Source organism: Puma concolor, chromosome C1 (genome assembly GCF_028749965.1).
Source record: "Puma concolor isolate L17-30 chromosome C1, mPumCon1.1.hap2, whole genome shotgun sequence".
Taxonomy (NCBI): Eukaryota; Metazoa; Chordata; class Mammalia; order Carnivora; family Felidae; genus Puma; species Puma concolor.
Window position 1 is genome coordinate 49,062,344 of NC_141674.1, and position 144,179 is coordinate 49,206,522.

At 40.1% G+C, this 144,179-nt stretch overlaps 1 protein-coding gene across 1 annotated transcript; it reads right to left on the reverse strand.

The window, feature by feature from the left end:
* Positions 1 to 12,636: 12,636 nt before the first annotated feature.
* On the reverse strand, positions 12,637 to 98,314 carry CC1H1orf87 (chromosome C1 C1orf87 homolog). The gene is given in 13 exon segments (XM_025912684.2): positions 12,637 to 13,078; positions 20,900 to 21,107; positions 24,882 to 24,961; positions 39,909 to 39,973; positions 52,422 to 52,519; positions 59,160 to 59,322; positions 63,060 to 63,181; positions 64,944 to 65,207; positions 65,769 to 65,817; positions 65,819 to 65,907; positions 78,858 to 79,092; positions 97,006 to 97,125; positions 98,193 to 98,314. Coding segments are annotated over 12 exon segments (1,641 nt in total). The 5' UTR covers positions 97,113 to 97,125; positions 98,193 to 98,314; the 3' UTR covers positions 12,637 to 12,917.
* Positions 98,315 to 144,179: the final 45,865 nt, after the last annotated feature.

Consider the following 144,179-nt stretch of genomic DNA (forward strand, 5'->3'; position numbering starts at 1 on the left):
ATACACTTTCTCCATTCTGGGCCTGAGCTTCCCATCTGGAGAACACAAAGGTTGGACTCCATCATTTCCTGTGTCCACTCAGGTGATCATATGGTTTTTCTTCATTCATCCGTTGATATGGTTTTTGATTGTTGAACCAGCCTTTCCTTCCCAGGATAAACCTCATTTGGCATTATACATTTCATGTATTACTGGACTTGATTTGCTAGTATTTTGTTAAGGATTTTTGAGCCTATGTTCATGAAGGATATTGGTTTGTAGATTTCTTTGCTTATAATGTCTTTGGCTTAGGTATCTGGGTAATCTAAGAAATGAATTGGGCAGTGTTCCCTCCTCTTCCATATTCTGGGAGAGTTTATATAGAACTGGTATTATTTGTTCCTTAAATGTTTGGTAGAATATTTCAGTAGGCTCCATCCCTTTGAAGGTTTTTCATATTCTAGTCAGTTGCAGGATGATTGAAGGTACTTCCTGGAGTAGCCCACCTCAGGCCCTTTGAAGCTCCCTGTGAATGGAGGAACAGTGGAACCACTTTTCTGCAGACCGTGTCCAGAGGGGTCCCCTTCTCTAGTCACTTCTGGTGCTGTCTCACCAACTTGTCAGTCACAATCTTCCCATAATGATTTTGCGTCTTTTGAAAGACAGCATGGCATGGTGGAAAAAGCTCAAATCCTTGGCTCTAGCGTGTGACCTCAGGCCCACATCCCTGAACCTCAGAGAGTCTTGGTTTCTGCGTCTATAACTGGGCACAGTAAATTTTAGTTGACAAGGCTGTTGTAAGGATTGAAGGAGATAATACTTAAAAATGTTTGGCGTAGTAGACTCTCAACGCGTATTAGCCTCCTTCCCGAGGAAATAGGAACACCCTGTCCCATTTTACTCAGGCCATGGGATCCATCTGGATCAAAAGCCTGTTTACTCACCTCTGAATCTGGGATAGAGTTTTTCTGAGGGGAGTCAGAAATGCAAAGACAGAGTTGTTGTTGTTTGTGTGTGTGTGTGTGTGTGTGTGTGTGTGTGTGTGTGTGTTTTGCCATCTGTTCAACAAGACAAATGAGTTTACCTTGAAAATAGTCACATTACAAAGTGATTGCTGGATGGGAACAATTTGTTATAATGCTCCAATTCCACTGCTTCTTTCCCAGTGGAGAGAATGCCCTCTTCAGTTACTGAGGCTCCATCCAGAGCGTTGCTTCCTAATGGGAACTGGAGAACAGGCAGCCATTCAAATTCTAACTGGAGCCTAGAAGGATGGTTCCTTTTGATTGGAAAAAAAAAAAAAAAGTCATGAGTCAGCCGCTTAGGAAAATGCCTCACTGATGATATTAGTACATAGAAGCAATTTCATCTGTCTGGGAAGCGCATTTTCAAGAGGCAAGATTGACAGGGCAGAAAGGACAGAATGTTAATGAAGCTGTCAGAGGGGATGATAGTGTTGTTTCAGTTCTTGGCAGCAGAGGGAGCTGTTGTTTCCTAATCCCGAAATAGCTACTTGGCAGGAAGGTGACGTCATGGAGTCTGAGGGAATCTTGGCTTCTTGTTGGCTGTCATAGAGTTCCACGATTTACTTAGGAAAATTGCATTTCGGTAGCTCTTCGCCCTCACTAGGAAGAACCAGTGGGCAAAGGATGGTTAGTCACAGTATTAGCTAGCGCTCTGCCTAAAATTTGCTACGAGTCAGTCAGTGTTCTCAGTACTTCATGTATATTAACTCATTAAATTCTCACAATAGCAATATGAGGTAAGTCATAATATTTCTAAGCCCATTTGGGGATGAGGAAACTGAGGCAGTCAGGTTTTGTGATTTCTCCAAGGTTACACGGCCGGTAATTGTCTGTACTCTTAGCTATTAATAACAAGTTGCATTTGTGCTTTTGATTTTATTTGATCTTACCAACAACCTCTATGAGGTAGGTACATTTTATTACCATTATTTTATTAGTGGAGAATCTGAAGCCAAGGGGGAGAGAGACAGAGACAGAGAATAAGGGAGAATGATCTTTGCAGACTTTGGACTTGAAGTGTTCAAGACAGTTTCAGTGCTAATATTCTAGGCTTCCTATCATTGGCCAATAACACAGAAAAAGAGTTGTAAATCAGGACTCAGTTCCAAGCCTGACTTATTCTTATTGCTGCATTGATTTCCACACACCTCCCTCCTCTGTGCAGTGCTATGTGGGAGTGAGGTATCACAAGATGGAGAAGCCTAATCTCTGAGCTGTAGATGCCCTGGACTACATTGATGTCTCCCATATTTGAGTTTCTCAGCCCCTGGATCTAGAAATATAGGATGTGATGTTATCTCTCTCATTTGGTAGCCTGGTGACTTTGACCTTTGGTTTCTCTAATCCATCTGGGGAAGTGTGTTTTCAAGAGGCAAGGTAGAAAGACAGAAGAAACAAAAATATCATTTTCACCACTCACTACATGAGACAGGGAGAAGGCAAGTCCTTGGCCCCTCTGAGGTTTACTTTCAGTAAGATGGGTATTTGGACCACACAATAGTGACTCTTAGGGTCAAAGGTCTCTCTTAGGGTTGACATTCATTCTATGAAACCACAAGTTTATGTAAAGCCTCAAGTCTATTATTAAATCTTCATATGACGGCAGGAGACCTCAACCCAAAGGAACAACTCTAATGCAAGATTCTTCACCTTGGCACTATTGACGTTTTGGGTTGGATAATACCTTGTTGTCTGTGTGTGGGGGAGGTGTCCTGTGTATTGTAGGAGCAGCATCTCTGGCCTCTGCTCATGGGATGCCAGTAGTACCATCACCTCCTTGAGTTGAGTTGGTAGTACCACAACCAAGATACAACCCCTAATAGTGGAAATGTACATACTGCGGTATGAGGAGGACAGATACTTTAGGTTGATGATGATGATGATGATGATAGGTAGATAGATAGATAACGTTTTTATCACTGGCTACTATGTCCCACGCCCTGTCTTACACAGTCACACGTGTAAGTCACATCCTCTTTTCATCTTCACAGCCGCCCTATGAGTTCGGTAGTGTCAAACCTGTTTTATTGAAGAGGAAACTGAGGCACAGAGAAATTAAATAACTTGATCAAGGTCACATAAAGCTCATAAATAGTGAGCTGAGACTGTATACTTCAGTGATAACACCATCTGATCTCCTCACGGTAGTCCTGATGGCAAGGCTTAATGTGTGGGCCACAGACTGGTGTTGGCCCATGGACTGTTTGCTTAATCTGTGTTGGAGTAAATCAACTGCATCACTAAGCACACCATTTAGTTCGGCTAATATTCTTTTGTAGCCAGACTTTCTCAATGAAAGAAGCATTGCATAGATGCATAGATTTGTACAATGACACAGGCTCCTTATCTTGTTACAGGCAAACATTTTGTTAGCAAGCAGGCACAGAAATGAAAATGTTATCTAATATTTGCACAGAACTTTACCACTGACACACTGTGCTCCCTTCTATAATCATACATACTCCTGATAGATGTGCCTTTCCAGACCCTATGAGGTTCACTGAAGAGGCAACATAGGGTAGACTCGCTTTCTAGTTGAGGAGACTGAGGGTCATAAAATTAAGTGATTTGTTCTTGCTATTAAGATAAGTTGGGGGTCCAAAATATAAGTCCAAGTTTCCTAATTCATAGTTCACTGTTGTAAGTTCTCAGATAGGACTATATTCTGATCATATCAGTAAGTGGCTCTCTTCCTCCTTCCAGCTCCATTGTCATTGTAAGGACATAAAAATAGATTACCTTTCTTTCACAGGATGCTCTTCTATTATAAGATGACAGGGTTATCAAAAGAAACAAAATCATAATTCTTTGGTCAGTGTACTTCCCATTCAAAAAGTCGGAATCTCTGGTGTCATAGAGAGAGCCTGGGTTTTGGACTCCGTCCTAGCTGCCTTATTTACAAATGTGACTTTAGGCAAGATTTTAAGCCTCTCTGACCCTCAGTTCCCTCATGTGTCATATGGGCAAAATCACATTTGCTTGTTGGATTGTTGCAATGGTCAAATTACGTGTATGCAGTGTGTATAGTGCCTACAAGGTCAAGTGCATGGTGGGAGCTAAGTCAATGTGACTTTTCTCTCCTTCCTTTTATCTAGCATTTACTTTTTGATCCACTTCCAGATCTCTAAAACTGTCTACTACGATAGTAACTAATAACAGTGGAAACTAATCTTTATCACTAATGCACAACCCATCTGGGAGAAAACCATTCCTTCTTAAATCAGGACTAATCAATGGGGCCTCAAGACCCAGCTCCGTCCTACCACGAGCTTGTAGGAACAGATGGAAAATGGGCTGGGCAGATGGAAAAACTCCATTTTCCAACAGGAATTATTTATTTGTGAAGTTGGAACCCCTTGGAATGAATATTTTGAATTAGGAGGATGAAATATTGTAAGATTCACAACAGGGCCATGAAATTAACTAATGCACTGTGACTACCAGCCTCACTGTGAGGCAGGGAGTAGGAATAATAATGGGGCCTTCAAAAAATGGTTCAAACACATAAATTATTTACTTGTGTGTGCGTCAGTGTCAATGACTCCCTTGAAGCTGTTCTGCCGATGGCGTTATCCTTCACGTCCTTCCTAAGAAAGGCTGTTCTTATGGCAAGGTCCTTTGCCTTGTGATCAGATTATTATAGAACATGAATATTATAAAATACATGGCTATCATTTTATGAGGACTGTGTAGTGTTAGACACTGTATGTGGGGTTTTCCATACCTTATATAGCCTTGATAATGATCCTGAGAAGTAGGTACCTTAAAGCCTGCTATTTTACAGATGAAGAACCGTAAATTCCGTGAGGTTTGAGGTTTCCTGCCTCTGTTCTTGTGTCTCAGAGCTTTCCCCCCATAGCTGCTGAACAATTGAGACGTTCATCCAACCACACCACACCCCTTTGTGCTTCGTGTGGAATCTTGGCCGGGCATCAAGAGCCTTGAAGACCTGATTTTATCTTCTCCAGCTTTGCCTCCTCTGCTTTCACCTGGAGCATCGTGCTTCACGTATATGTAACCACAGCTCCCAGAACGGAGGGTGGGGTCGTGTCTCAGGGGTTTTGCTCATCTTGCTGGGCCTACCTGGCAGACTCAGCCCTGCCACCCAGGTACCCCACTCCCATCCCTGTTTTAGACGGTTGCTTCTCCTTTGCCAGGACTTGGCTCAGTCCTGAAGGTTCTAGGAAGCCTTCCCTGACCACAGCTGTGTCCCATCACTGGGCTGAGCTGTGTGTGCCGCTGGGTATGCTGTGGCCGAGTACTCCTGGCTTTTCTCTCGCACAGCACTTGCACTCTGTTGTGCTCAGCTGCTTTAGTGTCTGCCTTTGCTTAGCAGACGATCAGTCCTGCCTCCCTCATCTCTGCATGCCCGGTACCCTGCACGGCTGTAAGCACAGTGGGGTGTTTGTTTTTGTTGAACTGATGAATGAATAAATGAACGGATGGATGGATAAGAATGACAAATGATTCCTGCCAAAGCGTCCATGTGGTATGTCTGTGGTTTTCGTGATGGCCTCAGACCGACAAATCGCTACGTTATCCATGTAGGAATAAGTCACTAATGCCTCACCAGGATCCCAGAGAGGGGTGAGGGAGACCATAGCATTGGCTGAGTGGTGTTCTCAGAGTGAGAAGGATTGAGTGGGGAGAGAGGTAAATGGGAGTGGACTTTCATTTTTTGATCCACTAAGTACCAGGATGAGAAGCTACTGACAGGGCAATTCCAGACAGCGATCAGTATTAGAAGGAAGGAAGGAAGGAAGGAAGGAAGGAAGGAAGGAAGGAAGGAAGGAAGTCCAAGTTAGTGGTATTTGGGCAAGGGCATTTCCTAGGAAGTCTAGGAATTTGGGAAATTCACTCAAACTGTTTACTGAGGCCTGCCCATTGTACTTGCTCAGCAAATACTTGTTAAATAAAAAAGAGAGAACTATACAGGTCTGAGTTCCTCTTTTCCCTCCTTAGACACAAGAGACCCAGGGGAATTAGAAGCCCAGAAGGAAGCCCTCCTCCAGGGTGGAGGTCTTCGCAGGCCTTGGAGCTGGGAAGGTCTGTGTTAAAGTTTGACTCTACCATTCTTTTGCTGAGCCTCTGAGTATCAGCTCTTCACTCCTAAGTGGAAGTAACCCCCACCTCCTAAGGCTGTCGTGAGTATTGGGTGAGATTATAGTACCTGGCTCATAGGGTGTATCAGTACTGATAGTTTCCTTCCCCTTCCTCTGGGTTCACTGAACCTTGGCAGGACACAAATCCCAAGCCCTCCCAGTGTGTGGGAACACAGTTTCTTGCACCCTGCCAATCTTGCTCTTGGGATGGGGGCACACTTACTGCTGGCAAGTGGATAATAAGCCAGGATAATGGCAGGTCTGGCAAGGAGTGGCCACTAAGAGCTGTGTAAGGGAAGGCAAGTTCTTATCTCTGTCTCCAACTCCTCTTCCACATTTAGCAAAACTACAGAATTTCTCTGAATCTCAGCATCTTCATCTGCAAAATGCTCACCATTCTTCTTGAATTTCCCTCCATCCCTGGCTGATTCTTATATTTTTTCTCCTCAGGATAGAGGGTTTATCTGGAAACATGCCTTAGACGCTGCACAGGACATCACAGTTGACCTGGTCAGAAATCATTTGCTCCAGGAGGTGGGGGAATAATGAACCCCAAATATGTCTTCCAAAGGCAGGGTGCGGACTGGATCTCAGGCTCTGGAAGCTCCCACTGTGTGTAGGACTTTGTTTTAGGTCCGCTTGAGAAATAACGGGCATCTGATTAGACCAGGCCTTCTGGACCACAGGTCAACTAAGGAAACTAAGGGAAATGTTGATGTAATTACAAGTGTGATGATGGTTACAAAAGAGCAGAGGAGAGTAATTCAGTTTAGGGATAGGGATGCCTTCTCTCACCTTTTCTGCCATTGGGATAAGGTGGTCAAGACCTGGCAAACCTTGACATGTTTCATGACCCAGATATTCTGTCATTCATGTTGTTCTATACTGGAAAGGAGCTACTCACCTTTACCATCACAGACACATTTTCATCCATCTCTAGTGATTCTGAGGACAGAAAGCTACTGAATTAGAAAGAAGCCTACTTTACAGGGTGCCTGGGTGGCTCAGTTGGCTAAGCGTCCGACTTCAGCTCAGGTCATGATCTCGCAGTTCCTGAGTTCAAGCCCCGCGTCGGGCTCTGTGCTGACAGCTCAGAGCCTGGAGCCTGCTCGGATTCTGTGTCTCCCTCTCTCTCTGCCCTTCCCCTGCTCACACTCTGCCTGTCTCTCTCTCTCTCTCTCAAGAATAAGTAAACGTTAAAAAAAATAAAAAGTAGAAGAAAGCAGCCTACTTTATTGTTTATCAGTTCTGATTGTTAGCATGTCTTTTCCCGGGTTGAGTCAAATCCGTCTATCTATAACTTGCCCAATTCCTCACTCTACTTCTGGACCCAAAGGGGAACAGAACATCTCTCTTACCTGCCTTTCTGTTTCTTTGCTCTCTCTGTCACATGCTGAATATGAGGGCAGGTGGTTCCATGGTTGAGTAAGGAATAAGAAATGTTGCTAACCGAGGGCAGCTGGTGGGGATATTCCTAGATTGAGATGGCTTATGTGGGATGGGCTGTTTATTCAGAGGTACACACATTGGAAAGTAAAAATGGAGAGTGTAAGTCAGCGTATGATTATGGAAAGTTTTCAAAAATTATTTTAATGTTTATTTATTTTTTGAGAGAGAGAGAGAGAAACAGAGCACTAATGGGGGAGGGGCAGAGAGAGAAGGACGCACAGAATCTGAAGCAGGATCCAGGTTCCAAGCTGTCAGCACAGAGTCTGACGTGGGGCTCAAACTCATGGACTGCAAGATCATGACCTGAGCTGAAGTCAGATCGTTAACCGACTGAGCCACCCAGGCACCCCTGGGAAGTTTTGTAAGTAAGGGCACCTTCCTGAGCTCTCTCCCCAACTCGAATCAGGTCTGGAAGAGAGATTCTTTCTTTCTATCTTTCCCTTTTTTGTTTGTTTTTCGGTTTGTTTTTAAATCCCTGATGCCTAGAAGAGCCAGGCACAGGGTTAGTGCAGGTGTTGTTGCATTGACTGATCAAACTTTACATCCTCTTTGGCCACAAGGGAGGGTAGAAAGGAGCCTAAAGTGGAGACCAATTTTAGATGAACAAATTGGAGCTTTTTGGAGCAGGAATTGTCTTAGAGATGAAAAGTAGTGAGGTCCACATCCCTGGAGGTGTTCAAACGTAAGGAGTCTGAAAGAAACTCTGCTCAGAGACAACATGAGAATGTTGAGAAATAGTTTTGCTGGTTGGAATCTTCCAGGGATTGGCCTATTGATCAGTACTTTGGAATTCCAGTGAGACAGGACCTGGGTAGGGGTTCCCTCATGGAACTGTTCAAGATTGTATGGGAGAGCAGGATGTGTGTTTTGAGCAAGGGCTTGGTACAAGGCACCAACTGTTCTCCAACGGCTAAGTCTTCGTCAGAGCTCAATCTGCTTGTGAATTTGTCTGGAGTGCATTCCTAGCGGCACCATCTGTTTCGAATTGTCCTACCATCTGACCATTTATCCTCCATCAACTCCCCTCCTCTGGGCACTCTCACTGCCAGTTAAGAGTCTACCCATTGCCCAACCTGGATAAACTGAGTCCGAGGAGAGACTGGACAGCAGACAGGGGAGGAGGAGGGAGACCTTCCAATGTATTGGCATTCAGGGCCATGCTGTGTCTAGGAAGTCCCCACCAAGCCTTCGCACAGAACCTGGAGAGAAAGCATGTGGCTGAGCCAGAGCCATATTGTGCTCCAGGCAGTCTGATGGCTCCACAAATAATATTGATGCCTTTTGTTTGGAAACTCTTTGTGGAGGTTTCCCATTTCCCAACAAGCCACGCTAAATGCTGGGCCTCCCCCAAGCCACTGCCTTTTGCATGGTCCCACAGCTAACTGTGCAGGCAGATGAGGGGCCCTGAATGCTAATGAGAGGAGTGGCTGGCATTCCTGAGGCCCCCCAGCTCTGGGAACCCCGGCCTTTGTTGCTAAGGAGCGTTGGAACTGTAGCTGAGAGGCTCTAATGAAGGGGGAGACAAGGAGAGAGAGAGAAGAAAGGCCAGCATTTGTTTGCAGAGCTTCACAGTTCTCTGGCCAGCTCCAAAGCCGTCCAGTTGCTGATCCCAATTAGAATATCAAACCCCGTATTGTTTCTCTTAATGATCTTGGGAAATTCCTCTGAAGAGTCAGCTAGCACTTAGCAAACTCTTTGGATTGCGTGATCTATACAGTTGTGTTTCTGCTTGTGTGAACACAGGATGCCAAGAGTCCTGAAAACACCCTTCATTTCAGTCCCCAAAAGGTAGTGATGAAGCTGGCAGAGCTGGAAGAGGGCAGAAAGCCCCAGGGCTTCAAACGTTTCATGCGGGGGCTCCATTCTACAAATGTTTTCCAGGTGCCCACCTGGGGGTGAATCTGGGTTCTGTGCTGGAGATGAAGGTGAGGAAGACCTTAGCCCTTTCTGGAAGTGACCTCCAGACTTGCTGGGGAGACAGACCACACATACTAGAGAAAATTCGCTCTAATGGTGACCTGCAAGGCACTGTTGGGCTTGAAGTTGTGCACTGGATTCTAATCCTGACTCAGTCACTCACTAGCTGTTGGTCCTTAGGAAAGCACCTTTTACCACCATGAGTCTCAGTTTCTTATCTGCACAATGGGCATAGTAGTAATGCCAGCATAGTTAGGTTACTATGAGGAGTCAGGGCAGGTGGAAGAATCAAGAATAAGAATGTGTAGGGCACGGTTTCTGCCTTCCAGGACCACACAATCAGGGAGCCACCTGTTGGCTTGGAAGTGGTCTGTACTTGGAAAAGGAATTTAATGGTTTGGTCCATTGAATGGGGTAAATGGAAATACTGTATAAGAATAAGATAGGAAGCCAGTTTTCCCTTACGGAGCATGTCTACGTGACAGATACAGAGCTGGGCAATTTGTACCATTATCTCCTTTAACATGAATGACTCTGTGAGGGAGATAGTGAATTGCTCAGGGTCACACATCTGTGAAGGAATCTGTCCAACTGGTGAGATTCAGCTTCTATCGTGTCTTCAGTGACCCATTTTAGAAGCTAAGGCTTTCAGACAGTTGTGGCAGATACAGTTGACCTAGAGTCTCTCCAGGGCATACTGGAGTTTAACCAGGCCACTGCACACAGACACCCATGTAAAAAGGTTCTGCTAGAGAAAGCTGGTCAAGACCACAGACAGCAGAGTTTCTCTACTCAGGGTTAGAAGTTCACAGTCACAGGGAATATACAAAACATCACTGACCTTAAGGGGGAAAAAAGAGAGAAAGGTAACAGATTTTCCATAAGTAAACCATGGGGAAGTCCTAGCACAGAGGTCAAACCAATATTCTAACACATAATGACCTCATAGCATTTTCCTGTTTGTGTTCAATGGTTTGCCTCATGGCAAGGCCTCATTTGACATCTGCTGTCACACTGTCACCTTGATATCTTAGCTTTTCTCTATGAATTGAGTTGAATTTTGCTTCTTTTAATGTTTACTCCGAGAAAACCTAGTGAGTATTTGCTTTTGCAAAGTGGAAGTCTTGCAAATTCGCGCACGTGCGCGCACACACACACACACACACACACACACACACACCTTGGGGTAAAGTAGTGGACAATTCCAGACAGGAGATGATCCAGAAACAATTGTCCCCTGGTTCTAGAAGGCAGATCTATCTCAAAATTTGTTTTTGCTATAGGGGTAACGTTATGTCCCTGTGTCATGTCACACAGTCGGTTGTTCAAGCATCCTGATGCTCAGCAGCTAAGGGAAGGGACGTAAGAAAGGTCCATCTCTACCACGTGCAAGGAACTGTCCAAATGACATGACTCTCAGCGTTTATAACACTTCTGTGAAACACTCAGTGTTTTTATTATTCCTGTTTTACAGTTGAAGGAACTGAAGCTCAGGGAGATTAAAAACTTTCTAAAGCTACCACCTACTAAGTGACGGAGATGGATTTTGGCTGATTTAAAGCCTATTCTTTTTCTGCTCTCTATCGAAGGGTGGGTAGTGGTGGTGGGGTGATTGTGGATCCAGATCTGGCCATTGCTACCCACGTATAGAAGCATTCCGTCAGTGAGCTCTTCAGGAGTACAAGGTATGCACATAGCCCTGGGGCACCTTTCTGCTGCATTCCAGGTCCACGGAGTCCCCTCCAGCTGTGTGAGTTGCTGGGTGCTGAGGCTATTCCTGAGGAGCTAGTCTAGATGTCACACACAAAGAATTGGGTAGGGCAGGATCACTGCTCTTCAGGACCCCACGACTGAGTCTAATAATCCTGCCCTCATGTTTAGGGCCTCCCTTCATCCAGCCCTCTCTCCAGTTCATTTCCCCACAGAGATGTAGAGTGGAAAGGGCATTCTTAGTGTTCTCCAGAAGGCTCTATCCCTCTGGCCAGTTATCAACAGGCAAGCAGTCTCAACAACTCTTCTACCCTTTACTTCTTTGAGCCTCTCTCTCTTCATCTGTGAAATGGAGTTGTAAAACCTGCCATATTGAGTTGTCAGCGATGGTTGAAACAAAATATTTCCAGGTCCCAGCACACATTAGCTGCCCAACGTAGACTGAATTGTCTGATCTAATATTCTAACTTTCCTCATTTGGCATTTTGGTAGTCTGAGAAAGCCATGTTTGTTTGCTTACTTCTCTGACCTAAAAGGCTAGTGGGTCCAAGGGTTCTAGAATGTTAGTTAGAGAGGTGGTCCAGTCTGCTTTAAGAGGCATTTTTGGAGGTTACTCAAGGATTATAAAAACTAAAGCAGGCTCACACGTGAAGCCCTTAGAGATCATTTATGTTAGTGAATCAAAACTATTTTATTCTTAAGACCTTGTTTGTAAGATTTTATGAAATATTCCCCCCCCCACCCTGTATAAAACGGATAAAAAGGGATACTCAGGGATCTTTTTTACTTTTCCCCTTGACCTAACTCCTGCATCCTGTCTCCTGCACAGTTTTGAAAACCAGAATCCAGGTCACGCAACGCTAATGATGGTTCTGGGAACACATTTGTCTCTGAAGTCCTAGGCTAGCATTCCTTCGGTGAGCTCATGCTACCTGTGTGGTGTGATGTGTGTGTGTGTGTGTGTGTGTGTGTGTGTGTGTGTGTGTGTGTGTGTTCTGGGGGAGGTGCAAAGTTAGACAGAAGAACTATGGGGACTGGTGGAAACTTTTGCTTGATTTTCCTGCCAGAGGGAGCAAAGAAGATGTTACTTAGTTCAGAACCCTTTGTCACTCATTGAAACTTCTGTCCTATACTCTGGGAAAAGGACAGTGTAACAGCATCTACTTTTGTACTAGAGAAAATATCTCACTTGTTCAGAAAACCTTGCTTGGAATTCTGCTCCTACCCTTAGTATTAACATATTGTTAATAATTTTATTTTTCTTATAATGTGGAAATCCTTCCTAGAACAGTGACTAGAGGCGGATCACACATCCAAAAATGATATAGTTAGGTCTCTTATGTGACAGGCATTTGAGGGAGTTGACAACAATATCTAGCATATTTTTTACTCTATGGAATTGCAGGGTTTGCAAAAGCAAAGTTTCCTCAGCAAGGTAGAAAAAAATAATCGTGTAATGTTCATAAGGAGCTTTACTGGAATAAAAGGGGGTTTTAAGAAATTGGGTTCTTGCCACCTCAGGAGAGGAGACCTGGTTTTCTCGGGTCACTCTGAGCTGCCTATCAGGGAGTATCATAGCTAGAAATGAAGCCCAAGTCCAAAGCATCTTCAGTTGCTGCATCAGCCTTGACTCTGTGACAGTGTCTCCACCACTATGCATGGGCTGGGGAGAAACACGTGTCTGGGTAGAAAGGAAGAAAAAGGAAACATCTGTTCTCACAATATGGGTTTGTTATCATAGCTCCTTTAAGTACTGGAGTGCTGGCTCCAAGAGCATATTTTCTCCCGCACGGAATCTCCTCAAGGCTTGGTCGATTTTCCGAGGGCTCAGGGACAGGTTGTAAATGAGATTGTAGTTGTGAATGAGGCGTCTGGCCCGTTCCTTTTCCAGGACTCCTGCGATTGGGTTGGGTGCGTGGTAGGTTTTGAAAAGAAGAAAGAAAAAACAAAAAAGAGAAAACAAATCTATTAGCTCAAATGACTTCCGTGTAAAAACAAAATGCTAATATTTTGACACTTTAGGCTTCCTAAAGCAATTTAAGCTTGTTCTTTGGGGCCATAACACTTTAAAAGCCAATTTTTAAAACAGGTGGAGTGCCTGCGAAAATCGATTTCTAATTTTTCTGGTTTATTTTTATCTTATGGAAGTAGCCAAACACGTTCCTAAACAGGCAGGTTTCAAACAGCCCATTTTGATGCTTTTCTGGAAATGTATTTGCTGTGACTCCCTCCAGCTTGCTGTGTGATTACAGGTAAAGCATCACGTTTCTCAAGGCTCAGAGTCTAAATCTGTATAGTTGAGATGGGAGTGCTTATCATCACAGGATGTGCTCTGGTACTTACGTGTTATATGTATCAATGCCAAGGTGCTTTCCATGTTAAGGGTAGGTGGACGTTGGTGGTTGCAGAGAGGAGTTTTAAAGGTAGAACAGAGCATCAGCAAAGATCAAGAACTCACTTATGAGCTCCTAATTGTGAGCTCATATATGTCAGATACAGATATGCGCTTGGGAATATAGAAGATTTAGAGAAGTGACCTTTTAACCTCAGGGAGATCCTGTTGAGACAGTCAGATATGCAAAAAATTAACTAGAATGCAACAATAACAATAATCACACACACGCATGCGCGCGTGCACACACACACACACACACACACATCATTTATCATGTTTCAGGCACGCCTCCAAACATTTTACCAGTAGCAATTCATTTAATGCTCACAACAGCCCATTTTACAGAAGAAGAAACTGAGGCATAGAGATGGTGAGTCACTTGCCCAGGGTTGCTTGAAACCATGCATTTAACCACTACACTACATTATAGAGTAAGGAAGAAGAGATTATTTTAAGTGAGGCTCAGATTGTTTCCTAAATATGTTCCTTGAATTTGGGGGATCTACACCACTGGTGTCAAGAAAAGCTTTTAAGTATCTTTTATAGGTATTAAAGGTCATCTCATGCATGTTGTCCTTCTACTCTTCTCTACTGGTGTGGGCTGTGGTAGCGATTGTGGATTCTTTCTCAAAGAGGCCAGAGATGGTCCCCGGGTCATGTTGTAAACATCACTACCAGCCCATTAGAATTTGTGTCTGCTGGATACCTGTTATCTCTGTTGAAGCTGCCAAGTAGTATTCATATATATTTTTTTAATGTTTATTATTTTTAAGAGAGAAAGAGAGCATGAGCAGGGGAGGGACAGAGATGGGTGGGGGGGACACAAAATCCAAAGCAGGCTTCAGGCTCTGAGCTGTCAGCACAGAGCCCGACATGGGGCTCGAACTCATGGATCGTGAGATCATGACCTGAGCCGAAGTCTGACTCTCAACCCACTGAGCCACCCAGGCGCCCCAAGTATTATTTATATTTAAATGAGCAAAGACCACTGAGCATGATGCTTTCCTCTGAACTGCTCCCTGATGGCTCTTCTTAGCAGTGGACTATAGACAGGTCCTAATGTGATTTATTCTATTCGTTCTGTTTGGTTCTGTCCTGTCCTGTCCCATCCTCTCTCTGTTTGTTTATTGTCTATCTCTTCTATTAGAATGTTGATCTTGGCAGAAATAATTTTCTTTGAGTTGGCCAATTGCATCTTTGCTGTTCTCTGGATTGGGCGGCTGTTCTTGGTCTGGTCTAGGTTGGATCCCTCAAGACATTTCCTCATATTCTGCCTCTGGAATTATTAGTCATGGACTTTGGAATAAGTGTCTGGCCGGGGAAGGTATTTTAACTTTTTGAGCCTCAGTTTCCTCAACTTTAAAATAGGGATAATTAAATTGTATAAAAACCAGTAAAATAATGAAAGCTTAGAATGGTGCCCAGAACTATTAATCACTCATTAATGCAAGAATTATAAGATGATTATAATAGTTATATCGTCAACATTATTTAAAATATATAAGAATGTATCTTAATAAAAAATTTTTAAAAATACACAATTTAGTTTATATTTTAATCACAAATTAAAAGTAATGTTAAGGGGTGCCTGGGTGGCTCAGTCGGTTAAGCGTCTGACTTCAGCTCAGGTCATGATCTCACAGTTCGTGAGTTTAGGCCCTGCGTTGGGCCCTGTGCTGACAGCTCGGAGCCTGGAGCCTACTTTGGATTCTGAGTCTCCCTCTCTCTCTGCCCCTCCCCTGTTCATGCTCTGTCTCTCTAACTCTCAAAAATGAGTAAATGTTAAAAAAATTTTTTTTTTAAGTAATGTTAAAAAATACATCTAGAAATCACCACTGGTGTGCATGGGGACATTTTCTGCTATCTTCTGAGCTTGATCATTGGTAGAAGATTCCTAGTGTCAAACAAGAGTCCATTGACTGAAATTTGTATCTGTCTAATTTACTGTCATTAGGGGATGCCTAGGACAGCTGCATAAAATAACCCTTACAATCTATCTTAGGGTTGAAAACCTGTTCTTGTCCCACCAGAACCAAAATAAAAGAAATAATAAGACTTCCTTTAACATCTACTTTATTCTACAGTTTACAAAGAACTCTCAAATGTAATTTGATCCTTTCTCAAATCTGGGGAGGTATGTTTTATTATTTTATTTTATTTTTAAAAATTTTTAAAAATCATTATTTATTTCTGAGAGAGAAATAGAGTGTGAGCAGGGGAGGAGAAGAGAGAGAGGGAGACACAGAATCCGAAGCAGGCTCCAGATCCCGAGCTGTCAGCACAGAGCCCGACGCAGGGCTCAAACTCACGAACTGTGAGATTATGACCTGAGGTGAAGTCGGACGGTCAACCGACTGAGCCACCCAGGAGCCCCGAGGTATGTTTTATTATTAACAGTCTTAGTTTATAGATAAAGAAACAGGCTCAGAGGATATATATATACATCCTGGCTTTCAGGGCGCAGCAATTAGTAAAATCTGGAGTTGAATCTAAGTCTTCTGGTAAAAACAAACAAAGAAACAACCAACAAAGCAACAAGCAAAACCTCATGTTCTTTCTGGTGTGTCATGGGAGTTTAGTGTAGTGGGAAGTCCAATAGAACTGGGTTTGAATTATGGCTGAACTCCCCACTGGCTATTCTTTTACCACTTTGAGGTTGGCTTTTTCCTCCGCAAATAAGGACATTAATGCCTTCAGCATGTGGTTGATGTGAGGAGTTAGTGATTCAGTGCGTGCAAAGTCCAGACTCATGCAAAGAATGTCCTTGAGGTCTCTCATTGCATTCTGCCTCCTTGAACGTGAAAACGTTTTCTATCTAGCCTTCAGTTCATTGGGAAAATTCCAAATCTACCATTCACTCAAACATTTATCCCAACCACCCTTTTTTCTTTAGAAAACACGACCAGTTATTCACAGTCATTTCTTATTCTTCCTCTTCAAGGATATTTTCTTGACAACCCCTGTTAGAAAATAAGCACAAAGTAGGTTCCCAGAAACACTAATTTGATGATGGATGGTCTGTCTTCACCCTGAATGAAGAACACCCTGGCCTACATATTTCCTTGCACATAATAAAGAACACTGATTCATCAATAGGCAAAGTAGGTATCATCTGCTCAGTGTCTAGATTGAGGCTGTGGTGGTCAGCTAAATACTGTGGTTAATAAACCAATGAAATGACCTCAGTTAATCCTCTTTCCTCATTAAAGATAGTTTTAGATGTTCCCAGATCAGGCTGACACATTCCCTGGCTGACAAGGAACTAATGAATTTCATAGAAACAGAGAAAACAGGCATAAATAGTGAAGAGGCCATGAGAGAGGCATTTCAAATCTGCTGGAGTCTGCCTCCAAAGTCAACAAAACTCTGTTTTTCCTCAGAAGAGTTCAGAAGTATGAGAAAGGTCCCAGCCATTGGGGAGTCTTTTAGCAACCGAGTTTATGATCCATCATCCATCACTGCAACTTAGCATTTGTTTCTTTAGAAAGGTCCTCTCTCTCCACCTGATGTTTTTTTGTTTGTTTATTTTTGTTTGTAACCCCATCACCACTCTAGTTATGAATACCTAGGCTCATGATTATTTCAGTAATGGCTTTTTTAAAAAAATGTATTTTTATTTATTTTGAGAGAGAGATAGAGAGCAAGCAGGGGAGGGGCAGAGAGAGAGGGAGACAGAATCCCAAGCAGGCTCCACACTGTCAGCACAGAGCCCAATGCGGGACTTGAACTCACCGACCATGAGATCATGACCTGAGCTGAAGTCAAGAGCTTAACTAGCTGAGCCACCCAGGCACCCTTTCAGTAGCCTTTTAATCTCCTTTTCTCCAGTATCATCTGTAAATTATCCATCTTAGCTTTTCTTGTGCTCTGCTCTGGTTGAACATTTGGTGGACACTGGGTAGAGGATTATCCTAGGACTTGGGATTCACAGTAGGGTTTCAACTTCACTATCCAATCCAATAGAAATCTTCTAAGCTTTGTGGAAGATGGTTTCAACTCAGAGCATCCTCTCCAGTTATCTAAAGCTTCTCTCTCTGGGAGGCTCACTCAAGCTCTCTCTTCCATGGAACCCTCTCTGAATACTCAGCTCACATTAGATGATGAGCTTCTTTTCATCTCTTCTCTCTTTTCCTTGGACTCTAACTCTTGTGTCTTCAATTATGATGCTTTACTATATGTTGTCCTTGAAAATGTTTGTTTTTCAGCATTTAACTACTCTTAGTCTTGGTGTCAGACCTAAAAGCTCCTTGAGGCCAGAGACCATGTCTTTTTTTTTTTTTTTTAATGTTTATTTATTTTTGAGAGAGAGAGAGAGAGAGAGAGAGAGAGAGAGAGAGAGAGAGAGACAGGCTGGAGGAAGAGCAGAGAAAGACAAAGACACAGAATCAGAAGCAGGCTCCAGGTTCTGAGCTGTCAGCACAGAGCCTGATGCAGGGCTAGAACTCAAAAACTGTGAGATCGTAACCTAAACTGAAGTTGGCCACTTAACCTACTGAGCCACTGAGGTGCCCCCAGATACCATGTCTTATCCTTTCTGGTTTTCCTTCTGGTCCAGCCTCTAACAAAGTGCTGGGCTGATAACACATGTTTAATAAATGATTTTCTAATTCAGCTAGATTAGTTTTTCATTAATTTTTTTTTTCTCCCCCTCTCTTTGGTAGAATTCTTTGAAGTCCTTGGGTATTATATGGTAATTACATTTTATGTGGTCTAGAGTTAAGTGATTTGGAAATTCAAAACAAAATGAAACAAGAACACACAGTGAATGAAAATACACGCATTGCTACTGTTACACGATTACTTCTAGAGAGTACTAATGCATCTGCTATTTCTTTTGTTGAGATATAATTGACATATACCATTGTATAAGTTTAATTTTTTTAACGTTTGTTTATTTTTGAGACAGAGAGAGACAGAGCATGAACGGGGGAGGAGCAGAGAGAGAGGGAGGCACAGAATCTGAGCTCCAGGCTCTGAGGTGTTAGCACAGAGCCTGACATGGGGCTCGAACTCACGGACTGCGAGATCATGACCTGAGCTGAAGTCGGACGTTTAACTGATAGAGCCACCCAGGCACCCCTACCATTGTATAAGTTTAAAGTGTACAATATGATGATGTGATACATGTATCTATTGGGAAATATTTACCACCTTAAGGTCAGTTAACGTTTCCTTTATCACACACAATTACCATTTTATTGTGGTTGTTACTGTGGTGGTGAGCATATTAAAGCTCTACTCTCACAGCAACTCTCAAGTATACAATACAGCATTGTTAGCTAGAGTCCTCATGCAGAACATCAAATCCTTGGAACTCATTCATCTTATAACTCAAAGTGTGTACCCTTGGATCAACATCTCCCATTTTGCCTGGCAACCGCCGTTCTGCTCTCTACTTCTCTGAGCTCCATATCTTTTTTTTTTTTTTTAATTTTTTTAACGTTTGTTCATTTTTGAGAGACAGAGAGAGACAGAGTATGAGCAGGGAAGGGGCAGAGAGAGAGGGAGACACAGGATCTGAAGCAGGCTCCAGGCTCCGAGGTGTCAGCACAGAGCCCGATGCAGGGCTCAAACTCACAAACTGTGAGATCATGACCTGAGCTGATGTCAGATGCTCAACCGACTGAGCCACCCAGGCGCCCCTGAGCTCCATATCTTTAGGCTCCACATATAATATACTAATTCATCATGAACACAGAATGTAATTAAGTACAATGATTTCAGTCCAGGTGCTTGTCTATCTGCTCCCTCTTTTCCATTCTGCAGGCTTCTGACCTTGACCTGGCCTTCATTTTCACTAGGACATTGCAGTAGCCTCCTTTCTCCTTTCCCTGCTTTCAGTTTCTCCTCAAATCTGCACGTAGCCATTGAGGGTCTTTCTGAGATACGACTTCATCATACCAGTTCTCTGCTTAGAAACTCTCAGTGCTATTCATTCCCTTTGATCTAAATCCAAATTCCTTGGTCTGGCGTCTAAGATCTTCTTGGAGCTAGAATCTTATATTTTCTACCTTTATCATGTAACATTCTTCTTAATAGCCCTTGTCTTTTTTCCAAACCAAACTTCTGACACTGAGCTTTACACATAACGCTTTGCTTGGGTAACTCGCACTTTTGCCAGAAAAGTCTATTTCATTCCTTTGTACGTAAACTGTGCTTTATCCTTAACGGTTAATTTCACACTAGCGTAACCTTCCCGGATCACCTCACTAGGAAGGAATTCGCCTTTCTCTGAATGCTGACATAGCACACTGTAATGGTATTTATCACCTTCCATCTTGGATTTATTTATGTATTTATATTCATTTATTTGTTCCCTCAAAAAAAAAAAAAAGTTGAATAAGGGTGCCTGGGTGGCTCAGTTGGTTCAGTGTCCGGCTTCAGCTCATGTCATGATCTTGCATTTTGCGGGGTTTGAGCCCTTCGTCGGGCTCTGTGCTGACAGCTCAAAACCTGGACCCGGCTTCAGATTCTGTGTCTCCCTCTCTCTGCCCCTCCCCCACTTGTGCTCTGTCTCTCAAAAATAAATAAACATTAAAAAAAATTAAAAAGTTGAATAGAATTATGCAAGGTACTAGAGCTAAAAAAGGAATATAGTCTACTGGTGATATTGTAGTAAGTCTCCAGATAAAAAAAAATACAATATATCAAACAGGATAATGGTTGTTAAAGAAGTCTAGGAGGCCAGATAAAGGTTGGCCTAGATCTTTCTTGGGGAAATCCCGGGAGTCTCAGAGGAGTAAAGCCTGAGTTCTAACATAAAATATGTTTAGGTTAGGCATGAGCTAGCCAGGCGGACAAGATGAGGAGTTGGCAGTGGGTAAGGTAGGAAGAAGAGAGGTGGACAGCTCAGACTGGGCATAGGGTTAGACAAAGAGCAGCCACAGGGGAAAGCATAGCGTGTTTGAGGAAGACAAGTTCTTCATTATGACAGGGTAGGATATGCTGAGAGAATAATGAGTTGAAGGAGAAGAGACTGGTCAGGTGGACAGAACCAGCTTTTGCCTTGCTAAGGAGTTTGGAGTTCAGCCTGCCAGTGGGCACACTGAAGGTTTCAGTCAGGAGTTTACAAGATTGGATTATGGGTTGGACTCCAGGGGTTGATGGAGGAGGATCAAAGACATAAGAAACTGTAAGCAAACTGGTGGGTGATTCACGTCTGATTCTGATTCATCTTTGTATTTCCTGCTTGTGATCCCAGTGCCAGTGCACGTGGTTTCTATACAAACTGTACTTGGTAAGAAGTGAGAGAGAAGGAGGTGTCCACTTCCAGACTAGAACACAAATAGAAAGGTGTATCCACTGTAAGCGTCCCACTTCACCTGTATTAGTCAGGTCACACAGGTAGAGGGCATTTTCCAGCTTCCTGAACCTGTCAATCCATGTCTCATATTCTTCAGGCTCGTTCTTCATCATTGGAGTCACGAAAGGCTGTGAGATTGGCCTGACCTTCAAAGCTTTCAGGGGATCTTTGGGGGCTGAAATCTCAGCAGGAGGGTTTTCTGGTTGCAGCTCCTCTTCTGGAATTTTCTACCAAAACAACACAGGCATCTCACTGGCAATACATTCACCACAAAGAGCTCCTCCAGTCTCTTGGCCAAAGATGAGGCCACACAGCTAGCAAGATTTATTGCAAGGTCTGGCTTTGTAAAGCTAGAGGATGTGTTTCAAATCCTCAGTGCCATAGGACCATATCTGCCAATTCTTGCTGGATATAAACTACTATGTTGAGTGCGCGTGTGTGTGTATGTTTTAAGAGAAGAGTGAAGTCATGACTTCCATTCAGTTTACATTTCTGATTTACACAAAACAAAGGTTTTTGTAACTGAGACATTTCATGACATCCTACTCTATTTTATACTAGTGGGGTTACACGAGGGGATGGGCTTCAGGCAATGCTTATAATTTCTTGGTGGGAAAACTTCTGCATCATGAGTGTGAGATTCTTGATGAAAAGTGATTGAAACCACACTGATATGATCTTAGGCTCCTGGGCTCATTTTAACAAAGCATAAATCACCTCTGCGATCTGTCTGTCCTATTCATTTAAGAAAGGAGGCAGCAGCCCAGGGAATAGAAGTGACTTACTAAGATCAGACAGTCAATGGTAGACACAAAACTAGGAGGAGGGTGCAGAGGTCATGTCCAGCTCATTGTGGTGTTCTAACCCCGCGCCCTGCACAAAATAGAGATGCCTTTAGAACAGGTAGACAAATGAGTCCCCGCCATGCCATGTAAGACATTCTGTCACTTATCGTGAAGACAGAGAGTGGGCATCTATTGTTTCATCTGATCAACCCCACTTTTCCAGGAATTGCCCATCTTGTCTATCTACATGGTTGTGGAGAGAATTACCATGTATCTACATGCATGGTGCAGGACGAGGCATCTAATAATGCAAAATGGGCCAATAAACACACTTTCCAGTGACTGGGGAACTATTTGTGAGAGCTAAAGACAGAGAGATAGAAAAACAGAGTCATTCTGTGTGGGAGGTAGGAACTGCAGCAGATTTTCCACTCAGTGTATTGGAAATGCAAAAAAGATGGTCTGTTGAGAAAGACAGATAAATGGATAGTTAGACAGAAGGATAGATAGACAGAGGGTAGGAAGTTGATGGCAGAGAGAAGAGAAAAAAATATAGGAAGACATGATGTCTAAGTCCCTGAATTGGGCACACTGTTACAGTTCTATCCTTAGGCAGCATAATATGCTTGTTTACCCTTCCAGTATATTTCGTTGTTAGAGTTGGTTCTATTAATTGCAATCCAAATAATCTTAACTAATTTGCCATAGAATCATACCTCTACCTTTGGTATAATATCTGTGCTTCCCCCAATTTTCAAGTATCTGAATTTCTCCAGTTTTGTACCTTTGTCTCAAACTTCTCATATACAAGTTGTGAAAATCCCAAAGCTCTAAAAAATAAAAATTGCAGTAAGGAACCAAGGTTTGAGTTTGTTAACAAACACGGATTAAGCTGCTGCTGGGGAATATGAAGAATTGGTTTGTTTGCAATAATAGAATGCTATATGAAATTGAACCCATATGGATGACCAGCAACCAGCAAATTTTAAGAGATTAATATAAATTTTTTTTCAATGTTTATTTATTTTTGGGACAGAGAGAGAGACAGAGCATGAACAGGGGAGGGGCAGAGAGAGAGGGAGACACAGAATCGGAAACAGGCTCCAGGCTCCGAGCCATCAGCCCAGAGCCTGACGCGGGGCTCGAACTCCCGGACCGCGAGATCGTGACCTGGCTGAAGTCGGATGCTTAACCTACTGCGCCACCCAGGCGCCCCAAGAGATTAATATAAAGGAATTCCTCTTTGAGATATATATATATATATATATATATATATATATATATATATATATATATATATATATGTATGTATTTTTCTGACCGGTGCTCATTTCTCTTCAGAAAGCTCTGAGTGCCTGGTGGAGCCAGGGAGAGGAAGGGGGTGAGGGATGAAAGGGGAGAGGGGACCGCAGGAATCCAGGCTGGCGCCTCGCAGGAGGAAGATGGCAGAGGGCTAAGCGGTAGCCACTGCCCGATAAAATCAGTGTTAAGAAACAGCTGAAAGTTTTCATGAAGTAAATAAACAGGACTCTACTTTTTAGAGCCTTGGACCACTTTAGAAATCTGATGAACACTTTAGATAATCTACCCAGCTAAAGGCACACATGCATAGGGTTTGGTGGATGATTGTAGAGAATTCAAAGAGGTCATTGGATCTGAGAAACTGGTTTAAAATAACTTTGTATTTCTTCAGATAGTTCAACCGTCTCTTTGACCACTAAAGGCAGGGAAAGGGGGGATTTGTATGGACCCGAATTAGGCTCAACCCAACAAGTAAGTAACACATCCTATACTGTTTTAGTCCCACGTTATCAGGATCAATTCCAAATTCCTTACTTGGCACATAAGGCCATCCAAGTTCTTGTCCTTGTTTATTTTCTTTCGGCCCTATGTATGCATCTTTTTCTCTCATCTTTTTCCAGCCACATAAATCCAGAAAAAAAATAATGCCTTTATGTTTTATACATACTATTCTCTCTGTTGTAAAAGCCCTTCTTACCACTCATGCCTTGATTGGTTGGACTTCTACACATCCTTCAAGACCCAACACATATTTCACTTCTTGTGGGAAGCCATCCCCAAAGCTCCAGGTGGATTGAGGGGTGATTCTTTGTAGCCCCTTTATCCATCCCAGCACTTATTCCAGGATATTGTGATTGTTACAGTGTCTCTCTCTTCTACCAGAGTTCTAGAGACCAGGTCTGTGAGGTAGTCATTTGTGGATCGTCAAGGTCTTGTTAGTGGCTTGGCACATACTTGGTTCTAAAGACATGTTTACTGAATGAGTAAGGGGATGAAGAAACGATTTTCTCTGGGAAAATAGGAAATTTGCTTTACCAAACTTCTGCTTCAATTTCACTCCCTAAAAATGGGGGCAGTGAATGCTGCTTATACAGGAATGTGAGAAGAATCAGTTATTGCAGAAATGCAGCAAAATCCTCAAACAAGAGGCAAAATAAAAGAGCAAAGTGTATTTTTTATAATCTTATTCACAACAGACTTAACACTCAAGGAGAAAAGCATTTGCTGTTGTTTCTTGCGTGGCAAGAGGCTTGCCAAAATGGATACTATTTTCTAAAATATTTCAAAGTGTGAAGTGCATGAAGAGGCCTCCCGTCATTTTAAGATGAATTATGTTCTAATCCGGGCATTTAAAAAACAACAACAACAGAAAAACTCAGGCTGTTTTTCAATTCTGTCTGCATCTTCTTTTGGCTAAGTGCTGGGAATATTAAAGCGGATTTTAACTGCTTGCCAGATTTTTTTTTTTTTTCAAATCAAAGAGCCCATTACATTTTAAAATGTGATGTCTGGGGAAAAGGTCACCCTTAGTTTCTGGAAGCTGGACTTAAGATGTTAAAATAGGTCTCATAACCATCTTTTATTTTGATGGCAGTTGGTGGATTGGTCACAGGCTTTGGAAGGACACCTGTATCCATGCTACAAGTCCAGTTTCTTGGGGGCAGATGGCAGGCCCTTCACCTCGTGTTGAGAGAGATCTGTGTGCGTACCAGCTGGGACAGGAACCAACCCACGCTCTCAGAGGTCTTCCTCCCTCCTCTGTTGGAAGAGAGTCTCAAAGTCAAAGATAGCCTGACATCAAGGTGTTGGGTGGAAATCAAAAACCCAGAAGGGAGGGCCCCACCCAGCATCAGAGAATAGAGGGCCAAGGATCGTTGAAGCCCTTCCCCAAGCTCTGGGTAGCCAGGTGCATACCATATGTTCTGTTCTGCCTTGAGATATCTTTGCAGCTTCAGCCTGCATGGTAGTGGCAGAGGTTTCTTTTGCTTTCTTTCCTGGACAAGAAAGAAAAAACCAAAGGGTTTAGTTTGGCCTCTTCATTTTAGTACATACACATTCCTACAGAGGCAAAGAGAATGTTGAAGCTCTGTTATGGGGTTGGCACTGTGTTGGGTGCTAGGGATCTACTGGTAGATAAAAGAGATCCAGGGGCGCCTGGGTGGCTCAGTCTGTTAAGCCACCGACTTCGGCTCAGGTCATGATCTCGCGGTCCGTGAGTTCAAGCCCCGCGTTGGGCTCTGTGCTGACAGCTCAGAGCCTGGAGCCTGTTTCAGATTCTGTGTCTCCCTCTCTCTGACCCTCCCCCATTCATGCTCTGTCTCTCTCTGTCTCGAAAATAAATAAACGTTAAAAAAAAAAAAAAAAAGAGATCCGGTAGCTGCCTTGATGGAGCTCACAAAAGGGAAGCAGACGCTCCAAGTTATTATTCGGTTACAAACTACCAGAAACACAACAAAGGAAAATGTGAAAATATTTGAACATATATTGAGGTAGTGGTGAGAGCGGTGGAGGATATGAGAAGGCTCTTTGGAGGAAAGTACACGTAAACTGGGGACCTGAGGGGTGAATAGGAGTTTCCAGGTAAAAGTGATGCTGGTGGTGATGCTGGGCAGATTCCTTCAGATAAGCAGAGACAACAGCCCATAGCGCCGCCTTGAATCAGGAGGGCTTTTGCAGCTTGGAGAGTGGCAAGGCCCCTCCTTCCATGGTTCTGCCTCTTTACAGAGAAGCAGGAACTTCTGCCCCTCTCTCCACGCAGGTGTGTGCCTCAAGGCTCCGGTAAAAACTTTGCCTTCCTTGCTCCTTTCAGTGTTCAGAAGTGCTGTACAGGAAGAGGTTTGGACATCATTCCTAACCCAGGGGGTTCCACTGCCCAGATACTACTTGCTCAGGCTGCTGCCTTCACGAATAGAAGAAATTTCCTTAGGATGCAGGAAAAAGACATGGGGCTCTTCTGCTGAAATCCTCTTAGGCTTATTGTTGTGTATCATCCATTCATCACTAGCCGCTTCCATCACACTGGGTGACTCACTCATTTGTTTCACAAATCCATGCGATGACCACACAGTACAGATTTCTGGGGACTTCAGCTTAGATGTTTAGTGCGTTGTTCAAATATGCCATTAACAAATACCTGTTGTTCCTGAGTGGGGTCTCACTACTTTCAACAAAAATGGTTCAATCAATACATTGCGCAGAAAGGTGGAGAGTGGAGGCTCTGGCCTTGGGTTGGAGTCCCGGCTCCTGTCTCTATCAGCTGCGTGGCCCTGGGCAGGTTCCTTGTCACCACTGTGTCTCAGTCCCCACTTCTGTAAAAGCTGGATAGTGCTGCCCAGAGTTTAGTGTGAAGATTAAACGGACTAGAAACTGTAAAGTCTCTTAAAAACTGAGAACAAACTGAGGGTTGATGGGGGGTGGGAGGGAGGGAGGGTGGGCGATGGGCATCGAGGAGGGCACCTGTTGGGATGAGCACTGGCTGTTGTATGGAAACCAATTTGACAATAAGTTTCATATTTAAAAATAAAAGGAAAAGAAAAGAAACTGTAAAGCAAACTCCTGGCACACAGCTAGTGCTCAATAAATGTTAACTAATAATAGCAGCACCTACATAGGGATGCTCATGTAAATTAACTTACATTTCAGATGAAAAAGCCTTTTGTTACACCTTTAATATTGTACCTGTGAGCCATGACGCATCTTCTCCCTCAGTCTCTTGATGAAAGTAAGGTGACTTCATGATATCTGAAGCTTCATTACCCAGCATTAGAATAAGTACTCAGTTAGACTAAATGAAGGACCAGGTGCCCTGATTTGGAGCCTAGGAAATAAAGCCACTGAATATATAGTTCTATTCCTCTAATTCCTTTTCAGGTCCTACGGGAGGAGGAATTTCTTCTCTTCATTTCTTTATTCCCCTGTACCTAACCCAGATGCTAGAGTAAGACTTAATAGATGCTTAATGAGAATCATGATAGCCAGTTCAAGCAGCCCCTTTGAGGCAGATCCGATTTAATCAGCTGAAAATTTGCCATGGGAACCCATCATCACCTAGCCCCTGCTTATTTCACCCAGTATGTGGAAGAAAAGCTTTCTGCCGGTGAGAAAAGGTTCCAATTACTCTGAATGATCAAGTTTGAGAGTTAAAAGGATTCTGGAAGCAGTGTGTAGCATAAGGGCGGCAAGATAAACTTTGGTGTCAGACCTGAGTGCTAAACCTGGTCCTTCCCTTAACCAACCGCAAGCTTTCAGATCCTGACGTTGTCAGTTGTGGAAAGGACATGACACCAAGCGGTCTGCATTAATATTGTGGCGATTCAAAAGAAAAAAGTTACTGAGAGAAAATACTTAACACGGGGAAGATGCTCCATGCAAGGTATTATTATTTGTTATTGTGTTATCATTATTATATGATCTTAAATCTCATTTCCCTAGAAAATGAGATTTAGCATTAATTAGGATGTGGGCACTGTTTATTTTCTGGGCACTGTTCATGTACATTATCCCTTTTAGTATAAGAGCTAGAACCTAGTCTTTGTTCCAGGCCAGTTTCTCTTTGGTGTCTGCACTTCTCAGTTACATTAGAAGAAAATACAGGCTAGTCTCCCTGGTCTCTCTCAAGTTTCCCTTTCTCCCTTCTAATACCTATGAGCATATAAAGAGGTAATGGTTTGCACATGTAAAAATGGTTTGAGAAACCCGAGGCAGAACTAATTTTTTTTTTTTAACACAGCAGGAAGGATAAATAATAACCATCTGTCTAGTCTGCCAGTTGATGATTTGTACTGGAGGAAATAAGCCAAGCTGGCTTCTAGAGATTTCCAGGTGTTGGAAGGGCCAGGTTTTACAGGGCTTCCAGTGGATTCTGATAGTCACACAGCCAGCCCTCCCTGCCCCCACCCCCCTCCACTAATGACTTGAAATCGTGGTCTTCAGTGTTGGCTGCTAATATGCTACCACCTGGGGAGCTTTAAAAATTACCAGTGTCTGGACGGCACACCAGACCAATTAAATCAGAATCTCAAGGGGTGAGAACCCAGCTCAGAACTTCTAAAGAATTCTCTAGGTAATTCTAAAGTGAAGCCACAGGAGAAAACAACTGATGTAAATAAAGACTTCTGGCCTCATTGGACCTAGTGAATGAACTTTTGTGAGAAGGAAACTAATATATGTCAGATATCTCAATATATGCCAGACATTTCTCACGTGTTTTCTTAATCTCAAGAATAACCCTGCAAGGTAGAAATTGTCTCCATCTTACCAAGGAGACTGAGGCAACACAAGGTTCAGTTTCTTGCTTAAGACAATAGAGGTAGCGTTAAGTCTAGGATTCTAATGCATTCACTCATTCAACAGCCATTGTTAAATGCTTACTGTGGTACAACAATGAACTGGACAGAATCTTCTCATGGAGTGCGCATTCCAGTGGTGAGGGCACGCAGATAGATATGTAAAATAATGTCAAGTAGTGATAAGTGCTAGAAACACAACTGCAGCCAATTATGGGGTTGGAAAGTCTTGGCAGTTGCTATTTTAGGGAGCGAATTCACCAAAGGCCTCTTAAAGGGACATTCAAATAGTCCTGAGAAACAAGGGACAAAGGTATGCAAATGTCTGCAGAAAGAGCATTTCAGGAGAAAGCTATCATAAAGACAAAAGGTCACAAGGGAGGGAGGAATGTTTGGTGCATTCAGGCAATAGCTGAGAGGGGAGTCTTGTTGATGTGGGATGGAAAGGGAAGAGAAGTGGGTTAAGTATTAACAGAACTGAAGGTCCTCATGGGTCATGCAGGTGACTGGAATTTATTATTATTATTACTATTATTATTTTGGCTTCCATCATTCATTTCTTCTCTGGTGATTGTTCTCTTCATTATCCCCTTCTACTGATAGCAACAATATTTTGGTTGGTGGGCACCACTCTTCCCCCATCCTGGTGCTGTGGTTTGGTAAGAATGACCCCCAGTTCCAACTCCAAGCTTGGCCTCTGGTTAGTTGAAGACTATCATGGTTATCCTAATCACAGTCTTGATTCAAAGGTGGACATAAAAATCCAACCTAAGTGTCTGAGGCTAGTGGAGACATCCACTACGGTTTTTCAGCTAGCGAAATTCCTCTGGGAAGGATGGTCCATAAGAGAGTGCTGTGAACATGCGATGAACATAGCTGTCATAGCTATTTTGTTACCGCAGAAGAAGTGCCTGGAGTAGTTGGGGCACCACCAGGTAGAGCCTAAAGATGATGCCAGCACCATGTACAGCAGAGCAGAGAGCCAGAAAGAAACCAAATCTTGGATTTTAATGTTTAAATGACTACATCCAACCATGCTTATAGTTCTTCTTGCTGCCAGACTTTTCATTTAGATAAACCAAACCTCTTTACTGTCTCAACAGAGTTGGCTTTTCTTAGAACAATAAATAGTTCTAAGTAGGAATTACTGCGGTTATTTTTTCCATAATAAAAGGGAGGTTAAACTCTTAGTCATTTTTCTGTGTTATCTTGAGTGATAGGTCTTCAAGAGACGTTTGAGGGGATCAATGAACCTCTGAGGCTACAGCCATTCCCTCCAATTCCCCCCCATTAGCAGCTTTGCTATATCCCTGCTCTGTGCTTCCTGCTTTTTCTTCCTCATCCTCACTCACAGGCTCCATAGTGAAGAGATTCGGTTTGGGTATACTTCATTTTTGTGAAATACTATTTTAGACCTCATACCGTAGCATGTCTGGAGGGGTCTGAGCTCTTCTGTATTTGTCTTAATGGGAGTTCATAGCATTTCTTGGATCTGTGGCTTGAAGTCTGGAAATTTCTAAGTCATAATTGCTTCAAATATTGCTTCAGCTCTATTCTCTTCCTCCTATCTTTCTGTGACTTCTTTACATGTATACTGGATTTTTTGCTGCTTCCTGTATCTCTCACATACTTTTTTGTATGTTCTATCCTCATTTCTCCTTCATGCTTCAATATGGATATTTCCTACCAAACTATATTCCAGTTCACTAATCCTTTCTTCAGCTATGCCCAACCTTGTGTTCAACACATCTATTGAATTTTTAAAATTTAGTTTTTATATTTTTTACTTCTAGATATTCCATATGATTCCTTTTATAGATTCCTTTTATAAGATTCTCCATCTTATCCATTTTTTATATATATTAATTACAGTTTTTTAAAAAATCCATTTCCTCTTTTGTATCATTCCTGATTATTTATAATTAAATCTGGACATTTTGTATGAATAATTCTAAAGATTTTATATGATTTTAACTTCTTCCCAGGTTTTTTTTCTCCTTTCTATACGATATTCAATTTGAATTCCAAATAATAGCTTTCAGAGAAATACCGTTCTGTCTTTTATCTAGTCTTCGGGTTGATCTTTCCAACAGGTTTGGTCTGCTGTAAACTAGTCCATTCTGTATCTTAGCATAAGTCACAGATATTAAGTATTTATGTGATAATCATGTGTACATTAAAAAACAAGTTCATAGGATTCTCGTGGGTCCAAATGAGATAAAGTTTGTGATATAAGGCGTATATATATATATATACATGGATCATTTTAATAGGTTATTATAGAATCTTTGAATGAAAACAGGCCCCAGGAATGATAAAATTCACAATTCTTCACACTCAAAATGAGTAGCTGCCTTTAGTTTCTTAAAAAGTACCTTCTTTCCTTTCATAACACTCACCTGTGGAACTAGAAAAATGGGAGATAAAATGAACCCCCCCCCCCACTGAGGGCCTAAGAGCACTTATCAGCATAGCTCTAGCAATACAGAATGGGAAGAGATCAAGGCATTAACTTTCTCAGTAAGCAACAGGCCATCACAACAACAATGCCACAATAGCATTGCCAAAGTCCTGTTATTCTGCAGAATGCAACATTGCCTAAAAACTTTTGTCAGACTCACACTTAGCCCTGTCAGAGCAGTAGGGCAGGTTTTTATTTCTTTCACATTTTCTGTTCTTTTTACAGATGAGAAAAATGGGTCCAAGATACGTAAAATAAGTTCCAATATAAGGTGGTTATTTAGTTGTAAAAGTGTGACTTCAACCCTTATTTTTATACGGTTTTCTATGCCATATGTTATGGGTTAAATTCTGTCCCCCCAAATTCTTATGTTGAAGTCCTAAACCCTTGTTCCTCAGAATGTGACTGTATTTGGAGACAGGCCATTTAAGGAGGTGATTTAGTTCAATTGCAGGCCATTACAATGAGGATACCAATCTAACTGGTGTTCTTATAAGAACAAAAATTTGGGCACATACAGAGACACCAGGGATGTGCACGCACAGAGAAAAGACCATGTGAGGATAGAGTGAGAAAGAGGCCATCTGCAAGCCAAAGAGAGAGGCCTCAAAGCAACCAAGCTTGCTGACACTGACTTTGAACTTATAGTCTCCAGAACTGCGAGAAAATAAATGTCTATTGTTTAAGCTACTGTAGCAAACTGATGCATCAAATGACCTGGCTTATATTAGAGAAAGAGAGAGTGTTCGGTTTAAATATTTGTTGTTGAGGGGCGACTAGGTGGCTCAGTCAGTTAAGTGTCCTACTTTGGCTCAGGTCATGATCTCACGGTTCAGTTCGTGAGTTCAAGCCCTACATCGGGCTCTGTGCTGACAGCTCAGAGTCTGGAGCCTGCTTCAGATTATGTGTCTCTCTCTCTGTCCTTCCCTACTCGTACTCTGTCTGCCTCTCTGTCAAAAATAAACAAACATTAAAAAATGTAAATATTTTTTAAAAAAATTTTTTAACGTTTATTTATTTTTGAGACAGAGAGAGACAGAGCATAAACGGGGGGGGGGGGGGATCAGAGAGGGAGACACAGAATCTGAAACAGGCTCCAGGCTCTGTGCTGTCAGCACAGAGCCCGACGCAGGCTCGAACTCACAGACCGCAAGATCATGACCTGAGCTGAAGTCGGCCACTCAACCGACTGAGCCACCCAGGTGCCCCAATATTTGTTATCTTTTGATGTACTTGTTTTGTCTTTTCAACAAAAGTGAATTCTCTGAGGTTATAGACTTCACCGTGAAAAATGAACCCTGACCTGAGATCACTCTGTTGTCTTCTAGCATATTCCTTTTGTCTCTTTTCTATAATGGTGGGCTGGGGATCTACAACTACATTTCCCAGATTCCCTGGCCCACTGGCTTTAGGCTGAATTCCAGCAATGGTAGACGTTTGGAGGGAGATTGGAATGTGAGAGGAGTAGAAGTACTAACTTCCTGTTTTTGGAGTCAGTATCTGTCCAGCATCAGGGGAGAGCTATTGCTATCATGCTTTTCACCAATCTCAGCACTAATCATCTATGGAAACTCAAAATTCAGATTAACAGCTACAGCACATCCCATTCAGTGGGCCCAGTATTGACCACATGGTGCTCTGTCAGAAATCCAAGCACCAGCCTCATTTGTGAAGGACTGAGATTCAAACTATGTGGCGTTCCAAGAACGAGCTGTGTGGCACCTCCTTCAGAGTTCTTTCTCTAGCTGCTTGGCATATTCTCGGAGATCCTAGAATCAGCTAGGTAGGAATACTAGCCAAGATCCTGCTATTAGTACCCTTTGTCTGTGTTCCTTTAGCCCTAAGGATGATAGCTGCTTCCTACAGCTACTAATACCTGGGTTACTTCCACTGTCATATTTTGTTTTTTTTTTTTTTTTTTTTAGACTTTATTTTTTTATTTTTTATTTTTTATATATGAAATTTATTGTCAAATTGGTTTCCATACAACACCCAGTGCTCATCCCAAAAGGTGCCCTCCTCAGTACCCATCACCCACCCTCTCCTCCCTCCCACCCCCCATCAACCCTTAGTTTGTTCTCAGTTCTCAACAGTCTCTTATGCTTTGGCTCTCTCCCACTCTAACCTCTTTTTTTTTTTTTTTTTTTTGTTCCCCTCCCCCATGGGTTTCTCTTAAGTTTCTCAGGATCCACATAAGAGTGAAACAATATGGTATCTGTCTTTCTCTGTATGGCTTATTTCACTTAGCATCACACTCTCCAGTTCCATCCACGTTGCTACAAAAGGCCATATTTCATTTTTTCTCATTGCCACGTAGTACTCCATTGTGTATATAAACCACAATTTCTTTATCCATTCATCAGTTGATGGACATTTAGGCTCTTTCCATAATTTGGCTATTGTTGAGAGTGCTGCTATGAACATTGGGGTACAAGTGCCCCTATGCATCAGTACTCCTGTGTCCCTTGGATAAATTCCTAGCAGTGCTATTGCTGGGTCATAGGGTAGGTCTATTTTTAATTTTCTGAGGAACCTCCACACTGCTTTCCAGAGCGGCTGCACCAATTTGCATTCCCACCAACAGTGCAAGAGGGTTCCCGTTTCTCCACATCCTCTCCAGCATCTATAGTCTCCTGATTTGTTCATTTTGGCCACTCTGACTGGCGTGAGGTGATATCTGAGTGTGGTTTTGATTTGTATTTCCCTGATAAGGAGCGACGCTGAACATCTTTTCATGTGCCTGTTGGCCATCCGGATGTCTTCTTTAGAGAAGTGTCTATTCATGTTTTCTGCCCATTTCTTCACTGGGTTATTTGCTTTTCGGGTGTGGAGTTTGGTGAGCTCTTTATAGATTTTGGATACTAGCCCTTTGTCCGATATGTCATTTGCAAATATCTTTTCCCATTCCGTTGGTTGCCTTTTAGTTTTGTTGGTTGTTTCCTTTGCTGTACAGAAGCTTTTTATCTTCATAAGGTCCCAGCAATTCACTTTTGCTTTTAATTCCCTTGCCTTTGGGGATGTGTCGAGTAAGAGATTGCTACGGCTGAGGTCAGAGAGGTCTTTTCCTGCTTTCTCCTCTAAGGTTTTGATGGTTTCCTGTCTCACATTCAGGTCCTTTATCCATTTGGAGTTTATTTTTGTGAATGGTGTGAGAAAGTGGTCTAGTTTCAACCTTCTGCATGTTGCTGTCCAGTTCTCCCAGCACCATTTGTTAAAGAGACTGTCTTTTTTCCATTGGATGTTCTTTCCTGCTTTGTCAAAGATGAGTTGGCCATACGTTTGTGGGTCTAGTTCTGGGGTTTCTATTCTATTCCATTGGTCTATGTGTCTGTTTTTCTGCCAATACCATGCTGTCTTGATGATGACAGCTTTGTAGTAGAGGCTAAAGTCTGGGATTGTGATGCCTCCTGCTTTGGTCTTCTTCTTCAAAATTACTTTGGCTATTCGGGGCCTTTTGTGGTTCCATATGAATTTTAGGATTGCTTGTTCTAGTTTCGAGAAGAATGCTGGTGCAATTTTGATTGGGATTGCATTGAATGTGTAGATAGCTTTGGGTAGTATTGACATTTTGATAATATTTATTCTTCCAATCCATGAGCAGGGAATGTCTTTCCATTTCTTTAAATCTTCTTCAATTACCTTCATAAGCTTTCTATAGTTTTCAGCATACAGATCCTTTACATCTTTGGTTAGATTTATTCCTAGGTATTTTATGCTTCTTGGTGCAATTGTGAATGGGATCAGTTTCTTTATTTGTCTTTCTGTTGCTTCATTGTTAGTGTATAAGAATGCGACTGATTTCTGTACATTGATTTTGTATCCTGCAACTTTGCTGAATTCATGTATCAGTTCTAGCAGACTTTTGGTGGAGTCTATCGGATTTTCCATGTATAATATCATGTCATCTGCAAAGAGCGAAAGCTTGACTTCATCTTTGCCAATTTTGACGCCTTTGATTTCCTTTTGTTGTCTGATTGCTGTTGCTAGAACTTCCAGCACTATGTTAAATAACAGCGGTGAGAGTGGGCATCCCTGTCGTGTTCCTGATCTCAGGGAAAAAGCTCTCAGTTTTTCCCCGTTGAGGATGATGTTAGCTGTGGGCTTTTCATAAATGGCTTTTATGATCTTTAAGTATGTTCCTTCTATCCCGACTTTCTCAAGAGTTTTTATTAAGAAAGGGTGCTGGATTTTGTCGAAGGCCTTTTCTGCATCGATTGACAGGATCATATGGTTTTTCTCCTTTTTTTTGTTAATGTGATGTATCACGTTGATTGATTTGCGAATGTTGAACCAGCCCTGCATCCCAGGAATGAATCCCACTTGATCATGGTGAATAATTCTTTTTATATGCCGTTGAATTCGATTTGCTAGTATCTTATTGAGAATTTTTGCATCCATATTCATCAGGGATATTGGCCTGTAGTTCTCTTTTTTTACTGGGTCTCTGTCTGGTTTAGGAATCAAAGTAATACTGGCTTCATAGAATGAGTCTGGAAGTTTTCCTTCCCTTTCTATTTCTTGGAATAGCTTGAGAAGGATAGGTATTATCTCTGCTTTAAACGTCTGGTAGAACTCCCCTGGGAAGCCATCTGGTCCTGGACTCTTATTTGTTGGGAGATTTTTGATAACCGATTCAATTTCTTCGCTGGTGATGGGTCTGTTCAAGCTTTCTATTTCCTCCTGATTGAGTTTTGGAAGAGTGTGGGTGTTCAGGAATTTGTCCATTTCTTCCAGGTTGTCCAATTTGTTGGCATATAATTTTTCATAGTATTCCCTGATAATTGTTTGTATCTCTGAGGGATTGGTTGTAATCATTCCATTTTCATTCATGATTTTATCTATTTGGGTCATCTCCCTTTTCTTTTTGAGAAGCCTGGCTAGAGGTTTGTCAATTTTGTTTATTTTTTCAAAAAACCAACTCTTGGTTTCGTTGATCTGCTCTACAGTTTTTTTAGATTCTATATTGTTTATTTCTGCTCTGATCTTTATTATTTCTCTTCTTCTGCTGGGTTTAGGCTGCCTTTGCTGTTCTGCTTCTATTTCCTTTAGGTGTGCTGTTAGATTTTGTATTTGGGATTTTTCTTGTTTCTTGAGATAGGCCTGGATTGCAATGTATTTTCCTCTCAGGACTGCCTTCGCTGCATCCCAAAGCGTTTGGATTGTTGTATTTTCATTTTCGTTTGTTTCCATATATTTTTTAATTTCTTCTCTAATTGCCTGGTTGACCCACTCATTCGTTAGTAGGGTGTTCTTTAACCTCCATGCTTTTGGAGGTTTTCCAGACTTTTTCCTGTGGTTGATTTCAAGCTTCATAGCATTGTGGTCTGAAAGTATGCATGGTATGATTTCAATTCTTGTAAACTTATGAAGGGCTGTTTTGTGACCCAGTATATGATCTATCTTGGAGAATGTTCCATGTGCACTCGAGAAGAAAGTATATTCTGTTGCTTTGGGATGCAGAGTTCTAAATATATCTGTCAAGTCCATCTGATCCAATGTCTCATTCAGGGCCCTTGTTTCTTTATTGACCGTGTGTCTAGTTGATCTATCCATTTCTGTAAGTGGGGTGTTAAAGTCCCCTGCAATTACCACATTCTTATCAATAAGGTTGCTTATGTTTATGAGTAATTGTTTTATATATTTGGGCGCTCCGGTATTCGGTGCATAGACATTTATAATTGTTAGCTCTTCCTGATGGATAGACCCTGTCACTATTATATAATGTCCTTCTTCATCTCTTGTTACAGCCTTTAATTTAAAGTCTAGTTTGTCTGATATAAGGATGGCTACTCCAGCTTTCTTTTGGCTTCCAGTAGCATGATAAATAGATCTCCATCCCCTCACTCTCAATCTAAAGGTGTCCTCAGGTCTAAAATGAGTCTCTTGTAGACAGCAAATAGATGGGTCTTGTTTTTTTATCCATTTTGATACCCTATGTCTTTTGGTTGGCGCATTTAATCCATTTACATTCAGTGTTATTATAGAAAGGTATGGGTTTAGAGTCATTGTGATGTCTGTATGTTTTATGCTTGTAGTGATGTCTCTGGTACTTTGTCTCACAGGGTCCCCCTTAGGATCTCTTGTAGGGCCGGTTTAGTGGTGACAAATTCCTTCAGTTTTTGTTTGTTTGGGAAGACCTTTATCTCTCCTTCGATTCTAAATGACAGACTTGCTGGATAAAGGATTCTCGGCTGCATATTTTTTCTGTCTAGCACACTGAAAATCTCGTGCCAATTCTTTCTGGCCTGCCAAGTTTCAAAAGAGAGATCAGTCACGAGTCTTATAGGTCTCCCTTTATATGTGAGGGCACGTTTACCCCTTGCTGCTTTCAGAATTTTCTCTTTATCCTTGTATTTTGCCAGTTTCACTATGATATGTCGTGCAGAAGATCGATTCAAGTTACGTCTGAAGGGAGTTCTCTGTGCCTCTTGGATTTCAATGCCTTTTTCCTTCCCCAGTTCAGGGAAGTTCTCAGCTATTATTTCTTCAAGTACCCCTTCAGCACCTTTCCCTCTCTCTTCCTCCTCTGGGATACCAATAATGCGTATATTATTTCTTTTTAGTGTATCACTTAGTTCTCTAATTTTCCCCTCGTACTCCTGGATTTTTTTATCTCTCTTTTTCTCAGCTTCCTCTTTTTCCATAACTTTATCTTCTAGTTCACCTATTCTCTCCTCTGCCTCTTCAATCTGAGCTGTGGTGGTTTCCATTTTGTTATGCATTTCGTTTAAAGCGTTTTACAGCTCCTCGTGACTGTTCCTTAGCCCCTTGATCTCTGTAGCAAGAGATTCTCTGCTGTCCGCTATACTGTTTTCAAGCCCAGCGATTAATTTTATGACTATTATTCTAAATTCACTTTCTGTTATATTATTTAAATCCTTTTTGATCAGCTCATTAGCTGTTGTTATTTCCTGGAGATTCTTCTGAGGGGAATTCTTCCGCTTGGTCATTTTGGATAGTCCCTGGCGTGGTGAGGACCTGCAGGGCACTTCCCCTGTGCTGTGGTGTATAACTGGAGTTCGTGGGCGGAGCCGCAGTCAGACCTGATGTCTGCCCCCAGCCCACCGCTGTGTCCACAGTCAGACTGGTGCGTGCCTTCTCTTCCCCTCTCCTATGGGCGGGATTCACTGTGGGGTGGGGTGGCCTGTCTGGGCTACTTGCAGACTGCCAGGCTTGTGATGCTGGGGATCTGGCGTCTTAGCTGGGGTGGGTAGGCAAGGTGCACAGGGGCAGGAGGGGCAGGCTTAGCTTGCTTCTCCTTAGGTGATCCTCTTCAGGAGGGGCCCTGTGGCAGCAGGAGGGAGTCAGATCCGCTGCCGGAGGTTTGGCTCCGCAGAAGCGCAGAGTTGGGTGTTTGCGCGTGGAGCGAGCAAGTTCCCTGGCAGGAACTGGTTCTCTTTGGGATTTTGGCTGGGGGATGGGCGGGGGAGATGGCGCTGGTGAGCGCCTTTGTTCCCCACCAAACTGAGCTCTGTCGTCCGGGGGCTCAGCAGATCTCCTTCCCTTTGTCCTCCAGCCTTCCCGCTTTCTGAGCAGAGCTGTTAACTTATGACCTCCCAGACGCTAAGTCGTGCTTGCTGTCGGAACACAGTCCGTCAGGCCCCTCCGCTTTTTGCAAGCCAGACTCGGGGGCTCTGCTTGGCCGGCGAGCCGCCCCTCCGCCCCGGCTCCCTCCCGCCAGTCCGTGGAGCGCGCACCGCCTCGCCGCCCTTCCTACCCTCTTCCGTGGGCCTCTCGTCTGCGCTTGGCTCCGGCGACTCCGTTCTGCTAATCCTCTGGTGGTTTTCTGGGTTATTTAGGCAGGTGTAGGTGGAATCTAAGTGATCAGCAGGACGCGCGGTGAGCCCAGCGTCCTCCTACGCCGCCATCTTCCCTCTCTCCTCCACTGTCATATTTTGAATTGTGTCTCCTAACACAGCTACCACTGGTGCCCATTAATGTTGTCTTATTTGGAAACGAAGTCTTTTTTATGTAATCAAGTTCAGATGATGTTCTGGATTAGGGAGAGCCCTAAATCCAACTAACAGTGATGTCTTTATATGAAACAGGAGAGGGGGATACAGAAACAGAGACGTGAAAGAGACGGAGAGGGAAGAAGGCCAGGTGAAGACAGAGGCAGAGAGTGGAATTAAGCAACCATAAACCTAGGAATACTTGGAGCTACCAGAAGCAGGAAGAGGTAAGGAAGGACTCTTTTCTAGAGCTTTTAGCATGGCCCTACTTGGTTTCAGACTTTTGGTCTTCAGAACTGTGAGAGAATAGATTTCCGTTATTGTAAGCAACCCAGTTTACAGCACCGTGTTGCGGAAATAACTACACACACCATTCTCTTTTTGCTCTTTGAATCTCCTAATGCTTGTGCAGCCAATCCCCCAATCCCTTCAAGCTTTTGGTACCTTGTATTTTGATCCAAAAGGTAATTAGTAAATGGTTGATGGATGTAGTAAATAGAGAAATCGCAACAGCAGATTAATATCAATGCATATTTTTTCACCTGTCATATTTAAAACTCGCTAATTGCTAAATATTTTGCCCAAATTCATCTTTATAATTTCACTTAATAATATGTCTTGGAAATCTTCCTGTATTTAGGCCAGCCATGTTATTTTACAGCTGTGTAGTTTTATCAATTGCATCGACTGTAATCTAATTAAATTGTCCCTGAAAGGATTTTTCATTGTTTTCCATTCTTATTTTTTATTAAAAAAATGTTTTTTTGTGTTTCCATTTTTAGAAGCATTTACCAAAAAATATTGCAATAGGCTTTATTTTATTTTATTTTATTTTATTTTATTTTATTTTATTTTATTTATTTTTTTGTGAGATACAGGTAGGGTAAGTACCTAGCTGAAGGATTCCTAGACCTAAGGGGTTGTGCCCTTAGGAATTCTAATAAATAATGTCAACTTGTATAAGTGTGCCTTATCCATCTTAAAGGGCTATCACTAGAGAATGTTTCATGATATAACAAAACCTGAAGGACTATGCCTTTTATGACCCAACTGGCCTACAAGAATAGCCACTGAGGCAATTCTGACTCTTGCCTTTTCTTCACTGGTGAGCCATTTACTTTCCTGGGAGCAGTGAGACGAAAGCCAACAAGCAAACCACCGCAGCAAAGCTGGAGAGTCAAGAGTAGCTCTGGGAAATGAGGGGGGGCGGGTGTCTCTCAAGGAACAAAGTAACCCAACTCACCTGTAGGCAAATCATGTGGCAAATTGGAGGAAGCTTTACTCAACAGTTCAACAAAATTCTGCCATCTGTGCAGGAAAAAAAAAAGCACATAGTATTGGTGGTCAGTGCAGAAGCTCTGGAAGAAATGTGCAATAAATGTCAAAGTTTATGTTGATAGTGATATTGAGGGAGCCTTTTGATACCTGTATCATTCATGGTGTAATTCAGGACACAGAAACTACTTCAGGTGTCTCTACTAGAAAGGGCTTTCATATGGGAAAATGGGCTCAGTAGAGTGGAGGTTGGCATCTACTGTTCTGCTCAGGATCAGGCTTTAGCAGATGTAGTCCTGAGGAAATTCTGACTGATGTCTCAGTTGCCCATGACTGTGAGGTTGGTGACTAGGCAGTACAAGGTCCATTTTGGCTGCTGGAAAAACTGATGCCTGCCAGGGTCTGGCATGGCTACTACTGCAGGAAAATAAATATTTAAAATGTCCCTCCCCGCCCCTTCTGCCTTTCAAATCTCATGCGGTTGCATCTCACAGATGGAACTTAAATCAATTCCAGAAGGTTGGTGTCAAATACTCTTTTGTAGCCTTCCCAGGAGTGGGAAGTATTGCAATACAGGAAAAAAAACACAGGAGGGGTTAGAAGTGGGTGCTGAGTGCAAATAGACAACATTTAGTGAAATCCCAAGCAGAAACTGCATTAAGCAATATACGTGCATGTGACAGAGAGTCATTTAAGGCTGGTAAGTACTTTGGAACACGTTGGTAGTGAAAGTCACATGTATTTTCTTGCCTAACACTCACCCTCCATTTGTATACAAATATATTCTTCTCTGGGGTGAGGGACTATAATCAATGTCCCATACTCTACCCTAGCCAATGTTGTGACTCACCTTGTCTAATTAATCTCTATTTATTTATCACTTTCTCCATTCATCCCTCCCTCCCTTCCTCCCTCTCTCCCATTCTCTGTCTCTGTATTTCTCATTAATTTTTTGTTCTGGGCGTGCCGGGGTGGCTCAGTTGGTTAAGTGTCTGACTCTTGATTTTGGCTTGGGTCATGATCTCATGGTTGTGAGATCGAGCCCCACATCGTGCTTTGTGCTGGGCATGGAGCCTGCTTAAGATTTTCTCTCTTCTTTTCCCTTTGCCACTGCTCATTATCTCTCTCCTTCCCTCCCTCTCTCTCTCAAAAAAATTGGGATTCTGGTTTTTTTCCAAACTTTTATTTTCCCCCAGATTTTGCATAACACCATATCCTTTCAAAATATTTCTTTTTGCTTATGTTAGCAAAAGGCAGTTTCTGTTGCTAGCAACCAAACTGTACCTGGTAAGAATTTTTATCTCCTCCTTGTCCATCAGAAGTCAAGCAAATATAAAGAGTAAGTTGTGAGATACAGAAGCCCTGGATTTTCTAGAAGTGGTCTAATGTCATGCAACAATAAGATAAAAAAATGATTCATTAGACATGCAACTGGTCTGTTTTGCTTATACCTCATAAAACTTTCCCTATACACGACATCGCAGATCAGAAAAGGTCTATGGTTGGTATAGAAAGTAAAGCTTCTAGACCTTCCTGTCACTTTGGGCACAAGAATAGATAAGGCATAGGTATGCAGCACCACAAACCAGATAAGCTGATGACTTTATCAACTGCTGAGGCGCTCTGCAGGGAAAAGACAACTGGAGAAGCAGCACTCTCGAGAAATATCTATAATCATGCAAAGATCTGATGTTAGCACAGATCTGAAGGTGAACTACAATAAAAGAAACTCCTGTCTTCTATGCCTGTTGCAATTCTCTCCTCTTAGGAGAGCCAGGCTCCTGCCTACTGTATCTTCTGACCCTTTGAAAAACAGCCACAACAATACAACAACAGGATGCTAGTTCCGTTGATGTTTCCTCATTGTACATTTCTTCTTCAGAGCTGTTAGAAGCTATCAAATATGAGATAAGGCATTTGGATCAAATGGCACCAGAAACTCTCCTGCCCCTTCTTGAATGGTGCTGAGAGGAAGAGGAGGAGACTGTGAGAAAATTTTGTCAGCATTGAAACTGGACACTGCCTGATTTAAGTGGTGTATAGGATTTATGTGACCAATGAAAACCTTAAGTTCCTTCTAATAAAATATTTTCTTTCTTCCATAGTCTTTACATTACCCTGGAACCTTCAAAGAGCCATTGACAATTTGAATGTGAGAATGGGTTCCAGTTACCATTGTAGGTGCTATAATTCTGATCACAGAGGCAAGTGCCAAACTCCCAACGCAGAGTCAGAGACGTCAGGACTGGACAACAAGGTGTGTGAGCCCATTTCTAGATTCAGGCAGATCTGAGTTCAACTTCTAACTTCCACTGCAGTTACCAAGTCCAAATGGCTTTTAGTAAGCATTCTGAGTACTTTGTGTGCATTTTCGCCTTTAATTTAGACAACTGTCCTATAAAACGTGTAAGTGAAATGCCCAAGGACATACTGATCAGTGAGGTAGCTAGAATTTAAACTCAGGCTCTTTGACTCCAAATCCTGCACCCTTAACCATTGTGCTATATGGTCTCACACGTGAATGTAATATAATTTGGTTTCAGTTATGTTTTTTTTTCTCCTTTGGAATCCCATGAACATGGCTCCAGTGTCTTCTGATATTTATTATTGCCGAAGTTTGAGGTCAGTCTGATTTGGGTTCATTTAAAATTAATTTTTTCCTTTATTTGCTTTGGTTTAGTTTTATTTTGTTTTTGGCCTGCATCCTTAAATAATATTCTTTGTCTCTGGAAACACAAAACTTTTGTCAGGATAGACATGGATACATTTTTTTCCCCCTTAATTTAGCTTAGTCATACTGAATCCTTTCAATCTGTATACAGAGCGTTTTTTTCTTTTTCCCCATCTCTGTAAAGTTTCTTCAGCTGTGGCTTTTGTTGTTAGTTCTTGTTCAGTTTTTCTAGTTTCTTCTTCCACGATGCCAAGTCCTCTTAGGTTCAATTTCTATTCTTATTCGTCTATGTCTGCTCTCCTCCCTCATTTTCTTCTGTTTTTCTTTTCTAGATTTTGTGAAAACCTCTCAAGTTTGACATTATGCATTAGATTTTCTCTGCTGTTAATTTTCCTTTTTATTGATTCTTTTTTTTAATAAATAATATTTTATTGGAACACAGCCACAGCCATTTGTCATGTGTTGTTTGTGGCTGCCTTCAGGCTATAGTGACATAGCAGAGTAGCAGAAATAGACTGTAGACCCACAAAGCCTAAATCATTTACTACCTGGCCCTTTATAGAGAAAGTTTGCTGACTTAAAAATATAATACAAATATCCTAATATCATCAAATATTCAGCAATATTCAGATTTCCTTGATTATCTCCTATTTTTTATTGAGATATAATTGATATGTAGCGTTATATTAGTTTCAGGTGTATAACATAATGACTCAATATATGTATATATAGAGAGATGATCACAATTAATCTAGTTAATGTATATCAACACACCTAGTTACAATCTTGATTACTTCTTTTTTTAATGTTTGTTTATTTTTGAGAGGGAGCGAGAGACAGAGTGCAAGCGGGGGAGGGGCAGAGAGAAAGAGGGTAGAAACAGAATCCAAAATAGCTCCAGGCTCTGAGCAGTCACAACAGAGCCTGAAATGGTGCTCAAACTCACAGAATGTGAGATCATGACCTGAGCTGAAGTCAGACGCTCAACCTACTGAGCCACCCAGGTGCTCCAATCCTGATTACCTCTTAATACGGCTGTCGAAGCTTCAGTTTCCTTGAAATGATACATATTTTACCAAGTTCTTTCTAATTTCTTCTGTTCACTTTAGGGCTTTTCTAAATTTTGTTTTAATAGCCTTTTAATCTCATTATGCTTATTACTTTCCAATTGGTTTCATTAGAGGACATGGCTCCATACAGCCTACAGAGAACACCAAAGGTTCTCTAAATGTTTTCTGGTTTTTAGAGTAAGTCACTTCCAAAGTTCACTGCTATTTGGAGCCGACCAGATTGCCATGACTTACCTGTCCATGGTCTGCAGGATTTTTAAAAATTAGGCCTGATAGTGGGCTTTTCTCTTTATTCACTGTCAAGTGAGGAGCTGTTCACATTCTGCACAACCCAGCAGATGAACTGAATAGTTTTCCCTTGGCCCTATTCACTGCTCATTTAGCCCTGCAGTCAAGGAGTGAGTGACAACCCTCACGGATGCCTGGTAGCTCTCGGTTGGGACCCAGGGCATGTATGTAATAATTGATACACTCAGCATATACAACTACCACGGATCCCTTTCTCTGCTCCAACCCACACGACTTTAATGTCAGGAATGATGCCTCACCAAATGCAGACATCACAGCCATGTTTACCCCTGCCCTCCTTCCTCACCCCAACTTTCTGCTCTGTCATTCCTGGGAGTTGTGCCTTCTGCATAGGTACAGGAAAGCAGTCTGTGAGGAAGTGTGCATGTGTGTATCCTTGGGTGGGGAAAAAAGGGCCGTAGTACTCTAGCAGCTACAGAAAGCAGTGTCTGTGTCATTTTGTAGTTGGTGAAGACTTGGGGCCTCCAAATCAAGGGGAAGTCTGGTGAAGGGACAAGGGATCTCCTGTCTGTTGTACTTCTCACAAGTAGACAAGGCAAACCATGGGCGCCAACTTGCTGATTTTCCCAGATTCCATTTACTTGTAGTTGGTGAGATTACTTCTAGATTTTGGCACTAGAGTGCTTATTAGTGTGTGTGTGTGTGTGTGTGTGTGTGTGTGTGTGTGTGTGTGTGTGTTTGGCTCTTTTTTTTATTCAGTTGGAATTTTAATCATGGATTGTTAAGTGGATGACATTTTATATAATAAGTATTATATATCAAAAAAATGTAAACAAAATCCTAAACACACCAAACATGCAAAATGTGGGCTATTTCATAGGAATACCCTTGTAATCTTCATGAACTTAACTACAGGTGACATGTTTCTTTGTGAGCTCCATACAGGCTTAAACCAAAAGTGTGCTGGTGCTGACTTCCAAAACCCATTAACTTTCTCCACCTTGCGAAGTGTATGCTCCAGCCAAAAACCGAGTTCTCCAGACTTGCTATGCTTTTGCTTGCTTCGTTGTCTTGGCACGTTCTGCTTTTCCCTCTGAGACACTCCCCTCCTTCTTTTTTCTTGTTAGTTACTACACGTCCCCCACCAGGCTCAGCTGAGATGTAGTATAGAATAGTGCTGAAGGGCCAGCTCTGCTCAGACTGCTAGAATCACAGGTTAAGTCCCGTGATCTGAAGCATTTGATCATTAGAGCCATGCCCTGAGGGACCCTGTACTCTTCTCCTCCAGCTGAAAGGGCACAATATATGCTAGAAGGGGGAGGTAGGTAGGCTGTCATAACAAAATACTGTAGACTAGGGAAATTAAGCCACAGAAATTTATTTTCTACAGTTTGGGAGGCAAGACGTCCAAGATCAAGGTGTCAGCAGGTTTGACTTCTGCTGAGATTCCTGTCATTAGCTTGGAGGTGGCTGCTTTCTCTGTGTGTCCTCACATGGTCTTTTCTCTGTGTTAGCCCATCCTCGGTGTCTCTGTTTCCAAATTTCCTCTTCTTGTAAGGATACCAGTCAGATCGGATTAGGGCCCACCCCAATGGCCTCATTTTATTTAACACAATTGCCTCTTTAAAGGCTTTGTCTCCAAGCACAGTCATAGTATAAGGTACTGGAGGTTAGGACCTCAACATATGAATTTGGGGAGATGCAATTCAGCCTATAATAGAAACAAAGATTCAAAGAAGCCCAACTTTTGGGACAATTTACTTAAGGTCTCTGAACCTCAATTTACTCATCTGTGAAGTGCATATAAAAACATAACTCATGGGGATCTGGCCCAAAGCTTGTGTCACATGAAGTGCCACATGCATCGATCCCTTACACTCTCAAGTCAGGAGGTTATTTTGGTTGTGTTATTTAACCCAGTGACCGGGACGCTCATTCTACGCCCACCATCTTCCTTTGTTGTCACCTTCCTGATGATAGAAGCTATGTTGTATTCTTCTTGCCTTCCAGTTAACTGTGAGAAGCACAGCCCTTCTCTGATCCATAGGCAATAAATTCTTGAATCCGTACAAAAGGATTCTTTTTACATTTGACAGATGAGGAAGTTAAGGTGAAGAGAAATTAGTGATTTGCCCAAGTGCATTTCCGAGCAAGAATTTCTATCTAGGCAGTCCACGTGATTCCAGAGCTCATGCGGCCTTTCCCCAAGGGCAGGGACTGAGAGGTAGAGGAGGTGCCACACCAGGGAGGAGAAGTTACCTCCAAGCCCTGGGCTCTTTTGGATCATGCCTTCCTCTGGAACTTAAGAGCTTTTGAATCTGTATCTCACACCTCTCCTGGGTCTTAGGAGGGAGGACAGGACGGAGCTCCTCAAATCCAGTCTATGCTCAGCACCAAGCCCAAGGGTGGACCTAGCCATGGAACTCAACCAGTTTTTGTAAATCCCCTGTGCTTTGCCACTATCCTATAAGCTTCTGAGTTTCCTAGACCTGTCAGCATAGTGTATTAAGAGTGAAGGCTCTGAAGCTAGAGAGCCTGCTTTTGACTCAGCCTCAGTGATGAATGCATTTACCAGTAACCTGTTGGTTTTAGCCTGTCTTTACCTTAGTTTCTTCTTTTGAAAAATAATAGTACCTACCTCATGGAGCATTCACAAGGATGAAAAGAGTTAATATTTGTAAAGCACTTAGAACATTGCCTGGAATATAGTAAGCTGTATATAAATGTTGGCTCTTAATAATAATAATAATAATAGGAAATATATTATTGAAAGTAATAATATAATAATTATTAATATAATTAATAATAATAATAATTATTATTATTTTCACCCCATATGGATACGGACTTCTGCAAGAGAAGACTGGAATTAATGAACTCTTAAAAGACAGGTCTGGTTTCTAAGACCCAGCCAATGGGCAGACCCATAAAATGTCTCTAATTGCTCACTGTCTACCAATTTTTCGATTCCCATTTATAAGTAATTGCTGAATCAAACACCTCATGTTTGCTTTATCTCCTAAAATCCTCTGGTCATCCCTGGGATTATCAAACCGGTCCTTTTCAACCTAATTGCACTCTTCATAATGGGCCAGATGTGGACGAGAAGTCCTACTCGTGGCTGTGTCAATTGCGGCTTCCAGAGCAGCTACATTATTTATCCCCTCCCCCAAGACAATTTGGCTTGTGTGCCTGTGTTTTAAACTGGGTTTGAAGCATTTAATTTTGCCAATACAATTTTAGGGTATTAGTTTGCCTCCTGTTCTCTCTCTGCCCTCCTTAATTACCATTTATTGCAAAGTCACACAGAAACATTAAATGCTAATTCTGACTTATGTGTTCCTGGCCAAGAACAAGGATAATAATTTCCATCCAACACAACCTGAACTCATTTTATATAAGGGTGATTCAGAGTAGAGATTTGAAATCGTAATCAAGTCTTTCTCAAAATCGCCTTACCCTAGCAGACATTCACTAATGTCTCTGCTAATTGGTAGGCAAATGGCAAAAAACAAAATCTCAGTGTTAAAAAAAAAAAACAAAACGCAAAAAACAACAACTTTGTAACATCGTTGGTGAAATTGCTCCTCTCATCAGCTCTTGCAACGTGACAGTTTAAGAAGGGAACACAACTCATTTTATTTGGTTAGATGGGGCTAATCCCACATCACCATAATCCCTCCTGATGTTTTATTGATTCTAAAGGACATTTAATCAGGAAGCAGCTCAGCACTAGAATCCCGCTAATTAGCAAGCAGCCACATTCCAAATGGGTTCCCAATTGAACAGCAGATTAATGGACAATATGTACTAAAATAATGATTCGTGCATTCAGCTCTTAAAATGTGTGTCTAAATTGCATCTTTAATCTCTTAAGGATATAGGTTTGCATACAAAGCCCTTAACGGAATGGATTTAATTCAACAGAAGAAGCTTTAGCCAATGACTGTTTAAGGATGACACAGGTTCTTCACTGGTTCTCATGGTTTGATGTCCTTGAACATTCAAAGGTCAAAGGTGAATAAAGAAACTGGTGCGCTTCTCTGATATGCATATAAGCGTGGGAAATTGAGAATATTGATATATAGCCTAACCCCATTTGCTTCCCATTCACTCTTACTCTCATATCTCTGTTTCCTGTAATCTTTGTTCTGGACCCCATGTTTTAATCAGGTACACTATGTACCAGGTATAATGTGAGCTCTGATGCTTGCATTTTCTCCATTTATACTGATGCCTTTTTAGGACTCCCAATTTTAGCTTATTGGTCTTCTATTCGGCTCTTAGCCCACTTTAATGCTTTTGCTGCTTAACCGCCTCCTCCCCCCCACCCCCCACCCCCCCGGCCCCTTACTCAACTACCCCCAAGATTTTGCAGAAGGGAAACTCCCATGTTCAAAGCTGGTCTAGTGGAAATTCATTGGCTAGGCTCAACCTCCTCCCATCGTTTATTCATCAATTGATGTTCCCATTAATCTTTACACTTCTTTGTTTCTCTGTATTGCTCTTATCATCATGTGATGTATCACACATTCCAGCTTACTTATTGTTTCTCTTCCCTGTTAGAATATAAGCTTCAGGGCACCTGGGTGGCTCAGTCAGTTAAGCATCTGACTCTTGATCTTGGCTCAGGTCATGATCTCATGTTTGTGAGTTTGAGCCCAGTGTGGGGCTCTGTGCTGGCAGGGTGGAGTCTGCTTGGGATTCTCTCTCTCCCTCTCTCTTTCTCTGTCCCTCCCCACTCACATCCTCCCCACCACCCGACTCTCTCTCAATAAAAAAAAAAGAATATAAGCTTCAAGAGTGGGGAGACTGTTTAATTCATGTCTATATTCCCAATGATTAGAGTAGTGCTTGGTAAACAGTAGGAACTCTATAAATGTTTGTTAAATAAATGAATAAATAAAGTAATAAAATATTTACTGCGTGCTTTCCATGTGCCAAGTACTGGCCTAGAAGATGTTGGGAATATAATGTGAGGGAAACAGTCCTGTTTCTTGCCAGCATGGAGATTACGACCTAGACACTGAAGTAACAAATCATATAAATAAATACATAATTATAAATAATGATAAGTTTTAGGAAAAATAATAGCTGAGTGCTAAGAGAAAGTATAGAACAAGGAACCTGGTTTTGATGGGGTGGTTAGGAATGGCCTTCTTCAATTTGACCATGAGAGGGACTTAGTCACAATTTGTGTATCTGCATGCATTCCTGAGACTATTTTGAGATTCCATCCCTTCCTTAATTCAGTTCAATTTCATAATGCTTCTTGAATTCTAATATATGCCAGGCAGCGCTCTAAACACTTAGCATACATCAATGGGTAAAAACAAAGATTCTGCCTGCCCCCTGGAACTAGAGCTTATAGTCTATCAGAGATCGACTAGTAACAACAATAAACATCTTACATCAGCAAATCACTGAATACATTAGAAGTTGATAAGTGTGGAGAAGAAAGCAGAAGGAAAGCAGGTTAAGAGGAAGAGGAGTGAGAGACCACAACTTTAACGAGGGTGGTTAGTGTAGGCCTCACAGACAAGGTGACATCTGAGCAAAAAAATAAAGGTGAAAGGGTTAGCATGGAGATATCTGAGAAAGAACATTTTAAGTAGAGGATACAGTCAGAGGATAGTTGCTGAGGTGGATGGGTGCATGGTGTGTGTGAGAAAAAGAGCACAGTGTAACTGGAACAGAATGAGCAAAGGAAGTTGTAGATGGAATCAGAGAAGCAATGGGGGAGCAAATCATGTAGAACACTTTATAAGGACTTTGATGTTTTTTTCTTTTTCTTTCCTCTGAGTGAAATAAGATTCTCTTGCAGTTTCATGAGCAGAGCAATGATATAAATTATGTTAGGTTTTAAGAGATCACTGTAGCTGTTGTACTGAGGATAAACTAGGGAGAAGGGAGACGCCTCGTTCAGTTAGGAGGCTATTATAGTAATCCAGGAGAAAGATAATGGTAACTTGAACGAGGTGTAGTTAAGCAACAATAGAGGTGGTGAGAAGTAACCAGATTCTGGGCATATTCTGAACATAGAGTTGATTTACTAGTTAATTTTTGATGTATTCAACATAAAATGTTAGAAAAAGAGAAACACTTAAAAATTACAGGTATGTCGGCTTCATTTTAATTCAGTTCAAAATATGTTCTAATTTCCCTTTTCCCTCTTACCATAGGTTTTTTAGAAGTGTGTTGTTAGTTTCATAATGTTTGGAGATTTCCAGGATTTTTGTGTGTTTGCTTTTAATTTCCAATTTAATTCTATTATGGTCAGAGAACATATTTTATATGATTTCATCATTTTAAACTTACTGACATTTGTTTTGTGGCTCAGAATATGGTTTGTTTTTTAAATATTTCATGTATGCTTAAAAAGAATCTGTTTTCTTTGGTTGGTGTTATGTAACTGCTGCTTATATCAAGTTATTTGATAATTTAGTCCAAATTTTTAATATTGTTACTGAATTTCTATCTGCTTGTTCTGTCAATTACTGACAGAGAGGTGTTACATTCTCCAATTGTAGTTGTGAATTTGTTTATTTCTCCTTTAGTTTTTTTTTTTTTGTTTGTTTCATGTAACTTAAAACTATATTATTAAGGACATGAACATTTAGGTTCATTATGTCCTCTTAATGAATTGACTTTTTGGCATCCCTTGCTTTGGAATGCACTTTGTCTTACATTAATATAACTGATCCAGCTTTCATTTCATTAGAGTTAGCATGGTATATCATTTCCATCCTTTTACTTTTGGTATGTCTTACATGTTTATATTTTCAATGGGCTCCTTGTAGACATCATTTAGTTGAGTCTTGCTTTTTTAATGGAGTCTGAAAATCACCTTTTAATTGGTGTGTTTGGATTATTAACACTTAACGTAATTATTAATATGGTTGGGTTTAAATCTAACATCTCAATATTTATTTTCCATTTATATTATTTGTTTCTTGTTTCCCTTTCATCTTTTTTGTCTTTTTTATTATTTAAATGTTCTTATGTTTCATTTTATTTTTTTAATTAGCATTTTAACTCATTACATTCTTCTTTCAAACAAAATTATACTACTTAGTTTGTAGTATAAGAACCTTATCAAGAACATTTTCATTTCCTTCTCCCAGATTTGTATGCTATTGTCAAAGGTTGCACTTATATTATGAATCCCATGCTGCAGTGTTCTGATTTTGCTTTAAACAATAAATTATCTTTTAAAGAGTTTTTTAATAAAAAATGTATTTTTTATTCATACACACATTTACTATTTCCAGTGCTTTAATATTTTTGTGTAGATACAAAATGATAATTTTCCTTCTGCCTGAGGACTTCTTTTAATATTTCTACTACTGCTCTGATGGTTATGAATCCTGGCATCTCCATCTTATCTTTGTTTTAAAGTCTATTTTGTCTGATGTGATTACAGTGACCCCAGCTTTCTTTGGTTCCCATTTGCATGGAATGTCATTTCCATCGCTTCGCTTTCAGTCTGTATATTGTCTTTATATCTGAATTGAGTCTCTTACAGGCAATATATAGATATGTCTTGTTTCTTTTTTATCTATTCAGTTACTCTGTATCTTTTGATTCAAGAATTTATTCCATTTACATTTAAAGTAATTATGGATAGGTATGTACTTATTGACATTTTGTTCATTGCCTTCTGGTTATTTTGTAGTTCCTCTGTTCCTTTCTTTTTCTCTTGCTCTTTTCATTTGTGGTTTAATGACTTTCTTTAATGATATACTTAGATTCTTTTCTCATTGTCTTTTGTGTATCTACTATAGGTTTTGCTTTGTGGCTACCATGAAGTTTACATATAACAACTTATATTGATAACAGTTTATTTTAAACTGACTGGTGGAAATACGAACTATTCCCCACCTTTGTGCAAGATCTAAAAATTTTTGTGTCTTTCTTTTGCCCCCCTACCCCCGCCCCCCATCTGGCTTTGGGTAGTTTCCTCAAATGGATATATTAGCCAGTACTCACATGAAGACTCAAGAGCAACTCTTTAGAAAGAGAAGTGTTCAGATCTCTCTTCTCCACTACTCTGTACTGTGCTTTCTAACCTTCTTGGCCTTCTTGAACTCCAAACTCCATCTCTTTAACTAAAGAAGAATCTGGGCTCTGGATTTCCTCTTCTTGTTCAGTAAGCTTAGCTTACCTTATTTATTTTCCTTTCTTCAGGAATTGCTGTTCTATGCTGGCTGGTGTCAAATGTCTGAAAACTATTGTTTCATAGATTCTGTCCTGTTTTTAGTTGTTTAAGGTGGAATGGTAAATCTTTTCTTGATGGTCTATGATGGTTGGAACTTGAAGTTTCCTGCTGTGTCTCTCTATGACCAAGAAGACTCTGTCCTTAATATAAGTAAACATTCCTTAACTATCTATAAGTGATGAAATTGATAGCTTCACACAAAAAAACTTCTAAAGACAGATTTCAGTATTTAGTATCCTAATAAAGGACTACGTGAATAAAAAATCAACTTACTTTATTTCACCATGATAACCCAAATTCTGGTGGCTTAGCAATGTTTCCAGAAAACTCAAAGTCAGATATAATCCATGTTTTCTGCATATAGCCCTGACCTGCAGAATAAGAAAGAATTTGGAGTTTTGTTATAATGAAATTAAGATTTGAATTTCCTTCCCATAATTAGAACCCATATGATTTTGACAAAGAACTAGTACCCAGGAGTGAATTATTTCATCAGGATATCACTCACGACAATAATATCCCACTGAATGAGCACTGGGTGATATTTGGAATTGTTCAATCACTGTATTGTTCACCTGGGACTAATAGAACACTCTATGTTAAATATACTGGACTAAATTTTTAAAAATTAAAATAAAAAAAATAGCAAATTTGTATTTGGTTGGTGCCGAGGTATTGCTCATTATTCAGAAGCCATTGGACTTTGAAATGTTGGTCTTAAAATTTGTCAGCAATGGAATTGGTGGTTAAGGCCTAGAACTTATATACAATTATTATATAGGTAAATTGCAAAAAAAAAAAAAAAATTTGTGTATCTCCTTTGATTTATAAAACAAGCTTGAGGTATTAGCATGGTCAATATTGCTATCTGCATTTAATATATGACAAAACCAAGACTTAGACTAAGTCACTTCCTTGATGTTACACAGTTAATAAATGATGGAACTTAATCTAGAAACCAGATGCCAAATACATTCCTGTTGGATGATTGAATAAGGTGTCAGTGCTGTTTCCCAAGTACTTAATATTTTCTTAATTTAGCTGACAAATCAGTTCAGTTCTCAGGTTGGTGGGTGGATGGCACTGAGATTCAAACATGTCAGACTTTTAGGGGTATGATAACATGTGTTGTGTGTTTATCTTGCTGTTTAAACATGGACTTTGGAATGAAACAGGACTCATTTTGGACACCAACTCTGCTTTCTGTGATCTGTGTGACCTTTCTGTGCCCAATGTTTCATCTACTAAGTAAGACTAGTATTTTCTACTTCCTAGACTTCTGTGAGGTTTACATGAGAAAATAAACAATTAGAATAGTGTCTGGCTTCAAGTTAGGCATTTGATTAATATTTGTTTAAATGAAGAGAAGGAGGAAGGGAGGAGAGAGAATGAGGAGAAGGAAGGGAGGGGAGAGAGAGAAAGGAGAGGACAGAGGATAGAGGGATTAGAGGAGAGGAGAGAAGGGAGAGAGAGAACAAGGAGAAAGAGGGGAAGGAGGGAAAGAAGGAAGGGAGGGAGGAAGGAAAGGACAAAGACAAAGAGATGTCTAATTTAGTGTTTGGATTAAATAGTAGCTACTATTACTACTTTGAAAGGAAGTCCAGTATAGTGACTGTATTAAGCATGTTTTTTATCTTGAGTGATTGTCCCCCCCCCCCCCCCCCCCCCCCCCCCAGCTAGCTAATTCCTAGATTTAGTAAAGGACTGGCTTGAAAGTATGCTTTTCTTTCAAATGCAAACCAACCTCTTTCCTGGGGTTCTCACACTCGGGCTGCTATGCCCTTATCACCCCCAGGGCCAAGTACTAGGTGACAGCCCCTGAGTCCCTGAGCTCACTGAAATAAATCCAACTAGCTAATCCTAAACCTGCTTACCCTGCCTTGCCCCTTCCACAATGAGGGCTCTTGACCACATTTTCCCCTTATTCCCTCTGCTTCCTGACCAACCCTGCTGCTTCTGGTGTGGCCTGTGGGAATGTGCCATGCTCCCTCCCCTTGGAAACTGCGAGTAACACACGATCTCTTCAGTGGCAGTCATCTCCTGATCTGTTGGTCAGACCATAGCTGAATAATAATAAAACCTAGATTTTAAAATAGTGACAAAAAAACTAATCTTGGTTTGTCTTTATGGAAGGAAATAGCAACAAATCTAAGTTTAAAACTTGTACATGTTACTTACTAGGTATAGAGGAGTAATGTCAGGGATGTTTCAAGGAGGGAAAAAAGATCAATTTGAAACATAGAAACAACTTAGTAAGAGTTTATAAGAAGAATAAGAGGTCAGGAAAAATTCCAGGCAGAAGAAAAACATGTAATTAATGGATGAGAAAGAGTATGGTGCTTTTTAGAAACGGCATGTATTTTGACATTACCCACCTACCATAGTTTTCTACCCTTTTCCAGACTGGGCAGTAATTATTTGTTCACTAGAACTTTATTACAAAACCTTGGCTTACTGAGGGCTGTGGTTGTGTTTCATTCATATTTCAATCACCATTGTCTAGCACCATACTGAAAAATAAAGTATTAATAATTTTGAACAGATGAATACATAGATGAACAAGGAAGCGAATGAATGAGATGAAGACAGAAAAAAGTAGAGTGTGTATGGGCAGAGATGGGCAAAAGTAACTTTAGAGAGGTAGAAATGAGTGACATTATGCCATTTTAGTCCGTAAATAAGAATGGAATTATCCTCATGATTACAGCATGTTGATGTATTTTTAAACATCAGAGGTTATTCTAAAAACAGTTGATTTACTTCTGGCAACATTGAGTTTTGCTCTAGGCTAAAATGAACAGCAGATTAGAAATAGTACATCAGGGTTCCTAGAAGCAGATTGATTGATAGCTGCTAAGAACTGACAGTTATAAAGGAGCAAATAAATAAATAACAACAACAAAAAACCCAACATCTAGCAGAAAATCCTGCCAACCTAGTGTTACTCAGGATTATTACTAAAATTCTTTAAAGCATGAATATGTATAATGATGACCCTTATCCAATGAGAAAGGATTTCATTATCTGTAGTTTCTTCTGTTTAGTAAGGAAATGTTTTTTAATCAAATGTAAATAAAATGTCTACATTATTTAGAAAATTCCATGTGAAATATTTATTTCCCCAAAATGCTCCTTGAAAGAGTAGTACACAGATGCTCTCTCAACTTCCTCTCTTCCCACTTAGGGCTCCATTTGCATTTTACCCCATCACTGTACTAAAACTGTATTTGCTAAGTCACTGGTAGTTTCCATGGTTTGAAATTGTGTGAGTACTTTTCAGTCCTAATTATAGATGGTATCTTCATAGCATGAAACATGGCTGATCATGCCATTCTTCTATAAATCTCTTTTTTGGTTTTCCTGACCATTCCCAGGTCTTGTTTGATTGTTTTTAGTCTCCTTTGCTGGCTTGTCTTCTAACTACTCCTTAACAATGAAAGTCCTCCTCAACCTTCCTTCTCACTTTCTATATGTCCTTGGGTAACGCTAACTATTCCCATGGTTTCAACTCCATATTGAAGACCCTTAAATCATTATTTAATTTCTTACCCCAGATCAATGTGTTTAAAACTGAACTCCCCATCCTGTCCTCCATTCCTCCAAAGCTACTCCTTTTCTGTTTTCTATCACGGTGAAAGGTACCACCACTCACCAAGTTGTGAAAGCCAAAATGTTGGGAGTAATTTTTGATTCTTCCTAATTCAGGGCCCATACCCAGTTAGTCACCAAGACCTACTTTACTAGCGCTATCTCTCCTGTTCTGCCTTGGTTTAAAACCTCATAATTTCTTGCTTGAATTGTTGGAACAGCCTTCTAAAGGGCTCTCTTTGCCTTTAATTCTTCATATTCCATTAAGGTGCTTTTGGTCGAATTTCAAATTTGATCGTATCATTCATTCACTGTTTAATATCTTTTCATGATCCTTTTGGGCCTTCAGGATAAGGTTAAGCCTCCTAGAAAGACCCTTCATAAACTGGCTCCCACTTTCTCTTCTAACATCGCTTTGAGCAGCATCTCCCACCAATCCCAGCCACCACATACCTGCTGTGTCCTGTCCATTTGAATGACTTACAGTTCCCTGAATTAGCCACGCTGTCTCTCCTTTCAGTTCCATTTCACATTATTCTTTTACATAGAATGCCTTTCCCATCCCTTAGTTTGCTCCTCCTCCCAATTCTTTGTCAAATTCACTTGTCCTCTAAGATTTAGTTTTTGTACCATCTCTTCTGGAGGGTTTTTGAGGCAGGCTAGTTTGGTGTTCCTTCTTTGTGTTTCAAGTTACTGCCATCACTATTTGTCATGCAGAGTTGTGACGTAGTTAAAATGTCACCTTTCTCCTGGGTTCCTGGAGAACTGAGGAACTGAAATCATAATAGTCTCCTCTCCTTAGTGCCTTCGCATAGTGCTCAGAACCCAGGATGTGGACCTATATTGCTTCACCAATCCTGCCAGAAGCCATCGTTGCATCAAGACGTGCTAGAGGAACAGGATGAGGGAGTCCACAGAACGAGGATGGTAGATGTTTGATATGTTTTTAAACTGTTCTATGAGAAGGGCAAAATTTCATTCGAGTGGCAAGACCCATAGATTATCCTTCAAGAATACATTTATTTGAGAGGCTACAGATGATCTGTGAACCCTCTGAAGACTTGGCTGTGAGGATGGCAACCCCCACCCCCCTCAACACAGGGACACAGAGTGCATTGATTTCATGAGAAATTTGAGGAAGCCTGTGATTCTTTCCCCTACGCTCCAAGGAGATTAAGAATTACTGGTCCAAAAAGAAAAGCCCTTCCAACTCATATCCTTTCCTGGTCTACTCTGAAGTCCTGTGTCTAAAAGCATGAATGTTGGGGCACAGCTGCTGCTGTTTTTTTGTATCCAATGTCCCTTGGGCCTCAATTTGTCTCACGTTCTGGGGAAACAGAATTCTATTTTATATGCCTCCCAGACTGTAATATACTTTGAGTGAGTTCCAGATGTCTTAAGAGATGCCAGATGGCTGAAGAGAGGCAGACCAGCTTCAAGGAAAATGTGCCCCATTTCCTTGGATATGAACCACAAATTTAAGCTTTCAGGACCAGCTCTAAGAGCCAGTACTCAATGTGGCCATCACTTGACCCTGGGAAAGATTCCCCTTCCTTGGGCTGTTTTGAGTAATAATTTAACCAAACACTGAATTTTTTTGTTTAATTAGAAGAAAAGGAAACTAGTATTTACTGAGTGCCTCATGTATTAGTGTGCTAAGTACCTTCACATACTTATCTTGCTGAATCCTCCCAATAGATGCAGGAGATAGATATTTCAAACCCAGTTTTTCCAGTGGAAAAATCTAAAGACTCAAAGAGTTTAAGAAAACTTATTTTGAGTCCCAAGTTATTTATGTTTTATTCTCCAAGTATTATCCGAGAACCTTCAAGCTTCATTGATGGTGTTATGTAATTTCCAATCTGACAGAGAATTGCTGCTTCTTACTGATCTTATGAACCTAGTGAAAGCTATCTATGTTGTGTGGAATCTCTGGTAGTGTTCTCTCTCTCTCTCTCTCTCTCTCTCTCTCTCTCTTTCTAGGGACACATGCTTGCATGTGTCATATTCACATATGTACACACACATTTACACCCTACCATGACCTTTGCCTTTGCATGCTTAGTTGACTGTATAAATGAAAGCATAGAGAAAGCTGCTTCTGTCCTGGGATAAGTGTCCACTGTCATTATATTGTGTCCTTGCTTCCTTAGTAAACATCACACGTTCTTTTAAATTCTTTCTCATTTCTAACCTGTTTGCCTAGATGAAAGGCATTTTCCAATCTTTTCTATAGCATTTTCTTTTTCCTTCCCCCCCCCCCCCCCCCCGGCTAATTTCCAATCCCTTTATTCCCCTGGAACTCTAAGTCTTGTATCACAGACTTAATGGATGCTTCCAGATATCTTCTGCCTAATAGAATTCTGATTTTGGCCCTCAATATCCCTCTACTCTTCTGTACTTTGAACCCTGGCTCTACAGCTTGCTAGTTGTAGTCCTTGGATGATTCAGGTGGCCTCTCTGAGACTCAGTATTTTTCATTAAATGGGTATTATAACATCTGTCTGGATTTTGTAGTCATCTGTAAATGTTAAATTAAAATGGTGTAACTAAAGCATTTAGTGCAGTGGTTGGCACTTAGTAAGAACTCAAAGCTTGGTGGTGACAAATTGTTGTTAATGGAATTGTAGTAATACTCATAATTATTATTTGCCCTGTATCTGAGGTAGCCTCATGCCTAGGGTTTGTTTGGCTGAAGACAATACTTGAGTTAATATGGTTCTGGATCTTCTTCCATAAGACACATCTGTACTGTTAATTAATGTTCCCAAACAGCAGACTAGTCTCTATCAGCAATAAATCACACTAGTTCCTAAACTTTGGTGTTCCTAAAGCATGAGATACCACATGCTGATGTCACTGGAAACTGGTACAGGGTGTGAGAAGTGAACATTTGGCCTTGGGAAAATATTTATTTTCCATCGTGAAATGTTACTTGGGTGTTGTCATATTTTCTATTATTTTTTAAAAAAGTTTTTAACGTTTACTTATTTTTGAGAGAGAGAGACAGAGCACGAGTGGGGGAGAGACAGAGAGAGAGAGAGAGACACAGAATCCAAAGCAGGCTCCAGGCTCTGAGCTGTCAGCACAGAGCCTGACATGGGGCTCGAACTCACGAACTGTGAGATTATGACCTGAGCTGAAGTCAGACACTTAACTGACTGACCCACCCAGGCTCCCCTCATATTTTCTATTATTATCATAAAACGTATCCCAGTGTAAGTAATTCCTGGACCGATTCTGCACATTCCATAATTCCTTTTCGTCGTCGTCGTCTTCTTTTTTTTCTCCTCTGAGGCACAGAAAACAAGTGTATAATGTGATCCACAGGCAGAACACAGATCATAACTGTGCTTTCTTATAGACCCAATGCCCTGAGGTAGCCTTTGGAGATCAACACATCTGAACTCTAGTTTTGGTTACCTTGGGTAGGGGCAGGGAGCCAGAAAATGAGCGATCTTCTTTTTGAAAATTCCGACTGAGGTTCTCTATGTTGAGTTTCCCATTAGTTGTCCTTAGTGCCATCAAGATCTCCGACAGGCTCTTGCTCACTTCTGACTGTGGGCTGGCATCTTGACGAGCAGTACTGTTTGGAGGAGCAGGGGAAATGCTATGAAAAGATGATCCACCCAAAGCTGTTCTATGTTTTCATACTGGATCTCTCACCCCTGACATACACTGTGGAACCAGAGAACCCACCCAGGAGGGTCTTCTAAATCTCAGTAACCTGGTCATGGCATCTGAGCATGAAGATTTGCTACATTCATTCCAATCGATTCCATTCTCCTGACCACTAGAGTCTCTTCTCCATGAGGCACCAACCAATTCAACTAGAACATAAACCAAACTTTGTAACCTAATCTCTAACTCTTTTTTCCAGGTTGAGAGAAAAAATTGGAAGTGACCACAGTAGTTTACTTTAGCTGCCTGATCTTACTTCTCTTAGGCCCAGATAATTATTGATGGGAAATCAAATTTCCAAACCGCTCATTGCCACAAGCAAAGCAAATCAGATCCTGCCAGATCTCTGTAACCAGGGAACCTATTTAGAAGGAAATCTTGAATCGAGTGAACTTCCTCTGTTATCCTTGACTTTGCAATTTGTATCTGGAAAACCCAGAAAAGTTTTGGTAATAATGATTTTGCAAATGTTTATAATTATTAAGATGGTTTATCTCACTGACTATTGTTACTTTAAATAATAGGTGAAAAACCACAGGATGATAAAAATGTTACAGTCATTTACTTATTTGATTTAACTAGTGAGATTTTTACTCATTTAGCATTCACATGATGTTCCTTCCGGATCCGTCTGAACTGTCTTCTCGGCAGTGGAGCTTTTCCTAATTTCCACCGTCTCAACGTCAAGTGCCACTTCCCTACAGGGACATTCTGTGACATCCCTCAGTCTCCACTCCTGTAAATCAGCCTTCTTTCAGTGGTATGCCAGTAAAGTTTAACAACCCGCTCTCCAAGATAAGGCCCTGATCTGTTAGCATTACTAATTTTTACGGTGCAAGTGCTCCCACCATGGCTGACTTCAAGCTACCAACCCGACGTCACTGAATGAGTATCTGGGAAGTGGTGCTCCCAATTGTCTCTCAGTGGTGCTCCAGCACCCTGTGCTTGATCAGCTCTTTTATAATTCCTTGTTCTTTTCCTTAATAAATCTCCCTCGTGTTGCATTCACATCTTTATTTCTTTGGTCATTGCCTCGTGTCTAACTTCCCTATTTGACTGCTCCATCAGATGTGGATCAACTCTGTTTTGTTTCTTACTATTTCCTGGGGATCTTGTGCAGCACTTGGAATCGATTCTTTTTATATGCATGTATTTAACTTTTACTAAAGGTCATATTGCACCTTCTTTTGCTCTGTGACTCTTACTTGGGCTTTGGCCTAATAGCTAATATTTTCCAAAAGCTTAGTGCAGGAAGGGGTGGCTGTTTGTCTTTGTTTTGGTCACATAGTTTCTTCACCCTCCTTCCTTTGTTCAGAGAGTTCTCTAGCTCAGGAGTCTGCCTCTCACTCCAGTCGAGGAAAATGCTAGCTATTTGGTTTACTAGTCTCTCTTTGCTGATAGAGCACATGACCCAGGCCTTGCCAATCAGATGTATCTGTCCCAGATTTGAATCACAAATTTTCCTTCCTCGTTCCTTTTCTTGCAATGCCATTTCCTGGGGGTAGGAATTCATGAGGCTTTGGCCCCTGACTCCGAACACCAATTGCTAAATGGGCAGGAGTTGTATGGAACCCATTTGTTTCAGCTGGTGGGGTTTCTTAGGAAACCTGCTGCAAGAGTGTGTTTCATCTGGTCCAACTTAGGTAAGGAGAGCCATTGCCACTGTTGTTGCCACAGGTGATGCCGGAGGCTTTTTAAACATCACAGAGCTACCCCATTAAAGGCTCTCCCTGACAGAATGCGCGGGAGAGCCTTTTCCTGAGCAGCACATTGATTAACAAAGAGCCTGGATTCATTACGGGCCATCAGTTCTGCACTTCCACAAACATGCTGTCTGGTTTGTGTAAAGCAGCACCTTCTCTGATGAGTTCAAAATGATCTCTCTGTGCACCTCTTTTACAGAGTAGATATCCAGATGTCCCTGCAAGTGGATAATTAGGGTGCCAATTACATTTAAAAAATTACTCGTTGAGCATCTCCCACGTGCCAGGAACTACGCTCGACACCGAGTTGGCTAGGGCACACGCTATTATCACTAACCTCAAATGTCAAGTACATAGTTACAAGTACCACGGCTGTTAGGCAAGGAAAGGACTGTGGGGCCATACCACAAAGAGATACAACCTGGTCCAGGGCTCAGGAAAGCCTTCCTGTCCAGGACCCATAGTACCCATACCTGCCAATGGGTAACCATGTGTTTTAGTGCATAGCCCACCACCTCTCTGGGCTCAAATCTCATGGTCTGTATTTTATGAAGTGTGGTTGCTGATTATTAAAAATTTCTGTGGCTACAGGCGCCTGCGTGGCTCAGTGGGTTAAGTGTCTGACTCTTGATTTCTGCTCAGGTTATGATCTCACGGTTTGTGAATTAGAGCCCTGCATTGGGCTCTTCACTGACAGTGCAGAGTCTGCTTGGGACTCTCTCTCTTTCTCTCTCTCTCATTCTCTCTCTCCCCTTCTCCCACTCTCTCTCTCTCTCTCTCACAAAAATAAACCTACTTTAAAAAAATTCTGGGGGCTTTATGGCCCTCCATAGCACAGTTGCTCCCAGATATTTGACTCATAGACCCACATGGCAGTGTCACTTTCTTTGCAACTTGAGCCCTTGAGGGAAAGAATGGGCCTTGCCAACCTCTGAATTCACTGTGCACAGCAAGGTGTGCCTGGCAAGCATCTGGTATTCAACGAATGCCAAAAGGGCATGAAAATGGCATACCGTAGAAAGGAATCAAGTCTAACATTTGGCCCAGGGACATTTTTACAGGAAACTCTAGTTCCCTAGAGTGAAGTGATAAATTCCAATATCATGGCTCTTAATCACTGTGTCTCATTATTTGTAATGGAAAGAGTATCTTCTGGTAGGATAGTTTAAAAAAAAGTAAAAACACTCTTCTATAGCATTTACTATGTATCGGATACTGTTTTTGAGAACTTTGCCTTGATTGATTGACTTACCCTTATAAATCTATGAAGTGAAGGGAAATGTCTTATGGTTCCTATTTCACACTTGGAGAATGGAAGCACAGAGAGGGTAGCTGACTGTCCTCAGGTTACATAGCCATTAAATGGCAGAAACAGGAATTGAGCCCAGGCTTTAGGTAATGGAGGCTATGTTCCTAACTACTGCACTTTGTCAACTTTCTTGGAGAACACAGAGACTCTCATGCTTTATTGTGCCTCATCTCTAATGATATTCCTCACATCCTGTTTTTACTTTGTGTCATCTCTTTCCTTTGAGATTATATGAGGGGATTATTGATTCTTGTACCTGAAACCTTTCTTTGCTAGTGCCCGTAAACCAGGAGTTCACTCATGAAGCGTGTTTCTGGAATCATACCTTAGAGACTGGAGCTCTGTGCCAGTATACAGTCATTCCTTACTTCATAATGAGGGTTTTCCTTTTCACATGGCAACCTCATAAAAAAAAGACACATGCTTGATCTCAAGAAACTATGCAATTGTTGCAAATAACTTTCTGTGCTGGCCTTTGTACCAGAGAGAGGAAATGATCAGCATAAGCCCAGTGTTGGTGAAGGGCATGGTGATTCTACCTTGGGTGAGCTTTTCAGGTGAATGGCCTCTGATGTCACCGCCAGCTCTAGAAATCTAGGAACACTATGCCCAAGAAAAGAAGGAAAGTACCCTTGGCCATGATCGTGATAACTCTGACTCTTGTTCCCATTGCTGCCCACAACTCTTTGGCTTTGCTGGGAGTCACCTGAAGCTGCAGCTTTTAAAAACCAGAGGAGTTTTCCATAGCTCACCTGAAAATCCAATATGAAAAAGAACGCTGTCATTTAACGTACATATAAGGGAAATAAATGCCCATAAGGGAAATGCCTGTTGAGGTAGAGGGTATTTGGAATTTTTTTTTACCATTAAAAGTTTCTAAAACAGCCTTAAAAATATAGTATGATAATTATTAGTGCTTTTGAAAAGCAAATATTCCTACTATCCCCCCTTCCTGATTGCCTTGTGGTTGGGTAGGGCTATGGGAACAATTCTGGCCGATGAGTTGTGAGCAGAAGTGACATGTGCTCCTTCTGGTTGAGGATTAAACTGCTCACACGAGCCACTCCATAGCTCTCTTTTTATCCCCCTCTGCCAGCATGTCCAAAAATACTCCAGAGTTGCTACCTCATCCGTGTGGGTTTGGGAGCTAAGATAATGGCAAAACTGTGCCTGACCTATTAGGGAAGTGTAAGTGAGAAGTAAACTTTTGTTGTTTTGAGCCACTGAAATTTTGGGGCTGTTTGTTACTACAGCATAACCTAACCTCTAGCTGCTCTCTCACATCTCATATATTTATTATATATAGCATTTGCTTGTATTTAGATATATCTAGCAGATATGTTCGGATTATTTGAGGACAAGGTCTTATTAAGCTAAGTGAAAAATCTCAAGACACCCCCCCCCCCCACCCAGTCCTTTTTTTCTTTTTAAACATGGGAAAGGACTGAAAGAATGTTGTCCATTTCCATTGCTGGTCTGGATGACATCCTACAGACTCTGGTGGACATACAACTCCAGGGCAGTTGAGGGATAACCATGGGGGAGGGAAGCTATATAAGGTTCTGACATAAAATCAATCTCAGGCCAGAGAATTTGATTGAAGATTCACAGTGGCTGTACTAAGTTGACACTGTATTGCTAAATACTTCTCATCAATATACAACTAATTATAGTTGGTTAGTTGGTTAGAAATGGGCAGGAGAGAGAACTAACATTTGTTTGAATACCTACTAAATGCTAAGCATGCGGCCAGGTAATTTGCACTTATTATATTACTAAATTCCCAGATTACCCCTATGAGGTTTGTTTTAGCCTGGTTTTCTACACATGTTCACTCATGATTTACCCATTGCTATTGCTTTTTTCTATTGTAGGATATATTCCTCTAGCACCCTGGTTACACTTGGACTATGCTTTGTATCTACCCATAAATGTGAGCTTGGGAAGTGCAGTGTTCAGAGCAAGAACCCTGGACTTGTCACTGGGGAGCCTCAATCTCTGCTTTGGGTCCACCATTAATTCTCTGAGTACACTAAGCAATTTCCTTTCCCCACTCTGGATCTCAGCTTCCCAATTAGTCAAATGGTGGTGAATTGTATTTCAAATATACCTCCCACTTCTAACTCTTTAGGGAACTCTCTGCAATGATACATCCTAGTCAAATTCTCCATTCTCATCTCAGAGCCTACAGACTGACCGACATGTAAGTTGACTCAAGTGAGCCCATTTTCCTGAATCTGTAACCCAATAGTGCACAGGGCAGATAATGAGTCAGGAACAGCAGTCTTTCAAAAAGAAATTAAATAGAGCTAAGAGACTTAATCCATTTTCTATTCTGGTTTCTTCTGACTAGAAATTTCCACATATGAATACAAATAAGCTTTGTATCTTAGGAGTCAATAGTAAAGGTTATTTTTAAGAAAAAAAAAGAAACTAAAATTTTAATTCTACTCTGGTGCGTACAAGTAAAATAAACAAAAGGAACCCATGCTTAGAATAGCAACATGGCTGTACCATTTCTGGAGAGCCCCTCTTAGAAAATCTCTGGCAAAGGATCTTGACTATTGGTAACTGTAGAGGGACTTCCTGTCTTAAGAAAAGGTGGCTTAGCTGAGACTGGAGAAGAAATCCTGAAGAGATAGGATCCAGGATCTTCAGCTCTTTCTGAAGCTTTTCTAGGAAGCCAGAACTCAAAGGGCGCGAGCTGAGTTCTCTTCTGACCAGGGCAAGAAGAAAAGCGTCTTCTCTTGTTGTTCCACTTGGCCTCTGGCCAAAATCCTGACACAAGAGCAACAGCAACAATCAATTAACACAGTTCTAAAATGAGAAGTGACGGCCAATGCAAAGAAGCAGAAGCCTAGTGGGGCTGATATCAGAGCACCCACTTTCAGGCCTCGCCTAGAACAGTGCAAGCTGGTAACACCTGGAGGTTGGTATTCATTCTGGGCATATTTATTAGTTTGCAATACCTCGGGACCGTTGCCTTCCGAAGAAGAAAAGAAGAAAATCATTTTAGAGTGCATACTCTGTTAGAAGGCTACTGAAGGTATATCATCCGTCTTCTACAAAATAACTTTTTAAATTATAAGAGAATTTAGAATGCCAAGTTTTAGAGACCCATTGTCTCCAGAGGAAGAAGGTGGAAGAAAGATGAGAAGTTCAGTTGAGACAATCAAGGTTTGCCTGTAAGCTCACCAAGGAGCTTCTTGGAATCTTCATTATATGGCCTCTAGCGTCCCTCTCAGACTGTCTCATTATCTGCTGCACATCAAAGTCTACAGGCAACAAATAATACCCTTCATCCACAATAGAAAACAAGGCAAGTCTCAGTATACGTACTTTAGGTTGGTCAGAGCTGTCCCTTGCCATCTGTTCCAAAGACCAGTCTCAGGTTTCTCCCGGGGAGGCCATGGATATAGGATAGGGACTGGTCTCCAGTTGGTACTGAGCTACAATGGACATTTGCCTGGATGGGAATCTTAAAGAAACAAAGACAAATGGTAGTAAGGATCAGAAGGAAAGAGGAAAAGAGAAAGAAGAAAGGAGAATATGAACGAGGAAACAATCTCTTAAAACACATTCCCAGTTCTAAGTGACTTCAGTCCATAGAGTGACTGAATCAATGAGTCCCCAAAGAATGCTTGTCTCAACATCAATCTCAGCATTATGCAATTCATACATTTGACAAATATATTAACAGTAAAACAGTGCCGTTTCATTTGTGCAAGAAAGAAGGTATCTGCGACAAAGGAAAAATAGGTATATCATAAGGCATTTATAGGGAAATATAGGGTTCTTATTAGAGATAAAAGTATCCTTAGGCTGTGTGTGTGTGTGTGTGTGTGTGTGTGTGTGTGTGTGTGTGTATTAAGCTCCACACCCAACGTGGGGCTTGAACTTACAACCCTGAGATTAAGAGTCCCATGCTCTATGATGGAGCCAGCCAGCCACTCCTTTAGACTGTTTTAATTAACAGATTCAGGAAGAACAGCAAAGGCAATTGTGAGTTTTGTCAGGAATGGAACAGAAGAGATTCAAAAGCCCAGAATATTATATCCCAAGGGCAACGTTCATAAAGTTTACAATAGAATAAATGATGGAACAAAGGTGAGTGATGAAGTACCATTCCCTCTTGCCATGGTGTAGGTGTATTACTCATGTTTTTTATTGTCTGTATTTTATGACGTTTTGACATCTCAGGTAGCCTTGCTGGCTGGAAGAGACTGCCCTTCCCAGGGTTCACGAATTTCTCACGAAGCAAATATTTCCCCTGCCCCCAATCAACCCAGTCCAGATACTGGATAACTAGGGACCACCCCTATGCTCAAACCCTGCTGGAATTATTCAAGCTAGCCAGTCCTAAGCTGTTTCCCCTGTGCTGCGTTGCCTTTCCTGTGGAAACCTGTATAAAGACTGTAGCCTGTGCTGTCCCCTCACTTCTGCCTCCTGACAGAGCTTGGTCCTTCCTCATGTGTTCCTGTGATATGTGGCATGCCGCCTTTGTGTGGGAAACGTAAGAAACTATTCTCTGAAAGGCAGTTGTCATTATATCTGTTACCGTGTCATACCAGATAAAAATAAAATCTTGGGAATAAATTGAGACACACAAAAATAATCCTTTTTGATGTCAGGTAATTGAAAGGAGACATTATCAGAAGGATTCACTGAAAGCTGAATGTCTGTACTCAGTTGATAGTCATGTTGAATAACCAGTCAGTATGGATAGCAACCTGTAGGTGCTTTATAGTCGTGAAGCATTTTAAAGAAAAATCAAGAGGCTCTTTAGAGTGGGAAGAGTGAGCAGGAGTGGTAGAGAGTTCTAGAATAGGCATAAAAAATAATGACATTGGGGAGCCTAGGTTGCTCAGACAGTTAAGCATCAGACTCTTGTTTTCAGCTCAGGTTATGTTCTCATGGTTTGTGAGATCAAGCCCCGTATTGGGCTCTGTGCTGACAGCATCGTGCCTGCTTGGGATTCTCTCTCTCCCCCACTCTCTGCCCCTCCCTTTCTGGCATGTATGCATGAGCATTTTCTCTCTCTCTCAAAATAAATAAATAAAGGTAAAAAAAAAAAAAGGAATTGTTCAAAATTTACCCCCTAGTGAATTGTGCAGGTAAGATTTGAAACCTACATTTCCCCCACTACCCCAGGAGGAGAGAGATTCCACATTCAGTCCACAGAGCAGTTTCATCCTATAAAATGTTTGGTTAGGTATTTCAGGTGTTTCCTAGAACTTTTTCTTTTTCTTTCTTTAATTTTTTAAAAACATTTATTCATTTTTGAGAGACAGAGCGTGAGTGGGGGAGAGGCAGAGAGAAGGAGACAGGATCCAAAGCAGGCTCCAGGCTCTGAGTTGTCAGCACAGAGCTCGATGAGGGGCTCAAATTCACAGACCAAAAGATCATGACCTGAGCTGAAGTTGGATGCTTACACAACTGAGCCACCCAGGCGTCCCTAGAACATTTTCTTAGAACAGTATGTTTCTTTGGAAATTATTTGTAATATAAAACATTTCTATTTTCAGCCACATACAAATATTTTTCTGCCTCTGAGAATTGATACACTTCTATATTGCAGGATTCTTTAAAAAAATATTTTTAATGTTTATTTATTTTTTAAAGAGAGAGAGAGAATGAGCAAGTGAGCAGGGGAGGGACAGAGAGAACAGGAGACACGGGATCTGAAGCAGGCTCCAAGATCTGAGCTGTCAGCACAGAGCCCAAGGCTGGGCTTGAACTCATGAACCATGAGATCATGACCTGAACCAAAGGCAGATACTTAACTGACTGTGCCACCCAGGTGCCCCTATACTGTAGGGTTCCGAAGGAGCATTTATCAATACTTCACCATTCCAAAGGAGTCAAGGTGTCCCTTTCCTCATTTAAACACCACAGTTTATTGAATGCCTTTATCTTCACTACAGATACAGGTGAACAAGGCAGGTATGCTTCTTGCCATCACAGATCTTTTAGCCTAGATGTCCACAGACTAAATTTTATAGGCTCTCCTACGGAAAGAGGAAATTATATTCTACTCCCAGGACTGCTGTGAGGAATGAGTATTATAATGTATTTTAAACAATTTGTAAATTCTAAACCTTGATTTGTCATTTGCTGTGTGTCTCAATAGAGTGAGAGCTCTGTGTGGGCCAGAACAGTCTGGTACCCCACTGACTCCCAGCATTTAAGAACAGTGCCAAATTTGAAGAACAAATAGAGAAACACAGTGTGAGAAAGGTGACGATGGTCTGTTCAGGCCCTGTGGCGTGTGCCTGGCTTCAGACTTTTCCCTTTGCTGACACCAATCACCCGGGGCTGTTGTTTTTCCAAACATTGTATCCACAAAGTGTCAAAGAAGATAACATGGAAGATGTTGATCAAGAATTACCATGTTTCTGACTTCAAGGGTTGCCAGAGTATCTGTAAAATCTCCAGTTCTACAGGTTTCTCTCATTTGTTTTACTTTGAATCAGAAAATAGTGCTTGTGGCTAACACACAGTGGATTTGGGGCATAACACCAGTATTGTGACATTTACCTAGAAGAATTGTTACAAATGAAGCACAGAAGTTTAACACAGATTTAGGGGCACCTGGGTGGCTCCATCAGTTGAACGTCTCTGACTCTTGAGTTTGGCTCAGGTCATGATCTAATGACCATGAGACTGAATCCCATTTTGGGATTCTTTCTCCCTCTCCCTCTCGCTCTGCTCCTACCCCACTCATTCTCTCCCTCTCTCTCTCTCTGTCTCTCACTCTCTCTCAAAATAAATAAACTTAAAAACATTAACACAGATTTAGTAATTCTTCTTGGGGTCTGGGGAGTGTGAATAAGACTTTTAAAAAATATTGGTTATTAAAAAAACTATTTTAAAGTGGTTATATTGTGATGGGGAGCCTGGGTGGCTCAGTCGGTTGAACGTCTTTGACTTCAGCTCAGGTCATGACCTCTCGCTGTTCCAGAGTTTAAAACCAGCATAGGGCCCTGTGCTGACAGCTCAGAGCCTGGAGCCTGTTTCAGATTCTGTGTCTTCCTCTCTCTCTCCACCTCTCCCCTGCTTGTGCTCTGTCTCTCTCTCTCTCTGTCTCTAAAATAAATAAACATTAAAAAATTAAAAATAAATAAAGTGGTTATATTGTGGAATCCATGAACAGCCTTCTCCAAGACAAGTGAACACAACGAATTGTCTTCATATTGCGCAATGCATAGCTGGGGCTTGAGAGGAAATCTGCAGAGACAGCATCTAATGCAGATTTGAAAAGTTCTGATTCTTCAACATTTGAGACCAAGGTGTTGATGTGCTCCAGAAAGCTGTTAAATGGCTCAAAAAGAGATGCTAGTGATAATAAATACAATCATGAGAAAGATGGATATAAAAAGCTTGACAGGATTTCTTAAGAAATGCAGAACTGAAAAAAAAAGCATTTCCAAATTAATAAATTTAACATGTGATTTTTATACCTGAAGTCAATACAATAAGTATTAGCATTAATCATTTGAGTATTTTATTTATATTTACAAATATAAACATATATATTCATAAATATAAACATTTATATTTTCTTTACATGTTAACTTGTAATTATAGAACACTTCAAACACAGGCACATGTGGTAAGGATAGTATAATAGAACTCCATATACTCGTCACCAGGCTGTAATTATCAACGGAAATGCTTGTTTTATTCATACCCACATCACCTGCCACCAGAAATGAAGTAAATAAACCACAGATGGGCTATTATTTCATCCACATTTTTTTTTTTTTTTAAGCACGTATCTATAAAGCAGTGGTTTTCAAAGCGTGGTCCCTGGGCCAGAAACCTCAGCATCACCTAGAAACACGTTAGGAATGTGAATTCTTGACACCCACCCTAGACCCACTGAATGAGAATTTCAGGGCTTGGGGTCCAGAAATATGTGTTTTAGTAAGCCCTCCAGTACTTCTAACACATGCCAAAGTTTGGGAACTTCTGCCTTAAGAGTAACAAATTTTTGAAAATATAACTACAATCCCATTATAATACTTTTAAAAGCAGTAATTTCTTAACCTCTTCAAATATCCAGTCAGTTGTTGAAAATCCCCCAATTATCTGATACATCGTATTTTTCAGTTTAATTCAAAACAAGAACCAGATAAGATCCATATATTGTAATTGGTTTAAATCTTTTACATCTTTTTAAATTTCTAGTTCTTCCTATTCCCTTCACTGCCCCACCCCCGCCTTTTTTTTCCTGCCGTTTTTTTTTTTTTTTCCCCTTGTAATTGATGTGCTGAAGAAGCTGTGTTGTGTGCCCTATAAAGTTTTCCACAGTCTGGATTTGGTTGCTTGTATTTCTGTGCAAGGTTTAACCAACCGTCCCATCTCTATCTTGTAAAATAGTTAGAACCAGGGTCTTGATCTTATTCAAGTTCAGTTGTTTCAGCAAGATCCTTTCACAGGTGATACATTGTCCCATGCAAACAAATGCTGTCAGATTGTCTTTCTTTTTATAGGTACTGATAAGCTCATTGCTTTACTCCATTTCTTTTCCATTAGGGTTTCATAAATGGTAATATTCTTATCCTATTATTAGCTCTCATTTATTAATATGAATGCTTCTTTACAGAGAAACTGTCTTCATTAACTATTATCTAAAATACAGTTTGTGTACCTGGGTGGCTCAGACCTCTGCAAACTGACAGTGTGGAGCCTGCTAGGGGTTCGCTCGCTCCCTCTCTCTCTGCCCCTACCCTGCTTGCTCTCTCTCTCTCTCTCAAAATAAACTTAAAAAAAAATACAGTTTGTATAGAAAAGGCAAACAATAAATGCTTCTATTATTCACCAATTTAAAAAATAGTCTGTTCCCTAGCGTTCTTCCCAGGTGACCAATGAGTTTTTTTTTTTTTTAATCACTATAAGGTTATAGATTTAAGCATATACAATGCATTTAAATCCATTAAAATTACTTTTATTGATAGCCAAAATGTCCCACTTTTGACTACTGGAAGCCTTTAATATTTTCTTCTTCTTCCTCTTCCTCTTCCTCCTCCTCCTCCTCCTCCTCTTCTTCTTCTTCTTCTTCTTCTTCTTCTTCTTCTTCTTCTTCTTCTTCTTTTTCTTTTAGTGAGAGCCATTTTAAGTTAGATTCCAAACCTTTTTTTTAACAAGTCTCGGAAAATGTTTGGTATCTCCATTGCTTCTGGTGTAAGTAGACATTCCAGGCTCAAAGCTGGGATCATTGTCAGATCCAGTGTGAAGATTTTGCCCATTTTTTCTTCCAAGAGTTTTATAGTTTTGGATCTTATACTTAAGCCATGGATCCATTTTGAGTTAATTTTTATATATGGTGTTAGGTGAAGGTCCAGCTACATACTTTTGCATGTGGACATTCCAGTTTTCCTAGTGCCATTTCTTGAAAAGACCATCTTTTCCCCATTGGATCATCTTGGAACCCTTGTTAAAAAAGTCATTTGACCATATATGTGAGGGTTTATTTTGGACACCCTATGCTAATCCATTATTCTAATGTCTGTCTTTATGCCAGTACAATAGTGTTTCGATTACCACACGCTTGTATACCTTCCTTCTCAGGATTGCTTTGGACGTCAGGGTCCCTGGAGATTCAATATGAATTTTAGGTTGGATTTTTCTATTTCTTCAAAAAAATGTCAGTGGGATTTTGATAGCGATTCACAATGTTAACTTTTTTTCTATACAAGAACAGCATACCTTTTCATTGTTCAAATCTACTCTTGTGTCTTTTAGGAGAGTTTTTTATTTTTTCTCATAAAGGTTTGGACATTTCTTGTTAAGTTTGACTAGGCATTTGGTTTATTTACTTATTTACTTAATATAGGTATGCTTTTATTTGTAATTATAAATGCTGCCTTCCATTTTGTGTCCTAACTAGCTTTTGTTTATAATATATGAAGGCCACTGATTTGTGTATGTGGATGATATAATTCTGTTTTGTCACATTCTCCTAGTGTTTTAGTAGTTTCTTCATTAGCTGTTTTCAAATTTTATGTGTGTAATTGTATCATTTGACAATAGTTCTTCCTCTTTCCAATTATTCTGTCTGTAATTGCTTTCTTTTTAAAAATTACATTGGCCAATACCTCCAATTTTATATTAAAAACCAATGGAAATAATAGATATGCTTGATTTCTTTCAGACTCTAATGTGAAAGCCTCTGGTGTTTGTCTAGTAAACAAATGTTGGATGTTGGCTTTGGGTAATATATAGAGAGAGGCATTTTGGAAACAAAAGTGAATAAGAAAATTTTTATTCTCAGGGAATTTACAGACTCATGGAAGGAGACAAGGAAGCCTATGTTTTTATTTATATTAAAAAAAGTATTCATTTACTTATAAGGTTTATTTGCAAGAAATTTTACCATAAATGATGTGTTTATGAGAGGCATTATAGTGTAGTACATGCATTTTTCTCAATGTTGCCCTTGAGGGGGCAAAAAATTCTAAAATATTATAATGGTTTCTAGCACTCAAAAGCTCAACTCTACTCAACAAAGTAGTATTTCTTGGCATTTAATCCCATTCTCTTTAGGGAGAGTTTTATTTTTCTCCTGAGGAGTGGGGTCCAATAATGAAAGAGAGATTTAGACAGGTATAGGGGATCCAGACTACTTGGGTTCACATCCTAGATCCACCAATACTCAACTGGTTGTATGAGCTTTGGCAAATTACTTTATGTCACTCACTGTGTCTCAGTTTTCTCACCTATAAAATAGAGATGTGAGCACCTACTTCATACCATTGTTTTTTAATTTTTTTGATTATTTTTCTTTAGTGTAACTGACACACAAGTTTACATTAGAGGAAACAACCCATTTTAATAGCATAGCAACATCTGCCAGAGGGGTATGCACAGACTGATTTACAAGTACCTTACAAAAGGCATTTACCACAATCTTGGTGATCAGACAGCGATGCTTCTTAGTGGAGTTGATATCTCAGTAAGTTGAGACCCTAGTGTAACTAGAGGTTACATGGAGAGAATTTCATATAAAAGGAATAGCATGGACAAGGCATAGAAGACAAAATGGAACACAACTCTATCTGGGAAATAGAGATTGTTTATGGAAAGGTGGGCATGTGAGAGAAGTAGAGAGAACAGAAGTGAGTTGGAGTGGCCATCAAGGACTTTGCATTTTACACTAGGGCAAAGGGGATTAAACAGTGGTTTTAAGTCTTTTAAGTAGTGGCCACACTTGAGTGCTTCTGAAGTTCTTCCTAAAAGAGGCAAAATATATACCCTTGCCCCAGTTGTGTTGTGCTTTGCCATGTGGTTTATCTTGGCCAGTGGGGCAGATGTTCGTGGATAATGATGTGGAAATATTGGGGTTCAGAGGCAACAGCCAAGAAAGAATGCTTCAGACATCTTTGGTGCAAAAAGGTGGTTTTATTAAAGCACAGGGACAAGACCCATGGGCAGAAGAGCTGCACTGGGGTTGTAATGGGTGACTGATTATATACTTTCAAGTTGGGAGGGGGTTAGGGATAGCATAAGTCTCCAAGGAATTTTGGAAGCAAGGTTTCTAGGACCTTGAAAGAGCCAGCTATTGTTAGGATAAGGTCATTTGTTACTGTCTAATAAAACCTTAATCATAATTATGTGGAATAAAGGCAAAAAGGAAATGTAGATAATATCAAATTTCCTTAGAACCTGCAGCCCATTGACAAATACTTGAGGCTGGCAGAGTAAAACATTCCTCCAGGAATTCCCAACTGTTTTAATATTGATACTTTCCTTGAGGGAAAAATAGCCTTAGCTTGACAATAAGTAGGCCTCCAGTATCCCATGTGTCTTCTTTAGCATATTAAAATGCTTTTGTAGGGGCACCTGGGTGGCTCTGTCAGTTAAGCTTCCAACTTTGGCTCATGATCTCACAGTTTGTGAGTTCGAGCCCTGTGTTGGGCTCTGTGCTGACAGCTCAGAGCCTGGAGCCTGCTTCGGCTCTGCCCCTACCTCACTTGTGCTCTGTCTCTCTCTGTCTCTCAAAAATAAATAAATGTAAAAAAAAAATTTTTTTTAATGCTTTTGGAAACTTCCCTCTGTCTTTACCTCCCCCAGCTCCCAAGTAAACAATCAACTATTCCTCACAATCCCAGGGCAGGTCTTTCTGCCCATGTGTCCTATCCCTGTGCTTTAAGAAAACCACCTTTTTTGCACCAAAGACATCCTAGGAATTTTTTTCTTGGGTTGGCTCCAGAGCCCCAACATTTGCACATCAATAAGATCCTTCAGATGTATATCAGTGAGCTTTATGCTTAGAGGATGATTGCAAACATATATTTGGGGGTAGAGATAAAGGGAGTTTCCAAAGGAATTTTTTTTTTTATGTTAAAGGAAACCTACAGGATCCTGGAGGTCAGGATAATGTTAAGCTAAGATCACTTTTTGCCCTCAGCAAAGAGTTAACATTGAGGCAGTTGAATTCCCAGAGGAATGTCACTCTGCCTGTCTCACAGACTTGTCAATGGGCTAAGTTGCAAGGAAATTTAATTTTTTCTTCTGCCTTTGTTTCCCACATCAGATATGACACAAGCAAAGACTTAATACGTACTTGTGGTAGAGTCTGTTGTCTTGAAACATTTCCATTCCTATAAGAAGAACGTGCCTTGAGGAGCCTACTGGGTTCAGAACAGTAAGAAAAACCCAGAGCAGACCTGAACTAAATCTATCATTTGCAGCCAAGCCTAGAAAAGTCTAAATAAAGAAAGCAAAAGCTGTCTTAGCTCACATCTGCAGATGTGAGCATGTATGATTCTTTTTATAAACCACTGAGTATTGGGGTGATTTGTCACACAGCAGTATTATTACAGTAGCTGACCAATACAGAGAGAGAAGCATAGAAAAGGACAGCCAGTTTGGAGATAATTAAAATCAACTTGCTGAGGTACAATGGTGGTCTGACTAGGATGATGGCAGAGGAAGCAGAAATAAGAAGGCATTTTTGAGAGACATAAAGGGTTAGGATTTAAAGGGCTCAGTGATACTAGATTCAGGGAGAGAGAGAAGGAAAGCATGCCCAGGTTTCTTGCTGATATAACCGGCTAAGATGGGAGTCTACTCTGTGAGACACAGACCACAGAAAAAGAGCAGGATCAAAGGTTCTGTGTTGAACATGATGAATCTACCAATGCACGGCCAAGTGGAAATGTCCTTGACCTCTGTCTCTTCATCTACAAAATGAGGATAGCATCATGTGCCTCCACCTACCTCTCAGGGTACTGTGGAGAACAAATAAGATAAAACACACAAAAGCACTTTGAAAAGAACACATTACCGATCAACTATGATAATTATTAAAATTAAAGCACTCACACTTTTCATTTTCATGCTGCCAGATGCAAAAAAACACGCTCTAATTTTATTTTTGAAACCGTGCTACTGAGTTTGTAGCTAGTCACACATTCTTTTTTATTTTCTGAGAGAAGGCAGAGCTGATGCTTCTGAGAAATAATACAAACAGTATTTGTATTTTCAAAGACACATAAGGAACAGAATTTGGAGAAAAAGGATTCTAAGGCTACTGTTAAGAAGAGCCAGGCTCTTGACTTGTAAAGCCTCAAACTAATCACTAAAGCTCTCTGGGCCCCTCGTTCTTCATTTCGGAAGTGGAGATTTGTACTTGCTGATTTCTAAGATATCTTACTGTTCGCAGATACATGAAACGATGAGCTCTCATAGCATTTTCAGCTTTACTTACCTCCTACTAACTAATGATACTCTTCAAACTTGATCTGTAATGTAGAAAAGAGTTTCACACTTGCCTGTCCTCACCCACGTTAGCTCAGTCTTTATCAGCAACTTTTCTTTTGGAGCAAATTCAGGCGGTCCAGATTGCCTGTTACATCCCAGGCAGGAAAGCTTATTTTCATCTATGTGTGAGAGAGAAGGATCTAGAAGGAGTTCTGATTGGTTTACTTCTTTCACTGCAGCAGAATTCCATTTACCACTTAGTCAAGGTGGTAATGAGGGTCTCTTTACCAGGCAACTGTGGCTGCCATCTGGCAGGCCAGCATCATAGACTCGGCAGACAGAACCAATTAGTCAGAACCCACACCTCCCAGGAGGCCTTGCTGTATTTGGTGGCTGGGTGTTAGCCCTGCTGAGTCTCCCACAAGAAACCTCATTGAGTTCTGGGAGGGGAGGAGCAAATCATCCCCCTCTAGCACTACAGAGCTAGCAAAGAATCCGCATCTTGGAGGTCCAAGAACAGCTTATTCAGTAAACATTCTGGCCATGATAATGGCTACTGCGGAATCTGTTCCATGAATGGGCTGCTTGATGTGGTAGAGGGAGTGTCAAGAAACCCATTTCCATTTATAAGAGAAAAACTAGAAATGACTTAAATGCCCATCAGTAAGGGATTAGTTAAATGAGCCATGTTATATCCATACAAAGGAATGAATACAGTTGGTGGTGATTAGGAACCTAGGACTTGGGCTTCAATTGTGGCTCTGTCCCTTCTCAGCCTCAGGACCTGGGCAAGGCACTTGACTTCCTTGTTTTTCAGTTCCTTCCTGTACGGGCTGAAGAGAGTAAGAGTTCCTACCTCATTGGGTGCTTGGGAGTACTAAGTTAGTTAATACATGTACAGAACTTAGAATGGTGCCCGGCACATAATAAATGATATTTAAGTGCTTGTTCTGAGTATGATTCTCATAGAACCATTCAAGATGATGCTTAGGAAGAATTTTTTGAAGCCAGGGTGAAAATTCTTAATATGAAATGAATTGAGCAGGATCACAAGGAGTAAATACATAATGATTCTCATTCTGTATCTATGCACAGAGAAAAAAAGAAAGAAATATGTTATTATTTTTCTTTGGTTGAGTTTTCTTATATTCTCCATCTGCCAAAATTGTACATGAGTATGCAGTACTTTATAATTAGAAAGATGATTTGAAAAAAAGAGAGAGAAGAAACCCTGGATAAACATCTTCTCTCTACACTTACGAGCCTCTTCAACTTTTCTGAGCCTCAGTTTTGTTTTCCTTCCCTTTTTGAGGTAGGCTTCATGCCCAGCATGGAGCCCAACACAAGGCTTGAACTCATGACCCTGAGATCATGGCAGGAACTTAGATCAAGAGTCAGATGCTTAACTGACTGAACCACTCAGGTGCCCCTCTGAGCCTTAGTTTTATCATCTATACCATAGTGATAGAGAAAACACTGGTACCTACCTCAAGGGGTTAATTCCAAATAGCAAATGATATAATTTATTTGAAAGCAACCAGTCAATAATAAAGTGTTTTATGACATGATATTATTACCAAGGTTATCCTTGGGGAGTAACAATAAATACATTAATGCCAGAGTCAAAATTATGTAAAAACTCAGAGGTCGTTAGAAGTTCACAATAGGTCACTTCACCTCTGCAGATGCACTATATCCTGCTGCAACCAGGCCCTGAATTCAAGGACTACTTATAAGACAGCCGAAAGAACACATTAATTGGGGATTAAGAGGCACCATTTCCAGCGTAGGTTGTGCCACTGACATTCTGGGCAAGTCACTGTTCTTTTGGGACCTATGTTCAACTAGACCTTGCAGAATATGGTCTGAGGTCCACTGGTGGGCCATTAACCACTCTAAATTATAAGCTTCACAGAGTTCTTACGAGGAAAAGATCACAAATCTATAGGCTTTTATTTTCTCAGATGACTAAAGACTAGCTAGGATCTAAGTGATTTAGTAAGGGCTATTAAAATTATAAACTAAAAATAGTTATGTTAGAGTTTACTGCAGACTCGAATTCAGTATTCTACTGAAATATTTGGCTGTCACTTAATGCTTGGCGTCACTGCAAAACTCCTACTCTATGTATCCGTCTAAATGCAATTTCAGCAATTTTTGGAAGTGGTACTTTGTTATCAATGAGTCATTAGTTTTGTCTTGATTTGGATCCAGTTTCCAATTGCTGCTATTCTTGCTTTTTAATTACAAATTACTAATCATATGGATTCATCATTATCAAGTTAGTGTGTTGTGAATTGTTTGGTTGATTCTTAACAGAGTGCAGAGATATATATTTCTATCAAGATGGTTTTGGCTGATAATTTTTCGATATACAGTTCTGGTCGCATTGGATTTTGAAAATAAATGACCTCTTCTTGTAATGTTAGACAGACCTTTCCCCCTGAGCACATCCCAGGGTTGCATGTACATTTACATGTATCACTATATGATTATCACTGATTTAGCTGCAGGTAGAGTAGGTTGGCCAATTCACTTGGTGGTCAACCAGAATGCAATATACAAAATGATCTCAAATTTATTTTCTGATTTAAAAAATGAATTCCAAGTCCCTCCTATGCAAAATATATTAATTACCATTAGTACAAGGGTGTGTGGTATGAACCTAATTTGAATTTTCCTAGTCAATTACCAAAAGAAGCTTGGGTTTTTGTCACTCACTTTGCCATCCAGAAATCTGCCTGTGAGTGCTCCTGTGAGGAATTTCTGGTTGTTCTCTGGGCTCTGGTTGTTCTCTTGGTGCTTGTTTTCTTCCTCATCATCTGGGTCATGGTTGATTTGATGATCAGTAGGATTAGTAGGAACTGGGGAGTCTCTGCTCATCTGTCTTGCACTACCAATCATGGATTTCTGGAGTACTGTTTGAATTTCTGCCTTCAAGTTCTCATTTTCCTTGCTGTGAAGAAACAGTTTTGCACTTTGTTACTCACAGGGCAGACTCTGAATACACTAGGCTGGCATAAGAAATAGAGGGTGTTACTCTGGTGGTGTGAACAGTGGTAACTCAGCACGGTGGAATGAAGGAGGAGACGTTGGTTACTGTGTATGGATCATTTAGCTAGAGAGACTATGCTATCCTGTGGCTTCTTTTCTTCTCAAGAGTCCTCCATTTAAATTTAATATTAAATAGGGAAAAGAAAAGGAAAAACCAACTGTAGGAATGATTCAAAGAAATGCAAATAATAAACAAACTAAAAAAAAAAAAAAGAGTCTACCTTGTTTACCAACTGAAGACTCACAAATCAAAGCAATTATAAGACATCATTTTGAATTTAGAAAACTTCATAAATAAGAAAGTCAAATGCCAACGTCCATATAAATAGATATAATTAATATATTGGGTGACCTGACAAAATGTATGAAGGCTCAGTCAGGAAGGCGCAATGCTTTAACCTACTAAATCAATATTTAAAATTGTGTATTATGGAAAAGAATGCAAAAGCAGAAAAATTTTAAATTCTAAGTATTTAGTAATAGGTGAATATGTTGAATATATCATTCTATGTTCATATGATAGAATTTATAAAGCCATGAAAATAGTTAGGAATCGTCTTAATGACACAAGAAAATGTCCAGTTATACAAATAAGTGAAAACTATAATTATCTCAACTATGTAAAATGCATGTACATAATATATGTGTTTATGTGTGAGAGTACCTAGTACATCTAAAAAGAAACATGCCAGAAATAAACAGTAAGTGTCTGTGGGTAGCAGAATTCAGAATATTCCTAACAATTTATTTTATGATATTACAATATTATTTTATAATCAGGAAAAGTCAATTTCTATATAGCTATAGAAGGCACACTAAATTCCAACTGTTAGTATTGATACAATGCAAAGGATCCATTTTAAATCATGACATCATCGGAGCATAAAACAATCACTCCGTTACTTGTTGATTTGATAAAGCCAAACAAAGCACAGGCAATGATTTGAATGTATGTATGCTTTTTATAGAAATCCTCTTGGTTGAGGTAGCATGAGAAGGAAAGAAGGCCTGATAAAGAACTCAGAGGAACACCTACATTTACAAAGAGCAGAAGAGCCCTACAAGGAGACTTAGAAGAAATTCTCAGTAAGGCAGGAGGGAAACCAGGGAGTGTGGGGCTTGGAAACAAAGTGAAAAGGATGTTTCCAGAAAGAGGGCATAGTCAACAGTGTCAGGGGCTCCTGAGAAAGGTGAGTTCTGAAAAGTGTCCATTGTTTTAAGCCATAAGGACACCGGCAGGAATCTTGACAAAGGAGCTTCTGTGAGGTAATGGCGATGGATGCTGGGCTGAAGTAGGCTGGGGAAAGAAGGGGGCAAGAAACCAAATCCCAGAGGCATAAAGACCTCTGCAAAGAAGTTTGGCTGCAAGAGGGGAGAGAGATGGATTGGTAACTGGAATGCAATGAGGGTTTCAGATTGGGCTTTGTTGTTATCATGTTGAAGGATAGTGGACACATTAACACAATTAAATGTCAATGGTGCCAACTGAGCCAGAGGGAAAGAGAGGATGTCATTGAAGAAATATGATGAACCCCAACAAAGTGAGGTGGGGTGTCATTGAGAGAACAGAGGTAGAAATGAAACCTCAGGGTAGGATAGTAGGGAGATAGGTGAGGATGTAGACAAATTTATTTATACATTGGGTGACAGCTTGACTTTTCTCTTTGATATATAAGGTATGCTTCCCTGTTGGCTCTCAAGGGGGAAGTGCTAGGGAAGGAAGTCTGAACTAAGGGCAGATGGCTTGAGGCAGCTGCTATGAAAAGTGGAAAAGAGCTGGTCAGAACAAGAAGAAAGGTTGGCTTGGTACAACCAAGTAGCCATGAAGGTTGGAGACCACAATTTTGTGGCTTCGGGCTGAGAGGGGGCATACCCTTCTCTAGGATTGCCTAGGAGTCCTTGTGGAGATGGGAGAAGGAGAGATGGGCGCGTTCAGGGCTGGGATTTTCCAGACGGGTGCAGTCAAATGACAACAGAGCAAGGCGGGAAAGTGAGGACAAAGGTGTATATTTAACAAATAATTCTTGCAGTGAAAGAAGACATAGAGCATATGATCCCTGACCTCAAGAAATTTCATTTCATTTGGCTGTCCAAAAATAACACAAAGAGTAAAGTTAACCACAGGTAAAAACCTGCTTCCAGAAATTAGATCGATAGCTTCTAGGTAGTGGTTACCTTTTTAGGGAGGTGTAGAGCCCAGAAGGGAATACCAAAGGCTTCTGTGGTATCTGTATTATTCAATTTTTTTTGGTTTTGGTTTTGTCTTTTACCTTGGCACTTGTTACAAGGGTTTAACCCATTTGCGAAAATTTGGTGAGACTATATATATGACATGTGCATTTTTATGTGTGTATATATAATAGATAGATACATTATATTTCCATAACCTGTTCAAAGAAATTAGTATAAAATTTACATAAATATGAAACATACTTAATTAGCATATAAATCAATGTCAAGTGAATATTACAGAGAATCAGTGCTATTTGAAGTTCGTAAGAGAGACGAATAACTAGGATTTGCAATGGTTGCAAAAATAATATTACTGAGCGGGGCGCCTGGGTGGCTCAGTCGGTTAGGCGGCTGACTTCGGCTCAGGTCATGATCTCGCAGTCTGTGAGTTCGAGCCCAGCGTCGGGCTCTGTGCTGACAGCTTGGAGCCTGGAGCCTGTTTTGGATTCTGTGTCTCCCTCTCTCTGACCCTCCCCCGTTCATGCTCTGTCTCTCTCTGTCTCAAAAATAAATAAACGTTAAAAAAAAATTAAAAAAAAATATTACTGAGCGTTTAACTACATGACAGTCCCATTAGAGCCATTCACATACACTAGGTAGTTAATCTTGAGATTAACCCTATAGGTAGGTGCTTATATTATTTTCGTTGTTAGGATGAAGGAATTCAGTCTCAGAGAGTTGATGTGATTTGTCTCATTGTACACAGCTTTTCAATAGTGGAACCGGAATTTAAACCTAAATCTGCCTGATGACCCCTGAGTGCCTACTGCCCATAGAGTCAGGAGAGAATCCATGAAAGTTTACATTTTGTGAGGAGTACAGAGTAGAGGAGGAGGAAGTGCAGATTTGAAGGCAAGAATGGGTTTGGGGCAGAGAGTTAACTCCACTGGCTAAAGGCAAGGGAGATAAATCATCTTTTCGTTAATCACCTTCAAAATCCTTTTGTGGGCAGTTTCGGGACAGAATTGCCTGAGAAATGTGAAATGTATCTGCCTGTCTGTTAAAACAGTCACAGTAGATGTAAAACCAAAAATAACCTGTTAAATCTGTTCAAAGTAAAAGCTGTTTAAAAAAAAAAAACAACATACATAGCACTTTAAAATTATCACGAAAATGACTCCCCAGCTGAGAAACGGCATGTGCCTGTTGTTAGCACAAACAATTCGTCAACACACATCGGTTGTTAGGCTGTTCACAAACGCACAGTTCTTTCTTCGAGGCTTGTGTGCTATCTACCTGCAGAACTGAAAATAGAAATTTGCCATTTGAAGAGGAGGAAAAAAATGCCATCGACACGATCTTGGAAACAAGGCACGACTGGCTTCTTCATGTGTACTTCTGACCTCGGCTGCAGCTCTCAGGGACGCCGTGAAGAGTTTAGTGCCATCCTGCAACTAGAGCAATTAGGATTACTGCATTGCTGGGTGATAAAGAAATGAGGCAAACGCTGTTCAGTTGTTCCCTCTGTCACACTGGGCTCTTCCTGCAAATCAGCCCTTTAGGGCACCGTCTACTAGAGCTCAGAGTTTCAGGGTTAGAAAGAAACATTGCAGGGGCTTCTGGGAGCATCGACTGTCCAAAGCAGTGTAGAGACTTCCCATTGGCCCACCTCCGGTATAACTCCAACTCACCAGATCTCACATTTGATTTGGATTACACCCCTGCCGAGAACATCAAATCTCAAATGGAGGACCCAGGGGGGCTCAGGGAAAAGGTCACCAGATGCCATCTTAAAGGTCTGCCAGCCTTGGCAGAGACTCGGTGCCACCAGCTTCCAACTGTGCGCCATCTAACAGGCCTCCAACCCTCTGGAGAAGACAGTCCTGAGTGTGCCAAGGCAGTGAATGGGGATCCAATTTCAGTAAATGAAAGCATGTTCTTATTTGGAAGTAATAGTAGATAAGCAACACAACCAGACTTTCCTTTTTTAAAAAGACAACAACAAAATAAAAATATGAAATGGGACTGGGGAGGGGAGTGTAGCTGAAAATCTCACCAAACTCCACGGGGAAGCTGAATTGTGAAGCCTGTGCTAATGTGGCAAATGTTATTGTGATGAAGTGTGAGGGGTTTTTTATTTTTTCTTCTTCGTCTTTTTTTTTTTTTTTAATGCCAGAGAGCCATACCATGTATTATTATGATAGAAATTAAACCTTCAGAAAGATTTTTAAAGTACTTTGACTCCTAAACCTATGCCCAAATCATTGCTTCATCATTGGAATTCTATGAACTAACATTCTAAATGCTTCCATGAGTCAAGCTGCCATGTATAAATTTACATAAATCCTTCCATGTTATCTTAACCATCCTGAAGAGTGGGTATTTTATCACCATTGTGCAGATGAAAAACTCAACGATCAGAGAGGTTCAGTACATTCTGCAAGGCCACCTTGCAGGTAGAGACCTAGGATTCATTCCCAGGTCTGTGTGGCTCTAAAACACACGCCCCTTCCTCTACATTACTCCTCAATTTTCTACCAACAATATACAAACTGTTTTAAGCAACAGGATTTTTATTCTTTTAACAAGTTAATAAAAAGGAACATCTATCAAGGCATCTCGTCCATCTTCCCAGCTAGACTTATGTCCCTCCACAGAACCCTTAAGTGGCTGACGTTCCGCTGTGGTTCGTAAACTTCCCAGGGGCAAGGAATTCATTATATCCCCAGAGTTATTCCCAAAGTATTCCATTTCTTTCTTCACAACATTGAACCAAACTCTGACATCAATGAAATTAACCAAAGTTGATTTCTCACGGCAGAGTAAAATAAAAGGGTTACTTTAGATGCAAAATGAGCAACCAATCCAATCCGCTCTTACTCTTTGGCGTGATGTACTTTTGGCTTATAGAAAATGATAGCCCAGCACACCTTCCTCTTCTGCATCTTTCTTCTGTCACTTATATGCAGTTGTACAGCATGACATACACATTTACACCGTGGATGTTTTCTTCTATTTGAATTGTCTTTCAGCTATGCACTACTATTTGATTAATGTTGTATTGGGCATCCAATGGGCTGTATGGTCTTTCAATTTTGTGAAAAACTGTGTGATAACAGAAAAAATAGAGTTATGTAAAAAGGAGATCATAGAGCAATTTCACACCAAACCGGCTTAAGGAGGATGGGAATGATTCCATGAAGGTATTGACTGAGAGGAAGAGGCTAGAAAGCAACCAAAAACATTTGGGGTCTGAGAAATTGCAATCTGGGAGACACAGAGTGGACCAAAATTGATAGTGTGCTCCAATTCCAAGCAGGGAGTACAGGTTTATAAAGGCAAAACCCACAAGATTGTATAGCTTGTTTTGAAGGAATTATAATTGGTGCTGACAGAGCGAGACTAATATGTAAGTGGCTGTTTACTTAACAGATACTACATTTTACCTATTTCAGTCCAGAGTAGAAGAGTATGCTCCAGAAGGTGGTGGAGTTGCAATTTTCAAGCTGTAATTGACTAAAATCAGCAGTCCCTGGTGTTCCAGAAATTGAAACAGGAGACTGCGCAGAGGCCTGGTTTCCTTAATATCCACCCCTCCCTGTTTTCAGTCATTCTCTTTGCAATGCTTACTTTGCTTTGGAATCTTCTTCCACAAAGGAACTGACAAATAAAATGTAGTTGAAAGAGGAGATAGGAGGTGGGAAAATATTCCAGAAAGGATGAAGGGCTCATACTTGGAGACAATGACAGTGGTTTCTAACCTTTGAACCTCAGACCACCTGAGGTGGGTCATAATCCTGCAGGATGCTGGATAATAAAACACAACTTGGATCACTCTGAACTCAGTGAATTGGAATTTCTCAAAACAGGACAAGAAAATATGTATTCTTTGCAAACATGTCACATGATTCCTATGTACACTGAAGTTTAAGAAACAACAGTGTAGAGAATGAAAAAGAGGGGTGTCCGGGTGGCTCAGTTGGTTAAGCGTCCGACTTCGGCTCAGGTCATGATCTCATGGTTCGTGAGTTCGAGCCCCGTGTCGGGCTCTGGGCTGACAGCTCAGAGCCCGGAGCCCGCTTCAGATTCTGTGTCTCCCTCTGTCTGCCCCTCTGCTGCTTGCACTCTGTCTCTCACATTGTCTCAAAAATAAATAAACATTTAAAAAAAATTAAAAAAAGTCTTTTCCATAATTGTGCAAAATTAATCCTTAATCACAAGCAGTATAATGTAGTGGTTAAGAACATGAACTATCTGTCCTATGGACCTGATTCTGAATTCTAGACCCAGATGTCAATGGACTTTGGCAAGTTACTTCACATCTCTGATTTCCAGTGTCTCATCTGTGAGATTAGAAAAATAATCCTTATCAATATAAGATGTACAAATTATGTACCACTGAGCCTGGATCTCAGTCAGCCCTTGACAAATGGTAATTTTATGTTAGTCCTAGAGTAGAGTGCTATCTCCTTTATAAACACCTCCTTCATCACCCAAGTACAGAGAGATGCTCTTCTTTCCTGTGGACCCTCAGAACTTTCTTTACTGGTAAACTAAAGTTCAAAAGATCAAAGTTTCATAGTACATAAGAACTGAGGAAAATTTATTTCGATAGGTAAAAAGAGAAACAGTCCAGGGGCGCCTGGGTGGCTCAGTCCGTTGAGCATCCGACTTCGGCTCAGGTCATGATCTCACGGTTCATGGGTTCGAGCCCCGCATCGGGCTCTGTGCTGACAGCTCAGAATCTGGATCCTGCTTCGGATTCTGTGTCTCCCTCTCTCTCTGCTGCTCCCCCGCTCACACTCTGTCAATCTCTCTCTCAAAAAATAAACATAAAAAAGAATGTTTTTAAAAAGAGAGATAGTCCATATAGTCCATCTCATCGCCTTGTAATTGACTAGAAACAGTGAATCCAAGTTCTAGAAATCACCTACTTTAAACAAACAAAGGAGATTAATTAGTATTAAAATCTGCTCTGATAAAGCATAATTGTTCAGAATCACTTTCCTTAATTTTACAGAAGAAAAAAAAAAAAAAAACAAAAAACGAAATATTGAGTCATCACAATGTCCTCAGGTGGATTATACCCAGGAGTTTTGCAGACTGCGCCGTTTTTAAATCTTTGAGCCAGCCTTTATCAGCTGGAAATTTAACGTCCTTTGCACTTGCGTTCTAGTCTGTTTTGCTTTTGCAAGTCTAAGCAAAATGACAGTGCAAAACTGGCTTGCCTTTTCTCCAATTATCTCAGTGCTTTAAGGCACAGTTTCTGAGCCAGGACTTCTGTCCATACTGTGAGAGAATGCAGCACAAACCATCTCTCTCTGGACCAACCCCCAGGTACATCCACGTGGTCTATGGGAATGAGGAGTAATAATTATTGCTATGTTATTTTGTTTAATTAGGTTGAACTAAATCAGGGGTATCAGGAGATCATGGATTTAAAAAGTGTACTAGAGGAAAGGAGGAGAGGATTTTTAGGGCCGTGGAAATACTCTGTAATGACGGATACATGTTATTATACATTTGTCCAAACCCTTAGAATGTACAACAGCGAGAGTGAACCGCATTGCAAACTACAGACTTCAGGTGATTATGTTGTGTAAATGTGAGCTCATCAACTGTAACAAATGTATCACTCTCGTGGGGGACATAGATAATGGAGGAGGCTATGTATATGTATATGTGTGGGCAGAGGGTGCATGTGGTATCTCTGTATCTTCCTCTCAATTTTTCTGTGAATCACATTGCTCAAAAAAAAAAAAAAAACATTAAGGTCTAAAAAAAGTTTACTACACAAATATAAACCTGTGCTTTCTCAAAATTATAAGCAGTTAAACTAAATGTGGCAAGGTGCTATAGTATCTCTTTATAGAACATTTCCACATACATACAGGAACTTTTGTTTTGTTTTTTTTGTTGTTTTTTGTTTGTTTGCTTTTAATGTTTATTTATTTTTGAGAGAGAGAATGTGAGCAGGGAAGGGGCAGAGAGAGAGAGGGAGACACAGAATCTGAAGCAGGCTCCAGGCTCTGAGCTGTCAGCACAGAGCCTGATGTGGGTGAGCCCATGAACCATGAGATCATGACCTGAGACTAAGTGCGACCCTTGACCGACTGAGCCACTCAGGTGCCCTCCCCTTTTTTTTAATGTTTAAATTTTGTTTTGCTTTCAAACCAAACTAGGATTTTACAATTTTGTAATCTTTTAAAAGAATTTACAGTCCATAATATAATGCAGGTATCTTTACACATTGATAGTTATGTCTCCATGAGAACATTTAAAATATCTAAACAGTATTTCATTGCACGGATATACAATTTATTTAACTAGTCCTATTTTGTTGAACATTTACTATTCCCCGTTTTTGACTAATTTAAACATTGCTGCCCTACTGGACACGTTCCTATGCCTCCAGTTCCTTGCCTCCTTCCTCAAGCCAGGAAGCTGATCTGTGTGGACTAATGATCTGCTCTGATGCCTTCTGATTCTGGCTGGTTTCGGCCAGTGGGTGGCCCTGGCAGGAGATGACTCTTTCTCCGCAATGTTGCCTTAAGTTCCTTGTGTTTCTTGCCCAGAGGGCACTACATTTCTCCAGGTGGCCTGAGCTGCAGAGTGCTCCCCAGAAGCATTCCCCTCTTCTCATCTCTGCAGACTGAGGACGGCTCATAGCTTTGCCTCAGCTAGCCTGTGGTACCTGCGCAACACCTTGACTCTTAGAAACGAAACCCTTCTGGAATCATGCTAATTTGAATTTACATAATCTGTTTCCTGTGGGACCCAGCCTTAGACATTATTATGTAAATTTAAAAAGGCAAACCATCTATCCATCTATAATTGTTTCTACAGAGTTGATTGATAGAGATTTTATGCCAAAGTACATGCACTTTTAAGGCTTTTGATATGTGTACTTAAAAACCAATAGCTTAGGGGCGCCTGGGTGGCTCAGTCGGTTGAGCGTCAGACTTCGGCTCAGGTCATGATCTCGCGGTCCGTGGGTTCTGGCCCCGCATCAGGCTCTGTGCTGACAGCTCAGAGCCTGGAGCCTGTTTCAGATTCTGTGTGTCTCCCTCTTTCTCTGACCCTCCCCTGTTCATGCTCTCTCTCTGTCTCATAAATAAATGTTAAAAAAAATTAAAAAAAAAAAAAACCAATAGCTTATGAGTATTCTTTTTTTTGAAATCTTTGTTAACCCTGGATATTTCCCTTATAAAGTCATTTCTAGTTTTATTGGTAAAAATAATGTCTCGTTGCTGTTTAAATTTTTTTCATTGCCACTCAGATTGAATCTCCCCCACACCCATCACACACATATCTAGTGTTCATTTTTTTCAGTGCTTATTTATTTTGAGAGAGAAAGAGAGAGAGAGAGCTTGAAGCAGGCTCCATGCTGCCAGCACAGAGCCCACAGTGGGGCTCAGTCCATGAGGTCATGACCTGAGTTGAAATCAAGTTGGTCGCTTCACCGACTGAGCCACTCAGGCACCCCTGTAGGTGTTCATGTTTATTTCTTCTTTGTGAATGGCCGATCTCGATCTTTTGCTAGTTTATGAAACTCACCTGCTTGTCCTTTTCCTACTGATTTTCAAGAGCTCTTTATACAGCAAGAAGAAAAATTTTCCCGTTCATATATGTTATAAATAGTGTCCTTCTGTGTTTGCCTTTTACTTTTTATTCTGTTTTTTGAAATATAGATTTTTCAAATGGTAAAGTAATAACTTTTACCTCATAGTCTCACTATTTAGGATAGATAGACACCTATTTTTTTTATAACATTTATTTGGCATTTATTCACATAATGCCGTACACTCTTACTTAAGGTTTTTGTTTGTTTTTTAAGAGAGAGAAAAAGAACATGAGTACGAATGGGGGAGGGGCAGAGAGAGAGAGGGAGAGAGACAATCTTGAGCAGTCTCCATGCTCAGCAAGGAGTCTGTCTCAGGGATCGATCCTCTGACCCTGGGATCGTGACCTGAGCTGAAATCAAGAGTCGTACACTCAACTGACTGAGCCACCCGGGTGCCCCCTTACTTATGGTTTTATGCCTATGTCTAAAATAGTATCTCATGCTTCTTTATATGCCTTACAGTGCCAACAACAATAATAATAATAACAGTAATAATAAACCACCAATTGTAGGAGATTAATAAACAGCTTAATGTAGTAAAAAGGCATAAGAGAAGTATGATTTTAACATATTACCCGATCACTTTGAACTTGTGAAAATGGACATAAACGTGTACCCTCTGATGTTGCTCTGTTTTAAGGAAAGATGGGAGTCTGTGGGTACTAAGATTTTATGTAGATTATATGGCAAGAAAAGCGATAAACAAAGATATCAGTTATTTCTCTAAAGAAAAAAAAGAATAAGCAGGGTACTTGAATTCTTAAATTATAGGTTTTATCTAGTTAATTGGTCACTGCTACAATCTCCTGCGTGGATTACCATGATGACTCCCTAAATGGTCTCTCTCTTTTTACTCACATCCCTTCTAATTTATCCTCCACGCGGCAGCCAGAACCATCCCATAGAAAGTATACATTTGACTGTGACTTCTGCTGCTCATAATATTCCAAGGGCTTCCCATTCTACATAGAACAAATCCTAAGTTCCTACCATGGCCCACAGGTGCCATGATCTGAGCCCTGCTCTGACCTCATTTTCTACCCCCTCTCCCCTTGTTCACTCTGCTACACCAACATTGGCTTCCTTGGTCCTCCCTAAACATGCCACAAGGCTTTCTAGGGGCTGTTCCCTCTGCCCACAATGCTCTTTCCTTGGGTATTTGCCTGGTTTACTCTCTGTGCAGATCTGGGGAGGCACCAGGAGCATGGAGAACACCTGCAGAGTCACTTGGTACAGGCTGAACCTCATAGACAGAAAAGCAGCAGCTACGTGGGTGCCCTGGTCTCTGGGTGCTGTGCTTCTGAAAAACCGTATCCTCTCACTTTTTACGAAGTGAGCATGAGGTGGCCTTGCACAAAAAAAAAAAATCTGCTTAGGCTCCAGGTGGTCAGTTTAGGTGCTGTTTGTAGCAGGTGCGGGGAAAGCCAGATGTCTAACATTGGAGAACTTGGACCTTGTGGGAAGTTGCAGCCAGCCTCTTCTTCTGAGGCACGAGCAGGAAGAAGAAACCAAAACTTCTAGTTTTATGGAAAGTTGGAATCTGGTGAGCCACACGCACCAGTATTAAGTTGGGCCAGTCTTGGCCAGCTCACTGTTAAGTAACCATGGATAATTCTTATTGGATAATTCTGGCTCTTGTCTCAGTTCAAATGCCATTTGTTAACGAAGCCTTGTGGGAACACTCTCTGTGACTTGATATACTGTTATGATCCCCCTCTATTTTTCCTCATTTGAACAGTCATTCTTCATATGTTTGCTATATGTCCCCCATCATTAGAATTTTAGGTATACTGCTGTATTCCCTAGACTTGGCACTCAGCAGGTGCTCAATTAATGTTTGTGGAAAGGAGATTGATGGAACTCCACCTATGCACTGATTTCTAAAGCTTTCAACATTAGCACTTTTAAAAAGTTCAACAAAGCAAAAAACAATGTATAAACATGAAGGGCTCTGAGGGATCAAAAAATGACAGAATATGGGCTCCAGGATAATCATGTGGGGAAATACCAAAACTTTCTTCTTTCTAGGCTACAAGTATCAACACACATTATTACCATTTTTGCTATCCTTTCCTGTAAAAATCTGCAGCCAGCCTCCCTGTGTTTAAGAATGCCATACTAACAGCAGTGCAACTATGGAAGGAAGTGCTTTGGGTCATTGATTCTTGGCATTGGAAGGAACTGTAGAGGCCAGCTTTATTCACTGGAAGCATCTATACTCACAGGCATTTCTTGAAATGAACCCAATTCCTCTTTTATTTAATGACTTAATCCCCAGGTTTTATAAATGTTCCCCTAGGCCACGTTTCACACCCTAGGTTTTCCATCATGCACTGCCTTCAGCGGCCACACTCTTAGCATGCCAGGGTCCCTCCTAAAACGTGGCCTGCAGAAGCACAGTGCTGTACAGGTGGCATATCCTGTTCTGAATCCACTGGGCCTCGCACATCCCACTCTGTGGATACTCTCCGCTCGTGCTGAGCTCAAACCCAAGGGTAGAGGGGAAAACATTCCATTTTCTCCTCTCCTCTCTACTACCACCACAGACTTCTGGTCACCAAACGTGTATGGGTTTCCCCACGCCAAGCAATTCAACCCCAGCTGGGTATCTCTACGAACCAGTTCAGTTGTGACGGTATCTACCTAGAGTCAGCACAGACCCTATGGGGTAAGCGTTCATTCCCACAAGACTGCCCCACCCTCTTCAGACATCAGTCACAAGTCCAGGGTGTTTTTGATAGACCCACTATAAATCAGGGTTCTTACATCCCCCTCCTCAGGTTTGAGTAATTTGCTGGAGCAGCTCACACAACTCAGGACAACAGTTTATTTAACCAGACTATTTATTGATTATAAAAGGATATAACTCAAGAACAGCCAAATGGAGGAGATGCACAGGGCAAGGTATGTGGGAAGGAGCGTGGAACATCATCTGTATCCTGTCCAGGCACACCACCCTCCCAGCACTTTGATGTGTTCAGCAACCTGGAAACTGTCTGACTTCCATACTTGTGAGATTTTTAGGGAGGCTTCATCACCTAGTTATGCTCAATCATTAAGTCAATCTCCAGCCCCTCTCCCCCTTCCCCAAAGATGGAGGGTAGGGCTGAAAGTTCTGTTCTTAATCACGGCTTGGTCTTTCTGGTGACCAGCCTCCACCCTGAAACTGTCCAGAGGCCCACTGAGAGTATCCTCATGGAAACAGAGACACCACACCACCCAGGAAATTCCAAGGAATTTAGGAGCGTTGTGTCAGCAACCACAGTCAAAGACCGAATACTAGAACAGAAGAGGCACCTGGTGCTCTTGTTATCTCCTAGGAAACTGCAAGGGGTTTAGGAGCTCTGTGCCAGGAACTGGGAGCAGAGACTAACATATCTATTTTCTATTGTTTCACAACAAGTAAAACCCAGACATTTATTCCATAGAAGCATTTACACATACTCTTATCTAAACACAGACTTTGAGTGTATCTCCGTTGATTTTGTCTTGTGGGTTTTAGCTCAGTTTCCTGCCAGGGCTTTCCAGCATTCTTCTTCCTACATGTTTACTGAAGTTATTTGTCTGTCTTCCTTCAGTTATGGATTTAAAAAGGTCAAGGTGCCTGGGTGGCTCAGTCGGTTAAGCGTCCGACCTCAGCTCAGGTCATGATCTCGTGGTCCATGAGTGTGAGCCCTGCATTGGACTCCATGTTCACAGCTCAGAGCCTGGAGCCTGCTTCAGATTCTGTGCCTCCCCATCTCTCTGCCCCTCCCCTGCTCATGCTCTTTCTCTCTCACTCAAAAATAAATAAAGATTAAAAAAAATGTTGACTAAGAACAGGGTTACACACAAATCCTCTTAACCTCCCCACCTCCAACACGTAGTGTTGACATCAATTGTTCAGTCACCACCATGTTGGCATAATCTGGTTTTAGTCAACATGTACCAACCCTTAGTGACCATCACTTTCGTGTTTTGTTTTCACAACTAATATATTTCATTCTTTGGCCTGCAATTTTGTCAGGGATTGTCCACAAGCCTCAGGTTTTGTGGTGTTATTACATACTTTTATCTCCTTTTAGAAAATGGGAATATTTGTCTCCTGTCAGTTGGCATTATCTTCTTCTTGATGAGCTTTGGAAGATTACTCCTCAGAGTTCCATAGTTACATCTGCATAATACTTTAGCAACATGAGCCTTTAGATTTGGATTTAAAGCAACTAAGCATTGTCTTTCTAGCTCTTTATTTTTCTTGGCATCCACTGTGCCCTCGTTCATTTATTAGGCTTTCAAAATGTAAAGACTTTGTACTCAGTGCTGAGGGTGCAATTGTGCACACAGGATTTACAGTTAAATAGGGGAGCCAGAAATGCATAGGAAATCATAGAGTGTGACAGTCCCTTAAGGTTGCTATGGAAGCCCACGGGGGCGAAGGGCAGGGGGTCAGTGAATCTGGGGCTGAAGGTGGGGCACCTGATTAGATCTGCATTTTAGAATGATGATGCTTGCTGTACTTGAAAATTGGGCTTCTCAAACTGTAATGTTGCTTAAGAGTCCCCTGGGAATTGACAAAAATGCAGATTCTGGCTCACTGTGTCTGGAGAGGGGCCTGGGATTCTGCATCTAACCAGCTCCCAGGTGAGGCTGATGCTAGTTTACCATGGACCACCCTTTGGGGAATAAGCCTTTAGATGAGTGGATTAGAGTAAATAGAGAGAAAGGAAGGCTGGTGGGGTGATGTGGGAGGCAAGTGATGATTCCAAAACTCGGGGACACTTGTTTTATTCTTTGAAGCCTGCAGATCTACTTGTTGAGGAATTTGACTACTAAATGGGTATTGAGTATTTTTCTTTCATCTGTCAATAACTGTACAGGCTAAATTAAGGAAAGAGGGAGGGAGCTCAATTCCACTCTTAGTTCTTAGTAACCAGCCTCACTTTAAGCCCACAGGGTCCTCACTTGTCTCATCTATAAAATGGGAGACTGGTTGTTATGGGCTGCATTGAACCCTAAAATTCATATGGTGAAGTCTAACCCCCAGGACCTCAGAATATGACCTTGTTTGGAAATAAGGTAGTTGCAGATATAATTAGTTAGATTGAGGTCATACTAGACTGGGATGAGCCCCTAATCCAATTGACTGGTATTCTTATAGAAAGGGGAAATTTGTACACAGACACATATACAGGGAGACTGCCATGTGAATCTTCGATTTGTGCTTCCATGAGCCACAGAACTGCCAGAAGCAGGGAGAACCACCTAGAAGAGATGGATTCTTCCCCGGCTCTACTAACCCCTTGATTTCAGACTTCCAGCCTCTGGAACTGTGGGACAACACAGTTCTGTTGTCTAAGCCATCTAGTTTGTGGACCTTTCATACAGCAGCCCTAGCAAATTAATACATTGATTTAGACCTTGAAGATCACGTTCAGGTCTGACATACTATTCGACCTTCTCCACATAGGCTACAGGAAATCTGAACTAAATTGTGGTTATACAGGAGGATTTCTATTTTCCATCCATTATGAATTTGTTTTTAGAGATTATTTATTTATTTTGAGAGAGAGAGAGAGAGCAAGAGAGAAAGAGCTGGTGAGGAGCAGAGAGAGGGGAGAGAGAGAATCCCAAGCAGGATGTGTGCTGTCAGCATGGAGCCTGACATGGGGCTTGATCCCATGAACCATGAGATCATGACCTGAGCCAAAATCAAGAGTCAGATGCTTAACTGACTGAGCCACCCAGGCACCTCTTTCCATCACTAATTTGTAATTTTTCTTTTTAATTCAGGTTGTCCTTTTAGAGACTTCTTTCTTTTTTGGCTTTCACTTCTGTTTCTTACCTAGATTTTTGACTAACAGACTCATCAGATTCAGCTCAAAGAATAAGCCCTCTTGAGACCTGGGCTGAAGGTATACACGTAGCACAACTAAAATGCTTCCGAGATAGATTTTAGGACATACCTGACACGACAGTGGTGGGTCTGTTTTTACCTCAGCAACAAGAACCTTTTGAGAATCATTTATTTTTGAACTATCCAGAAATATTTTAGCTAAGTGTGTTAATTAATGGTCCTATGTAATTCCAGCCACGGTAACATCAAGCCCATAGAAAACAGAAACGAAACGACCTCTCTTGATGTTCTTTAAACTTTTTTGTCTTACGGTTGTCATAGAAGAAAAAGAACTGGGTCTTTTATTTCACAGTTCATGTATCTAACCCAATGTAGTCTTTTGTTTCCTGGATTCTGAAATTTAAAAAAATAAAGAGAAGAAAATAAAAGGCACCTTTGCATAAGACAAAGGAAATTTTTCCCTATTTAAAAGGACAAGGACCCTCCCCAGCCAACCCTTTTAGGAACATATTGGACTCTGATACTCCTGGAAAAAGAAGGGGATTTGGGACACAAGGGGCTGCAGAAAGAACCCCAGAGCAGAATGGAATTAGTGCGGTAGTAATGTTGTCTCTGGATGGGAGGAGAACTGAGCCAGGCATCCAAACTGACCCTAGTACTTTCCTCGCCAAGCACGGACATTTAGTAGATCTTATCACTGTAAGATTATTATATGATTATATCACAGTATCTTAGTTTTCTCATCTACAAAACAGAGATAAGTGGCCGCCCAGACATAGAATAAAAAAAGGGATGGCAAGCATTCCATAGAATGAGATTTGATTTTTTATTACATGTCTTGTATCCCTGGAAAAAATATGCTTCAATAATAACAACAGAACCACTGAGTGAGCATCTTGAATACATTCCTGGGCACTGGAAAGGTGTTTTGCATACTTTTTCACATTTGGTCCTCATAACAACCCTACTAGATACATGTGTCTTAGCCTTAATTAATAGATGGTAGAATCTGAAGCCAGAGACATTAATGAACTTTCTCAATGCCAAAAGGCCAGGAAGGCACGGAGCCAGGATTCAAATTCACATCTCTCAGCTCTGTAGGGATCCCAAATGCCGGACTCATGGGCCGCAAAACTCCCTTGCTGTGCCAGACAGACATTACTAATTGATTATAGCACTCACTTTGGAATTTTTCTGGGCTGACAATACTGATGGTGGGGAGTTAAATTTACCCTGCTAATGCCTATGCTCCATAACAGTGGTCCTGATGGCCTCATTTTCAGAGATTCCGATTCAGTAGGTCTTGGGTTAGATTCCAAATCTTTATTTGTAAGGGTTTTCTAGATGTTTCTGATGGCAGCCAGGTTTGGTTTCCACCACTTTCAGCACCTTTGTTTTGTGAGGCCAGATCTTATCTGTTTGTCTCTGTGTTTGGTCTGTCGGTGTCTGAAACCAATGGAAAAGCTATGGGAATAATCTCAGGAGGGAAAGGCCACGATTGACCAGCTGCTCTTTATGGAATGATACTAGAGCAAAGGCAGGTCTCATGCTTTCTTTTTTCTTTTGTGAACCACCAAAATGCTGGAAGGAAGACCTAGTCATAGGCTTCTGTGCCAAATATCTGGTGAATTTTAAAGATCCATGAGTGTCCTCCCTTACATGTGATTGTGATGAGTTGGAGGGAAGAAAGACCTTGTAGCTAAGCTCTGAGAAGCCCCTGCTTGGAGCAGTATAGACTATAAATAAGAATAAATGAAAATCTTATAATTTATGATTCATTATTAATCCCACCCCTTTAATTCATAACAAATTGACTAACACTGACCCCCCCCCCGCCCCCGCTAAAAAAATTACTACATGTAGTAGATTGCACACCTGATGAGAAGCAGCAGAAATACTCCATTAATATTTATAAATGTCTCTTTGCTTGCATTCCTCATCCATTTGGAAAATCTGCCTAAGTAATTAAGGAGTAAGGGAAATTATAAAGATGAAAAATATCAGGAAAACAGTGCTCATGGAAGTTATCAACACGATTTTGCTTCTACTGTTATTCCTTCATGACTTAATTTTCCATGGACAACATTTTAAAAATGTAAATTTCCAGATTAAAAAAAAAAAACCCAGCAACTCCAAACTTCATTATCTTCCCAGCAAAGCAGACATTTTTCAAACAGTAAACTTACATCTTTGGCTTCTCCACGAGGTACCAAAAGTGTTTACTTCCAATGATTTTCACCACCATCTCAGGCACTGCATCTGATCCACATGGAGTCTTCCAAACAGAAGACATGCTTCTCAAAATCCTTGGGTTGGAAAATAAGTAAACCTTTCATCGTCTGGATTTCCCATTAGTCAATTTACTGTTGTCAATTATAACAACAAAAATAGCAGCAGAACAAAGTGCTTTGCCTATCTTATCTCACTCGACATTCCTGATAAAGCCATGAGTAAGATATTCCTAATTATGATTATCATTCTTGTTTTAGTTGAGGGGACAGGCATAATGTACTTATGCAACTTACTCAATAGCATAGAATCAGTAATTAGCAGATTTGGGAATCCCACTCAAGAGGTCCACCAAATTGGTCTGCTGAGCCATTTGGGCACTCTACCTTTCTGATATCAGGTGGTTTCCTTCCACCTTTCTTATGTGATTCTTGTGAAGTGAGAGAGGAAACCAGGGCTCTTCGTGGGTATGTGAAGATCTTATATTCAGCTCTCATGCTCAGTTTCTCCTTTTACAAAACCGGGATAATTCCAATTTTATTCCCTGGGTTTTAGAGTGAATCCAATGAGATAAAACATCTGAAGGAGCGCTGTACATAGGAAAGAGGGATTTTTGTTGTTATTGCTGATGTGTGTTTCTGAAACAATCCAGTGAATCTACAATTGAGATCCAGTATTAGATAAGTACTGGATGTTTATACAGATCTGATGCCAAGGGCAACTCAGACGTTCTATAAACCTGGCCCCAGGCTGATCACTCTCTTTCAGAGTCTGCTATTATTGAAAAGTCTTCAGAGGTCATTCTAATCCAAACGCTGGTTTTACAGACTAATAAACCAAGGCCCAGAGAGGTGTATCATTTGACCAAACTCACACAGCAAGTGAGAACAGACCTGTTTCTAGTGTGCAGGTCTGAAGTAGACCAGCGCTCTTTCCAAGACCCCAACTTCACTTAGCGTGTGGCCAGCACGCAAGAAAGACCTGCTCTGCCAGGATAGCCCTGTCCAGTGGAACCTGCAACCTCTGTGAAACTGTCTGAAACTTCAAGGACCACAGTTTGTGATTGTGGTGTCCACTGTCTGCCCAGCAGCTGCACGTCAGTCCTGAGCCCTTTCCTGGGATGAAACAGAGGGGGAGGCCTTACCCCCGAGGCGGCGTTTCCCCACCCAGGCAGCTCAGGGATACTCAGTCTGTGCTCTCCCAGGATCGCGACCAGAGACAGCCTGGCGGGGAACATGGTGGGGCGGGGGATTGGAGGCCAGGAGTCGGGCCAATCACCGGGCCCAGCGCGCGGGCGGGGCTGCTACCGCCGGGTCTCTAAGGACGCAGAGGCTGTTGCTGGGCGGGGTCCGAGTCTTCTTCCACCTGCTGGAGAGGGGAGGGAGTGGGCTCCTCCACAGGCGCCGGGGTGTGGCTGCAGACAGGCGAGTCTGAGTGTTCTCCCATCTGTGCTTTGGAGCTTCTCCAAGACATGTGAGCGTCTTTCTTGCAACTCCTTCGCTCACCTGTGTGATGAAATGAAATAAGAATATTAAAAAAAATAAGTTTGAGTGGTATCTGTATGCCAGATTCCTCATTTGAGCCAGGCAACTATTATTACTTGGTAAGTTAACAATTACCAATAACAAAGTTTTATCTATATTTTAAAGATTAAAAAAAAAAATAAGGCTTGGGGGTGTTGCGTAATTTCCCAATATGCCACGAAGGCAATTGACAGAGTGAAGATTTGAATATATTCCTACACATCCCAGATTTCCAGAAAGTTTTTATTGTTCAGAGACTAAAAGCAAACACGGGTAAAGACACTTTAAATGGATTCCAAAATGGTGTTAGTATTTCCAGCAGCAGCCCCAGTAACCATCCTGCCTATCTCCTGCCCTCTGGCTGTGCTGTGTTTTGTGATTTACTGTATCACCTACTGGCACGTGCAGTGTGATGATACACGCATCCCCCCTCTAGGGCTCTCTCTCTAGTGGCAGAGACACACAGGACATTCTGTGATATACAAAGTACCTCGGGGGAGGAAAGGGGACAGTTCCCTTTTTACTCTGCCAGCCCAGCTTTCACATGGTCGCCAGAGCAGTGTTCCCAAGGCCCAATTCTGATAAGTCCCCACCTCAAGTCAAATGACTCCTATCAGCCATGGCGGTTGTCCGTGGTTTCAAAGTCTTCCACACCCTATGCTCAAGCTATTTCTCCGGGGCTTTCTATACTCCATCCAACCCAGTCTACTAACTGGCCTGGCCTGAACTTTTCTTTCTTTCTTTCTTTCTTTCTTTCTTTCTTTCTTTCTTTCTTTCTTTCTTTCTTTCTTTCTTTCTTTCTTCCTTCCTTCCTTCCTTCCTTCCTTCCTTCCTTCCTTCCTTCCTTCCTTTTCTTTCTTTCCTTCCTTTTCTTTCTTTCCTTCCTTTTCTTTCTTTCTTTCTTTCTTTCTTTCTTTCTTCCTTCCTTCCTTCCTTCCTTCCTTCCTTCCTTCCTTCCTTCCTTTTCTTTCTTTCCTTCCTTTTCTTTCTTTCTTTCTTTCTTTCTTTCTTTCTTTCTTTCTTTCTTTCTTCCTTCCTTCCTTCCTTCCTTTTCTTTCTTTCCTTCCTTTTCTTTCTTTCCTTCCTTTTCTTTCTTTCTTTCTTTCTTTCTTTCTTTCTTTCTTTCTTTCTTTCTTTCTTTCTTTCTTTCTTTCTTTTTCTTTCTGTGCTTTATTCATTCTGTTCTCTCTGTACAAGACCCTTCATGTTTCCTCACAATCCATTCTTTAAGTTCCATCCCAAATGGTCAAGTGTATGCACCTGGGAATCAGATACCTTGGGTTCAGATCCTGGCTGTGTTAGTTCACAGTGATCTTGGCAAATCACTTAAAATCTTTGTGCCTTGGTTTCCTCTTCTATAAAATGAGGATGGCTTTTTGTGAAGATTAATTGAGTTATATAAGTAAAGCACTTAGAACAATGGCTGACACATAATGAGCAATATAAATGTTTGCTGTCATCATTATTATAATTATCTGTCACAAAGCCAAATCAGATCCCAGAAGCTGAAAATGGTTTCTCTGTTCTCTGTATAATTTGTGGTTTCTCTCTTCCATAAAATGTGTCTTCCTTTGCCTGATAGTGTGATTACTTGTTTGCACTGGTTGCCATACCTTCCTGGATTTATGCTTGTTGTAGGCTGAATAATGGCCTCCTGGACATCCCCGCCCTAATCCTTAAAACCTGTTAATATTATCTTCTGTGGCAAAAGGGACTTTGTAGATGTGATTAAGAATCTTAAAATAGGGAGATTATCCTGGATTATCTAGGTGGGTCTTTTTTTTTTTTTTTTTTTTTTCAACGTTTATTTATTTTTGGGACAGAGAAAGACAGAGCATGAACGGGGGAGGGGCAGAGAGAGAGGGAGACACAGAATCGGAAACAGGCTCCAGGCTCTGAGCATTCAGCCCAGAGCCTGACGCGGGGCTCGAACTCACGGACCACGAGATCGTGACCTGGCTGAAGTCGGACGCTTAACCGACTGCGCCACCCAGGCGCCCCTTCTAGGTGGGTCTTAAATATCATTGCAAGTGTCCTCAGAAGAGGGAGGTAGACAGATAATGGACTGTGGAAGAGGAAGGAGTAGATGTGACCATGGAAGCAAGAGGTTAGAATGATTTAAAGAAGGGGTTTGAGCCAAGGAATGCAGGTGGCCTCCAGAAGCCAGAAAAGGCAAAAAAAAAACAAAAACAAAAACAAAAAAACAAAAAAGCAAAACAAAAACCTCCTCTGGAGGCTCCAGAAGGAACCAGACCCTACTAACTCCTTGACGTTAGCCCAGTGAGACTGATTTTGGGCACCTGGCTTCTAAAACGCTAAGAGAATAAAGCTGTGTTGTCATAAGCCACCAAGTTTGTGATAATTGATTACAGCAGCCGTAGGAAACAAATGCAATGTTATTGAAGAGCCCACTTCTTTTTTACAAATGTTTATTTTTGAGAGAGAGAGCAGATGTGCGTCCACATGAGGGGGGAGGGGCAGAGAAAGAGCAGAGAGAGGGGATCTGAAGCCAGCTCTGCACTGACAGCAGAGAGCCTGATGTGGGGCTCTTGACTTGAGAGCCTGATCACCAGGAGATGCTGCGTGACCTGAGCCCATGTCAGAAGCTTAACTGACTGAGCCACCCAAGTGCACCAGGACCCACTTCTTCATAGAACTGATCACATTCTATGGCTCAAGGAGGCCAAACAGAATTCTTGTTGAGGACCGCTGTACAGGTATTGGATAAAAAGGAGGCCTTCTGTCTGTTGGGGTTACTAAAGTGTGAGGATACGGTATTGAGGTTGTTGGCAGATATTTATGTGAACACATATGCCTTTTCAGCAGATGAGGAGGAAGCCAGATCAGAGCTGAAAATGGAGCCAGTGTGGGGAAGGGAGTGACAAGGAAGAGCCTGGATCCAGCTATGCTTGAAGCTAGCAAGATTCTAGGCCTCCTAAACACTGAAGAGAAAAATGTAGCTCTTGCTGAAAAGATATTGTGAAACGAGCTTCATTAATCTTTACCTAAAGAGTCCTGGTGAATGCAGAGACTTTTAAAACTTCAGGTTGCTAAGGTTCATATGTGGGCTGCAGTTAATTGATTGGTATTTTAAATTTCACTGTTAATTCTGTGATAGACCTTGAAGAAGTCAATCAATTTTGATCAAATCAGTTATTCTACTGAAGGCTCCCTTTGACCTGATCTTGACCTAAAGATTTTATAAATGCCAACTTGAAACACAATGACATAGAGGGAGGATTTCCACTGCAGCTTTTTTATTAGTTTGAAGGTATCCACTTGAAATTGGATATATTTCTTTCAGATCCAAGGGAACCTCTGCTTTGCCATTTCCTAGCCAAATGAACTTGAGTAAGCAATTTAACTCTTACCTTCCGGTGGAGACAAACAATAATTATCCTGAAGATTGCTATCAGGATTAGAGATAGCATTCCTAGAGCCCCTGACATGTAATAAGCTTTCATAAATTGTATTCAATAGCAGCTAACGTTTAGTGAATATTTATTATGTGCCAGACATTGTACTAAAAGCTTTTTTTTAAAAAATGTTTATTTATTTATTTTATGTGTGTGTGTGAGAGAGAGAGACAGAGAGACAGAGAGAGACAGAGACAGAGAGAAAATCCCAAGCAGGCTCCACCCTGCTGGAGATTCAATGTGGAGCCCAATGTGAGGCTTGTTCTCCCAACTTGAAGATCACTACCAGAGCTGATATCAAGAGTGGGATGCTTAACTGACTGAGAGACCCAGGCACCCCATCCTTTTTTTTTTTTTTTTTTTTTTTTTTTACATAGGCTCCTCACTCAACACAGAGCCCAATGTGAGGCTTGAACTCACAACCCTGAGATAAGCCCTGAGCTGATATCAAGAGTCAGTTGCTTAACCAACTGAGCCACACAAGTCCCCCTGTGCTGTTCATTCAATATCTTATCTTATGGATTTAATATCTCCATTTTAGAGGTGAGGAATCCAAGGTTTAGAGAAGATAACTTGCTAGAGGGAGCATAGCTAGGAAGAATCAGAGCTGCAAAAAAAATCTAGGTGTGTCTAATTCTAGAAGTACCCTTTATAGCCACTACTCCATACCTCCTCTGTGGAAGTTAGCCATTATTGTCAGTATTGTTATTAATGTTGATGTTTTCATTGGCACTGTTTTAAGGCTCTAGTTCCCTTAGAGAATGCAGATTCTATGCTAGAATTTTTTTTTAACGTTTATTTATTTTAGAGAGAGAGGGAGAGATGGAGCACAAGGAGGGGAGGAGCAGAGAGAGAGGGAGACAGAATCAGAAGCAGGCTCCAGGCTCTGAGCTGTCAGCACAAAGCCTGACGTGGGGCTTGTACCCACAGACCATGACCTGAACTGAAGTGGGACGCCCAAATGACTGAGCCACCCAGGTGCATCCTATGATAGAATTCCTAATGAGGAGTGGCCTCTTCTTATCTGGGATTTTCTACTTCACACTCTGGTTTACGAAATGACATAACCAAGAAACATCTCTCTAGTGGTTTATATTAAACAAGGCAAAACAAAAAGCTATGTAATAAATGTCTCCAGAAGATTAAATACTGTGGTTAAAACTGTCCTTGAACTCAACAGCTTTAGATTACAAGTCACCAGAGAAGGATTCCAGAGAAACATCTTCCAATGGAGACAGCTCTCTTTCTTTCTCCGAAGAAAGATGAATAGCTATAATAAGGAAACCAAAGAATGCTTCCTCCTAAAACTTCACGATTTTACATTTACCATCAAGTAAAGAAAAGGAAAAAAAAATGCCTCCAAAAAATGTTTTGTTTTTGCCCATATAAGTCAAAGTAGAATGAGTTTATAAATAGGAAACAATAAAGCACTGCTCTTTTGAACAGTTTAATCGCAGATATGTAAAAATGAGGCATTTTGCGTTGAAGTCCCTGTTCAAAAATAGAGAAAAATACTGATGTTAAACTGAACTGTATTGCAAAGAATTCGGGGCTTTACACATTTACCCCCTGATAAACATATGGGACCCAAGCCAATGATCTTCTTTATGACTAAGGAAGGACTGTGGGTAAAAAGATGAGCAAATGACAGGACGATTTTCTAACAGACTGCAAAGATGGCTGAGTTTCTTTTCCTTTTTAAAACCCTCTCCTGGCTCTGGAGAAAGAAGATCACGTGGCATACTGATTAGATGGGCCAATTTGGGGCCCTGTGTTAATTTACTAGGGTTGCCATAACAAAGTACAACAAAGTAGGGACGTTATAAAAAACAGAAATTTATTATTTTACAATTCTGGAGGCTAGAAGTCCAAAAAGGTATCAGTAGGGTTGGTGCCTTATGAGGGTGGTGAGGGAGAATCTGTTCCATGCTTATGTCTTGCTTTTGGTGGTTTACTGACAATATTTGGCATTCCTTGGCTTGTGGATTTCAGCCTTTATGTTGGCTTGCGTGGTATTCTCCCTGTGTGGGCCTCTGTGCCCACTCTACTCCAGGATAACTTCGTCTTAACTGATTACCTCCACAATCACCCTATTTCCACATAAGGTCACATTCTTTTTTTTTTTTTTTTTTTTTTTTTTTTTTTAAAATTTTTTTTCAACGTTTATTTATTTTTGGGACAGAGAGAGACAGAGCATGAACAGGGGAGGGGCAGAGAGAGAGGGAGACACAGAATCGGAAACAGGCTCCAGGCTCTGAGCCATCAGCCCAGAGCCTGACGCGGGGCTCGAACTCACAGACCGCGAGATCGTGACCTGGCTGAAGTCGGACGCTTAACCGACTGCGCCACCCAGGCGCCCCATAAGGTCACATTCTAAGGTCCTGGGGGTTAGGATTTCAACACACGAATTTTGGTGGGATACAATTTGCTATCAACGGAATGTCTGTGGACCCCCACAGATTCATATGTTGAATCCCTAATTCCCAATGTGTTGGTATTTGAGGTGGGGCCTTTGGGAGGTCATTAAGTTTAAGTGAGATCATATGGGTTGAGCCCTCATGACAGGATTAGTGCCCTTAAAGGGAAATGAAGGGACTAGGGCTCCCTCTCTCTCCACGCTGTGAGGGTACAACAAGAAGACATACCTCTGCAAACCAGGAAGAAGGCTGTGTTTCAGAACTGTCTCCTTGATGTTGGACTTCCCCGACTTCAGGACTGTGAGAAAAGAGTGGTTGCTGTTTAAGCTATTCAATCTGTGGTATTTTTCTTATAGCAACTTGAACTAAGACACAATTCAACCCAATACAAGCCCTAACTGCTTGGATTCCAAACCTGGCTCTGCACGTAGGATGAGTTACTTCAGGCAAACTACTTTGCCTTTCTGTAATTTTATTTCTTCATGGGTAATACCAATACCTACAATAATGCAAAGTTGAAAGGAATGAGCAAATGTTTAGAACAGTGTTTGGTATCTGGTAAGAATTTGTTGCCATTAGTCTTACCTCCTTAAAATAATATATGCATCCTTTATTATGGCCCCCTTGATGTGGTTCTTGCCCACTTCTCCAGTCTCGTCCCCCACTCTCTTTCTCCCCACCTAATTAACTGAAGCTGTGCCATATTACCTAAAGTTCCTTCAACCTTCTAGAAGTTTTATCCCTCATGCCTTTTTAGAGGTGGTTGTTTTTGCTTGAAATGTCTTCCTTGTGGCCCCGTTTCAAACTTTGAAGATAAAGTCAAATGTTCCCAACTACGTGAAGCTATCTATTCTCAGTGTCCCCAGGCAGGTGGGCGTGCTCCCTTAAGTAAACCAGCAGTCTTAACACCTTCTACTCTTCACTGTAATTACTGGTTCAATATCTTTCTCCCCTGTGGAGTTGCTCCTGTGGATGGTAAATGCTACATCTTGTTTGTCATGCGGCCAGTTCTAAGCACGGTGCTGGTACATAGTATGTATCATGAACACATGTTGGATAATTTGTAACAGTATGATAATGATGATGATGATAATGTTAAGGAAGCATCATTTAACGAAGGATAGCTTCTTATGTATTTAAGGTTTACTATGTGTCAGTCCCTGAGGAAGGGTCTCAGTTAATTTCAGTAATGATCTCTTAAGGGATAGATTATTTTCTTTGCCCTGCTGATGAAGAATCTGGTCTCAGAGTACTAGATCAGACAGGAGGACTATTGGTGGTAAAAAGCAGAAACTCCACTAAAGGGGATTCTAGCAAAATGGGTATTTGTCATGAAACCCACATGCAGAAATGAACTCAGCCCTCTGAAACATGAGGGACATGAGGAGAATTTTCTTTTTCTAACCCTTATTTCTGCTCCTCTCTGTGCCTCAGCTTCATTTATTCTTTGCTCTGCTCTGCATTGGTGTTTTGTGATCCCAAGACCACAGGAAAGGAAGTCTCCCATAACAATTCATGAGTTTATATCATTTCCATTCAAGAGACCAGTACACCTGGAATTTCTTTGTCCCATTTACTAGGGACAAATCATGGTTGACTTGTTTGGGTTAGGAGACATTTGGACCAATAAATCATTGCACAGGGGAAAAGAAGGTAAATAGAACTGTGAATTGTTGGAGAAGCCCTTGGCTCTGGAGAAGAGCTAGTATGCAGAAAGTTACAAAATAAGGGAATCTGGTAGAGATTAACCAGATAGGAGGTTGAATAACTTGCCCAAGGTCTTACAGCAAATAAATGGTACAGCAATGATTCAAATTCATATCTGTCTCACTATATAGCATTGTATCTTCTTGGAACATGTGTTTTTAACTTCTGTAGTATAATATTAAGCAACCTAGAAAAACGTGGTTGTATTAAAAGGTTCTAGAGAATGAGCACAGAGACATTCTCAACCACAGAAAGACCATTCCAGTCACCTCTGCCCTGGATTGTTAGGAACCTTACTTGCTTTTAAGTTTGAGCATCTGTAAATCACAATATCTCAAGGTTGAAAGGAACCTCGCAAGTTACCTTGTCTAATCAATTCCTCCATGCAGCTACATGGAGCATGGATAGTCTTCAAACCTTCTTGCCTAGCGATTCTGAAGGCCGCAAAGAGGCTATAGGGTAGAATTCAGAGCACTGGCTCTGAGGTCAGAGGCTTGGGTTCAAATCCCAACCCTGCCATTTACTATCGTGTGTCTTTGGACCATGAGCTTAGCATTTATGCCTTAGTATCCTAATCTGTGAAAGGAGGATAACAACAGTTATATCATTCTTTTTTTTGTTCAAAGCAATATTAATTGTGCACTTACTGTATGCAGGCCCTCACCAAAGTGTTTTGTATTTACCAACACATTTATCATCATAATAATTCTATGAGGTAGAGAGTGTTGCTTTCAATTAAGGAAACAGGTAGAGGAGAGTGAAGTACCTGTCCTAGGTCGCCCAGTTGGTGGTAAGCCTGGGATTTAAATGCTTGCAATCTGGCTACAAAGTTGATGCACCATCCACCATGTTATAACAGCTCCCTGCTGTTCTTGGGAAGAGCAAGTGATAAAACAAACACAAAGCACTTAGCACAGGTCCTGGCACACTCTGTATTGTCAATAAATATCCATGCAGTTGCTATCTTCCTCCCAGTCCCAGTTTTCTTAACACCAACCACGAAGCCTGAGTGCCATAAAGTCTTCCATTCTTGAATGCTTGTGGGAGAAGCAAGACGCCTGGTCCATTTGCTAATACTGCTGCATGGTCTAGAAGAAGGAACTTGTATAGATGCAGGACTTCTCAGTGCCCAGTATCCCCACCAACTTCTAAGCATGGCTTAACTAAGATAATGCTTCTTGCTTTTTAAAAAAAAAATGTTTATTTATTTTTGACAGGGCACAAGTGAAGGAGGGGTGGAGAGAGGGGGACAGAGGATCCAAAGTAAGCTCTGTGTGGACAGCAGAGAGCCCGATGCAGGGCCTGAACCCACGAACCACAAGATCATGACCTGAGCCGAAGTCAGATGCTCAACAGACTGAGCCACCAACAGAATAGAAAGTCCAGAAATAAACTCACACATAGCCACCCAGGTGCCCCAATAATGTTGTTGTTTTTTTTTTTTTTTTTTTTTTGGAATAGGAGTAAGAAAGTGGTTGAAAGAAGGAATGCTTCTTGATAGTGCCCCCCAAAAGCCTCAGTTGATTTTATGGCAAAACTTGCTGTAATAATATCACTGATGTATCTATACCTATTAAATATTTACTAGGCATAGTTTTATGGCCCTGGTTTGAATTGTTGAAGATACAATGATAATCAGATTTGAATGATCCTGTCAAAATTGCTAACAGGGGAGTTAAAATTTGCTCATAAACAATAATAATCCATAACTGGGTAGGTTAATATTGTTAAAATATCCATACTACCTAAAGCAATCTACAGATTCAATGCATTCCTTTTCAAAATTCCAGTGTAATTTTTTCACAAATTAGAACAAACCTTACTGAAATCTGTATGGAACCACAAAGCCTCCAAATAGACAAAGCAATCTTGAGAAAGAAAAACAAAGCTGGAGATATCACACTTCTGATTCCAAAATATATCACAAAGTTATAGTAGTAAAAACAGTATGATATTGGCATGAAGACCAGCACAGAGGTCAATGGAACAGAAAAGGAAGTCCAGAAATAAACCCACACATAGATGGTAAATTAATTCATGACAAAGGAGGCAAGAATATATGATGAGGAAAGAACAGTCTCTTCAAGAAATGAGGCTGAGAAAACAGGATAACTACATGTAAAAGAATGAAATGAGACCACTATCTTACACCACGCACACAAATCAACTCAAAATATTTGAAAGACTTGAATGTAAGACCGAAACCATAAAATTCCTGGAAGAAAACATAGGCAGTAAGCTCCTTGAGGTTGGTCTTGGCAATGATTTTGGGGGGTTTGACATCAAAATCAAGAGAAATAAAGTAAAAATGAACAAGTGGGACTGTACCAAACTCAAAGGCTCTATGTGGAAAAAGAAGCTATGCACAAAATGAAAAGACAACATACTTAATGGAAATACTTGCACATCATGCATATGATAAGGGGTTAACATCCAAAATATACAAATAACTTGTAATAACTCAATAGCAAGAAAACCCAACAATCCAATTAGAAATGGGCAAGGGATCTGAATGGACTTTTTTTTTTTCCAAAGAAGATACACAGATGGCCACATACATGAAAAGGTACTTAACATCACTCAACGTCAGGGAAATGCAATTCAAAACCACAGTGAGCTATCACCTCACACCTGTCAGAATGGCTGGCTAGTGGCAAAAAGACAAGAAATAACAAGTGTTGGCAGGGATATAGAGAAAGAAAAAGGAACTCTCGTGCACTGCTCATGGGAATGCAAATTGTTGTAGCCACTATGAAAAACAGTATGGAGTCTCCTGAAAACACTGAAAATAGAACTACCACAGTATCCAGCAATTCTACTACTGCGTATTTATTTAAAGAAATGAAAGCTCTAACTCAGAAAGATAAATACATGCTCATGTTCGTTACAGCATTCTTTACAGTAGCTAAGACCTGAAAACCACCAAGGTGTCCACTGATGGATACGTAGATAGAAATTATCTCGCCATTTGCAATGACGTGAATGGATCTTGAGGGCATTATCTAAGTGAAATAAGTCAGACAGAAAAACAAGTAAGGTATTATCTCACTTATATGTAGAATGTAAAAAGCAAAAAAAAACCCAAAAAAACAAAAACCTAAACAAATCCCATAGGTACAGAAAATTGGTGATTGCCAGAGGTAAAGCATGGGGAATGGGTAAAATGGGTGAACGGGTTCCAAAGGTACAAACTTCTAGTTATAAATGAGTCATGGGGATGTATTGTACAGCATGGTGATTATAGTTAATAATATTGTATTGTTTATTTAAAAGGTACTAAGAGAGTAGATCTTAAAAGTTATTATAAGAAAAAAAATTATAACTGTGTGTGGATGGATATTAATTAGACTTCTTGTGATCATTTAGCAATGGTTACAAATATTGAATCATTATGTTGTACACTTGAAACTAATATGTTAAAAATCATTATATAGGATATAAAGTAAGAAAGAATAATAAGAAATTAGTATGAAAACTTGAAGGAAAGAGAAATTCAGAATAGTAGGATTGGGGGAGATTTCATGGAAGAGTTAGCATATGAGTTGGGTCTTTTAAAGGTAGTTAGTCATATGGCATGTGAAAGGGGAAGAGACAGTATGCTAAGTGGAGAGAATAACACGAGTGGAGATTAAAAAAATCAAGAAATTGTAAGATGTGGTGAAGGAATATTGTCTAGTTTCATGGTGGAGTGGTGGAAGGAAAAATTTGGACGGTTGGTTTGGCCCAGATTGTAGCAGATCCTGAGTATCATATTAAAATGCACCTATTATTTTTGATGAGGACAGAGAAACATGTATTCTATTTTACAGTATGAATGAAATGACCTCACCCACAGTGTTAGTTGGGAAAGTCCAAGTTATGCTGTGCTAAGAGACAATACCTAAATCTCAGTCTTTTTTTTTTTTTTTTGGTTTGTTTATTTATTTTGAGAGAAAAAGAGAGCAGAGGAGGGGCAGAGAGAGAGAGAGGGAGAGAAAGAATCCCAGCCTATCAGCTATCAGCATCAGAGAGAATCCTGTGCTATCAGTACAGAGCCCAATGGGGGGCTGGAACTCACAAACCATGAGATCATGACCTGAGCTGAAAACAAGAGTTGGACACTTAACCGACTGAGCCTCGCTAAAGGTGCCTCACTAAAATCTCAGTGTCTTGATAAAAAAGAAGTTTATTTTTGTTCATGCAAATTGTGCTGTGCATTTGAGCAGACTCTAGGACAATTATTGTCCATGTGTTGGTTCAGCAATCTGGTCTCTATGGACCCTATGGCACCTCCATTTCAACACATGCTTCTGTGGTGACGGTGGCAAGAGGAAGAAAGTTGTGGAAGGTTACCCACCTGGAACTAAGTGCTTTCTCTCAAAACCATATATGCAGTGCTTCTATTGGCCAGATGAGGAATACGGCCTCCTTATTACAAAAGGGAACTGAGAAGTATTGTCTCTGTATGCCCGGAAACAGAAAAGTGGATACTGATGAGCCCTACGAATGTCTACCACATGCACACTTACAGAAAAATTACTGATTCAGAACAAGATTGTATTTACAAACAAAATAGAGATATGTAAGATTTCTAATATACTATTAACAGAAATTTTCCCATCTGTTACACTTACCACTTTCAAATGAAGGAAATGTTGTTTACGGTTTATCCACCCACAGCCCATAATGAAAGAAAGATACCCACTTATTTCTATAATCTGCCTGTTATTATCTCTTGAGTAGCACGAATTGGTATACATTGCTTGTGATGTAGGCTCTGCCAACACGCAGCGGATTCCTCCTTTGGTTTCAGCTGCAAGCTGCCCTCTAATTAGTACAGACCATGTCTTCCAAAGAAACACCTCCTTGTCAGAATGTGATGAGAGAGAAACCCACACTTAAAGAACTGAGAACACCTATGTGATGTGAATACACACGGTTGTCTACAGGTGACATTAACATGTTATACGATCTCAAAATGTCTTACTCTTACATAAAGTGGAATGTAGAGCTAGTAAGATTTGAGCAAAAGTGCCTGAGCTTTGACATCAGAGATAAGTTAGAAGCCTAACTCTATGAATTAATTGCTCCGTGACTCTGAGCCTTGGTTTCTTCATTTAAAAAAGATGGCATTGCTAACAATACAGTTATCAAAATGTATTAATAATAGCTAAAGTTGAGAACCAGCTTTTATGTCAAGCATTCTTACATGTGCTACTCTTCTCTTTTTATTTTTTTAAAATTTAATGTTTATTTATTTTTGAGAGAGAGAGAGAGAGAGAGAGAGAGCGAGCGCAGGGTAGAGACAGAGAGAGAGGGAGGCACAGGATCTGAAGCAGGCTCCAGGCTCCAAGCTGTCAGCACAGAGCCAGATGCGGGTCTCGAACCCATGAACCATGAGATCATGGCCTGAGCCAAAGTCTGATGCTTAACTGACTGAGTTACCCAGGCGCCCCTATATGTGATATTCTATTGTATCTTTCTATCATCAATCCATCCATCCATCCATCCATCCATCCATCCAACAGTCTTCTGTCATCAACATGGATAAGGACAGTGATTCAGTTCCTATGTAGTGGGAGGGAGTGTTTCAGCTGGAGTCTAAACTGAGATTTAGATGTATTGATGAACTAAACTGGTGAATAAGACCTGAGATACCAGGTTTGCATGAAGGGATTTTTCCAGGGATGGAGAGGGTTGTTGAAGGAGAAGAATGACTTAGTTTTATGTGAATATCTAGGACTGAGCCTGAAACAGGATAGACATAATAGCATTTGTCTGAAATTTAGGTACCCTACCCATGTAACCCAAGTCTAGAAGCACATGATAAAAGGGATGATGTGGGGAGACTCTGAGACACAGAGACACGAATGGCACCTGTTTGGTGAGCAGGTGACAAGGTGTAACACAAAAGAGAAAAGGGGATGTTTTTCTCTACTTTGGTGTGAGAATTAGAAGGCAGCTCTGCTCGAGTCTCTTGGGGGTTTGATGCTTTAATTGCCCTGGATCACAGCATCTTTGACAGGTAATCAACATTCTCCTGGAGGGCAGCTTCATCTGAGGCAGTGGCAAGATTCTGCTATCCTCTCGTGGCTTCCTGGACAGTTACCACATCCTCAAGGGCAAAAAGAAAACCAACAAAAGTAAAGTGTTGGTATGTTGGTGAGAATGCATGGAATACCCACTGGGATCCTTTGAAATTTATGGGAAGCTCCATCTTAAAATCAGATCTGTAGATTCTAACCTGAGGTCTGACTTGAAGGGGCTCAGAAAATCATTTATCAAAGAATGAAAGAAGGTATGAAGAATTGTCCCAGTCCTCAAGTGAATGCAGTGTTTCCCAATGGGGACAGTATTGGCATTCTTGATGGAACATTCCTCATTATGCAGGACTGTCCAGAGCATTGCAGGACATTTAGCAACATTAACTCATGAGCATTAGATGCTAGGAGTGCACCCCATTCAAGGTGGCAATAAAAATATAAGCCTCTTTCCATTTCAAATGCTCATTCTGGGGATGCTGTTCTTGGATTGAAAGCCATTGATCTATAGAACTCAACGTTACTGTGCAGCCTTAGAACCACTATTTCTGTGGGAACCGGTAGAATCTCTGTAGAACAGGATCTTACTTCTCTGTATGCTCAGTATTTATGACTGATCTTTTTCTCTTGCTTCCTTTGCTCTGTACTCTAGGAATCTCTTAGAAAGTAATTCTACTTGACATCCCACTGTACTTGTCCGGGGCAATGAGTCTGCCAAGTTCAACCTAGTAATCTGAGGAACTGATTTGGCTGCTAACTTCTCTGACTCTAGAAGCTTCTCTGTATTGCATTAGAACTGGTAGAGATTTCAGAAATAGGAGTCAAAATATCAGCTTTGCTGATGGTCCAGTAGATGTTAAGGATCACAGCTCTTTTGGCAAAAGTAGATTTGGGATCTTTTCTACCTCATAGACCATAATCCATGCTACAGCCTTTTAGACTCTGGCTGGAATAGTATATGTGTATGTGTGTGGGCGAGGGGCGGGGGAGCGAGGTGCGTGAGACAGGAGAGAAAGATGCCTTTCAGGATCATTTGTTTGCCATAAACTTAAAAACATCTGCCTCCTGAAACTCCAACAGCAAAACTGCCAATTCTAATATACGCCATTGGGTGGCAGTAAAACAGAAATGTCTGCAAAGAAAGCAGAAATCCCTTCAGAATTATAATAAGTTTTATAGACCAAGACGACTGCGGTTGTAAAACATTATGGTGTATCAATTGGCATATTTGCTGATCAAATCTTTACAAGGTTCGAATAGACTCATAAATACTGGGTTTTCTAGTTTGGCCAATTCATGCTTCATGCTTCTGTTTCAGACATTTAGGAAGGCAGGAAATCCAACAAATGGTTCAAACACCAAAGCGATATGCCACTGACAATTTGTTTTCCTGTGATTGAGGCAAAATATATATGCCTCGATTAGAAGCACTACCCAAACAAGCAGAATCTGCTACATTCAGAGATGAGCTCATTTCTCATGCAAAACACAGCCCAGGCTGGAGTGAACCAACAGCTAAATCATTTTGCTACTTGATTTTTGTAAGTGAGTTCCAATTCCCTTACTATTCCCACAAGAGTCTTATTATTCAAGGATGTTTCCATTTTTTTTTAAATAAGTAGTTACTGGCTGATGATAAAATCAGGTGTTATGACAAATGAATAAAATCACAGGGCAGGAGGTGATATCAAACACCCCTTTCATTAAAGTGTTGGTGTCCTAAGAATGGTTGAAAAGAGGAGTGGACTGGTTTATGACTGTCAACATTTGAAATGGGGAAACTGAGGCCTAGGTGTTAATCAACTTGCCCAAAGACATGTGACCAGTGAGTTATTTAGCCAGACTGTGAAATTAGATTTTCCATTAGGCATTGGATTGACTGGGACACCGATTCCCTTTAGAGACCCATTTGAGAATTTTTGGCTACCCAAGCAAGTCAAGAAGCGAAGCTTCTCTCTGTTTGTTTTTGTAGACATGTACACTGACCATTTTTTTAAAAAAGAGAAGTTGAAATTCCTTGGAAAGCTCACCTTCATCAGATAGTGGCTGCTTATCTTACATTTATTTATAGATAAGGATCTTGTCTCTGGCCACAGAGACAACTTGTCACTTCCCACAGATTCTGCCTTAGGAAAGGTCTTTCAGTTTCTTCCTTAAAGATTTTTTTTTTTAAGTTTATTTACTTATTTTTGAGACAGAGACAGAGCACAAACAGGGGAGGGGGAAAGAAAGAGGGAGACACAGAATCCGAAACAGGCTCTAGGCTATAAGTACAGAGCCTGACATGGGGCTTGAACTCATATGGGGCTTGAACTGAGACGATGACCTGAATGGAAGATGGATGTTTAACAGACTGAGCCACTCAAGCGCCTCTTCTTCCTTAAAGTTAATGTATATGTGCCCTTTGCTCTTTCTAGAATCCTCTGCCTGAACATCCATTAGATATAGAGTGGAGACCACATCTGTTTTGCTAGTAGTTATATGCATGAAAGTGTTTGGCACAGAGGAGGTCCTTAAATAATTATTGTGTAATTGAATAGACTGATCCTATCCTGGCTTTTACACAGTGATACTCTTTTTGAAGAGGTAATATTTATTCAAGAATTCAAAATAGAGGCACCTGGGTGGCTCAATCAGTTAAGCGTCTGACTCTTGATTTCTGCTCAGCTCATGATCTCGTGGTTCATGAGTTAGAGCCCGACGTTGGGCTCTGTGCTGGCCTGCTTGGGATTTTGTCTCTTCCTCTCTCTCTCAGAATAAATGAATAAACTTAAAAAAAAAGAATTCAAAATAATATAGAGTAGAAAATGTAGTATCTATTATATATTATGTATATTTATAATAATTTTAAAGAATTGAGTTTTAATTTATCCTCACAATGTATATGCATATAATTATACTATCATCTATGTACCTATGCATGAATCTGCATATCAAGTATATATAGACTTCATTGTTTGTTTTGCTCTAGGGAAAGAGAAGTTGATAATTATTGATCTCTGTTATGTGCCAGGTACTATATTAGGTCTTCATACATAGTGATGCTATTTAATCTTCAAATATAAGCAGCTCAAATGATGAAATTAGGGCTGGGAAAATTGGGTAATGTGTCATGTGTTCAGAATGTAGGTCTGGGTGTAAATCCAGAAGCTCACGGTATTTCTGTTCTCCAGAAGTGACGGCAGAAGAACATAAGTCCCTCTGCGAAGGTAAGACAGCAGTCAGTGGCAGAGCTGAGTGGTAGAATCTGGAACTTTTGGCCTTTACCTCCCCTTTATCCATCAGACTTTCTACTGTGTATAATGAGAAAAGGTAAGAATTTGTTTCCATTCTGCTGGAGTAATTTGGCAGATTTCAGGATTTCATGAGGTCTAGACTTTCCATTGGTTCTGTTTATACTGAGAAATGATTCATTTGGCAACTGCCTGGGACCCATGTGAACATCTGCTAACTTGTGGTATTAGCTAGTTCACAGATTCCTTGGTCCTGACTTGAGCTGCTGCAGAAGTTCAGGATTGGGAAACACAGATTTTGTAATCCATTTGTTTGCATGTAAAAAGGCGTTTTCAGCTCTTCCACTCCTTAGTGATTCTCTTCTAAGCCATCTTGCTGTGCATTTGTCAAGGAAATTTGCCATTTTCAATTAGGAGACAACAATTCAAGTTAGAGAAAGCTAAGCACCAGAATTCATTGAAAAAAAAAATTAGAAACAGTTTAAAAATGAAAATGGCCGTATTTGCTCTATAACAAACGGAGCATTGAAAAAAATCAATAGTAAAAGCAACAACTAATGGTGATAATGTCTTCCCTGACTCATAGGGATATTTAAGGGTAAAATGATGTAATTGATGGGAAACACTTTGAAAAATAAAAGCACCATGCAGTACAAGACATTACGCTTATTATACGATTGTCCTGAAGCACAGCTAAAAGTAAGCCTTCTCTCCCTCGGGACCAGATGTCATCATTGATAAATCATTTGTGTAATTCCCAGAGTGCAAAGGATTTCTTCAGGGCTCCAGGCTCTGGTACTTGCTGTTATGATCTCTCTATCAGGGTGTTCAATGGATCTGGCCAAGGGCAAGTCACACCCTCTCTAGGCCTTTGTTCCCATATCTTTGAGCTGAGGATTATTATTATTACTAATGGCTACCATGTGCAGCGTAATTCTATGTCCAAGATACAAAGCATCTTAGGTTTATGATTTCATTTAATGCTTATGGCCCTAGAAGTGCCTTATTTTATAAGGAAAATGAAGAGGAAATGAAGAGGAAAATGAAGCTCAGAGCAATGAAATGTTTTGGCCTGGATCACACAGCTAGAGTACTGTGACGTGTCTGTAGAGATCGACAGGTCTTAACTTTAGGTATGCTGTTTGTATGGATTGTATAGATTTGACTTTCCAGCATGCTTTCCTCTAGCCCTTCTTTGGAGAATTGCTTCTATACCAGAACATACTCCACAGTATTCTGACAGGGCCGCTAATCCCAGGTACCTCTTCATGTCAGCACAGGGTAAATAAAAGTATGACCCGGTCCAGCCAGTCACAATAATTCACACAAGGTGTCGGTAAAGAATGAAAGCTTGGACGATCAGAATTCCTAGGATTTGTATACACGAAAGTGGAGAGAAAGACTTCCTCTCCTGTAGGCTTGCCAGTCAGAGAGAATGGAGAGAATGAAGCCAACGGAGTATATACCAAAGGCAAGAGATGGAGGGCATTCAGATTGTATCATTTCATGCCCAGGTCCAGCAGTGCATGAGGTGAGATCCACCCCACCCTTTTTGGTCACTGGAGTCAGTAAACACCATTTTTTTGGTTTGTTTGTTTTAAAGACATTTTTTGAGAGCAGTTTTAAGTTCACCCAATAGTTGAAGGTACCAAGATTTTCTATATCCTCCAGACCCCACCCATTTGGAGCTTTCCCTATTATCCCCCAATGTAGTGGTGCATTTGTTACCATTGGTGAACTTGCATTGATAGAGCATGATCCCCCAAGTCCATACTTTACCTTATGGTTCACTCTTGCTGTTACACATTTTATGGATTAGGACAAATGTATGATGTCAAGTGTCTATTATTAAGGTGTCATATAGAATATTTTCACTGCTCTAAAAGTTCTCTGAGCTACGCTTATTCACTGTGCCCCCACTTCCATCCCCAGCAACCACTGATCTTTTTACTGTCCCCATAGTTTTGCTTTTTCTAGAATGTCATGTAGTTGAAATCATACAGTATGTAGCCTCTTCAGATTGGCTTCTTTGCTTAACAATATGCACTTAAGGTTCCTTTATGTCTTTTCCTGGCTTGATAGCTCCTTTCTATTTAGAGTTGAATCATATTCCATGGACTGGATGCACCACAGTTTATTAATTCATTTACCTACTAAAGGATGTCGTGGTTGCTTCCAGATTTTGGCAGCTATGCCTAAAGCTGTTATAACCATACATGTGCAAGTTTTTGTGTGGCCATAGTTTTCAATACATGCCATTTTTTAAAGCTAACTTGAATTAGATTTTTAGCACTTGCAACCAAAAAGGTTCTGATTAATAGAATACATAACAAAGTATGTTTATATACATGGTTTTCCTTCGTTCTCACAGCTAGCCTGTGCCAGTATTCTTACGAATGCCTTTTTTAATAGAAATGAAAACAAGAACTAGAAAAACTAGACACACACTTGATATTTATACTCAATGTTTGCACCTCCAAAGACCTTGTTTATTCCACAATACCCTGCTAGATACAGAAGGTAGAACCAGACATGCTCATGGGCTTTGATTTTACTGTAAAACAAAGGCAGGTGATCAATTATATTGGAGTAATCTCTCATTTATTCTGCATCATCCAAAAAAGTTAATATTTTTCTAGCTATTAAGGCACATACACATAAAAGCCTCAAACTTATTTTAGTAATATCTTGATTTTAATCTAAAATATATTTCACTCTGTCATGTTTTCTTGACAACAGTACTAATTATGATTGTATTTCTACTTGATGATCTAAGTCATAGTTTCCCGTTGTAATAGACAACACATTTTATCATGTTGCTAATTCAATTGTTTATCTTTCTAATTAGATTGTAAGGTCGGTGAGGGTGGGTAGCATGCTGTCATAATAAAACCAATAATCCCACATAAATTTCCAGTTCTTAGCCCAGGACCTGCTGGTATGCAGTGTTAACTAAAGGTTTGACATAAATGCATATATAAGTGGACCCAAATAATTAAAAAATGAAACAATAATTGTAATGCAATTCAATTACTAATGTTTTAGAGGCTACTGAAATACACAAGCTTAGCCTTTTGCTGAGCCCCAAGTCGCTAAGGCTTTTGTGTTTCTGTCTGTGTTTCTGCCTTTGGCTGTGAGCTTTATTTAAGTAGTGTGTAGGAAGGAAAGAGAGATCTCTAACATCCTATAGAGCCTGGTTCTGTCCCTTAATATTTGTGTGACCTTGAATGAGGTCCCTTAATGTTTGTGTGACCTTGAAGATCCCTTCATACCTCTGATCTTCACTCTACCCCCTGCAAAATGGGAATCTGAAAAGTTACCCTAAAGATGTGTGGTAAAGATTGAGATAAGGCCAAAAAACCATCTAGTGGGTGAACAACAAGCACCTTTTTAATGAAATTTGAGAGGAGTAGGAAGCTGAATGCTGAATGTCTAGAGAAGGCCGGTGAAAGCTTGAGCAGCACTTCAGTGAAAGAAGTGTGCAGTCAAATGAAGACTCACACAGAAGGGTTTTCAGTGTGGTCTCCACTCTGCCAAGTGTCTGATCAGCCTGAGGCCAAGGCCTGGTTGAGAATAAGGGAGGAGTTCCTTCTATAGGATGGAAGGAACACAATTTGCTCTGAGAGTAAAGGAATGTTTTTTTCTTTAGTGTCTAAGGAAATTAGTGCACATGTATAACCTGTTTTATTTTATCTTTGGACTTTTATTTATCTATTTTGAGAGACAGCGTGCATGAGTGGGAGAGAGGCAGACAGGGAAAGAGAGAATCCCAAGCTGGCTCCGCGTTGTCAGCACAGAGCACAATGCAGGGTGTGAGCCCATGAACTGTGAGATCATGACCTGAGTTGAAATCAGGGATGGGACAGTCAATGGACTGAGCCACCCTGGTGCCCTTATAAACACTATTTTGCAGACCTTCTGTCTTCATTAGCATGTGCAAACCCTGCAAACACTTCTAGAGACCCAATTCCAGACAGCTTTGTAGGAAATCAAGCTGTTGCCGTATCGTATCACTTTTCCTTTCCCTAGTAACACCTATACTGTTCATCAAAGATAAAGGAAGATAAATACTAGGAAAACAGTTTGGGAGGTGGGAGGTCCTTAGGTCTTATTACCTAAGTGGCTTTTCAAAAAACATATCTAAATAGGTAATTACTGACCATGTGTTCACAGTAGAGGGTGGCAGTTAGGAATAAGGCCTGGAAGTCCCATAGGCAGGGATTTAATCTTTGCTTCTGTCTTTACTAGTTTCGTGAATTTGCATAGTAATCTAACCTCCCCAAGCCTCATTATACTCCTCTGTGTGATGGGTATAAAAATGCTTGGCATAATTGAAGAAAAACCCAGAGCCTGGTCCTTAGGACTTAAATAACTGCTGTAGTTATACCGTTTGTTGTGCAAGTACAGGTTATGTCAACGTTTCCGGTAGCTAGTCAGATCATCTGGTGTGAATCTTTAGCTTTATTAGATATTGCCTAAAGGTTTTCAGGAGTAGTTCAACCAATTTATTCTCTCATCAGCAGAGAATGAGAATTCGGGTAGCTCTACATATTCACCAATAATTGGTATGGTCAGAATTTTAATTTATACCCATTCTGCTGGGTATGTAATGGTAATATTATTTCAATTTGCAATTCCTTAATGCCTAATGAAGTAGAGTACCTTTTCATATGCTAATTGGCCTCTTGGATATCTTCTTTTATGAAATATCTATTCTGATTTTGTCTTTTTTGTCTTGATTTTCAAATTAAAATTTTTTTTTAATTCTGGTTATGGATTCTTTGCTGTATATGTGTATGGAAAATATATTCTCCTACTCTGTGGTTTAACTTTTCACTCTCTAAATGCTGTTTTTGGCATATAAAAATACTTCATTTTTATATAATGTGATTTATAACTTTTTCTTTTATGTGGTTGATTCTGTGTCCTGTTTAATCTTTGCTTACCTTCAGGTTATAAAGATAATATCTCTTTTTCTAGAGGTTTTAATGTTCTACTTTTCATACTGAGATCTGTATTTCATTGGGAATTTGTTTTTGTTGTTAGGAAGGGATCAAGATTCACTTTTTCCATAGTAGTGTCCAATTGACCCAGTACCATTTATTGCAAAGTCCATAATTTTTTTACTGCAGAGAATTGTCTGTCCAAATCAAGGGACCATGTAAGTATAGGTTTAATTTTGAACACTCTCTTGTCTTCTATTGATGTTTGTCTATGTACTCACCAGCAGTACCAATATTGCAATGTCTTAATGTAGATTTAAACAAGTCTTCATATTTAGTAGGTGGATCTTCTAGTATTGTCTTTTTCAAGATTATCTTGGCTGTTATCAGCCTTTTGTGTTTCTGCATGAATTTTAGAATCAGCTGGTCATTGTTCACAAAGACAAATAGTTAACTCTGTTGGAGATGTTGAATGGGGTAGTATTGATTCCAGTGAACCATTTTGGAAGGAATTAGCATTTTTATACTAGGAAGTTTTCAATACTTCAGCATGTTAGATCCCTCCTTTTATTTTGGTTTTCTGTGATTTCCCTAATTAAAGTCTCATAGTTGTGAATGCGGAAGTCTTGTACATTTTTCATTATTTTTTCTTAAGTATTTCATGTCTTTGATGTTACTGTAAATGCCATTTTTAAAATAATGTTTCCTTACTGATTTAGAGGGGCACCTGCACCCCAACGTTTATAGCAGCATTATCAACAATCTCCGAATTATGGAAAGAGCCCAAGTGTCCATTGACTGATGAATGGATAAAGTAGATATGGTCTATGTGTGTGTATGTATGTATTTATATAATGTATACATTATATGTATATGTATTATATGTATATATATGTATATAATGTATATAATTACTCAGCCATAAAAAAGAATAAAATCTTGCCATTTACAGCGATGTGGATAGAGCCAAAAAGTATTAAGCTAAGCAAAATAAGTCAGAGAAAGATAAATACCGTATGATTTCACTCATGTGTGGAATTTAAGAAACAAAACAGATGAACATAGTGGAGAGAAAAAAGTAGAGAAAGAGTCAACCAAGAAACAGGTTCTTGATGACAGAGAACCAACTGAGGGTTTCTGGAGATGATGGGTATTAAGGAGGACAGAGCTCTGTGGTGAGCTCTGGGTGTTGTATGTAAGTGATGAATCACTAAATTCTACACCTGAAACTAATATTACACTATATGTTAATTAACTGGAATTTAAATAAAAACTTTAAAAAGAAAAAAATATGATTTTTAATTTTTTATTGCTCTATAAAAACACATTTTTATATTAACCTTGTTGATTTCACTTGTTAATTCTAATTGTATATTCTTTTAGATCGTCTATTGCATGCAATCATGTCATCTGTGAATAAGAACATCTTAATTTCTTCCATACCAGTTCTTAATTTTTTTCCTTCATTATTGTATCAGCTACATCCTTAGTACAATATTGAATAGAAATGATAGTATCAAGGGGCTCTTGGGAGGCTCAGTTGGTTAAGCCTCTGACTTTTGATCTTGGCTCAGGTCATGATCTCATGGTTTGCGAATTTGAGCCCTGTGTCGGCTCTGCCCTGACAGTGTGGAGCCTACTTGGGATTCTCTCTCCTCTCTGTGCCTCTACCTGACTGTGTCTATCTTTCAAAATAAATAAATAAACTTAATAATAATAATTAAAAAAAAAGAGTAATGGTAGTATCAGGCATGTTTTTTATTCCAAGTTTCAGGAAGAAAGTTTTCAATATTTCATGATTAAGTATGATAATTGGTGTTTTTAAAGGATAGTATTTATCCAATTAAGAAAGTTCAGTCTGTTCCAAGTTTGCTAGGAATTTTAAGATGAAGGGTGTTGGATTTTATCAAACGCTTTCATCTATTGAGATTGTCTTTATTTAATTCTTTATTCTACTAATGTACCAAGTTGCATGGATTGATTAAACTTTGAGTGCTAATCAACCAGGAATTTTTATTTCTGGAATAAACCCTAATTGGCCTTGGGTACAATAGTTTTTACATACTACTGAATTGGACTTGTTGATGTTTTACCTAGGATTTTCCATGTTCTTTGACATTTTCCTTTTCTGTAATATTCTTGCTAGATAGTTGAATTAAGGTTATGCTGATCTCATAAAGTTTTAGCTCCCCTTTTCCATTATTTGGAAAAACTTGTTATGAAAGACTAACCAGTGAGGCTCTCTAAGCTTTAGAGACTACTCCATTTGGTAAATTGTTTTACTTGGAGATTTAAGTTTTTAAATAGAAATCATTCAGATTTTCTCTTTATTCTTTTATTAATTTAGTCAAGTTTTTTGCTTTTTAAGAAAGTTGGGGATTTTATTTAAATTTTAAAAATTTATTGGCATGAAGTTATTCATCATATTATCCTTCTTTCTTTTTTAAGAAATATATATTTGTAAAATATGTTGTGATATGCTCTTTTTCATACCTAGTTATTATCTCTCTTTTCTTTCTCTCTTCTTGCTCAGTCTTGCTGGGAATTTATTCATTTTGCTATTCTACTCATCACTTTTACTCTGTTTACTTCCTCTATTGAATTTTTCCATTTTATTATTATTATTATTATTATTATTATTATTTTGCTTTTTAAAAAAATTTCCTTCCTTCTCCTTTTTGAATTAATTACTTAAAATGTTGGGTTTAGGATTAAAATTGCCTTTCTAATATATGCATTTAAGGCTACACATTTTCCTTTAAGCTTATACCTAAACAGTATTCTGCAAGTTTTGATGTGTTTTATTGTACTTTAATACAAAATATTGTCTAATTTCCAGTGTGATTTATTCTTTGTCTCAAGAGCCATTTAGAAATATTTTACAAAATCTTTGGTTTTAGGGATCTTCTATTTAGATTTTTGTTACCGAGTTCAGTTATAAACCACAGTGTTCAGAGGGCATATTCTCTATGACTTCAATTATTTACAAGTTGTTGAGACTCACCGTATGGTCTAGCATATGGTCAATTTTGATAAATGTTCCAGGTACACTTGAAAATAACGTGTGTTCTGCTACTACTTGCAGGGTTCTCTGTCAGTTAGTTCCAGAGTATTATTTGTTTTATTCAGATCCTCTTTAAAATTACTGGTATTTTTGTCAGGGTACATATTATTGAGAAAGACACGCTGATATTTCTGCTATGATTGTAGATTTCCTGTTTCCTTTGACTTATGTCAGTTTGTATTCCATATATTGTGCAGCTATGCAATTGGATATATATAAATTAGTAAATGCTAAATCTTTTGTGAAGTATTCTTTATTTCTGCTAGCATGTTTTGCCTTTAAGCCTACATTGTCTGATATTAGCACGGTCATGCTAGCTTTTTGTTTTTGTTTTTGCTTGTTTGTTTGTCTTTAGTTAGTATTTGCATGCTATATATTTTTTCATTTGTGGCTGAAGCTACTGAGGCCCTGCTCCTATCTGTTCAGCACTCACTCTGCTATGTGCCAGAGCATCCCACAGAGTCCTTGTGAATCTACCCACAACTCTCCCTGACAGTTTTATCTTAAAAACTTGTTTTCTTTTTTCTTTATTTTTCTTGAAGTATTGTTGACATGACTCATGGGAGCAGGCAGGATGTAAGTGGTTGTTGCCCTCTACCAATAATGTAGGGAGTTTAGGGATAAATACCTTTGTTCCCTCTTCTCTCAGGCGAGACCACTGTGATACGTATTATATACCACCTCTCAGCAATCCATGTCAGGATTCAGTTATAGCTGCTTCAAGAATTAAACTGTCCATGAATGCATCCAATATTCCCTTTTGCCCCTGTCTTATTTTCTTACTACCTTGCATATGATCCTGGTTTCACCTAATACTAAATGATTTGCACTCAAATTCTTGTGCTAGGGTCTATTTCTGTGGAAACTTGGCCTAAGAAGCTATCTTTGTACCTACAGTTTGTCTGTGTCTTCAGGTTTCAAGAGCATCTCTTTTTTTAAAAAAAAAAAGTTTTATTTATTTATTTTGAGAGAGAGAGAGTGAGAGAGAACAAGTGAGCAGCAGAGAAAGAGGGAGAGAGATAATCCCAAGCAGGCCCCACACTGTACAGAGAGCCAGATGCAGGGCTAAAACTCACTAACCGTGAGATCACGACCTGAGCTGAAGTCAAGATTCGGGTGCTTAACTGACTGAGCTACCCGGGCATCCCTAAAGACCATCTCTTTTTCTTATAAGGAGCATATTGTTGTGTTTTGTTTTATTCTGTCTGACAATGTTTGTCTTTAATTGAAATATTTAGTCTACTTAATGTGATTCCTGGTATGTTTGTCAGTTCTGTTTTCTCTACCATGTCTCTCTTTATGTTTTCTACTCCATTAACTTGTTAGTTATACATTCTTTTACCATAGCGTGTATCCCAAAAATTACAATAAGCATCCTTAACTAATTACAGTGTAATATGAATTAGCTCTTTTATAACTTCCCAGACATTGCTAGGGTCTAGAACACTTATACTCCATTTATTTTCTTCCTGATTTTTGGTGATTAACGCCAAGTGAAGTTAATACACATGTTTTAGAGTTTACAGACATTTTTATTGTTTTATATAGATAATAGTCATTTAATTTTGTATTTAAAAAAAAATTAATGCTTATTTATTTTTGAGAGAAAGAGTGAGACAGAGTGCAAACGGGGGGAGGGCCAGAGAGAGGGAGACACAGAATTGGAAGCAGACTCCAGGCTCCGAGCTGTCAGCACAGAGCCCGACACGTGGCTCGAACTCACGGACCACGAGATCATGACCTGAGCCGAAGTCAGATACTTAACCAACTGAGTCACCCAGGTGCCCCATAATTTTGTATTTCTATGTATCTTTATCAATTGCCCTTAATTATTTCCTACATTTGATTTTGTTGCCCGAGATCATTTTCCTACTGTCTAGAGAGCTGCTTTTAGCATTTCTTTTGGTGTGATTCGGTTAACAACACATTTTCTGAGTTTTTTTTTTTTTGTTTGTTGCTTGTTTGGAAATATTTTTATTTACACTTCACTTTATTTTTCTTGATAAAAGTAATATTGTTTTTATTGAGAGATAAGTTACATATATTCGATAGCACAAATCTTACATGTTCAAGCTTGATGAATTTTTACAAGTACCACCCATATCAAGGTTTTGAGCCTAGAAAACGTTCCAGAATGCTCTTTATTTCTCCCTCCCAGACAGTACCCTTGCTACAGAAGTAACTACAATTCTGTGTTCTCCAACCATGAGTTAGTTTGGTCTATTCTTAAGCTTCATATAAATGGAATCATACAAAATGTACTTTTCTTTCTGGCTTATTGCACTCAACATGAGGTCTGTGAAATAATTCATCTGTTATGAATAATGTAGTTCATTTTTTTATTGCCATGTAGTATCCCATTATATGAATATAGCATGATTTGTTTATCCATTCTATTACTGATGGTCACTAGAGTTGTTGTTCACTTTTGACTATTAAATGTGTGATGAACATTACTGTACATGTCTTCTTCTTTATGTAGGACATAAACACTTTTTCTGTTGAGTATATACCAGTTTTCATTGCTTTTAATTTGGGGGGTTGGTAGTGACTTTTAAAAAGCCCTTTAAAAGCATTTTTATAGGTCTATAGCTTCTCAAGTTTCTACTGGAAAGTCAGCCATTAAGTCTTGTTATTGTTCCTTTGAAAGTAAATGTGTTTTTTCCTCTGTTAGCTTCTAGTATGATTTTGTTTTTGGTTTTTAGTAGTTTTATTATGATAGGCTAGATGTGGTTTTCCTTGTAGATATCCTGCTTTAGTCTATAGTTTCATGTCTTTTGTCAAATTTGATACTTCTCAGCTGTTTCAAATATTGCCTTTGACTCTCTTCCTTTGACTCCCTTCTCCCTTTATGTGATTCCAATTATATATATGATAGACCTTTTAATCATCTCTCATATGTTCTCACTGTATTTTCTAAATTTTCCATCTTTTTTTTACTCTCCTTGTGTTAGCTTGAATAGTTTCTGTTGACTTCTGGTTCACTGTTATATGTTCATACTGAATTCTTAATTTTGATTATTATATTTTTTAGTTCCGGAATTTTTATTGATTTTTTTATAGCTTCCAGTTTTCTGACTACATTCTCCATTTTGTCATTTATTTGTTTTTAAGGAAGGAAATCTTATTTATTTTTATATTTCAGTGTAATCAACATATGGTGTTATATTAGTTTCAGGTGTATGATACAGTGATTCAACAATTTTAAGGAGGGCACTTGTGTTGAGCACTGGGTGTTGCACGTAAGTGATGAATCACTGAATTCTACTCCTGAAACTAATAGTACACAGTATGTTACCTAACTGGAATCTAAATAAAAACTTGGAAAAAAATTCTATACATCACTCAGTCCTCATCATGATAAGTGTACTCTTAATCTTCTCTACCTATTTCACCCATACCCCCACCCACCTTCCATCTGGTAAGCACATGTTTATTCTTTATATTTAAGAGTCTTTATATTTATAAAGAGTATATATTAAGAGGTATTTTTTTCCTTGTTCACTTGTTTTGTTTCTTAAATTCCGCATATGAGTGAAATCGTATGGCATTTGTCTTTCTCAGATTGACTTATTTCACTTAGCATTATATTCTCTAGGTACATCCATGTTTTTACAAATGGCAAGATTTCATTCTTTTTTATGGCTGAGTAATATTCCACTGCATATTTATATATACCACTTTTTCTTTATTCATTCATCTATCAATGGATACTTGGGTTGCTTCCATATCTTGGCTATTGTAAATAATGCTGCAATAAACACAGTGGTACATGTATGTTTTTGAATTAATGTTTTCATTTTCTCTGGGTAAATACCCAGTAGGGAAATTACTAGATCATATGGTGGTTCTAATTTTAGGTTTTTGAGAAACTTCCATACTTTTTTCTATGTAGCTACACCAGTTTGCATTTTCACCAACAGTGCATGAGGTTTTCTTTTTCTCCACATTCTTGCTAGCACTAGTTGATTCTTGTGTTTTGGATTTTAGCCATTCTGACAGGTGTGAGGTCATATCTCGTTGCGGTTTTGATTTGCATTTCTCTGATGGTAGGTGATGTTGAGCATCTTTTTGTGTGTCTGTTGTCCATCCGTAGGTCTGTTTAGGAGAAATGTCTGTTCGTCTTCCACCCACTTTTAAATTGGATTTTTTAATTTATTTTTTTGGTGTTGAATTGTGTAAGTTCTTTATATATTTTGGATTCTAACCCCTTGCCAGATATATCATTTGCAAATGTTTTTTTCCCATTAAGTAGGTGTCTTTTTGTTTTGTTGGTTGTTTCCTTTGCTATGCAGAAGCTTTTTATTTTGATACAGACCCAATATTTTATATTTACTTCAGCTTCCTTTGCCTCAGGAGATAGATCCAGAGTAATGAATGTTGCTATGGCTAATGTAAGAGAAATTAATGCCTGTGCTCTCTTCTAGGATATTTATTGTTTCAGGTCTCACATTTAGGTCTTGAATCCATTTTGAGTTTATTTTTGTGTATGGTGTAAGAAAGTGGTCCAGTTTTATTATTTTGCATGTGGCTGTCTAGTTTTCCCAACATGATTTGTTGAAGAGATTGTCTTTTTTCCCTTTGCTTATTCTTGCTTCCTTTGTCAGCAATTGATTGACCATAAAAGTGTGGGTTTATTTCTGGGATTTAGTGTGGGATCTCTGTTCTGTTGATCTATGTATTTATTTTTTGCACCAGTACCATGCTGTTTTGATTACTACAGCTTTGTAGCGTATCTTAAAATCTGGGATTGTGATATCTCTCAATTTTGTTCTTCTTTTTCAAGATTGCTTTGGCTATGTGGAGTCTTTGGTGGTTCCATGCAAATTTTAAGATTATATGTCAGGTTCTGTGAAAAACGCTGTTGGTATTTGGATAAGGGTTGCATCAAATCTGTAGATTTCTTTGGGTATTATGGACATTTTAACAAAATTCTACCAATCTACAAGCATGGAATATCTTTCATTTTTTGTGTGTTTTTCAATTCCTTTCATCAATGTTTGATAGTTTTCAGAGTACAGGTCTTTAATCTCCTTGGCTAAATATTTTCCTAGGTATTTCATTATTTTTGGTGCAATTCTAAATGGGGTTGTTTTCTTAGTTCCTCTTTCTTCTACTTCATTATTAGTGTATAGAAATGCAACAGAATCTCTCTATATCGATTTTGTATCCTATGATTTTGTTGAATTCACTTATCAGTTATAGTAGTTTTTTGGTGGAGTCTTTAGGGTTTTCTTTATACAGCATGAAGTCATCTGCAAATAGTGAAAATTTTACTTCTTATCAATCTGGATGCCTTTTATTTCTTTTTGTTGTCTGATTGCTGTGGTTATCCAGTACCGCGTTGAATAAAATTGGTGAGAGTTGACATCCCTCTCTTGTTCCTGACCTTAGGAGAAAAGCTCTGATTTTTTCACCATTGAGTATGATGTTAGCTGTGGGTTTTTCTATCTATGGCCTTTATTATGTTGAGATATATTCCTTCCAATCATAATTTGTTGAGGATTAAAAAAATGTTTTTAAGTTTATTTATTTACTTTGAGAGAGACAGAGACAATGCAAATAGGGGAAGGGTAGAGAGACAGGGAGAGAGAATCTCAAGCAGGCTTCCACACTGCCAGTGCAGAGCCCAATGTGGGATTCAAACTCATGAAACCGTGAGATCATGACCTGAGCTGAAACCAAGAGTCAGACACTCAACCGACTGAGCCACTCAGGCACCCCATTTGTTGAGGATTTTTATCATGAATGAATGCTGTACTTTATCAAATGCCTTTTCTGCATCTGTTGAAATGATCATATGTTTTTTAACCTTTCTCTTGTTGATGTGATTTATGATGTTGATTTGTGAATACTAAACCACCCTTGCATCTGAGAAATAAATCCCACCTGATTGTGGTGAATAATTTTTTTAAATGTATTGTTGGATTCAGATTGCTAATATTTTGTTGAGGATATTTACTTCAATGGTCATCAGAAATATTGGCCAGTAGTTCTCTTTTTTTGTTGTACTTTTGTCTGATTTTGGTATCAGGGTAATATTGACCTCATGGAATCAATTTGGAAGCTTTCCTTCCTCTTCAATTTTTTGGAATAGTTTGAGAAGAATAAGTATTACCTCTTCATTAAATGTTTGGTAGAATTTGTCTGTGAGGTCATCTGGTCCTGGAATTATGTTTGTTGGATCGTCATTTGTTTTTTAAAGCATGTTAATTATTTTGAAGTTCATGTCTAATGACTCCCCAAACCAGGTCATCTCTGGTTCCTTTTCTATTTGTGTTTTTCTCTTAGTGCTACTTGTTGATAAGTCTGGCATACTTAATTGAATACCAGATTCTATTTATGAGAATTTATATAAGCTCTCAGTGATGTCATTTTCCTCCAAAGTGAGTTGATCATTGCTCAAGATGATAAATCAAGGACAGATCACATTAATACAGTCCTAGACTGACATAGCGTGAATCTTTGTTGCAACTTTGGTAAGCTTCCATTTGCATCTGGTTTATCCCCGATCTGGAAAGTAGCCCTCCACAGGCATTGTTTATTTTATCCTTATATTGTAGAATTCAGGTAGAATTCCTTTGACTGCCACAAGTAAGAAAAAAATGAAAAGAAAAGAAAAAAAGTAACTTAAACAAAATAAGTTTATCATCTTATATAATGAGAAGTCCAGAGACAGGATGAGTGTTTGCATAAATGCATCCTATCATTGATCTAGCTTGGCTTCTCTAAAATTCTCTTGGTTTTGTTCTCATGGTCCTTACATGGCTAATATAGTTGCAGGTGTCCCATGTCTTGAGGTAGAAAAGTGAAGTTTGTATTTATAGGGCACTATGTAAGAGTGAATAATCCATTTTCTAGAGACCTCCTTCCCCCAAAGCCTTCTCATGTCTCTTTGGCCAGAATTTTGTCATGCGTATTCCTAAACTAGATATTGTCAGTGGCAATGGCATGACATATTTCACTTAGACTGGTCAAGATTAACCCCTTAGGCCCAGGAGGGGTCCTTTCTCTGAATATAGCCAGGTAGAATATGAACACCTAAGCAAAACTAAGACCTAATTAACAGGGAAGAGGGAATAATAGGTATCTGTCACAGGGAGAGGTAGCTGTCTCTCATACGGTAGTCCTATGAGAAGAATACTATTGTTATCCATCTACTTAAGCTATGAGAATTTTGTGATTCAGAGTTTACTTAGCCTGAGATCAAGTATTTAGTGGCAGAGTCTTTATTCAAACAAGTTATCTGATTCCAATTTTGTACGTGTTTTTGTGCTCTTTAGTCTTCCAATAGGGATGTGAGTTTTCTTTTTTAAAATCATTCCTACAATATATTCACATACGCAAATTAAGGTAGATAACTCCATTTCCCCACCCCACTTTAGCAGCAGCCTCACCGTCAATCAGGATGCGAATGCTATGTGGAGAGTGTTAATCATCTATAGATCTGAGATTGCCTAAAACTTTAATTCCTGTATTTATGCAGCCATTCCTCAGTCTGTAATGGACACAAGCCACCTACGGCCTAAGCATTATAAGGTGTTGCTATTCAAGCTGACACCACAAGGGACCAATTAGAGTTTTTACTTCCATTAGCAAATATGATTTGTGTCCACTCCCCACTGCCATTCATAATTTGGAATTCCACTCTGCTTCAAATGTTCCTTCTCCGCTTCAGCTGAATGATTTTCACAAGAATCTGCCTCTTTGCGAGGTACCCTCAGAGTGATGGATTAGCAGCCCTGACAGCATTTGCTAAGCTGGGAGCACATTAGCCATTGCCATTTCTCTCCTCCACAGTGGAGGTGGGAGCCCAGAAACTCTGCCTCCGGGAGGGTTGGGGAATAGGCTGCTTTATGACAAAGCAGGCTGGAACAACCACAATTGCGGCCCCCGAGAACAGCTCATGCCACGGGGTCAGAGGAGCAGCATTTTATGTTCCTTTGTAGAATAAACTGAATATTTTTATAAGAAACAAATCTTCCATCTATGATCCTGTTCCCATTAGTGGGTCAAGGCAAGAGCAAACCAGAGAGGCTTAATTTACTTAGGAGACATTCTGTATAAATACTCTATTCCCTTGTGTGATGTTCTTGTTCTGTTGGCCTTAATACATGCAAACAAAGATGACTTACTCAAGTTTTGATATGCCCAAAGACCATCCTTCTTATAACATGGTGTTCCTTTTCAGCTGGGTGTCAAAAAGATCCAGAAAGTGTACATCAACACAGCATGTATTTTCCCTCCACTAAACTAGTATACAATCTGTAATTGCTAACCCCACAAGTTTGAAAGTTTACCTTAACATTTGTGGGAAGCAGATGGTTTCCATACACTGCCAACCTGTTGTTACCAAAGCATTTTCCGAGAATTGTTTCCCAGCCATAGTCACTAGCATAATTAACCTTTCCGTGGATTGTATAAACAAGAAAATGATCACCAATCTGTGTGAAAGCCAAATGTACGATTCAAGATTTTGCCTCAGAGCAAGTTCTGATGAACGACCCATTTTTGGTATGTTTTCTAGTGGCCACTATTCTTCCCCTGTCTCCTTTTTTATTCCATAGCACACCTTCTCTTTTTAGCCATGGGTTCCCCTTTACCTATTTCTACCTGCAGACATCGTTCTGGCCAGGTCCTGAGATATTTTTCTTAACAGAATAGTAAGCAGGCAAGAAGTGTCTAGGCTGTGAGAGAAAATGGCCTCCATTTGAGGCTTTAGGACTAACACTCCACAGCTGTTCATTTCCCTAGAGGCTTCATGCAGCCTTTTTCAATACCTGTGGATTTCCTGTACTTTGTCTTGCCCCCTGCCCTTTATTGGTCTTTGCTTCTTTTTCTATTAGTGTCTTACTGATTTCAATCTCTCTCTCCCTCTCTCTCTCTCTCTCTCTCTCTCTCTCTCAATCCCTCTCATTTATATTCTACTGTTTTCCTGGACTTTGTTTTTTTTTTTTTAACTTTTTTACTAGAAACAATTACAGATTCATAGGAAGTTGCAAAAAAAAAAAAAAAAAAAGTACAGAGAGGTCTCTTGTATACCTTTCAACTAGTTTTCCCCAGTGGTTACATCTCCCATGATGAAGTATAATTTTCAAAACAGGAAATTGACATTGGTACAATTCCCAGAGCTTATTCAGCTTTCACTAGTTTTGGATGCACTCGTGTGACCGTGTGTGTGTTTGTGTGTGTGTGTGTGTGTGTGTGTGTGTGTTCTGACTTTTAAAGAGGAAATATCTTCAGTCTTCTGCCTGACTTTAGAATGGCTTAGAGTCAGATTCAGTAAACACTCATTAAGGGTATGTATGAGACATTGTCATATAATTGACACAATTTTTTTCAGTTAATCTTCTCATCAGTGATCTTCCCAAGGTCATCTAAGTAATGTCCTGACTCCAAGTCCAGTGCTCACCATGTCACTTGCTTGGTCCTTAGCCTCTGTATAGACCATGACCTCTGTTTCCATGCTTTCTGTTTTTCATGTTTTCTCTATTTGATTCATAGCCCCCAAAATAGTCCTTAGCTTTGTAGGGTCTTCCTTCCTTCTGGCTACCCTGACTGCTGATCCACAGCCTGGATTTACTCCTGCCCATTGTGCTCTTTGCTTTTCTGCTTCTGACATCTGATTGGGGGTCAGAATGTCCAGTAACCCATGGTGGTATTTGTATTTATGTCTTAGATTATTGGAAGCAATTTATGAATCTCTTCCACAAGTATAATTCGTTGTTCCTCCCTGCATACTGAAGTTGGTAGGGCTATTACTATTGCAGTTTTGCAGATGAGGTCACAGAGACTCTGAAATGGTAAAGCCAGAAAACTGAAGTCAAAAATCCAGAGGTGGAACTCAGAATAAAACTTGGGCCTTTTGACTCTTGGTGAAGGTTCTCCACACTGTTTCACGTCAAAGTGTGGGAGATGGTTTTCCCTCCATAATGATAGGTTTTATTGCCTGAGAACCCACTGTGTGTCATGACCTTTGCTAGGCTTCCTACATATATTGTATAATTTGTTCACACAACAGTCCTATGAGGTATTATTATTAATATAACCCCATTTTACAGATGAAGATACAGGCTCAGAGAGCACAAGTGAGTTAGCATCAGGCCCAGAATTAGCAAGGGGGAAAACTGGGATTGGAACCTAAGGCTGAATCCTAAACTAAACTTGTAACCTACACTTCTTGCTTTGAAGTAAACAAATAATTATCTCCAGACACAAAAACTACACAGAATAATGCAAACTATGATATAGGGTTAGACATTACAGACTGGGCATTAAAATTTGAATTACTAGTAATTCAAAATTTATATACTAGTAAATATTTACTAATTTATTTACTAATAATTTCATTTTGGGAGGTATAACATAAAAATCTGAATTTCTATCTTTTGATAATAGATCGATATACCCAGCAATTCTTGGCCAGATCTTAAATCTGTACTTTCCAATTTACCATAGTTCCCTGCAGGCTTGTGAGATGTTTGTGGCTTATCAGGCAGTGCATCAGGGGAATGGGATTTTTAGTCAAAGCTATGGGTTTAAACCACAATTCCAATACTTCCTATGCCTATGGCAGTCTTGAAACCTAATCACAGGTCCTTTGACATTTCTTCCTATCTGGAGATGGAGTGGATGCTTTCTCATCTTGACTTTGTCCGTGTTTATGACTACTTTGGCCAATAGAACCTGGGTGAAGTGATCATGTGGCTTTTGTGGTTAGATCATCAATATCATGCCGTTTCCACCTTGCTCACTGGAACACTCTCTTTTGGAACTAACCTGAGACCATCATGGTAGAGAGGCCATATGTAGGCACTCTGGTCAAAAGTCCCTTTGGTCTTGATAATCATTCCATAACATATATGTATATCAAATCATCATATTGTATACTTTATTTTATTTTTATTTTCATTTTTATTTTTTTATTTTAGAGACAGAGAGAGAGTGTGAGTGGGGAGAGGGGCAGAAAGAGAGAGAGAGTCTTAAGCAGGCTCCACACTCAACACAGAGCCTGATGGATCATGACCGGAGTCGAAATCAAGAGTTGGGACTCTCAACCGACTGAGCCACTCAGGAGCCCCTTAAATCTATACAATTATATTTGTCAATTATTCCCCAATAAAGTTAAGAAAAAGTCCCAGCTGAGTGCAGCCTTCCAACTATCTCTGCCAAGGCACCAGACATGAGTGAAGCCTTGTTTGATCTTCCAGAGTGGATCTGCTGGATAAATACCACTGAGAGATCTCAGTGCTACATGGGACGGAAGAATCATATAACTGAGCCTTGCTCAAATACTTAAGTGCAAAATAATGAGATACAATAAAATGGCTTTTTTTCTATGACTTGGAGTAATGGTGTTTATATATATTTTTTATTCTCAGCACTACATTAAAGAAAGTACTCTGTGTCCCCATTTGGTCATGTATAAAACAACTCATGAGAGTATGTGCCCTATGTTCTGTACACAGGCTAAAGAAGCAAATGAAAGAATAGATTTACAGCATTTGTAAGTTACCAAGTGGTATTCAAATAAGGTCATCATGATGATTGTAAAAGGCTGATGACTGTTTGACAATCTTTAAGACTTCTTTCAAGGGATATACGAAACTGCAATGTAAAAGGAAGGCACAAACAGGTTAAATTCTTTATTAAATGCTTGTGTAAGGATTTTAATTAGTCACATGTCTCAATGATATACTCCTATAGCATTGTGGCCTTTTCAGTATGCGGTATTCCCACCAAACGTCCTTTTTATATCTGCAGTAATGGAGAACAGAGGGATAGGACTCGAGTGAAACCTTGCAACGTTCAGCTATGTTGGGACATTAAAATAACCAGAATGTGGGTTTGATGGAAAGTCAGCCAGGCAGATTTTACTGGATAATGAGCTAGTGTTGGGAAGAGAAATCAGGTCACTGTAGGACTGAATGCAGAGAAAACAGGGGAGAATGATTTTACCAATTGACTGACTGAAGGTCCAGAGACAATTCTATTTCCTTTTTCTTTTTATGCGACAAATTACTACACAGCCCTTTTTGCTGTGATAGGTGATATACTATGGTGGCAAGTCCTTGTTCAAGACTTTCCCTTTGCTTTCTCCTACCATGGGTGACTTTTCCATAGTTTTTTTGTTTTTGTTTTTGTTTTTGTTTTGTTTTTGCCTGGCTGGGATGGTCCTTTAATTCTCCTGCCTCGTTAACTCTTACTCCTCCTCCTGATTTCAGCTCACATAGCGCCTCCTCAGCCTTACCCGATCCCACAAACGTAAGGCATTATGTTGTTCCCTGTGTGTTGTTGACATCACTGTATTTGTCACAGTGGCATTCATATTTAGTGAGGGGGAAAATACACTACATTCAGATACAAAAGAAAATGTAGCTACTTCATTTTCTGTAATGGATCTGATCTTTCTAAGGAGTGGCAGCCTTGCTGGCTTAGCAGGAAAACTCAGCTTTAACTGACGAATCACAGTGCATCAGTTGCTGTCAGTATCGAGTCTGAGGAATTATACAGCCACTGCTGGTTTAAATGGCCCATCGTTCCTAGTGCTTCCCCAAGTCTACGTTTAAGAAGGTGTCTAGTGGCTAGTAACTCTGAGTAGGTTAGAGTGACCTTGTGGCTTTGGGAAGAAGAGGGATGTCTGGCCAGGAGCTCGCTCTTGGCCAGTCTCTATATATTACATATTGTACACTGTATGTTCTGTGAAGTATACTATAGAAACAATTTAGTTTCCTGCTTCCTCCCCCCACCCCACCGCCACCCCAGAATAGAAGAGTGGTTAAGAGCTCTTACTTTAGAGTCAGATTGATTTTAATTCCAATCTCTACTCTGCCACGGGTTAACAGTATTCTTTCAACAGACACTTGCCTACACTAAGCCTCAATATCTTTATCTATATAATAGAGGTATTAGTAGGTATCATTGGTTTTGATTAAGTACTTAGCCATATTCTTTGGTCCTTCTAGTTGCTGGGTTTCTTGTTTGTGGGGCATTCTACCCTTGGATATCCATGGACTTCTGATCCTTAATCTCTTCCTTTTACCCATGAAAATGAGCAATCCTGGGCTCCTTTTACTTATGGTCCTTCTAAAAGATATGGTGGGGGTTGGGGTGAATGGCATGCTCATTCTTTCAGAGGCAGCATGTTGCAATGAAGTGAGCACAAGTCTTGAAATCAATAATATGGTACTTGCAGGATTTTGTGAATGCCTCTCACATTAAGGCAACTTCGTATCAAGCCAGCATAATAGAATACTCTTCACGAAAGGAGATACAATGGGAAAGCAGTTGGCTGTCTGTGACTCTAAATCAAATTAACTAGTGTAGCGCAGAAGAAGGAGACTCCCTTGATGTATTCAATATACAGCTTCTGATGAATATTCCAAAATACATATATTCCAGATGTTTCAGATTTGCTGGTTATGGTATGATTTCTTTAAGGCGCTCAGCAATTTCCTTTGAGGCAAATAATTTGTTTCATGATTTCTGACAATAGCTTGGAGAAAATAACATTGAGTATTTATCTTCATATTCGACTTGTAGCCTAAGAAGGGAGAAGCCTTTAAGTGATGTTAATGTTTTGATAAACACAAACTCAAGATTAACACAAACTTACTCTGAAACTTGTCATAGAGGGAACAACCTCTTTTTCCAAGATTAGATTTCTGAGGGTCTGGGCCTTGTTTATTTATTTTCCCAGAGCCTGGGCAAGATCAAGGACATGAAGTTCTATATAGAATAATCAGGCCATGTTGAATGGGCCAAGGAGCTTCTGGGAAGATTGCTATAAAGTTAAACGCTTGCTGTACTAGTCCCTGAAGTTCGTCTCAGTATGTGTGGATTCAGAATTACGTTATGAAGCAGGAGCTACAAAAGGCACTTTGTTAGTAATATCTATGAGTGTAATGGACAGCCTTTTGGTTTTTCAGAGTGAGATGCTTGTCCTCACATCCAAACTCCCATTAACTTGCTTAACTCTTACCCATCTTTTCAGATGTGCTTTTTGTTCCTTCTCTGAAAAACTGCCTGAGCCATTTAAACTCAGTTAGTCACTGAACTCATTGCAGCGTCACTCTTTGTAGTGATCACTTTGAGAGTAGGATGGCCAAATAGCATTTTTTTAAAAATATTGGTCTTCCCTACGAGACTGTGAGCTCTCTCCAGATTAATGCCATGCCTGGTTTTCTATGATTTAGAGAAAATACTTAATAGTTCCTTAGATAATTACTTAAAAGGCTTTGGGGAAAGCAAAAAGCAGAAAGGCTTAAGAGACTTTGAAGACAAGAAGGGCAACATAACCAATATTTATTGAATGACTAATATATATGCCACTTAACATAAAATAATTTATTTGTCCCTCACAGCATCCTTTAGGAAAAAACGTATCGTCCTCAATTGACAGAGCAGGAACTAAAGCTCAGAAAGTGTAATAAATGTATCAAAGTCACACAGTCAAGAACTGGCAAATTCAGAATTTGACTTGAAATCTGTGTGTTGCCAAAACCATAGTGGTTTTTTCATTATTCTTCCCTACTTCTCGGGGAGACTGGAACTCATAGTTTGCTCCCAGGGAATATGCTTTCTGGAAGTGTGATTGGTTTTGTTCTATTTTGACAGAAGAGAATGTTTAGCCACCTCTCAAACATCAGATATGGTTTTTTTTTTGAAATGACTTCCTCACATCCTGGCTACTTCTAAGACGAATATTTTCAGGTTGATTGTGGAAAGCTCAAGCACCTGGTTAGGCTTTGGTTACTAATGGCTAAAGGGACTGTGCTTAAATCACGTAATTCTTCAGAGCTTTGTTGAGGCGTAAGCGCTATATAAAAAAAAATATATTTGAAGTATATAATTGGGTAAATATCCATGAAAATTACATATATGTATACATATATATGTACGTGTATATGTATATATATATACACACACACGTGTGTATATATATATATATATACACACACGTGTGTATATATAAAATCTCCATGAAAAACAAATCACCACAATCAAGATAACGAAATATCCGTCATTCTCTAACTCCCTTAAGCTTCCTCATGGCCCTGTATAGAACATCCAGTAAAAAGTTGAAGAGAAGTGGTCTAAACTGGTATCTTGATTTGTTCCTCATCTTAGAGGAAAGCATTCAGTCTCATACTATTAAGTATGGTGTTAGCCTTAGGTTTCTCATAGATGTGGTTCATCTGACTGAGGACATTCCCTTCTATGCCTTGTGTGCATTTTTTGTTTTTTGTTTCCTATTTTTTTTTTCTTTTTAGTCAGAATTGGGTGTTAGATATCATCAGATATTGTCAAATGATTTGATGATTTTCCTGAACGCATTGAGATGATTGTATGTTTTTTTCCTTGTTTATCTTTTAATCCACTGGTGGATTACACAAAATCCTTTATAGCCATATGTGTCTATGATTAAAAGTTATTTAAGTACTTGGCTCTATCTTAGCAAAATTCTAGTATTGCTTTAGGCATTATATATCTAAAGGCTAATAATTAAAGATGATATAAATATATATCTCAATTAGTAGAGCAAATTCATAATTGTTAGATACTTCATTGGATTTCTTCCTATCACACCATGCGAACAAATTACATGGACTTTAACATTTATTTATTTTTATTTTAAATTAAAAAAATTTAAAGTTTATTTATTATTGAGAAACAGAGAGAGAGACAGAGCATGAGCATGGGAGGGGAAGAGAGAGGGGGAGACACAGAATCTGAAGCAGGCTCTAGGCTCTGAACTCTCAGTATAGAGCCCCATGTGGGGCTCGAACTCACAAATCACGAGATCATGACCTGAGCCAAAGTTGGATGCTTAACCGACTGAGCCACCCAGGTGCCCCTATTTTTTATTTTACATAAAATAAAATTCATTTCTGACTGTACAGTTCTGTGGGTTTTGATGAATACAGAGAATAAGGCAACCACTTACTGAAATCATGGTACAGACTCCTTTCTTTCTCCATCAAAATTCCCTTATGTAGTTTTTTTCTAGACAAGCCTAGGGCCCCCCTCCCAACCATGGCAACCATTGCTCTGTTCTCTGGCCTTATAGTTTCACCTTTTTCTGAATATTACACACATGAATTCAGAGAGTATGCAGTTTTGCAGGAGGGGCTTCTTTTATCTAGTGAAATGAACTTAAGATTTGTTGATGTTTCCTGTATCCACAGCTTGGGAGCACATTTTCCCACCAATTTCCTGAAGGGAAAAGAAAATAAGTTGTTGGGAATGTGGTATATTTATCAAAAGGAAATGGAACCAAATATATAAGTGGTGAAGTGGGGATTTGCTTTCCTCTTTGATTTGCTGTAGTACAAAAGTCACATGTTTTTCAATATGTAAAAGAAAGAAAGAAAGAAAGAAAGAAAGAAAGAAAGAAAGAAAGAAAGAAAGAAAAAGAAAAACCATGATCTCTTTGAGCCAACAGTTAACAGTATCCTTTGATCACACAATCGGGAGTGACCTTGTCCTAGGCCTCAGTACTTGTCATTTTTTTCTATCCAGATGCTGTCGCCTATTTTGCATATTCAGTAGTAATTCATTAAATCCTTGATGTAGTCTATATGGTACTGAGAATGAAATAGTAAACAGAGATGGGGTAGATGGGGTCAGCTTTAGTGAATGGATTTCTATTTTTCTCCCCAGTGCGGGATATATTTTCAGCAAAGGCCCCTATTGGTCAGGTACTCTGACAGAACAGGCAGTTTGGAATAAAAGCAGCATGAGACCTAGAGGAAGAGTTTCAACAACAGCAGGGAAAAAAGATACCATAGTAGATCTTATTGGCTTAGCCATTTTACCCTAAAGGTTTTCTCTAACTCTTTGGGAAAGTTGAATAGGACCCAAATACCGGGGTCCCATTGTATTGTATGTACGATGGAATGTTCATTCTGTCTGCTTTTGTTCACTATATTACAAACCACATTTTCATAGTCTGTGAAGTACATTCGACTCTCAACTGGTGCTTTGGCTGTCTGGTAAGTCCTCAGGTGTAAAACAAAATGAAACAAAATAATGCCCCTCCCCCCAAAACAAACAAACAAACAAACAAAACAAAATAAAACCTCTCTAGAGATTTCTAAAGACTGGCAAGTAATCTCAGGAGAAGGCTTCGTAAGACAGCACAAGTCCTATCTGGCCCATAGCTAGGAAGCCTTCAGGTCAATGTAGTTGGTGTTGGTGGGGAGCAGCAGGTTCTGGGGGTAGGGTAGGAGATTGACATTGACATTTTGTAGGGCATCGTGGAAAGTAAAGTTCCCTCCCTAGACAGCAGGGAGCAAATTGCTAGGCAAAAAATAAAAAAAAATAAAAAAAATAAATAAATAAACCCAAACTTAAAACAAAATCTGTCAGGCACTCATTCACAGCAAATGTCAGACTCCAGACACCAACTGCTAATGTGTTAGAAAACGCTGATTAGGGATTACTGAAGCTGCCTATAAACTTTCTATTACCATTATTTAAGAAACTCTGAAATGAGTTAATTCACATTCCATCAGCATTTTGTATTTTTCTTGTAGGTTTTCAATCTGTGAATGTCAGCATTTACAAAATTGAGATGAGCAATATATTTCTAATAAATGCATTATAAAAGAGGAGCCAGGCATTTAACAAATATAAGCATCAACTTGATCTCTCTCTTTCTATCTATATATGTATATACATATATAGAGATACATATATCTCTATACAGTTTTATATACTGAATGAATAGATAGATAGATAGATAGATAGATAAATATATCAACCGTTTTATATACTGCATGAACTTTGGAATTGATTTGTATGATGTATTAAAACGTCTATATGTTTAAACTGGGTGAGTTCCATGAGGGGAGAATTTTAATTTTGTTTTGTTAATTGATATGCACCAAGCACCCCGAACAGATATGTGCATATAATAAGCTCTCAATAAATGTTGTCAAACTGAAGTTTAGAGACCAGAAAATACAGTAACAATATAAATATCCAGAATAGGCTTATATAGTTGCTATGATTAGACCAGAGATTTGACTCTGAAGTTCTTAGAAGCTAAAAAAAAAAAATGAAATTGTACTTAATTTTATAGTTATATTGTCAAAGAGAAGAAGGGATACCAATTCATTGAGGGGAAAATAACTTTCCTAGGGGTTGACTCTATAAAAACATCTAGTGTAGAAATCCACATGAAGCAATAGTGGGATTTTAGGGTGATTTTTCATAGCAGTTGCAGGTAAATGTGAGAGAATTTGCTAAATGTGAACATATCAGAGATACTTATGAATGAGTTAAGGAAACACTCTTTCTATCATAATATGGGAGGAGGTGGAAAAAGGCAGCAGGGAGTGATACATAAAGTTGCATAAGTAGGCAAAACCCCATGGTGGCTGAGAGAATTTGGCTCTTAGAAAGTGTGGGCTGCCTGGGTGGCTCAGTTGGTTGGGCATCTGACTTCAGCTCAGTTGGTTGGGTGTCTGACTTCGTCCCACAGTTCATGGGTTTGAGCCCCACATCGGGCTCTGTGCTGACAGAGCCTGCTTTGGATTCTGTATCTCCCTCTCTCTCTGCCCCCCTGTCTCTTGTGCGCTCTCTCTCTCTCTCTCTCTCTCTCTCTCTCTCTCTCAAAAATAAATAAACATTAAAAAAATTTAAGAAAAGAAATAGAAAGTGTTGTCCATTTGTGTTTGTAGCCATTTCCTGATAGATCTGAATTTAATCATTTCACTCAAAATCACTTATAAATCACTTTGCATGCCTCAGTTGCTATGATAGATGCTGAGGATACAAAATAAATTCAGCATAGTCCTGTCCTTAAGGAATTCTGAACCTGGTGAAGGAGAAAAACAAGTCAGTTGGCCGTTATGGAGAATTGCTATGAGTCAGGTCCCCATATTGTGTAGGGAGACACAGAGGAGAGGCATCTAAATTAAGCTGGAGTCAAGGTGGGATTCCCAGAGGAGGAGACTGCAGAGCTGGTATTTTAAAGATATATTTGGGTATCTGGATGAGCAAAGGGGAGAAGGCACCCACTGGAGGAGTGGTGTGTGGAGGGAAATTGCAATTACAGGCTGTAGTAGAAGGTGGCAGTGTAGAGGGAGACCAGCCTCTGAGGATTAAGGAGAAAGGAAGGCAAAGGAATAGGAAAAATGGTGATGAAAGACCTAGTAGGCTAGGGTAAGAACTGTGAACTTTATCCTGACACCTATGGGCAGCCATGATCATTGGAAAAAATCTTAGTGATTGCAAGGCACTTTTAATGCAAGGGACTAATTAATGATTAATGGTTTTATCTTGGTCAAAGGGGGTTTTAATTCTGTTCCGTTGGTTCTGAGAGGCAATCAGTGGCATTTTTTTTTTTTTTTTAATGCCAGACAGGCACAGAATCCTTCTTGTTTTCCTTTTCTGGTCTATTCTCGATATTTTATAGAAAAGAAAAGACACAGAGGGAGTAGGTGTCTTGACCAAGGACATCCAGCTACCAAGTAGCAGAGCCAAGATTCCCACTTCATTGAAGAAACACTGTAATATGTTGAAAAGAACAAAAACTTGAGTCAAGAAATGTGAGTTCAAATTTCAACACTGAAACAAATTTGTGACCTGAAAAAAGTCATGTAACCTTTCTGAGCTTCAGTGCTCTCATCATAGATAGAGTTAATAATGATATCTTAAGATACAGATTCTAGTTAGAATTCTAGTTAAGTGAAACATGCCAGCTTATCACTATTAAGTGGGTGCTTAGGATTTGTTGACTCTGAAACTCAAGCACTCTGATTTCTACTCAGGAGTTTTGTTTTTTTATTAAAAAATTTTTTTAATGTTTATTTTTGAGAGAGAGAGAGAGAGACAGAATTCAAGTGAGTTGGGGCAGAGAGAGAGGGAGGCACAGAATCTGAAGCAGGCTCCAGACTCCAAGCTCTCAGCACAGAGCCTGATGCGGGGCTCAAACTTACAAGCTGTGAGATCATGAGCTGAGCCAAAGTCAGACGCTCAACCAACTGAGCCACCCAGGTGCCCCATACTCAACAGTTGTTTTGCTGCAGTCTTTTTTGGAGGATGGTGTCTACATTATGGCCTTCTTTCTGTTCTTTATTTTAGTCCACAGTATTTCTCTCTCTTTTTTTTAATGTTTATTTTTGAGAGAGAGACAGACAGACAGAACATGAGTGGGGGAGAGGCAGAGAGAGAGATGGAGACACAGAATCTGAAGCAGACTCCAGGCGCCAAGCTGTGAGCACAGAGCCTGATGCAGGGCTTGAACTCATAAACTGTGAGATCATGACCTGAGCTGAAGTTGGACGCTCAACCGGGGAAGCCACCCAGGCGCCTGTCTTTTTTTTTTTTTTTTTTAATGTTTATTTATTTATTTTGAGAGAGAGGGAGAGAGAGAATCCCAAGCAGGCTCTGCACTGAAGTGGGGCTAGATGTCATATTGGTGAGATCACAACCTGAGGTGAAATCAAGAGTCGGATGCCTAGCCGACTGAGCCATCCAGGTGCCCCATAGCCCACAGTATTTCTGTGCTTGTGGATTCAAGCTTTAGTCACATCCAAATGGATCCTTTGAGCTGGGGTGGTTTGGGTCTGTAGAAGGTTCCTGAAAAGTCTCAGTGTAGTAGACCCTGCAAGTTACTGGAATTAAGAGAAAGTGGCAGAAACATTGAAACCTCTGGAGAAGAGCATTTAAAGCTTAACACAGCCAGGATCTGCCTGTGTATCTGCAGACCGAGGCCTGAAATCATCCGGAACCTGAACACTACTCATTAATGATGACAGTGCTTTGAGAAAATACTATGGGGGTCGGGGGAGTGTGGCT